Here is a 121,896-nt window from a genome sequence, read left to right as displayed (position 1 = left end):
GAGATGCCAGTATATTAGGTCTCACTTTTAGGTCACACACTTGTTAGGGGTTCCTTCAAAGTGATGGATTCCTCTGCTAAAATTTAATGATGTCTGTTAAATCACAGGGTCATGAACTAGTGCATGTGCTGAAAATGGTTTGCCAAAGGACCATGAAGACAAGGCCTTGTGTCAGGAGGTTTCCAAAGCAAATTGGATTTTCCACACAGCAATGGCTGCGTTTGAAGGTCTGTCAGTGGCCTGTAAAATTCTCCACCAGCGATAACAAGACAGAATTGCCAAGCACTGAAGCAATGCCACAAGCGTTACAGAACAAATCACTCCCTCTCTGTACATAATAGCTTCTTGATCATCAGTCAAAGAAAGAATTATCCTAACCAGCGAGCAGACTGGAGGAGGCTGCTCTCTCTCCTCCAAGAGACTGTCCCAGAGCTCCTGGGCTAAAGCCACTGGGGAGAGCCTGGGGAGCTTCTGGGAGCATCGGTCTGGGGCCGAGCGGCTGGGTAGGTTGATTTTTGGGTTGGATGTGTAGAGAAGGAAGGAACTCAATGTCAAGGCTTGCATCCCTGAGCAGGCCTTTGGGGTCGCCTGACCTGGCTTGAGACCAACCCCAGGACCAGCCACATTCACGTGGAGGGAAATGTGGACTGGTGCAAGGGAAGTTGGGGTCTGTGTGGAGATGTCAGTCTGTTCCCTGCTCTCCTGATGCTAACCTGGTCTGTATTTTTCAGTCTGGGTCCTACAAAAGGTAGGTGTTAGGAATAACTTTATCTGCATGCTCTTTAGCATACTGTGAGATGAGATGGGTCACTTGTGTAGTTAGATACTGTTCTGAGGGGAGGAAAACATGAGTTCATCCTGTTTCAGAAAAGAACTGAGTGGAAGAGGCTGAACCTGCTTGCTTTTTCTATGGCAAGAAGAGTCATAGGAGCCTTCCTTCCCTGACTTGTTTTCTATGCCCGCTCTCTGCCTGGACATGAGCTGTGCATCATCTGCTGGGTGGGAAATTCTGCAGCTTGTGTGCAGACCCATGAACAGTTCTTCTACCTTCTGTATTTTGACCCTTGAGAACAGGACTCCAATCATGATATCCTTCCACCCATCTCACATGTATTTATGTAAGGATCACATCTAACAAGCATTTCCGACAGACCGCTAAATTCATTGAAGCAGAATAACCTCTAGCCCAGCTTCATTGGCTGTGCTGGTGTTGCAGGAAGGATGATTTGGCTCATTACATAGCATCCTTAGCTGCAGTGGTTTGCTAAGCATCTGAATGTGGAGCCAGGAGGTCGGGTGTTCAACTGGAGCTCATACCCAGTGCTAACAGATGGGGGAAGTTCCAGTCGTGACGGCAGTATATTTTAATGGTGAGGTAATTTACAATGTCTGTTAAGTTGTCTGCTGTCCTAAGCATGAGAAAATAAAGTGGAAGCTAAAAACCCCAAGGAAGACCTTTCAGAAAACAGCCTAATGGTCTGGTCAGTTCTTCTTTGGCTGTTTTTATTAAGGACTTTTATTTAATGGAGGAGCTAATAAGTGGCTGTATTGTATTTCAGAGCAGATAACACCACTGGACTTCAGATTTGAGACTTGGGTCTCCCGGCAAACCTTATGAAAGATTGATATAGTCATATTCATTTTCAGTAATGAATGATTGGTTTCTTAAAGCTTGACATAGAAGACCTTTTTGAGCTCTAGAAGGACTCACATTGACTTGCAATGAGGTTGCCCCTATGCCCTGGGTCTCCACTCGAGGTTCTGGGAAGCAGAAGGAGCTGGAGCACCCAGGGGACCTGGGCCGTAATCCCCTGCCTGCCCTGCCACCACCTGTGATGTTGGGCCAGCGCTTTAACCTCAGCTTCTTCCCTCATACAGTGGTGTAGTGATGCCTTATGAAGATGAAGAAGAGAGTGTAAGTGTTGAGAACAACTGTGATACTGGTTTGCTTGTTTGGGTTTCCTAATGACCCAAATACATTTGGGGGCTGACATTCTTGTTCCTATCATTCCACCATCTGTGCTGAGCATTTCTTGGTAAAAATAGAAAGTTTATTCACTGCTTAAATCCTTTTTCCAAAGTAGCAAGGCCATTTTCCTTTATTTTGATTACTGTATTCAAAAACCTGGGAAGTTAATTTCTTACTGACTCCCGTTCCTGTGAATTTTGATTTTTACGAGTAATCAGGCTAGTTGGCGAAGCTGTTGGAGGTGCAGCCTGAATGGTTCCTGCTGGATCAACAAGACACCTGTCCAGACTGCTGCTGCAGCATCAAAATCTTCTTGATACAAACAAGTACCAAAACATTTTGGACCAGTTTGCCTGTGTTGGGTGTGGGAAGCCAGGAGCATCATCCGGAGCTGGCCGCGTGGGTGCTGCTGGCCTCAGGCTGACACCGGACGGGGGAGCGCATTGCTCACGCGTACACTGACCATTGGCTTCTCCAGCCTGGGCTTGGACCGAGCGATGGAGAAGGCAGCTCTGGTTCCACCCAGTCTCTAAAGGATTTGATGTATCTTGCTGCCAAAAGCAAACAGCATAAATCATCTCTGAATGCAGAGCTGTCTGGCTTCCTTGGAGGGAAAGTGCAGTCAGGGTGGGGCAAGAGGACACCAGGGTGCAATGCTGCCTGTAGGCTGGTGTGGTACAAAATCCTCCCCAAGCTTTCAGCCCAGTAAAACTTGGAAGGTGGGTGGCTCTGTCACGGTGATGCCTAGTGGTTTCTTAGAAGAGAAGGTGCCTGGGGAGTGCTGCTGGGGTGCTCCTGCGCAGAGCTCGGGGTGACCTAGGGGTTTATCCTGTTTTCATTGCAATGTGTGTGCGTGTTTATGAAATCCATCACCCTGGGTGATGTCATGACATGATGAGAAACTGGGTTGTAAATTAAAGGAAGAAGGGAAAAAAAAAAAAGACCCCACTGTGGGTCAGATGCTGGCAATAAATTCAGATAACAGCTCATCAGTGCCTCTTCCCTTGTTCTTGTGTATGTATGCATGTTTTTTTTTCCAGTTGGGAGATGAGCTGGTGAAAAGCAGCTGTTTTTTATTTGTTCTCCATCCACATCTGATTAGATAGCACTGCTTCTGCCCACTGAGATGTGCTCGGGAACTCTCCCAGCCCCTCTGCTCACTCATTTTCTTGGGCACTGAGGAGTTTGGGACTGTTGGGGCTTTGTTTCACAAGCTGACGGCATTTCAGAGGTACAAAGGGCTCCTTCATGATCACAGGGCTCAGGTCCCACTGGGCCAGAGGGCATTGCCAGATCCTGCAGTGGGGCTGTCTGTGAGGTGCTGTGGGTTTAGGCCTGGGAAGGCAGCAGTGGGGATGTTTAAGCTATTACTATCATTATTTTCAGGCAGTTTTGGGGCTCTGCAGCCCAGGATGGAGTTGTTTCCCTCCAGGTTCTGTGACTGTGCCCACCAGCAAGGCTGGTGGGAAGGGAACCATGCCTCGAGGAGGAAGCAAGCTGTGGTTCTGTACCAGTGGGAGAGGATAACCTAACGGTTAGGTGGGTAGTGTGGGAGAGGAGGAACTGGGGCGAGGGCAGGTTCATGCATAACTGTAAATGTATTGCTTGCTAAAAGCTGAGGAAGGAAAATGGTGAATTTCTAGCTTGTTGAAGCCAGTGTGAAAGATCCCATCGACTCCACTCCAAATCAGTAAGGCTTCTTCACACTGTGCTACTGGAAGACTCTCCCCTTAAAGCATTTTCCAGGCAGATGTTGTCTTTCAGGAGACAGGGATGAACATTTTGCTCAGGGCAAGAAGACCCTTCTGGTCCTGCTTCTGCCGTCCCTTCCTCTTGTTATGTGACTAACTGGTGAGATGAATAGGTTTGGCTCTTGTCCCTCCTGCTACAGCTACCATTTGGTGGCTGGATCCTTCGAGCAGGCTAAGCCCGTTCACAAGAGAGGTTAGTCAGGGGCTGGATGGGCTCCCTGGGCTCGTTACTGCAATGAAGCTTTGAACCAGAGCAGCCCTGGTCAGCAGCCCTCCTTGAGCACAAGGAGAAGGGCAGATAAGCTTATCTGAGCCTGAGAACTTTTATTTATTTTTTATTTTTTGTTACTTGGGATGGGGATCTCCCGTGACAAGTCTGAAGCTGCAAGGCCGAGCTCCTGGTGCTGTGTTCAGGCAAGCCCTGACCGCGCTCCCCGTCGTGCGCTGAGAGCTGAGCTGCAGCTCACGTAACCCTCACCTGTTTGCTGCCGGGGGCCATGGGCTCTGCGGCTCTGTCCCAGGTTCCCAGGTGAATTTCTGGGAGTCCAGGACTAAGTCCCATGCAGAGGAGGAGTGGGGACTGCAGAGCTCCTGAAACAGTTTCCTGGAGAAGAGCAGGAGGGATGCACCTCTGCTGTCCACCAGATGCAATCATGGAAATAACAAGGTGGGAAACATTACGTGCACTCATCTCAGAAACAAGTTTTCATTGGGCCAGCCTAAATTTCTGGCCAAAATTCACAGCTGATCTTATTCCAGACTTGTTTCTCCATTCCCTTTTTATCCATGCAGCTTGTATGCTAAAAGCAGCAGAGGCAATTCAACCCCAGGAGACAAATCAACTCTCAGACATGCGTGGAGCCCTGGGGGGGGGGTCCCGTGATGTGCGGGGTGCAGCCAAGGCAAGGGCGGTGCACCCTGCGAGGTGCTGGGGCTGAAGCGAAACTTGGCCCCTTCTACAGCCGCCCCGGCCTGCAGTGACCGTGTTGGTGCAAAGCCTCCACCTGACTTTGTACCAACAAGTTCAGTTTCGAAAAAGAAGGATAACTTGTTTTATTTTACCAGAGCTTTGTGAGAGATTGAAGTTTCCGGATAGGATCTACAATGCTCAGGTTCAGGTATCAGTTGCATAATTTCCTGTTATTTCAACACTCCCAGTTTTTTCCCTTTCTTTCTTTCTCTCTCTCTTTTTTTTCCCTTTTTTTCTTATTTTTTTTTCCTTTTTTTTTTTTCTTCATGACCTTCTTTGCATACTGGATAAGTCTTATATAAGCATATGTTGGGTTGGAAATTTTTTTTGAGTATTTTTTTTGGCAGAGAACTCCTGGCACATGATACAGCACTCAGAGCCATCAACCGTAGCTGCGATACAGATGTTCATTGCATGTATAATCTTTCTCATATCAAGCAATTACCCTGAGCCAATTTCTTTATTTTAAGCACCTTGTTGTGGGAACAGAGCTGTAAATGCACGAATTGCCAAGTGCCCTTATACTTTTTACAGCAGACAAACAAAAAAATTCAGCAAAGGTCCTCAGTGAAAATCAAACATGCAGGGTGCTTTAGATAAGGAAGGAGAGCCACTAGCAGATAGACTTTTCATACACTATCTCGAAAGAGATACATTGGAGGAGAGCCAAGAGCACATAGCTGTGTGGAGACTAAATAAAACCAGGTGAGTTTCCTGCCATTGTAGAGTATCAAATGTGATTTCCATTTGTGATGGACGTGCTGTTTCTGCCAAGATCATCTGGAGGTTTTCATTTTAGGACTTCTTATTTTTGTTGGCCCAATAGAGAGCTGCAGCCAGAGTGCTAAAAGGGAACGTTGCAGCGCTGATGTTTGCAGCAGATGAGGAGAAATGCCCTGCTCTGAGTGAGACGCTCTTCCTGGGAGAAGGCTTTTCTTGTATCAGCAGTATAGGTCACAGGATTGCTCCTATGCAAAACAAATGGGAAAACCTAATGAGAGGAAACAACATGCATTGATCCTCACTCCAGAGCCACCAGGTAGCATCCTTCCAAGTTAAGAATCTGGCTTGGTCCCAAACTATCATTCAAATACTAGGTGTGAACCTGAGATCCAGATAAGGCTGTTTTGCACTTTTAGTGGTACAAAAACACTGGCAAGCAGCTTTAATAACAATAATAAAAAATCCGAGAATGTTTCTCTCCCTCCAAGTGAAGTGCATGGGGAGAGCAGGGCTGGAAGGGGCCCTCCTGCAGCTGCTGCTGACTGGGACAGGGGCATCTGCCCTGGTTCTGCCTTGCTGCAAGCTCTGAACTAAGCTGCTGGCCATGGTGGGCACAGGTAATCACGGCAATACTCAGCTCCTTCCTGCCATGCCGGTGCCCCTGAGGTTCTTCTCCAGCTCAGGCACCTCAGAAACTTGGTACGGTTGGGCTCTGAGCCTGTCAGATGCCCAGTGACCCAGGAGGACATGCTCAGGGATGCTCAACGGTCCACTGGGGGTCCAGTAAATGGAAATAAAGTAAAGAAAATGAAGTAAATGGTCAGTAAGCATCGTGCGTACAGGGAAGTTGGGATCAGCCCTTCGCAGCGGTTTGGAGTGCACCGAGTGCACTTGAGCAAATGCTCAAGGGATTGCCTGGAGCGAGGCCTGAAGGGGGATCCGCTTACACGAATAACAAGAATATAAAGTAAAAATAGTTAATGCTAATGATGTTCTGAAAGGGATATTAAACTTGCTGCTTCAGGGCTGAGCAGTCTGCAGCTGTAAGAGGCCAGAGTTAAACTTAACGTGCTGGAAAATGAGTCCAGATCTGCTACTGGATCAGGCGGTGGGAGCCATGAGCTATTGGTGTCCCGGAATAACAAATTCAGTATTTTTCAGGCTTTTGCAGATGGGTGTGAGCTGATTTCTGAGCAGCCGTTGTTCGCTTATACAAATGCCAACTAACCGAATGCCATCTTTTCTTGTAAGGGATCCCAGCAAAATCCATACAGATTTCATAAAAGAGTATTGCACTTACACGCCCTGTGTCTCCTGCCAGAGGTAGGAATCTCTCCTCCTAGAGGTAAGTCATTAAATCTCATTTGGGTGGCTTCAGGCTAGAGATGGAGGAGAGAAGGGAGTGAGCTCCTTGTAAGAGCAGATATGACAACCCCACACAGAAGTGCCCTCTTGTTGGGAGGTGGTCACAGCAAGGAGTTCCTGGACGTGCTGCTGCAGGGGTTACGGGCTGGAGTGGAAAAAGAAAGGGGGGCACTTGTCATTCGCAGGTAGATGAAGTCATTTGTGGTTTGATCGTGTGCCTCATCATGCACATTGAGGCATCTGAGCCAGACCTGGCCATGTTCCCGCTTGGTGCGACTTGTGATGCTTTTGTTTGGATCCAGCCTGTGCCTCCAGAGCATGGTCCTGGGGTGTGCTGTGGGGGGATGTGCCAGGCTCTGCAAAAACACTGGGGCTTTGAACCTGCCTCTGTGGAGCAAAGGGACATGGGCCAGAGTAAGACCAGGATGCAGCCTGGATGTTCTTGTCACCTCACAGCATTTCGGCTGTTCCCAAGGCCATTCCACACAGTGATGGCATCGCCAAAACCCTTCTGCACGGCAGTTTCTTTTCCAGCACTGCCAAGTTCCCCAGATGGTCCATGTCCATGTCCTGGAGCTTGGCTCCAGCAGGAGAAGCTGTGACCAGCCTGTCCCATATGCTCGCCTCTCCGATCCAAGTGTTTTGTTTCATTTCTCTCTAACCCATTCTGGGTAAAACAGTAGGCATTACAAGAAATAGGAGAAGTTAGGAACATGGTTTATATGGTGGGGAATGATGGGATGATGACATGAACGAGGAGAGAGGAGAGGTTAGAGGAGGTGGTGATTTCTGCAGGTGGAGCAGGCTGTGCGGAGCCACTCACATACCTGGTGTCCCAGGAGGACGGATGTGTCCCAAAAGGATGGATGACCCTGGTTTGTGGCCCCAGGTGTTGGCCTGCAAGAGCTCTTTAGCTCCATTCCCACTGCTGTGGCTCAACAGGAGTGAAATCATTTCATCAAAGTCTGAAGCCATCTGAAGACCGCAGAAAAGCTTAGCTCCCTGACCCAGACCCAGCAGAGTGGCTGCTACAGGGGAAAGGGCAGGAGTGGTGACCCTGGCCCTGAGGGCAGAGGAGACCTGGTGGGTACGTTGGCTTTGGGGTTGGTTGAAGGAAAAGGAATCATTCAAGGAGAGCAATGGTTGCAGAGGGGACTGAAACTGTGTGCTCTCCACCTATCACCCATGCGTCTGAGCTCTTGGCATCCTTCTGGCAGCCCCTTGCTGAGCCCAAGATCAAGAGGTATTACTGAGATACTTCCTTGCTATGCTGAAGTTATTCAATTGTTTCTGGAATAGCTGAGTCTGAGCTGGGATTTTGTAAGAGCCTCTGTAATGGACAGAAATTGTTCACTCCTTAGAAATTCTCCAGACCCAGTGGTTTAGGGAAGGTTCATCTGTCAACAATTGCTGACCGTGTTGGTTGGCACCAGCCCTTCCCTTCGACAGATCGTGCTGCTCTCTTCCAGGACTTTCATTTACATGAGACTTCTGGCAGCCTGCTGCTTCCTAGATAGAAAAGCCAACAAACAGTCTGTTCCTTCTCCTCACCAGATTCATAATGTCATTCCTTCAGAGACAGGATCTCATCTGTTGCTCAATCTTTGTGCAACTTTGCTAATTTTTTCTCCACTTCTGCACCAAACCACTCTTCTTCTGTGGGTATTGGTGAGTGATGTGTAAAGGTTCACCATTTTTCCTAAAATGATGGTAGGGAATAGGTGCATTTGGAAACATGGCTCTGATTATGATTTCTCCTTTCATTTCCCCCAAAAGAAGAGAAGCTATGAAGCTGGCTCAAAGTAAGGTGGGCTTTCTGGAAGCCAAAGGTAAAATGTCCACAGTCGTCCCTCAGAGGGCATAAACTGTGTTTTTGGCTGTGTTGTTGCAGCAGGAGCAACTCTTTAGTGTCTCTCAGAGCTTAGTAGCTATTCTGCCATCTTTGCTCTTTGAAACACGAGAGCAAAATTAATTTCGGGAGAGAAATAAATGGATTTAGAGCAAGGATGAATTTGACTTCTTGTGCCACAGGAATGCAAGAAATCACCCAGAGAGAAAAAGAAAGCTAAACAATGCAAACCTCACATAAATCTGGGGAGAGATTTCAATCCAAAGTGCTCACTGACCTTCACTGATGCTCCCCTTCATCTCACCAGTGTTTTATTCCTCTCAAAGCCAGCCCCACCACTGGCAGGCCTTCAGAGAAGTCAGTTCTTGCACAAACAGGAAAGCAGACTCCCTTCCCACTAATTTAGGTGGTGTTTCCAGCCTGTGGCCGGAGGACACAGGGGCAGGGAGGTGTGTTTGCCTCCAGGACCAGGTCTGAGGCCGGTCTGGAAGAGATTAATTTCCCAGGCAGGCAGATCTGGCCCTTCCTGGGGGTCAGCTTCAGAGCCAGCTCAGGGATGAACTCAGCAATTTCATCAGATTGTCCTGGGGAGAAGTGATTTATGGTCCCAAGTGCTTCACCCCACGCCACGCATCCACAAATGCTGCACCCCACTGCTGACACCCTATGGATGCATTTCTCGAAGACAGTCTGGGAGGAAACTCAATCCCATTTCAATTTAACGAGGTGAAATTCAAAGCGATGCTATCTGGAGCTGCCTTTCCTGGATCTTCTCCTTCCCGCTGCGACTGTCACAAACCCTGCAGCAGCCTCGGGGGTTATTCAGGCACCTGGGGACGCAGGGCTCCGCACGGGTCTCACTGCTGTCTGTGGTCTTGTGTTACCCGACTGACATGTAAACAGGCAGAGGCGGAAGGGAGCAGGGAAAGGTGGACTTGTTCCACCTGTGCAGGCTGAGCGAGCGGGATAAGAGGTGATTTTAGGAAGCAAGCAGCTTGTAAGGGTGGTGAGAGGACAGGGGGTTGAAGGCGGAGTGATCAGGGGATCACTCTGCAAAGCAGCCAAGTGGTGTTCCTGCTGCATCTTGCACAGTGGGGACAAAACAGAGCCAAAGCAGGGCTGGGGGGGTCTGCTGGCCTCAAACAGCTGAGCTGGAAAACTGGGAAAGCTGGTGTGAAAGTTGCTGGGGTATTTTGAAGGTCATTTTTTAGCTAAGTGCTAGGATAGTTGGACCGTGCAATCCCTTTTCTATGCACAGGTAGAAAAGAGAGCTTATGCCTAGGAAGTGGTTTGGAAAAGCTACAAGAGGAACCAGTAGCACAGCCTCATTAGGCTAAGGTGAGCTTAGACACACAGTGGTGAAGAGGCCTGGCACAGGGACCAGAGCCTGGTCATCGAAGGGAACCCTGCAGGTCTGAGTGGGAGCAGGGCTGAGCACACACTAGCAGGGTGCGGTGGGGAGCCCTTTGCAGTGCTGCTGGCCTTGGTCTGGTCGCAGTTCAGTAGGAATGAGTGGTGGAATTAAAACAAAGAAGTTACCCTGATGGGCCAGAAAAGGCTTTGAAATGCTTTTTCCATGGATGGCCAGTCTGATCCTATTAAAACCCACAGTACATCTGCTAGGAGTAGAACTGGCTGGTAATGGGGATATACGTTACTCCTTTAATAAAAGCAAATGACTGCGAGGAATGCAGCCATTTAAACTTCAGCTTGCATAACCTGTGAAAAGGGAAAACAATCAGCTGACCTTCCAGATCAGGAGGTTTTCTCCATGTGGGTCTGGCGCACGCACCCAGCCTGCTCCTGACACGCTTCCAACAATCCCTGTCTGAGTCCCAATAAAAAAACCCCAAACGCTCTTTGTTGAGAGAGGCCCATTCAAGAGCCAGCACACACGGCCTGCGCTGCTCACATTTCCAGATTCTGAATCATTTCCTCCATTCACGCGGCCGTCTCTCTCCGTCTGGGTTTGGACACGTCCAGCTCTCCGCTTTCGCCGCTTCCTGAGCTGTGCAGGCTGTGAGCGCGGCCCTGGCTGGGGATGCACCCTCCACGGCTGCAGCAGAAGCATCCCTCGGTGATGCTGATTTTGGCTATGGGGGACGTCGTCTGTCTTTGCCGTATGTCTTGGGGCAGGACGGGTGTGAGGTCTCCCTCCGGAGAGCCTCCCTGCACAGCCCCAGTGCAGGATTCATCCCGTGGTGTCCCACCAGCTGGGGTGCCCCTGCCCAGAGCTCCCAGCCCCACGAGGTGGACACAGCGCTGGGGTTGTGCCGCCTTGGTGGGGGGCAGAGGCATGAGGCAAGGCAGGGAATGTCCCCGGCAGGTGGGGGTCAGCCTGGCTGCGGAAACGGGTGAGGAGGGTTGGGGGCTGCATGTTATCAGCTTCCTTTCAAGTCCTTTCCTCTGCCTACACCCTTGTACTTCCCCCCCAAGCACAGCCAGCCCGATGTGTTGTGGCTGGGTTGTGAAAAAGACAATGTGGAAAGATTAGAAGAACAAATCTTAATTAACTCCTGTGTATCGCTCGGTGTCCTTACAATGAGGAGAAAATATTTGGGGATTGCAGTGCACGAAAGTATTCAGTGCATGAAGAATATTCAAACGGAGAGCTGCAAGGGCTGTGCATACACAGTGCTGGGGACCCCAGATTCTCCAGCTGATACCTAGAAGAGCTGTCTGTTATAACTGACCAGCTGCCAGAAATCTTCAGCTTCGCTGGCCTCTCTGTGTGTTGGCCAGCATACCAGATATGTTTTGGAGCTATTGCATCCGGGTCTCCACCAGGCAGAGATAATCAGCGTTTTGTCTCTTCCTTTGATAGCTGAAGCATCCGAAGAGCCAACCTGTGCTCCTTCAGGAAGAAAATGTTTGCACAGAAAGAAGTGAAAAGAAGGAAAAAGAAATCACTGACTTCCAGGTCATTAAAACCTCTACACTGCGGCCATTAACAGCACAGTATGGCCTCATGGATGATAGGCACTGCTGTGTCAGATGTGGAAAACAATGTGCAACCTGAATCCTGCTCCTTGGAGCACGGATGTGGGGGACATGGTGCCTGCACCCACCTGGCACCGGCTCGCTGCAGGCCCCTGGGGGGGGAGCGGCCCCGGCCCCCCCTGCAGCTGGGCCAGGGGCTCTGCTGGCTTGGCCAAGACAAATGGCAGTTTCCCCTCGCTCTGCAAGTCTTAAAACATAGGTTGTCATGCGAAGGAAATTGTGCACGGTGGTGATGAATGGTTGTGAAATACCATTTGCCAGAAATATTTTTGGATGCTGCAATTTAGCTGCAAATTACCGAACTCCCAACGTAGCCCCAGGAGAAGGAGGAGGAGGACACCAGCCTCGCCGTGCCAGGCTGGCACCTCGTCCCCTCTTCTCCTCCTGCCACCCACCTCCTTCCACCCCATCATCCCCATTTCTGGGGTGTTTTCAGAAAACACCGTTCCTGGTCCAACAGCTGGGGCCAGGTCCCGGCCTGGGACAATCTGCGAGACCTGGGCTGAAGGCAGAGGAGCTCTGACAGCTCCCATCTGCCAGTGGCCTGGCCCCGCGCCCCTCCGTGGCTATTTCGGGATGAGCAAAATGGAGTGGTTGGAAATTGCGGGTTCGCTCAGCAGTCTTGGCTATCGTGCTGGATGGTGCTGAAGTAGGCATAGCAACAGGAAAGGAATGTTCCCTGTAAAAAGATAACCGTGCTTTGCCGAGGACGTGGAACAGTAAAGTTTGTTAAAGCAATCAGTATGTGTCATAATGTTTATTTAACTGAGAGCAGGGACGATGGAAAAGCATTGCAGCTGTGGAGAAGCCCCAGAGTGCTAAGGAGAGGGAAGGGGAGCATAGATTTAGTAGCTGTCTTCCCTTGAAAAAGAAAACAAGCTGTGCTATCAAGCCATCGATGGGGCAGATAGTGGGAGAGTACACAAGGTAGCTGCTGACTGCTCACTCTTCTGGAGGGCGAGGTTAGAGTTTTATTATCTGAAGTTCACATTCAGGTTAACAGCTCTGAGGATGTGGTTGCAGCTCTAAAGGGAACAAAATTTAATTCTTCTCTAAACATAAGCTATTTCTGTTTGAAGGCAGATAACCTTTTTGGCTGTGCTATTTGCCAGTGGTAGATAGAGAGATTGGAGCAGCAGAGTGATGCTTGAATTCCTCCAGCAAATGAAAGGGGAGAACTTGACACCACCGAGCCAAATTGGGGCCAAATCCTGCTTTAGCTCATTTCCTGGGGAGTCCTAGCAAAGAGCAGCTCCTTCTGCAGGAGGCCAAAGCAAGGCAGGAGCAGGACACTCGATAATTCCTGCAGCAGTAGATGAAATTGAATACTCAGCCCAGTGCTGGCAGTGGGATCTGTGAGGCTGCAGAACAGTGCCAAGGGATGTGGGAAACGTGCAGGGTCTGCTGCAAGAAGTAGGCTTTTTCCACACATATACAAAAAAACAAATTAACCCTAAAACAAATTTTGCTCCTTTTTTTTTTTTTTTTTGAACTGATTAAAACTTTTTTGGTTGAAACTGGAAATGATGTGAGTTTGGGGGTTTGTTTTTCTTACAGAAAATCAAATCTGTTCAGGGGAATGCGAGCCTTTCCTTCTCTCTGCAAATTGGATTTCAGTTGAAGGCAATGTTTTCTATCAATAAGGGGAAAATATTGCCTCAGCTGAACTGGGGCCATCCGACACTTAGCCAGCCAAAGTACGCGCGATGTGCTGAGTAGGGAACACGGCTGCGCTGGCTGCGAGGGCTCCTCTTCCCCTCCCAGGGCTCGGGGTGTGAATGAGACCTTGCAGAGCCCCCTGGTCCCGATGTGGGATGTCGGCTGGACCTGCTCACCTCCTCTGGAAGCCCACGGCCCCTTTGGGAGCAGGGGCAGCTCCATCCTGTGCTGCGCCGTTCCCCTGCTCCTCTCCCTGCCCGCTCGGCTGCTATCTCCCTAACAAACTCCAGGCTCCCTGCTCGCCTTGCAGAAAAAAAACCATAAAGCCCATTTCAGAGACGAAATTGCCCATAATTTACATGCCTCTCCTCACTTTGAAACGCAAGACGGCTGATGATAACATCGCGAGTGACAGAAGTGGTATCTGTTGCTAATTACAAGCTGACATTATGGTCAAGCAGAGCCATGGGGCCCATAAAAAGCTTATTCAAAGTTGCTTTTCTCCCACTTCAAACACAGGCTGGACACAATGCCAGGCATTTTCCACCTTCGGACGGAGTGGTTCCTCCCAACCAGCCTGGCGGCTCCTGGTGCAGGAGGAAAATTGCTGCAGGGAGCAGCAGAGGTTACCGCGGCTGGCCCAAAGTGACCATGTCATGAAGACATTCGCTCACCTTTCCTGGAGAAAAGCAGTGATCATTTCTATTTCCAAACCCCATTCTCCCTCACAGGCTCACCCTTCCCCCCTTCCCCCAGAGCACTTGGAAAGGGTTACCAAGCCTCTTCGATGGGGAAACTGAGGCACGAGAGAGAGCAGTGCCATGCCCTCGGGCGTGCTGTGTCAAAGGAGCGCAGCGTGGGTGCTGCAGCCTGCCCTGGTCTCCTCACCCCAGTGACCACCCTGCCCCGGCCCCTGGAGCCGGGGACGTGCTGATGGCTCTGCAGTAACCACCAGACATTCTCTTCTTAGCACCACCATCCAGAAAAATTGTTTTTTCCATCCCCCTGTGCTATTCAAGTGCCTCTTTCCCCCATGTGGTTCTTGCTGCTGCAACCCCACGTGGGGACGTCGCTGCTGGCTGAAACCTGCCCGCTGCCCCGGGGCCACAGCTGGCGATATGTGAGAGCAGCCGAGGTGCATGCACCGAGCTGAGCCACTGCAAGAATCAGCCCACGAGTCCCAGACGTGCTCCATGCTGGGCCTGGCTCATATCGGCTGGCTCCAAGAGCTTGCTCCTAAAAGTCCTGGTATGGGCACGGCAGCGAGCGGTTCGGATGGTGTCCTGGCTGGGAGCTCACATCTATACCTAAACAATCTGCGTAACCAGGGCGGACATAGCTTCACCTTTCTGGCTCTGAAACAGGGCGCTTCTTGTGGGAATTTGCTGGTGTTAGGAGAGGGACCAGGCAGTGAAAGGTGCACGTGGTGCATGGTGCACGGGGCCGTTTCCTGGCCCCGCAGTGAGCTCCATCCAGCACCGGCAGCAGAAGAGCACGTGCAGGGGAGTTGTTCCGCTTGAAGCAAGCGGGTTTCCTAACTGAGGGTGCTGGGCTCACTGTGGGAGCCCTGAGGGATCATTTTGCTTTTCCTTGGTGCTGACAGCCCTTGAAGGAGCAGGAGTGAGTTGGGACAGGTTGCGGGGTGTTCCCAGCCCCAGAACAGCCTCTGGAAATGCTGTGCAGGCATCTGTGGAAATTCTTCTGCCTTCCTCATGTGCAGGATTTCCCTGTCATCCCCAGCCCCAGAGCAGATCCTGCTCCTTAGCCTGGAGCAGGGGAAGCTTCCCTTGCTGGAGGGTGGGCATGAAGTGGAGCAGGGAGACCATACAGGGGGCAGCTGCTCCCACAGCGGGATGCAAACAGGGAGCTGTGGTCCTCCTGCACCCTGTGGGACCTCTCACAAATCCCATTAAAATCAGTGATTAAAGTCCCATTAAATCTCCACAGCATGCGTTCTGGGCTTCACCACAGCCCAGTCTGAATTCCTTCTTTCATCCCAAGGACAAATGCGCGATTGTCCCACCGAGCCCTGTGGCACTCGTGGCTCTGGTACAACCTCCCGCTTCATCCTGCAGCCTTCGCTCTTGGCTGGGCCCTGCTGTGAAGGCAGGAGAACTGATCCAGACCATGTTTTGCCAAAGACATTACATGGTGCACCCGCTTTGGGACCTTTCTTGGTTGTCTATTGTGGAAAAAAGTGTCTTTCCCCCAGCCTGTGGAAGCGGGACCAGAGGAAGGCAGAGAAGGCATAGCAGTCAGGGAGCAAGTGGCTCCTGCACTGGGAGCCTGGTTCCCGTAAGAGCTGAGGCAGAACATTTCCAAGCAAAATGTGCAAACGCCCCAACAAGATGGAGCTGGGCCAGCACAACGAGCCCTCGGCACCCTGCTTGGTAGGGGCAAATAAAACTCCTTGTAGGCAGGTTGAGTTTTAACGCGTGCATTGCGTTTCTTGGATACTTGGAGAAAAAACCCCGTGCAGCAGACATCAATGCCTGGCTGGTAGCCCTAAGGGGACATCCCCAGCCCCTGGGCATGGCCCAGCAGTGGTTTGAGCTCTGCTGACCCGTGGCACCCTGTGGAGCTGTGGCTGGCTCAGCACCCCAGGAGCACGCAGCTCTCCGGCACTTCGGAGCTGTGCCATAGGGGCTGGGGAAGGCGATTGCGTCAGGGATTTGGATGCCAAAGCCCTAAAGCCTGGCAGAGGCTTTGCTGTTAAATGCGAGGGTGGGAAAACTCTCCTGTGCTCTGGTGGTGGAAGGGGAGGAGGCCCCTCGGCAAACCCAGGTGGTGTGTGCACCGCTGGAGGTGCCGGTCCGTGATCTCCTGGCAAACAGGGTTTGCTCATCGCTGCAGAGAAGCAGGGTAGGATGGGCTCCCAGCAAGAGCCAAACTCTCCTGGAGGCCCTCTGCAGTTGCAGGGGGGGGTCACTCTGCAGGCACAAGGAAGATCTGTTGTGAGATTTTGTCTGGTTTGTGCAATTCATAATTACCGGCTGGTCGGCTACCTGTAAACCTTGCCTTTCCAGAGAAGGGCAGAGGGAGCTTGCTGTGTCGAGTCACACACGAGCTCTTTATCTCATCACCCTGAAACGTGGAAATGGGCGGCTGGGCGAGCTCCACCCTGGGAGCACTTGCCAGAACAGCAATGCTTGCCGGGGCGCGGCGCCTTGGCTTTCTTTGGTGGTGTTTGCAGAGAGACCAAGAGCTCTGCCAGGCGGCCTCGCTGCAGACACTTAAGCCTTTACTTCCCTCGAGGACTCAGCTCATCCCACCCCTCCGGGAGGCTGCTAGTGCCCAGCATCAGCCGGAGCAGCCGAGGGGCAGGCACAAGGGCAAATGTCCCCGGTGCAGGAGCGGCTGCGGAGCAGGTGTGTGCAGTTTGTGCCTTAAGTCACTGCAGCTGTTGAGGCAGTACAAACGAGTGAGAGCTGAAATGCTCCAGCTAAACTGTCACAGAAGACTGCTAGCAGAGTTTGCTCAGTTTGCTGAGTTGGTATAAATTGTGGGTAGGAGTTACAAGGTTTTTTTTTTTTTTTTTTTGAGAAAATTTCAGCTGAAGTTTATCACAACAATTGGCATTATTCTGTAGGCATCTGTGACCTGCTGGGGAGGTGCTGTTGGTTGGGGAGTGGTGCCATGATCCCCATGCAGATGGGGGGTGGGGGATGAGGTGGGAGCCTGTGCCTCTCCTTCAGCTCTACTACAAGAATTGCACTGCTCATCTGCAAGTACATCCCTGCTGCAGAGGGGGGCTGCAGGTAGGTGCAGGGAGCTCTGTGTGGAGGGACCATGCTGGGGGCTGGGAAAGTGGTGAATATGCAGCTGGGATAGAGAGAAGGCCTACTTTTCCGGGGAGAAATCATACAGCAAACCCTTAACAGGCGTAATCAAAGTTACTTGTTTCGAGAGCAGCTTGGCCCAGGGCTGGAGCCCTGGGGCTGCCCTCTCAGAGGGCAGTGGTTTTCAAAGATGCTCTTTGATCCATGGGGGGGCTAGAGAGATGCTGGGGACAAAACTGTGGCATTGCTTCCCTTTGCCTGCAGACTTGCTTCTCTTGAAGCTGTGGGAAAACCTGAGGATTTTCTAGGACGTGGCCAGCACAAAGCAGCTCTTGCTGTCCTGCTCTTCCTCACCCCGAGCCCTGTGAGGGTAATGGGAAGAGGCAGGAGGAGCAAGTGAAGTCCCACAGACGTGGGTGAGGGCAGTCAGCCTTGCGAGGCAGCAGCCTCCTTGTGCTGGCTGCATGGAAATGTTTGTGTGTGTGATTCCCCAAACCCCCGGTGGGATACAGAGCTAACTGTGGAGGCTTGGAGCCCTACAGCCATACCTGAGTGAGAGCAGGAGACAGGTGTTTGCTTGCTTGACAGTGGATAAATTATGTGACTCCTCCGGGTGATCTCTGGAAGAAAATCCTCCCCTTTTCTGCTGCTAAAGCACTTGCAGCAAGTATGAAACTTGTGTTTCCTGTATTACTCCTGCAAACCCGCTTGTGACCTGATGAATCTGCGGTACATGCTGAAGGGAAAGATGGGTGGTGCTGGCTGGGCTGGGCTTCGGGAGCTCCCTCCACAGCCAAAAAGCACCTAGCTGTGTGGGGAGAAGCTGGGGGATGTCTTGGGCTGGAGACTGGCTGCTCCCTGTGCCTGCAGGGATGTTTGTCCCGGGGCGCCTCTGCTGCCCCAGATCCCTTGGGCTCACTTGGCTCTGCTGTAGGCTTCGTGGCAATGTTCCAGTACACGTCTCTGTGTGCCGTTCCCATTTACCACTGTGAAAGCACGCTTCAGCTCTTATCCTCAAAGCAGCAAATACTGATGCACAGCCACGTGTGTACACGCTGCCCTGGAGGAGCGGTGGGAGCTGAGCATGGGCTGCAGAGCCCTGCAGTTGGTCACTGCTCTGCTCAGCACAGGCTGGTCCGGGGCTGAGTTAATTCTGCAGCAGTGCAGAAATGCAACACCCTTGGCAAGATGAGATGTGTCAAACCGTAAAAGCTCGTGACTGCCTGACCACAGGCCTGCAGGAGAAGCTGTTCTGCTTAGGTAGCTTGCTCTCTGAAGCAGGCAATTGGTGCAGGCAGCTGAAAGCTGAGAAAAGCTCTTCTCAGCTCTGTTTTTGGTGTCTGGGCATTGGTTAACTGTTGCTAGATTAATGGAGATGCCACACAACCAATAAGGCTTCACCAGCCCCTTCCTTGCAGCGTGCAAAGCCGCTGGCTCAGGGCGTTTTGGAGGGTGCAATGTATTTCACTAAGTGTGGAGAGCGGCTGCTGCGGTGCTGGCTGGGGCCCTTCCAGCCCAGGTGACCTGAAAGTCTCCGCTTCTTGTCCTGAAATGTCTCTAACTGCACTTTATCCTCTCCCTGCTGTAACCCTGTCTGGCCTGTTGGGCTGGGGATTTTGCTCTCTGAACATCTCTGGATGTTGGAGAAAGCTGAAATGTCAGATTGACCTTTTGAGGTTTTTCGTTTCTCGGGGAAGAAGGTTTCCATACAACTCATGCCATGAATCAATCCAAAGGGATGCATTTTTCTGCACCAGTTAAATAAAAGATCATTAAACCTAACAAATGTTTCCAAGCTTGCCTGCACTTTCACACCGTGTTCAGCTATAAATATGATCTGTGCTTGTAAAAACGTAAACAACATGCTACTCAAAAGCAGGAGACTCTATATACCTCCTTTCTTCTTATTTTTTTAAGCTGCCCAAGAAATATATACACACATTCCTAATATGTTTACTTAAGCAGGAAGCAGACGAATAGTTTGAGATAATGTTTCAGCCTATTGTGAGTTATATGCTCTGCAAAGATTGTTTCTTTTATGGGCTAATTTCTCAACCAGAGAGAAAAAGCTGAAAAATCTTGTCAATTCCTTAATTGTAGGAAAGATTTGCAGGAATTTCCACTGTGTTTCCCTCTCAAAAAAAGTGACACTTGAGACCGCTGATAAAAGGAGAAGCAGATTAAGTAGTCCTAATTCATTTTGTATATGACGGGGGCTAATTCCTCCTGCTCTCACTGTGGTGGCCAGCTGGCTGGCGCGTTGCTGCCTTGCCCTGCTCGTGGGGAGATCTGGGGGGTGATACAGGTCTGAAGGCCTGGAGAAGGAGCGGGATGCTGAATTCGTAGGCAGAGCTTGTTCTGGGTTTGGTCACACCCTGTGCTTATGCAGGGTCCCTGACTCCCTCCCCCCATTATCTTTAGGCTGACATCACAGTGAAATGGGACGTCAGAGTAAGTTTTAAGGGACTCAGTTCTTGATTGCTGGCGGTTGATGAAGCCTTGTCTCCAGCAGGGTGACCAGAGGTCTGCGAGGCACAGCCCAGAGGTCAGAGGAAACCTTTTAGTGCCCTGTGAGAAGGGCTGGAAGGGGGTTGTTCATCTGTGGAGACTGCCCCAGCTTGGGCAAATGTGCTTTTCTCCTACAGCCTGCCTGTAAGGGAGGGGGGGACCATGTGTGCCTGGCCCTGGTCAGGGTACCCGTTTCTGTCTGGGGCTGTGCAGTGAGGGTCAGGGCAACCCTCCTTCCATCAGCCCCCAGTACTCCTGTGTTAGGAGCTCCCAAGGGGAAAATGCAGGTTTCTGAGGAGCCTGCTGTGCTCCAGCCCCAGGGACACGGTCCCTAGCCCCACGCCACCCCGCAGCAAGGACTGCATGCCAGAATTGTGAAATGCAAACTGGCTGACGGGCAGCTCGCCGCAGCCAAACCCTGCCCTTGGCCACGCTTGAACACCCACTGTGAATTCTGGTTTGGTCTCCAGGAGGTCGGCCAGGACAATTATTTAAACTTTTTGTGTGCAGCGAGTGCTGTCCCCATGAGTGGGGGAGCCCCCAGGCTCACAGGGTGCTGGGAGCTGGGGAGGTGGGAGGAAAAAAAAGGAGCTGTTTGACTTGCGAGGTGCTTGGATGGGCTGCGAACAGCTTGGCGGGTGTGTATTCTTCCCTTCGGTGCGTGTCTCGCCTGGTGCCATGGGAACCCCAAGGGACATCCGTCTGCCCCCATGGCAACCACGGCGCTCAGTGGCATTGCCACCAGCCTGCCGGGCTGCTGCGGTGGCTGGGGATCACTGAGAAGGTGAAGAGGAGAAGCCTGGGACTCCTGGTGTCAGGAGGAAATGAAAGCTGGGTGAAGGATGAGGATCCGATGGCGGCTTCCCCAGCCTGGGATCCCGTCTCGAGTCAATGGGGACACTCAAAGGCTGAGGAGCAGCTTTGTGGGGTGTCCTAAATCTGACGGACAGCTCTCTGATGGGCAGATAAAAGGCAAGGATGTATAAGGAAATAATTGTGATGGGGCCGGAGTCTAATTAAATCGCGGGGTTATTCGTTAAAAGCAAAAAGAGGAGCGCAGCCTGAGAAACGGCAAGTGGGAGCAAACAGATGGGGCGAACTCTGACCCCTTTTGGGAGGGGAAGGGGGGGGGGATGGGGGGCTGGTGGCCAGCTCTGTCCTCCTCTGGGTCCTGGTGGCCCAGGGGCAGGGCTGATCACCACCCAGAGCCCAGCCTGCCCCATGGGCTGCAGGTGTCGTGACTGCAGTGAATGGGATTAAAGGGCTGTAGGGTTTGCTTGCCTGGCTCCTTGGGTCAAGTCCTGTTGGGTTGCTGTTCCTATTAAAGCTTCCTTTGGACGCATCTAACCTTGGTGTAGGGACATCCTCATGGCACTTGCAAGGGCTGACCCCAGCCCATGGCATCTCCTGGACCTCTCTTCCCACCTGAACGCCATCCCTGATGAGACAACTGCCTTATCTGGGTCCCTGGCATGCCACCACCCGGGGTGTAAAGTTGCACAATGCCATTTAGCCCTCCTTGATGAGGCATAAACATGTGCGATGACCCCAGCTTGGCCACCAGGAGCCATGGCAGGGGCTGTGCCGAGCTCCTGGTACCATCCCCTGGTGCGGGGGGTCCTTGGGCGCTGACCTGCGAGGGGCTGGGGGCTGCTGGTGGGGACGGGGTGACAGCAGGCACAGCAGCTGCCCAGCCACGCTCCTTAGGGCTGTTTGTTTGGCTGCCCAGCCCCTAATGGGCTGTTTGGGTTTTGTGGGGATGTGTGTGTCCTGCTGAAAGCTGACACCCCAGAGAAACCAGTGTCTTTCCTCCCCCCTTCACGAAGGGGCAGCGTGCATTTACTCGGAAAGAGATGTCTGACTTGATGACGTGATAAAGGAGCTGTTAAAGAAAGAAGCCAAAAAAAGAAAAAACCCACCCAAACAGTGAGACTAAATAGAGGTTTGATTCTTGTTATCACACTCTGTTTTGGTTGAGCACAAGCGTAAAGCCAGCAGCAAGGGACATGTCCCTGCTGTGCCCAAAGGGGCTCGCGGTGGGGGTGAGGTGTTTGGGGAGGGCAGGGAGGTCACCTACATCGCTCGGCTGCTGACCCACAGCCTCGTGATCCCACGGGCACTGCCACTGGATTCAGACAGGCTGGGAGCCGTGGTTTGGATAAGCACCAAACTTTTTTGGTCCTTATGGGAACGGCAGAGCTGGCAAAGCTGAGACGAATGCCACAAGAAGCAGGCACTGCCCGAAGGCTTGCGGTGCCTCTCACCATTCCTGATCATGGCTGGGGCTGGGAAAGCAGAAACTGCCCATAGCTCTGTTATGATTCCTTCTCGCCTTGTGACAATGCTGTCAGAGTGTCGTGTGGAGTTCTCCTAAACTCCAACCAATTTGCATAAAACATTGCCAGGGCAGGCAAAAAAAAAAAAAAAAAAGATGAAATTGAACAGAGGACTTGCCTACAGCAAGCTGAAGTGACTTGGTCTGGTGAGCTACACTTTCTTGAGGATAGGTGTCAGCACATGGTGTAACTGGGCAGGACAGCGTTTATACATGCTGTTCTTCTTTCTGTGCTCATTCACACTCCCAACTTGCACCTGAATCTGTTGTTTAGCATCCACCATACTAAGCCATGTAGTCAACAAGAAAACTTGGTGAGCTCTAAGCATTTGCCCTCTGACTTGTTTTGGTGTTGTCTAATTCCCTCCCAAAGGCCGTTCTGGCTGAATTTCCCCCTCCATGCCCTGCCTCCCCTCCTCTGCTGACGCTGCCTTGCTCGGGGTGCCGCCAGCGCTATCTCGGGGGGAGCTGCAGTCGGTGCCGCGATAAACCAGCCTTTGTTTGCTCCACGCCCGGCACCGCGCTGTTCCCAGCACTGTTGTTCTTGGCTAAACACTTCCTCAATATTTGCTAATTTGAGCCCAAGCTCTGGTTCCTGGACTGCCACCGTGGTCAGAGGGGGCTCATGCAGAGCGGGAGTTTGGTGCTTGAGCTGCTCGTTACTCTCTGCTTACCGGGCACGGGCACTTGGTGGGGTGGGCAAAGGGCTCTCCAAGGGTGAACGGGATTTTGTTCTGTGGGCTTCCTGCACGGGCACCTTGCCCTGCCTTGCCTGAGATGCCAGGCAAGGTGAGGACAATTACCCTGACCTGTAGGGGCTGTATCTCAGCAGTGCTAGACCCACTGCAAAACTCTCGATTTGTCCGTTTTTCCATTATTTTTGCAAAGTTTTTAATTTTCTACGTGGGTGTGAGAGAGTGCATTTAAACTCTGCAGCTCTGAAAACAAGCTATAAATCCCTAGCTGATGTGGAATCGATAATTTAGTCGTGTCAGCTGGATTTTAAGCTCCTTTTGAAATCTAATAAAGGAATAAGAGTAAAAATGCCAGCCTCAGCAGGCAGCACCTGCTGGGCCAGGGGCTGCGTAGAGCAGTGCTCAGGGTGGAGGGGCTCAGGCAAGGGAGTTTGGTTTCTCACACTTGGTATCTGACCACGATACCCTTGATATGATTCTCCTACCAGCCTTTACAGATGCAGGAGTGAGAGCCTAAGTGAGGGAAATGTCTGGAGGGATGAGTTACTTGGGTTGAGCTAGGCAAGGGCAGAACGTGGGGAGAAGGAAGGAAAGAAGGACCATGGTGCGTGATGCAGCCCAGTCTCCCTCCTGGAGGAGGACTAAGAGGTGATTCTAGCACCTGGTTGTTAAAACTCTGGATTTTCCATGGAAATTATTATTTCTGACTGTCCCATTCACAGTTTTACTCATTAGTGTTTCAGGTGAAGCCAGGTTTTCCATAGTAGCTGGCCAGACTGGGTTTTCCAAAAGCTGGTCCAGATGATTTGGTGCGAAGGAAACTGAATTTTTCCCAAGCGAAAGCAAACAGAGTTATGTGTTGATGGAGCAAACCTGCAAAAATGATGAGGATCAGCAGTCACAGCCAGATTCATTAAACCACTTCTACTTGGAAAAACACTCAAAATTACTGAGATTTCAAAGGTGCTCAGATGTTAACTTTATGTTGGATGCAGAGTGGTTCTATTTCTGGAAACTAAATTTAGCTTCCTCAGTGGGGCCAAGTAGTCTTGGGGCACAGGCCAGGCACAGCTTTTAGTGTATTTTATTTAAAAATTTTGAAGAGCTCTTTGTTTATATCCTGGAAATGTGCTTGTCCTCCTCTCACTACAGCAAAACCCTGGAGTGAATCTGCACCCGCTGAGACCTATTGATCTGAGTTGATTAGTTTAGTGCTAAGATGTACAGGGACTGGGGGGGAGTTCAGGTCATTTCTGTAGGACCTATATAAATCAGCATCCTGCATTCTTGGGCTTCTGAAGCTACTGCTAGCGAGCAAAGACTGCTCCCACAGCTACACTGATGCCACTGGTGTTGCATATAGAAGGACATGAGCAAAAAGCCCCATTTCCAGTGAATTCTACCTGAAGAACAGTGAGAGCAGTGCCTGCTGGCCAGGACGAGGAGGTTGCAGCAGAAATCTTTACTTTCTGACTTCTGCATAGGGTGTCCAAGCTATAGGAGTAAAATTATAGCTGTAACAAGGAAGTGGAAAACCCTAAATGGCACTGGGACTAATCTTTGCTTTTTCCTCCGACTGTTCTCTTTCCCAGCAGAATATGGACAGAATAAACTGTTAAATTAGATTCTCTTTTGGTGGAGACTATGTAAGCCCTACAGACAGCTCTGTTGCTCATTAGGGGTGCATGTATAGCGGGCTGCAGAGGGGCTGGCCCCAGCCCATCAGTACTCCCAAATGTATCTGTGCTATACTCCTCGTGATGGGGAGGTTTCTCAGCTGCTCTGAAGCTCTGCCATCTATGCTGTGGCTTATTAGCCATAAATAAAAGTAATTCTGTGAGTACTGAAACTGCTAGAGCTCAGTTTACTGTTGATTGGTGTCTGGTGGCTCGTTCAAGTTTTATTAATTGTATTAAAACTGCAGCATGAGCTTTTTTCCTCCTTTGACACTAGAAAATCCAGACTAGTGAGAAGTGTTGCCTGAGTAGGTTCCTCAGTGCAAGACAATCACGACCAAAGCTTTTTATTTCCCCATGGTGGGGGCATCGCTAACCTCTTACCCTTGCCCCACAGGATTTTCCAGATCTCTTTTAATGCTACTGATTTTCTTTCACTGGAAACACTAATCGTGCTCTTTCCCTTCTACCCACTTTCTTTCTTTTGCCAAACTTGAAGTAAGTTAATATCTCTGATCTACATTCCCTGTCAAAAGTGGATAACAGGCTCAAGCGCTGGATATGATGAAACATGCACGTGCATACAGCATGACTCCATAAACCTTGTTTCATTTAGAAAGTAGGATAAAAGACCTCAGTAACAAATCTGAATCCTTGTGATTAATGAGCAGAGCCAAAGAGCCTTCATTTTGCTCATGGCTATACTGTGGGCAAGGGCTGTCTGCATTTGATGATTATATTATTTGCTGCTGTTTATTCTTTCACTTCTAATACGGGAGGCTTCGTCGTTTTTTCCATGGATATCAGGACCAAAAGTGACTTTAAACCATCCAGACTGTGACCTCCTGCACAACACAGGCCAGAGAATTTCAACCCTTATTGAACCCAATAACTTGCATTTGACAAAAGCATCTCTTCCAAAAACCCATCCAGCCTTGATTTAAAAGCAAGAGATGGTGGTAGCTGCCTTGGGAATCTCTAGAAAAACAAGGCCTCTGCAGCTGCCTTGGTGTTTAATGTTATTCTCAGGGGAAGGGAAGAAAAACCAACAACCCTAGTTTGCTTTAAAGGACTTGGCAGCTCTAGCTTATGACCGTGTGCTGTTGGTATTGTCAGCCAGCCTTTAGCAGCATTTGCCTGACCAGCCCTTGCTCTTGCTGATTGCTATTCTGGGTACTTGAATGCTTTGGGAGATGCCAGGCAGGTGGGTCTGGGAGGGGTCTGTAGGTCTGCCTTTTTTTGTCCCACATGGGTGCCACAAGAGCTGTATTAGCCTTCTTGTGCTGTGACATTTGCTTTTCTAGAGGGTCTTCGGGTTCCCTGACTTGGTTCCCTCATTCTCCAGGAAAAATCAAAGCACTGCTTTGTTCCCTGCCCTTGCAGGGCTCTTATCTGCTTGGATCTGAGCTGGGGCCATGACTTCTTCTAGGGAGGTTCCCAAACAACTGCCAGATGGCAATCGCATTCAGTTCCTCCAATCAGACTGGTTTTGAACCACTGACAACAGGGTAATAACTGCATATTCCTTTTTCTTTAACCAGCCAAATCCTGAGCTGGGCTTTCTTCCTTCCTTGTCCAAATGTTTGAATAAGTGAAGCCAAGTTTTCTGTTTTTGTGAAATAATATTGCCTTGATTCATGTAGATGTTAAATAAACATGTAAAACAAACGGACTGTGAAGTAGGGCTGAATGTGAAGCTGAATTCCCAGGGTCCTTGGCTTTGTGGGTCTGGTCCCCTGACCTCCTCCATGTCAGGGCAGTATGCCTTTTGTTCTCCATGCCTTTCAGAGATGGACAGGCTGCTGCTGCTTTTCCACTTCTGTGACTTTTACAGGGAATGGGTTTAGGACAAGCAAGACTGGAAAAAAACTTCCAGAGACCATTTAGCTCCTCCTGAAGCCAAAAAGTCCTAGGTCATTGATGTTCTCAGACCTCCAGGCCTCACCATCCTCGTGGTGGAAATGCCTTTGTTAGCATCCTCAATGTCCCTTGTGGCAGCCTTTGCATCTACTGCTCATCCCTTCTGGAATATGTCCTTGGCCTCCCATCACAGCTCTGTGTCATTCTCTAGCTTGTTTCCCCTTGGTCTTCTCTCTATCAGAAGCCAGGGAACCCAGGGAGTAATGACTTTCTTGAGAAGTGTAGCTGTTAAATGGACAGAGGTTTGGAAATAACCCTCTTGCCTCTACCCCAGACCTTGCCATGGTGACCCTGGGCAAGTTCTTTCATCTTGGTTTGGCTCTTCCAATTTTGTCTCTTCATCAGCAGCTGTTCTCTGGGATTCCCTCTTTGTGCTGGACTCTGCTTTCCAAGTGGGATAATTGGCACATGTGATACTTTCTGGCGCTGCTTCCATCTCTCCCTGGATTCATAAACACCCCCCTCAGAGATGAAAGTGCCTGAGCTGACAGCAAAGCAAAGAGCTACGTCACCTTCCAGTGCTGGCCCATGTCCGCTCCTCCTTCCCTGCCCTCGGCCGGGTTGCATGTGGTGCTCTTCTCTTTCTCCTCCTTGGCGTAAGGTTTGTGTCTCCATGTGCTTCCCAAAGCCTCAGGCTGTGAGGGTGCTTTAGAAATAAATCATCCTATCACCCAATTGCTGTAGTGTTTAATTACCCCTTACTTGATGGAGATGTCTGGAAACATAAACAGAAGGGATTCCAGCAGTTCTCCCAGTGTCTAAATGTTTGAACCACATTGCGTGCTTCGTGCTCCGCTCCTTTACCATGCTTCAAACATCTGCCTGTCTCTCTTCCAGGACAGTATTGCTCTCTGCTGAACGCTCTGTCCTGATGATGATGAGGTCCCAAAATGACTCTAACCAGGGAAGGTGGCTGTGAAGCAGGAGGGAAGAGCATGTGCTTGCTGAGCACCATGTTTTTGAAGAAAGTAGATGGAGCTAATGGATGTGATGTACCCCCTCAAGTGTACAGGAATTTCCAGCTCTCAGATACCCATTCACATCCTTAACTTTATTCCTAAGTACATGTTAGCCCTGGTTAATGAGCTGCATGAAATACGAATCTTTTTACCTTCACCTGTCTGTCCATGTGTCATGTTCTCTTGCAGCTGACTCTGCTCCAGGGGATGGGCAAGCGTAGGCATGTTGAATTTCATGACCTCACACAAACCAATTACCCCATTTACAAGCAGTGTTATGGTGTCCTGAGTCAAAAGCCAGTTTTACAGCGTTTTGACAACAGGAGTTAATGTTTCTTCTTTTACCTTTCAAGAAAGGAGCTGTCACTCATCCTTTCCTTTCTTTAAACCTGCTAGATAAATCTCTTCTGACTTTTCTGGCGTGCCTCAGTGAACTCCCCTGCAGGTTTAGGCTGGTATATACTGAGAGAATTGAGGTTTCTTTCTTTCCCATCAGTTCAGTAGCAAAGTGTATGTGTTTCCTCTTTGTTTTCTTTAAACCTTAATGAAAATTGCTGCGGTGCAGTTATTAGGATGAAAAGGTGTCACATCCGTGTGCTGTTCCAGGAGCACCTAGCTCTCGGACGCGCCTTTCAAAGTCCCAGGCGCCGTGTTTGATTCTGTTTTCCTGAGGCACTTGAAAGTTCAGAGGATTATCCAGAGTTTATCCAAACTCATTAGAAGCTCTTTGCCTGGACTGAGATCTGGAAAACTCACAAAATTAGAAGCAACTTGTATGAGGCTTCTGTTACTCCTTGGTTTTGCCAGAGTAGAGGCATGGAGGGATCAGCTGCTCTTGTGGAATTACAGCTTCAGGTACATGCCAAAGCCAACAAAGTGCAGAAATGCTAAAATAAAGCATGGCAAAAAAAAAAAAAAATTAGCTTGATGTTTTCAAACCTCAGTAAAGCATTGGCAGGAGCCTGCCTGGTTCAGCTTTGGACTGGTTGCTTCCTCTGCTCAATCCAAGACGAGAGTCCCCAGCCAGTGCTGGGAACCAAACCCTGCCAGCTGTGGGGCTGCTGCTGGCAGTGCTGCGGCCCCCAAAGCTGTGCTGAGAACCTAGTGTTCCCCTGCGAGGGAGGGACAGGAGATTGCTTGAACTTTGTCCAAGTCATCGGGTCAGACCCAAGCTTGGAGATCTTGTTTGGGTGTTTCTGCTTCCAGTGACGTGTGGGGCTGGGTTCCTCCTCAGCACATGAGGCAGTTTTGTTTTGGTGCTCTGGGGTATTTCATCCCACCTCTGTGGTGGCACACCAGGGCTTGCTTGCTTTGGCCAAAAGAGATGCCTGTCAGGGTGACCTTGGCTTTCCAAAAGCCCTAGCTGTTTCTGTAACTGAGAGGAATGTGTGCCGATGAGAACTTGATCTAATTATCATCTGTTGGCCAGGGGTTGTCATTCCAGTGTTTCTGCTCACTTGTTCTGTTCCCTGTGTGCTTGGCGTGATGGTTGCACAGGTTGCAAGGGGAAGGTGAAGGCAGAGGGGCTTTCAATGGCATTGAATCTCCTGGGATCTGCATCGGGCCAAGGAAAGCTTCGCTTCCTTTCTGAGAGCTGTGCTGGAGGTAGCACATTAACCCAGGAGCCTTGCTTTTGCTGGTAGCTGCAGGGCTGTCACTTCCTCCCCTCCCCTGTGAGATGAGAAATTCACGAGTCAAGCGTGTGCAGCCAAGAGGATGCCATTTGCTGGAGGTGGGGACTGGGCCGTGATCTCTGCTAACCGGGAAGTTATTTTAGACTCTGTCCTGCAATTTGATTCTCTTTCCTAATTGATGGTGGGAGAAGGTTTGGGGTTATGTAATTGTTCTATCTTAGTTCCTTTTTGGGTGGTGGTGAATTGTTCCCAGTCTGGAACAAACTGAGGTTTCTCTCTGCAAAATGGAAAGTGAAGCAGAGGAAGGACCACACCTTGGACCCACCATCTCTACAGTTTTTTCTCTTGTTTTCCATTTGGAGGTTCCCAGAAGACCTTCCACCTACACAGGTCCTGTTTAAAAAAAGCTCAGGGGGAGGGTTGCTGAGGCACAGAAAGGTGAAGCAAATCTGAATGCAAGGCCGAGCATCCATGCAGTGGGTGGTGGAGAAGGCAACTACACTTGGCAGAGCAGAATGACGTGGTGGCAAGGGGCTTGCTACCTTCAATATGAATAAATATTCATATTGTTGAGTTTGTGATTTTAAATCATGGGACTTCTTTAGAAATAAAAACTTCCTTAAAGCAAACAAGAACTCCCTCTCCCCCTGCTCTGTCTCATCTCTTGAGCTCCAGTGAACAGCTCTCAGCCACCTGGGCCCACCTCCCTGCTGCGGCACGGCAAACTCACCCGTCAGCAGCACATTGTTCTTGTTGGCTTTTATTATTCCATGGGCTGAATTACTGTGTGCTTTGATCTCCTGTTGGACTCTCTGCTTAAAAAGGGGGAAAAAGTTGACTTTTTTTTTTTTGCATGTGTCTCACTCATGCAGAAAGGTCAGGTTATGGAAGGAGATGAAATACCAGGGAGAGACTAAGAGGTTTTGAAAGTCTTTGGTAGAGAAAACACTTGAGATACTTTAAGTAGAAGTGTCAAGGATAAACTAGTTGCTGAATAGCTTTTATCTAACCCTGTGCCACAGTCCCACCCGTATCTGGGAATGGGGTACCAGGCTTGGTGCCGGCACGGGTGCTGTCAGTGCTTAGCAGAGAAGATTTGGAGAGATGGCTTGGAAAGAACAAAGGCAGGAGGCCTTTCAGGAGGCAAAGAAGAGCTCTTGTTTTGCTCTGGCAGATCATTTTGAGCTCTGCTGTTACTGTGTGTCTCACATTTTACCTACCTCCATACCTGGTGGAGGCTGCTCATGGTTTTTTTCCTGAGGTTCCCAGTAGGTGGGAGCCCCTCCTCCTTCTCCCATGTGTAGTGGTACTGGGGCTGGTGCTGGCCCATCCGCCACTGCTGCTGAGCTTAGTGCAAGAATGTAAGTTGGTAGGACTCTGAGGTGACCCTTCATAATGGTACTGGTGGGGTTGGATCTTGCTGCTCTCAATAGAGGTGCCAGCTCCAAGCCTAGGAGATGCTCAGTTGGCAAGGAGAGTTATCTTAACAATGGAGGAACAAGCCAGGGCAGAACAGAGCAGGAGAAGCTCCTTATTTCCACACTCTTCTAATGCACAAATCATTAGATTCATGTGCCCTTGGGTGTTAACTTGTGTGGAACAACTGAGCCTCTGGGGTCGTGTAAACCTGAGTGTGCTTTCACATGGGAGCTGTCTGAGCATGTGAAAGGAGGTTAAAGTGGTCTGTGCTTATGAATAGTGAGGACTGCTCTTGGGACTGTTAAAACTCACACTTGGTGTGTATTGCCAAGGGCTCTGCTAGGATAGGTCCAAAAATGCAATGAACAGCTACTGCACTTCAAAGTCACAATGGTGCACAGGGCAACTGGGAGAACTTGCTCAGGGCTTCAGAAAAATACCTTTGGGCTCAGTCAAGAGCCCTAAGGTGTCCTGGGAGAAAGGAGCGGGAAGATGCACCTCAAGGGATGTATTTCTGTGATCACAGCAACTTCCTCTGACCCCTGTGTGCTCATCAGCAGGCAAGGGTGGTTTGAGCCAGTGAAAATAACTCCAGTACTTCATGTGATGTTAATGACCCCTCAGGAGGCTCAGCACCACTCAACACCCTTTTAATCTTCTGGCCTCAATACGGGAACAGAAGAGCTTGGAGAAAGCATGGACATTATCACATTGTAGAGCAGCTCCTCAAAATCCAGGTTCCTAAAAACATTTAAGCCTTCTCTGTGCAGTTCCAAAAGCGCTTTTTTTTTTTTTAACCTCAAGTTAACTATTAGGTCAGCATGGTAACGTATCCTTCAGTAAACCTGAGGTGTCCTGTTACTGCTCTAGATTTTATTTTGGAGGAGTGCTTGCACTTGAGTTATTTCAAAGTTCAAAGTTCTTTCCTTCAGGCTGAGCTTAGCCTGACACAGAAGGGATAGCATGGTAAAAAGGATATAGCTGTCTTATCTGATTTTAATTACCTTATTTTAGGTGGAACCCATAGAAAATAAAATAGCCAAACCACATGAACAACTCCATGATGACAGACCCCTATGAATCATCTTTGAAAAACAAACCTGGTTTTGTATCTCATCTGTTCAAAAGTAGGAGCTAAAACAATTTCTAGACACTGTGGGTTCTGTTTGCAGATCTGATGACTTCTGGAAGAACAAAATCATCTTCATAAAACCTGGATTTATCACACAAACGCATTGTCCTGTTAGTCCCACAGCCCTCCAAGCAGAGCCTTAGGCCACATTCACATGAGTTGTCTCCATGCAGTTTCAGCTGAGGATAAAGGAGACATCCTGGATGTAGAGGCAGTAATTGCTGTTCAGATCACTCCAGGGTCAGGTCAGCTAGAGAGCGAACTGAGGCCTCACTGCTCTTCACCTATCTCTCAGAAAAATATTGGAGATGGAAGGGGGACTTTCACACCTGGAGAGCCAAGACATGAATAAGTGCCTGTTAGCTAAAGGAATACCTTTTTAGAAGGATCCCTTATTCTTGTCACACCCCAGGTATTGACTGGCCTCTTGGTTTTCATCCCACACAGTGTCTGGATTGCCTTCCTTGTGTTGGCTCTCTATGCTCAGATATTACTTCCTAATACCCACATGAATGGTGTAACCCCTGGTAAGGGTAGACTGCTGTTGGCTTGCAGCAGTAGCTGCTGACTGATGCTAATCAAGGCTTTGCAGTCAGACTCTGGTCCTGTTGGTCCTACATCCACCTCCTAGCTAGTGCAGTCACACTTGGTTGAACTCGCAGGCTGGTGCAAACATACTTTTTTTCAGAGCCCTTGAAAACTGGCTATGTCCTGATGAAATCAGTGAAATTTCCTGTTCTTGGAGGGACAACTTGAGCATAAGTGTACCTTACAGCACACCTGTTCTGAGTAGGGATTTGATAAAATAAGAGCATTTCTAGTGAGTGGTTGCCTATGCTCCAAATTGCTCTTTTGCTTGTGCGTGCACCCTGTGCAGCCAGTCTGGCTCTGCTTGGAGAAGTGGAAGAGCCACGCTGTGTGTAGGGCAGTAGCCACTTCCTACACATCTGGGCGTAAGATCTGATCACGGCCTCAAGCACGGGGTTTGTGCCACCACGGTACCTTCCTGTGTTCAAGTCCTTGGAACCTGCTGAATGGAAAGTGGGGTTTTGTATTTTCTCCTCCATTTATGTTGTTTGTTCTGACTTTCATTCTCTTCTTGATTAAGTTGCTTGCTGCTGTTCTTGGAGTTGAAGTTTCTGACAAAGGAAGGGACAGAGACGTCCACATTAACCCTCCTAAAATGTAGAAATAGCCAGGGTGGAATGCTGCACCCCAACCCAACTCCTGTCTTGGTTTAGTGCACACTGATTCCAAGGAGAAAAAACATAATTATAAAAAGAAATAAAAGGATGTTTTCCTAGACTTTTGAAGCTTTTGACCTTAGAGAAGAATGCTCTATTTATAACAGCAGCACTGTATATTTTTAAAAGACTAAAGACACACGTGTGCTGAGGAGTCGGAGATGCTCTTTGACTCCGGCGTCTTTTTTGACCTCTGCTAGATTAGTGAAGATATAATTTGCAACATGACCCCAAGAATCAAAAGTCTCTTTTTATTAAAAACTTCGGAAATGACCTCACTAGGGAGTTTGAACCGATGAATGCATAGATAAGAAATCTTCTACTGAAGCTCCTTTTGAGAATTAATGCACAGAACAGATGAGAATGTGGACTTATTTGGGACAAAACACATTCATGAAGCCACACAGTTAGAGAGCTAAAAAGAAATGGGTAGTGGATGAAGGCTTTAAAAATATTGATAGCATTAGCCCAGTATCTCTCTAAATTATAACTACTAAGCAAAACATTTCAGTATACGCTTAAGTGAGTGCTAAGTGTTTTCATGGTTTTACCGAATTTAGGTCCAAAAGCGCCTATTTCAGTCATGCAATTGTATTTCTTCCTGATGTTAGCCAAAAACCTTCACCTCTTGGTTATAGGATCTTCTGTTTGAGTTACAGCATATATACTGGAGAGACCTTGCTGTGGTTGTTGGATATCACACTGTTGACTACTTCTGTTCTTTGTGCGGTTTGGGTCACACCAGCTAAAAGTCATTACTAAAAATGATTGGTTTGGGTTTTTCCTCCCTTCTTCCCCCATTTGTTGCTCTGGCTTTGGGTTGTTTGGTGGTGTAGGGGAATTGCTGAGTCAGCTGCTCATTTTCTCCTGCAGCTGTACCTGACTTAATTAAAGCTCTGGTGCAGACAACCGGGTGGCCAAACCTCAGAGCAGAGGAGGGACAATGTTTTCCTTGGTCCCACTGTTACTGTAGGTCTGTTACCACTGATGGATTTAGCTGTCACCTGGTGAGCCTGTGGCACCGTGGTTTGCTGGAAGAAAACCTCCAAGTGCCCCAGCAGAAGGGCTGAGTGATGTTAGCAAGTAGCTGGAGAGTGTCTGTAAAAGCAAACAAGTTTGTGACCATTTACTGGAATAAAAATAGTGAGTCGCTGTGGTAAAAGAGCAAATATTTTTAGAGTCAAGTGTTGTTCTTTTGAAGCTTTTCAAGTTTTTCAGGGAGCCAGGGCTGAGACTGTCTACACTAAGAAATGAAATATAACACTGAGCAGCTTGGGTAACTTACAAAGCTTTGGCCATTTTGCCTTAGAGAGTACAAGGAACACAACTGTAGGAAAAGTTTTGAATGGGTCACATTTTTGCTTTTCCACTAAGGAAAGCTGTCAAATCAAGAATTTCTTAGTGTCAGCAACTTTAAATCGGAAACAGTATTTGGGCCGGGTTTCCAGGCATTTTAAAATAAGAGTGAGGCTTAGCTAAGACCCAGTCCAGCCGTACCAAAATGAGCAATTTGCACAGCATTCAGCTATTTTACACGATACCGTGCTACCTGAAGAGTAGGCTGCTGAGGTGCAGCATGCAGCTCCTGTGGGCATTTGCTATGCAGCTGTCTGCCGAAATAGAGAAATAAATAAAATAATGTACCGGAATGGCACTATTCAGCAGGAAGACTTGGCAGTAGGGCATACCACCCACTTTGAGTGCCGGATGTGCAGCACTTAGAGTCCTCTGAAGCCGTTAAGTGAAGGGCTGGGATTGCAGCGCTTTGCCAGCCTGCGCTGAACCTTTCCTGAAGATGAGAGTTTCACCGAAACCAGAAGGGGAGAGCACGGGGCGGCTGGGCTGCACCCCGGCTTCCCGTCGGGATGGGCTTTTTAGGCTGAACTACCTGCGGCGCTGTGGGATAGCCAGTAATCCCTGCGGGGGAACCCGGGCTTCGCAAATGGAGGGCACGGTGCGAGACGCCTGCCAAGTGTGTAATCTGCACTTACTATCTCCCTAATATACATCATCTGATTGACTGCCAGCACTTGCTTCCGCCTCTCTGCCGTGCTGCGCCCCCCCCTTCCTGCTCGCACAAAGATAAAATGTGTTGTTATAACTGCAAATAGGGCCCGCGGGACTGCTCCTGAAACCTTGGCAGTAAATTGCCCCTCCATCTCTGCAGATTGCCTTTGACACTATTAGAGTTTAAAATGTAAAATAAATATTTTTAAGTATATGCACATATAAAATAAATATATGAAATACATCCAAAATAATATAAAAGTTGCCTTGCAAGTCAGGAAAAACAAATATTAACCAATTTATGCAGGACACATGGCTCAGTGACAAAGCATCGGGTTTTCCTGTGCATGATTTTTACTATTTCCTCTCCACACTTGCTGTAATCTCCGAGGCCTCTGGAAGCTTGCATGAGCAGAGATTTGTCTTCTGGGTTAATGTCAGTCAGTCCCATTTTTTTTTTCCGCTATGGGCTGTATTGACAGGAATCCTGAGTGTCCCCCCCTTCCTCCGCAGCATCCAGCACAGCTGGCCCAGAGCCTCTGGGCATCCCTTGCTCCAGCAGTTCCTGGTCTTTGGGGAAGTGATAGTGCCAGTGTGTGACAAATAAATGCTACGGTCGTGGTATTTTTCGTAAGGCTCAATGGCAGATCAGGTCACTTTGGGAGATGTGTAAAGGAGCAGTGAGTTTTGAGGTCCCAGTTGTGTTTAAGGTAAAGAGTGCACTGGTGAGCTACAGCTGGTGTCGGCTCTGCTTACACAGAGACCTGAGGCTTGCAGGCAGTTGTACTGGTGAAAAGCCAGGGAGAAAGCAGAGTGCTGGTTAATCCAGACTTCTTTAAGACCCCTGGGGATGGTCCCCGCATCCAGGAAGCAGCAACAGCACTGGGTCCGTGGTACCAGCGGCTTGGGGGAATCCATCCATCCATCCATCCATGCATCACCCATCCGTCCACCCCACTGCATTGCTGCTGCCTCCTGGCTGGGGGAGGAGCCCCATCCTGTGTGTTAGGGGAGTCTCAGGATGAACTGGGGACTGTGGACAAAGGGGCTTGTTGCTGGATGCCAAAACCTGCGATCCATGTGAACCAAACCAACAAAAGTATTGCTGGGACTGTGCACGGAGCTGGAAAGCCCTGACTGCGGAGAGGTTTGAGAGAGAGAGTCTGCAACTCAGACCTGATGCTAGGAACAGTTTCACCGTCCTGGGTGACCTGCTGTAAGTGGCTGTGTTCAAGCAGGGGTTTGGGACCAGATGGACCCTGAGGTCCCTTCCAATGCAACCACCCTGTGGTTTCTGCGCTCCTCTCGCATCACCAAGCATTGCTGCAGAAAGCAGCCGAGCAATGTGAGCGACGAGGGCATGGCGCAGGGTCTGTTCCCCATTGCTCTGCTCCGTGGGGTCCTTCCTCCTCCTAGCAGCCTCTAGAAGCTAGGGAGAGGTGCAGGAACAGAACATAACTCTCACAAAAAGCTACAGCCCTGCCGCTCGTGGGTAGCTGCAGGAGTGGCTGCTCTGCGTTTATCCAGCCCGGATCTAAGTGGTCCCTTCTGGCTTGGAAGCTTACAGCTTTATGAACGCCTCACAGCATGCACTGCAGGGCCTGTCTGTACTCGATAACATGGCTGTATGAAAGAGTCATAAATCAAACCTGAAATCTGGCAGGTTTAATAATAAATCCCCAGCTTGTGCCAGGTCTGTGAACTTTTCAGTGTAACTGAGGTGCTCTCAGAGTGAACCTGAGAAGATTGATGGTTGCAGGAGGAAAACAGGCAGAACTTGTCAGTTTTGACCCCAAATCAAGGAAAATGTTGTGGTTTTGGCGAAGTGGGGCTTTGCGGCTTTGTTAACCTGAGGCTCAAAGCAAATGTGTTTGTGAGAGGGAAGGGAAAAAAGAGAGCATGAATTTAAATGGGAATGCTTTTCTGTCATGTTTCTCACTGCTCTTACTTGGAAGAGGCTAATGCAAGGAAGGGATGGTTTATATCTGTATGGGAGAGTAAACAATGCTATGGAAACTCTTTCCTGTTGCCATACAGTTCACGTGTCCAGATCCCAAATCCCACGTAGCCCAATGGCCAATTCTTTCTGATCACGTCTGCTTTGCCTCCCTGAGTCCCTTGGTGCTGTGTCTGTGCTAAGCAGAAGCAGTGAGTTCCCTGTCCTGAGGTCAAGGGGGATTTAGTGGGGAGCAGAGGGGACTTCTTGGCAGCTCCAGACTCGTTCTGCAGAGGAGGAGATGTTTCCTGCTCCAGTGCCAGGGTCCGAGGGAAGTGCCACCCATTCCCACCCGCTCTGACTGTGCCATGGAGCACACAGCTCCATCAGACAGCCCCAAATTCACCCTGTAAGCCTTGCAGCATCCCCACAAGCTGGGGGGCAGATTGTTCCTCTGTCACCTTTTTTGCCATCTCCCATGGCATAGCACATGTCCCAAAAAGCAGCACATGGGTTTTGCTCTCACATGTGGCAAGAAACAATTCTAAGAGAAAAAGCTTCTCCTATGGAGAACCCAAAGTTTTCAGCAATTTTAGCAAAGAACTGGTTGGTGTTGCCGTCTCTGCTGGCCATACCCCCAGCTCTTATACACAGACTCTAAGTGGGTAGTCGCCGGGATGGCACATCTGCCCGGTGCCTTGCTCCATGGGACCTGTGCTGCTTTGGGGACGTGAAGCAGCTGATGCTGCCCAAGTCCTAGAATCACTGGGAGCTTATGGTTTTGAAGATGTGAGTCCGTAGGTGAGGCTTCAGTTCAGGCAAGTGCTCAGTAGTAGTTTCAAAAGCTCCAAGGTGCCCCGCTTAGTTATATTTTAATGAGTTATAAGGTACTTCTATTGAAAATCACACTTGGCATCTCTGTCTGCATCTCTCTCTGCATCTCTTAGACCCTATATGGCTTTAAGAGTTATTTAAGAGTTGACTTTATTGCTTGTTAGCTTTTCTTATTGCTCTTGCTCACAGGACGCAGCTGCTTGTGTAAGTAAATGCAGAAAATACAGACATGAATGAAATGTGCAGGGAAGTCCTTGGAATATGGGTCAGGGCAGAGGTGGCTAAAGGCTGAGGAGGAAGCTTCCTGCTCCGGGGACAATGGCGTGATTGATGCACCCAAAGAGCTGATTTAATCCACTTGAATTATTTCATCATGAGGCACAGAACCGCGATAAAGAGGCTTCCTCCTCTCTGGATGGATGCAGGGAGGCAGCCAGATAACAGGATTAATGACCTGAGTCTGCGGTTCAGGTTTCATCCCCATTCGCAGGATGAATCTGATGTGACCCTGCTGGCTTGGTTGCAGTTATTCCAGAAGGGCAAGGGTTTAATGAGAGGTGGAACTGAGCCTCCCGATCCTGAGGAGACTGGCTTTCTGGGCATGATTAATTTTTCCAAGTCAAACAGATCTTTTGGGCCAGTGAACAAGTCTTTGTTCAGTGCTGGCAGGGAGGTGTTGGGAGGAGGAGACTTCCCTGCTGCAGGCTGGACCCCTTGGGGCTTGCTCATCTCAAATTAGGATGTTTATAGGTGATGAGATGTTTGTTGTGTGCATGAGTTGTGTTTGACCTGCCTGTTTGAGGCTGGGAGTGCTTATTGGGGTTGGAGCTGTGCAACCTGGGCTGCATCCTTCATATTTTGCTTTTCTTTGTTGAGCTCAGCTGCAGTTAAATTGTAGGAAATACTTGTGGTGGGGGGAGAGAAAGGGCCAAAAATATTTTTTTTTTTGCTGGATCATCTTCCTGATCAGTCTGTTGTGGGGCTGCATGGACAGCAGGGCTGGTGCAAGGGCTGCACCAGAGCAGACGGACGGGGCCATGGGTGGGGAATAAAGGATTGCAGCAGGCACACCTCTGCCAGACCAAAGCGTCCCTGCGAGTGCACCCAGGGGATTCCTGCCATGCAGCGATGCTCGGAGGGACTCGTACAGACCCAGCTCAGTTCCCTTTCATGCTCTTCTCGCAGAGGCTGCTCCAGCTGGAAGAGCCCAAGTGGTGCAGAAGAGCTGTACCCAGCGGCTGGAAGGGAGCCCCGGGTAGCAGGGTCCCGTCCCGCAGCAGACGTGAGCGGAGGTTGCGAACACCTCCAGCGCCTGGGCTGCTTGGAGCCCTGCCTCTTGTGTTGGCCTCCTTTCATGATGATCAGAAAGGGGTGGAAAATATTTACACTAACAGATTGTGAGCAGCTGTTTTTATGAAGCATTTATGTGCTAGGCAAACTTCAAATTGCCCCAAAATGGGACACATGTGTTTTATAAATACACCATTATGAAGAATCAGGGAGTAAGAGATTCTGGATCCAGAAGACTAATCCTCCTACACTTATTTATTTTAATAAAGAGTTTATGTGTTGGAAAGCAATGGTGTAGAAAATGAGTGTGGGGCTTTCCAGAATGCAACCATGCTTCAAAACTGAAGCACTGGAGAATTAATCTCTCTGGATCCATCGCATACCAACTCCCCATTCTGCAAGCCAGCCTACTTACAAATGTTTTCAGCATACTTTGAGCAAGAAAATGCCAATCAGGTATGGGGGCTTTCCCCTATGAAGATGACATCTAGAAGATGGATTTGTTGTGGTTTTGGATCCAAATCCAGGCTTTGAAATATTTTCTGTTCTCTGTGTTCTTAGCAGATGATTAAAGCTTGAAGAGCCTGACCCTTTGAGTCCCATCGTGTGCCAAGTCCCAAAGTATATTTCTTACGGAAAACTGTCAATTGCTCAATGTTGGTGTGAGCCTGTTAGAGAGCAAATTGAAGATGAATTTTGGGGCTGGTATCCTTTTTATCTGTATGTCAGCCTTGTGTTTGGCAGGGATTCAAAATGCTTTTTTGGAAAGATTTCTTCCCACTAGTACCACCACCTTCTCCAGATCTTAGGAACCTCCAATTCATAAAAAATACTGATAGAAGCATGGGTAAAATATGAGCAAATGCATACATGCGCTCAATCTGTTGATTAAAAGTGGAGGTCCTGCCTAGAAAGTTGAGTAAAACTGTGCTTTACTTATTCAAATAGCATGTGGCCCTGCTGGTCTGGGGAGGTTGTCATGGTTATTCTGCATCAGCTGATGTCATCTCCTTTTCTGTAGAAATAAGTGCTTTTCAGCTGACCAGTTCAGGGTAAAGCTGTTCAAAATGCTGAGGCAGCCAGAGCAGCTTGCTGGGGTCTCTGCTATCAGAGAAGGTATAAAAGCTGTGAGTCGGATGGCACTGCTAAATTGTGGAGAAATTGATGGGGAGACTGGTATGGACCTGGCTGGATGGGGCAGACACAAGGGTATTGAGGGTACACAGTGGTGGCAGTGAGGGGAGGGCAGAGATTGGGAGTGCTGGGGAAGCCAGTTGGGGCTGCTGAATAGGTGGAAGGAGAAGAGCAGCCAGAAACATACAAAAGCACAGAAAAAGGAACCACTGAGTTGTTTGCTTTGTGACTTGGGGGTTTTAAACCAGGATAAGGGTGCTGAGTGACGAATGGCTTTGGGATGCTAAATGTCGGGTCTGAGAGCCTGTGCCTGGCATCTGTATGTCCAGTGTTTAAGCCTTGCATGAATGATGGCATTTTGCTGGTGAGGAAAAGCACTTTACAGTGCACAGACCCTGACACCCTCTTTCTGCTAAGCTGTGCTGCGATGGCTGAGCTGTGTGGCTGCAGGGAGATGTTGGCAGCCTCGTGGAGGAAGATGATGGGGACCCAGCCCACCCATGATGCCAGCAGAGCTCCATGACCTGCAAAATGCCCTGGGGCCCAACAGTTCATGGTGAGGTTCAGGAAAAGGTTGAACAGCAGTTCTAAAAGCTTGTTCTTGGGAATAGGATGAAAGTAGTAAGGGATATAAAATGAAATTAGTCGAAGGCGCTGCACCAAAAAGCATATTTTAGGATGTTCTTGCAACAGTCTGCGGAGAAAACCTTGGACAAACCATGCCAGAGACCTGATCTGGTGGTTCCCAGGTTACTTTGACAACCTTGTTTTGCACAATCTGCGTGTGTAGGCATGGAAATGCGTTAAGAAGCAGGTCAGAGCTGGAGCAGTGCAGCCAGGAGCCGCCTGCTTGAGCTCTCTGAGGTCTGGCAGGGGCTGAGTCCTTGCTGCAGTTCAGGATGTTGGCGAGGCTCTAGAAACTACACAGCTGGTAGTGTCCCAACAGCCTTCCAAGGTCTGCTCCTTCATCAAATGTGGCTGAAATGGGCCAGGAGGTTCAACAGCTCCATGGGAGGGGGCGGTGGGGAGGAAGGGACAAACAAACAGGCAGCGCTGCTGCGAGTGACTCACTTTCTTAGGAATCCTGGCTGTAAAAATAACAATTCTACTCATCGTTTTACAAATGCTTTTACAAGCACTTAAACATGGGATGTGAACATTAAGTGTTGACCAAAATGCTCTGAGCATGAAAGCTTCATTAATCTGGGTGAAAACATGTAAAATGATAAGATAATCTGTACTCCCCGTCACAGCACTGTAAACTGATCACTTGGTTTCGCACCAGTGTAAATGGGAGAAGAATATTTTATCTTCTTTCTTCTTTTTTTTTTTTTTATTTTATTTTTTCTTTCTGTTATTGCTGGACACCTATGTGCAAGCTTACTCTTTAAGGCTGGGAGATTTTTTCTTGTAAGGAAAAAAAAAAAGCAAGATCCAACCCCTGGAGGAAACCTGATCAGAGACAGGCTGTCTTGTGCACACACCCCAGGTCTATTGATCTCCCTCGTCCCCTCTGCCCTCTCTGTCTGTGGGTTATAGAAACAATGTCTGTCAGCAGCAACCCTGTGCTCTGGGCTGGTTATTAAGCACTCTGGCAGAAGGGAGTCTGCTCTCCCTTTATGGGGTCCCAAGACCCACAACGAACTTTACAAACTGGAGTGAATTCCTCCAGGAACTACCCATTTGTACACAAAGCCCTGGGCTTGCTTATAACAAGAATTAGGACTCCCTAGCTGTGCAAGTGTTGAATAAATCTAATGAGAAATACAGCAAATATCTGTGTAAGTTTGGTATTTAGACAGATATTGAATATTTTTTCTTGTAGAAGCTCTGAATATGACCTGCTGCCTGTCACCCTTTGTTTTATGACTTTACACCAGAGAACAGAATCATAATTTCAGCTACTGGGCAGGCAAATATTGAGAAAACTTGATCCTACTGGGACAAATCCTGTGAGAAGCTGAACTCCTCTGGCTTTCTTTGTCTTCAAAGTTAAAGATTGCTTCAGTGCCGATTCAAGGCACTTCAACTAAAATCCTAACCCTGTGCTGGTGGTGTCAGTAGGAAATCACAGGAGCTCGCTCTGCTTCTCCAGGTTCCTGCAGGGAATATGGAGATTCCACCCTGGGGATTTTAGATCATGGAAAAGCAAATTTTCCATCTGTCTCCTAGTTCTGTACGCCTAGAATATAAACTATTGGACATCTTTGCTGTGACTTCTTGTGTTGAACTGGGCTGTATCCAAGGGACTGACGGTCCCCTCCAGCACAGCAATCCACTCACACTTGTGTCTCAAAATAGAACACTATATTTTTGTTTACTTGAAGGCAACTCATCCTGCCCCTTGAATTCACACGCTTCTGCTATGTATTAATATCTTGATCTTAGAGTAATTAGTGCTGGTATATCTTTGGAGGGTTCGAGGGTCTTATTTCAGGAATGTAGCTGACTTCTAAAAAGCAATATATCATAAAACTGAGCTGGATCTAGGATTGCCTTTGGAGAAACTCAGCAAAGCTCTTGAGTAGGGTAACAAGCTGTTTATTTTCATTCCCTACATCACCAAGATGCTTCAGAAAAATGCATGCTCTTCATTCCTGAATTCTTGCTTCATCTAGGTCCTTTGTGCTTGTGAACACTGTGTGTTTGCAGAGGCTGTGTTTGCTCCTGGGGGTTTATTTGCCTTGACAGAGTCCAGCAGAGAGAGCAACAGTCATTGGGACCTAGCTGGCCTCTCCTTTCATCCTTGTCCTCAAGTTGTTTCCCTACTTGTTTTTGTAGGGTCACAATAGTTTGGGTTGGAAGGGACCCTTAATATCACCCCTTCCAACAACCTACCAGGAACAGTGACACCTTCCACTCAATCAGGTCGCTCAAAGCCCTGTCCAACCCAACTTTGAACACTTGAACATGTTCAACGCTTTCATGTGGGACATGATAAGGAGAAGCCACCAGAAAGAAACCCGCAGTGCTCGGTTTTATGGTAGCTTTCAAGTCGCACGCAGCAGCTGGGCCATGTCCGTGCTGGAGCACGTGCTGGGCTGGGGATGGAGCAAGGCCAAAGAAGCTAACGGCACACTCTTAAAAGCTGCGAGCTGTGTTTCCACTGCCAGGCTAGGGTTCAAGTTTGAATTTTGTACAGATTCCCTGGCTGATGCCTTAAAGGCTGCAAATCCTTGGAGCAAATCTGGAATCAGTTTGGTGCGGGCCATTTGGTTTAAAGCAGAAAGCAGCCACAACTGTAAGCTGTTGACCAAGCTTTTTTATTTTTATTTTTTTTCCATCCCACCCAAATAAACAGGAGCTGGGAAAATGTTGGTACGAAACTTTGCGAGCCTAAACCTGAGTACAGCTTGTGCCTTCCCTGGGTTTGACTTCTGACAACAAAACTGGCAGGTTTCCATGGTAAATCCTGTGATGTCTTTGTGCTGTAACTGGGGATTCAGCTCCATTGCTAAATTCTACACAACATTAAATGGAGCCTGAAGTGGGGGCTTTGGAAAGGTGAAGGATTCTCCGGATTTATATTGAGACCCTTAAAGTCTGGCTCCCACAGCCAGAAACTGAGTTTAATATATCATTTTGTCTGGCTCTCCACATGGAAAACTGCTTTTGGACGTCTTTCCCTTGTTACCCCTTCATACAGAATATAAGATATTCTCCCTTTTCTCTGTACATATTGAAATTCCCGCTAGCGTTTCTGCTTTCATTTGCCTGAAATATTCCAATTAGATACAATCAGCGACTTGGCAGAACGTGGCTTTTTGAAACTCTACTCCCTCTGCCTAGGCTGCTCTTCACAGCGTTTCCTAATTGGTGTGAAATCTCCCTCCTTGCCCTGCAGCGTGTGTCAAAGTTGCTCTCCTATAAATTTCTGCACCGTGTCCATGGACCTTGTTAAGTTGAGAGAGACGTGGGCTCTGCTCTGTCCTTTGGGGGTTGCCTTGAACTTGCAAAGGCATCTCCTGTTTCAGCATGTGCCCTTCCTCTAGAAGCCCATGTATGTTCTCCTGACCTGCTGCCGAGTTAAGCTGAGGATTCGTTAACCTGTAGTGCTTTTGGTGCACGTTGCTGCTACTTGATTCTTGTAACAAGTGAAGAAATTCAGGCTAAAATATCTGCTAATCCTTCCTATTCCTGCTGTGTGAAAATACATGCAGTAACCATACATAGCTCTGCCCTTCGTTGCGCAAATATTCCTGTGTTCTTTTCTCTGGTTGACTGCGGAGTTTGAGATTTTTTGGATTTTCCATTTACATGCTGTCTTCTAGGTGTGGAGCAGGTGCCTTACCTGTGGCCAAACCGGCTTTGCTTTTGTTTCCTGTCTCCACCGAACAGATTTGGGCCAAGATCCCAGCAGGGTTTAGCTGCTGAGCTTCCCCCAGGCTTCACCCTGATGGAGTGCCCCTCAGTGCCTGGGGTGCTGCGGTGGGAGAGGGATGGGTGGGGGTCTCCTGGCACTGCCCCCCTGGGGCACTGCCACCGCCTGGGTGACCCTAGGTGAGTCGCAGGGCCGGACGGGGAAGGCTGGAAGTCGTTATTTTCTTCCAGAAAGACTTTTGCCCACAAAGCTTCAGACATCAAAGCCGAGGCCTTGAGGCATGACTATAACCTCAGTGAATAAACAACCACAGAAGTGATTTGGGTGCACAGCGTGCTGGCGTGGAGCAGTCGCAGTGGGTTTATGCTGCCAGTGAAGGGGAACAAATGAAAGTGTGTTTAAGTGTTTTGTTGTTTGGTTGGTTTTAATGGTTGGCTCCCCCAGGCCTCTAAGCTAGGCCGTGCATGATCCCATGGCCACTGGGCACCCGGTGCCCAGTGACTGGCTGGACATTTCTCAGGAAGAAAAATAAATCTCTTATCAGCAAGTGCAGAGTAACCTCTATTTAGGAGAAAGATTTTCCTCATCCCTTGAAGGGTGACTTATGGTTTGAAGGCCAAGGACTTTCTAACCCTCATAAACGTAAGCCTACCTGGTGCAACATTAGAGGCTGCTGTCGTGACAAATACAAAAATCCCTTTTTGATTTCCGATAAGAAACAGATCTTGAGAAAATCGTGTGCCAGTGAGTAATCCAGATCGTCTGGTTGTTGCGTAAGGAGCTGTGTAAGATGTTGTGGCAGCAAGCAGGACGCTGTGTGGCTGCTGAGTGGTGTTTAGGACTTGTTTGCTGACAGAAGTGAAGATGGCGATGAGATAGGCGGGTGTTGCAACAGCACGTGGCTTTGGAGCTGTTTGTCCACACAAACAACGCTCCCACAGCACCCGTTTTGGAGCCTGGATGGGGCTCGGCTGGAGCTGCTATGTGTCTTCTGTGCAAGCTGCTTCAGAGAAGGAGCAAGGGCTGTTTTCCTGCGAGCTGGATGTGTTTGCAGAGCACGCTGCTCTGGGCTGGGGCTCAGTGCAGCCAAAGTAATAATTTAGTGCTGGCGGAGATTAATCAGGGCAGAGATTGGTGCTGCAGGTTAAGCATGACTCATTAGTGACAAAGTGAGCTGGAGATTTAAAGACCTCATGAGGTAGGGACTCTGTAATTACTATTTTGCCAAGTCTCTCTTATTATCAAGCCACCTGGTGCCTAGGAAATGTTTTTGCTTGGCTGCCACCTCAAGGACGTGTTCTGCCACCTCTGCAGAGCATCAGTGGCATCCAGTTGATGGGCGGCAACGGGCCACGGCTCCTGGCACCTGCAGCTGACCCATTACTTGTGCAGAGAGATGAGCAAGGAACACCCGAGGGGTTTCTTCCCCAAAAAACCCACCCTGGCTTTCTGCCACCACCTTTCAAGTGAGCCAGTGCTGGCCCTGCTAGTGTCACCAGCCCTTGGGAGGTGAGACCCCAGGGGTGCTCCTTGGGGAGCAAGTGCAGGGCAATACCCACATAAAAAACCTAGAGACTGCTTCTACTCCTTGTTCTAGCCCTTGCCTTCTGCTGTGGGGATGTGTTCAGTTTTTTTGAGTGCCAGAGACTTATGGGAGAATCCTTGCTGTTCTCGCCTCTGTTTTGGGCAAGACTGAGCTCAATCACAAGTAGAAAAGAGCCAATTATTTAAAACAAACAAAACAAAAGGACAATTTTGGACTGAATTTGGAGAGTGCTGCTGCTCTAAGTATTCACCCTTTTATTTATAACGTGCATCCTCTGGGGAGATTCAGGGGAATCAGTGAACTTTAACAGGGTCACTGAAAGTGTTAGGCTCCAGTATAGAGAAAGAAGATCACTTTTGGCTCGGAGGGGTTGGTTGCACGGCTGGTTTAACAGCCTTCTATAACCTGCAGAGCAAATGTATTTGCTTTGGCTGCCGAACAATCTAAACACTCCACCGAGAGCTCCGGCTCTGCTGCGCACGGTGGATTTATCTGCATTTGTTTCAAAGCTGTGTCAGAGTCGCAGCCAGCAGCTCCTCTGGCATAATCTCATCTCCATCTGCTCGAGCAGGCAGCCAAATACACCTGGGTCCAGAGGGCCCCTACGAGGTGCTGAGCATCCCTACAGCTCGCCCAGGCCATCGGCCGCGGTTCAGCCTGATTTACACACGTCTCGCCCACTCTCCCTGCTGTAATTACCCTTGGCTGCACCTACAAAGGGTTTGAGGTAGGACTGAGGTGCTCCAGTCCAAAACTCCTAAAGCCCCTGGAGACACCACTTGTGTGCTGGTACTCAGCATCCAGCGCTGAAGTTCCTCTGGAGCTGAAGTTTTGCAGCTGGCATGCCCAGCAGTTCCTTGCCTTGATGACATTGAACATCAATGAATAGGGAATGCCTGCCTGATAAATACGGCACTCGTGTGCCGGGCTGGGGCTGGTGATGGCCACCCCTGCGCCACAGGAACCCCTCCAGCCCCACAGCATGCTGGTGAAGCTCTGCCGTCCCGTGGCAAGTGTTTTGTCCAGCTCACTTGGTCATTCTTTCTTTCTTTTTAAACAAATCTGTATGCATGCCGCAGTATGGGTAGGGAAGGCAGAAGGCTTTCAAGGCAGGGATCATTGTGCAGCGCTTGCTGCCTGCTGCCGAGGGTGGAAGCAGGAGGAGCAGCAGGCTGTGCCGAGGATGCTTCGAGCTGGGCTTGCATGCAGCTCTCTCCAAGACAAACATGAGCCTGCCCCTGCGCTAGCCCTTTCTCCCCCTAAATTCCCAGCGCGTGACTCGGAGCAGCGTAGTGGACACCAAAGGGAATTGCCAAACGCATTATTTAACTTTTGTCGGCTCGGTGAAAGAGTCTGGTGTTGGTAGGAGGTTATGTTTCCATAGAGAAAGTCTTGGAGAAAATAAAACCAGTCTCCCCTCCCGCCCCGGGGCCTTGCTCGGCTCCAGGTTGGGGCCGGGGTTGCTGACATATCAAACACACAGGTGCCGGGAGCCTTCCCTGCCCTGCCGGCCCTCTGGGATGGCTTACACAAGCTTTGCCCCCAGAATCTCTGCAGGACAGATCCTGCATCACCTTATTCTTCTGGGTGTGGGCTTGTTGGTTTTGCAACGTGTTGCTTTGCATTGAAGTCGCATGCTTCAGCCCTAGCACATAATTTGGCTCTGTGCCTCTCTCCTTTCCTTTTTCTGTACCACAGGAAGCAGCATTTATAAAATCCCTAATGATCCTGTCAGCTTTTATACATTTCCTGTCTTGCTTTTTAAATGAAAGAGGAAAACATAGCACTTTTGACCTGAATTACTTTGGGCTGTGCTTGCTGCATGTGTTATTAGGCACTGGTCTGCTTTTCTTCTCCTGACCACGATGCCAGGGTAGCTGCGTCTGCTTCCGTGTCCTTATCACAGTCCTGGCAACTTGAATGATTTCCACAACACCCACTCTTCCCCCCTTAGATTCAAGGGGAATCCGAGTTCTGTTTTTTAAAAAAATTAGGTGGGGAAACTTGTTTCACCTTTTGGAGTGTAAGAGAAAACCTGGAAACTGTGAGTCTTTCTCACCCTGCAGACTGAATAACAAAAGGCAAATTAAAAGAACTCCACCTCTGTTACTTGAGATGAAAAAATATAGTTTTTTAAGCTAAGTTAATGACTTATTTACAAATGTCTTGATACTATGGCATGGGGTTCACCTTTTTCCCAGTGCAGGTACAGAATTGCCCCTCTGTGACCTCTCTGCAGGAGAGGGTCTGGTTTGGTGTATAATTTACAGCGTAGCTGAGGCCACAGATGGCTTTATTGCAGAATACAAGAAGTCCTGGGAGCCCTAACCCTGTGTCTGGCAGAAGATTTGAATTCCACGTTGATACTGTCTCTATTTTTTGTATTGCAGTTAAGGAGGCATAATTCACATGACCAGCCCCAAGTTTCTTCTGCCAATACCCAGGGTATTTTGGGGTTTCCATCGGCAGCCCCCGCCTGCCAGGCACACGGAGCCGTGGCTGTGTAGGACAGAGACCACAACAGTCTGTTCTTAGTGGGTGCTGTGGTGCAAGAGCAATCCCTGCTCATCCGAGGGACCACTTCACATCAGTGCTTGAAACACCCTTAGGGGTGTTTTTTCCTGCAGCACCTTGCTGGGCATCCAGCAGGAGAGGTATTTTTCTGCTAGGGCACTCCTTGGCATGCATAAAAGCAGCAAACTTGGACCATTTTCTGACAAAAGGTAGGGAACGCTCAACTTGTATCCTCATTACCTTGAACTTTCCTGATGTTATTTCCTGTTCTGGTGGAAAACTTGAAAACCCAACCATCAGCTGCTGAGACGAAAAACGTGTTTATTCCATCCCTCCTCTTTGCCATTTTTGTTCTTCAGAAAGCCTGTGCTGAATACCATTCCTATCCAGAACTTTGCAAAATGTGGGGGCCAAGTGCCTGGAAATGATATAACTTGCTGTATCAGGCCAGGTTTTGAGCTGACTTGCACACAGCATTGCAAAAAAAAGTAACTGCTGGAGTCATTGGAGCTTAATCGGAGTAGAAAACCAGGCTAAGTGAGCAGAAAATACTGCTCTGACTGCTACAAAGAAGCATTACGCTACAGCGTTTATGAAATCGCAGTGCTATTACCAGGTGTCTCGAGCAAGGGAAAAAAAAGGGGTTGAGTGGTGCATAAAAACTTTCAGGCTCATTTTCTTCACCTAAAACAGAGCAAATGTCCAAGGACACGGCCAGTTGAACGGGCTATGAAATCAGCTTCAGGGAGAGCTGGATGCAGTTTTGCAAGGGGAAGAAATCAGAAGAACCAGCTGTGAGCTAGATTTTTTGCAGTGGAGATGAGGTAATACAGTCAAATATGTGCCTCTACGAGTGAAGTTAGTTATTCCCTTCAAAGACTTTGCTACATCTGCGCAGCGTGGGGCTTATTTTTACAGCTAGCATCAGCCTGGCAGGGGCCAGCCCCGTCCTCCTGCTGCAGGTACCCTGGGGGAGCAGCCAGACCCGAAGCCCACCCTGGGGCCCTTTGATCAGGCTCTGCAGCGTCCCCAGTGACCCAGAGAAGGCTGTGAGTGCCGATTATCTCATGGCCGTGTTATCAGGCGCTGGAGCTGAGGCTGCACGAAGCAAGTCAGAAAGCAGCTGGACTGATACGGCCGCGTTTGGCTCTGCCAGAGGCCAGGACCGGGAGGGCTGCGCTGCGGTGTCCCCACACGGCTGGGTGAATGAGCTCAGGGAGGGGTGCTGCTCTCTACCCAGGGCATCCTGTTGTGCGCCATGGGCCGCTGTGTCTTGTAGTGGGCTTAGGTGCGGTTTTGGGCCTTCAGGACGAAGTGGAGGAACCTCCAGGTGCTTGTCAGCATGCTGGGGCAGCTCACATGGTCTGCAATGACCGGTGCCTCTGGGCCAAAGATGTAAGAGCACAAAATGTTGCACAGAACAGTGTGTGGCACCCACCAGGGTGGGAGGCAAAGGCTGCCTTTCCAGGGTGACCGATGGCTCTGCTGTCACACGTCCCCCTGCCTCCGGTGCTGTGCTCTGTGCTGTACCACGCATCCTGGTCTGGCTGTACCGTCCTTTCCTATGTGCCCCATCAACCTCACAGGGGCTGGGCTCCTGCCCACTGCTCCAGGAGTGGGTGTAAAAGTGCAGGAGGTGGCCGTACCTCCATTTCCAGCAGAGCAAAGGTGTAACGGTGGTGGTTGTTGTGCCCATCGCTGGTCTTTCTGTGCTGAGCAGAGGGCAGCCAGGCTGAGTCTGAGCTTCCATTTGCACAGTGGGAAGCTAAAGCTGGAAAAAAGCATGCTCCTGTTACAGTGTGTGCTCTCTGTCACTGGGAACATGCTCAGCGCTGGAGAGTTACCCTTTATGGGGCCTTTCAGCAAATTTCAGGCTTCAGCAAGATGAAAGGAGACTTCCGAGAACGACAGCCAAAAAGAAAAAAAGGCGAGAGAGACATTTGCTTTGAGATTCTGTTTTGAGAGACTTGGGGTTATCTGGGTTTGGAACAATTTAAATTAAGGGAGAAGTCAAAGAAACAGAAGGCATCACCAGCGTGTTTTAACACAAGGCGATTTCTTAATGTGCACAGACTGCTCCTGACTTTGGGAGATTTACCCGTGCTTAGCATGGAGGCCAGAATTGGAAAAAAACAGCAGAGTGCTCAGGTTTCTTACCAGGAAGCTTGGTTTGAAACCCCTGGGTTTGGCAGGAGACACGTCCCACTGGTCTTACACAGTCTTCCCCGTGCCTTTGCTCAGCCTTCCCTGTGCCTTTGCTCAGATCTCCAATGCGCCCAGCTCTGTTGTGCCTTGCTCCATTTCGAGACCTCAAGCATGCAGGGATCTGTAATCCAACCCCATTTCCAGCTTCTGCTGGCTTCTTTGAGGCCTTTCCCTAGGGCTCCTTGCGGGGCAGTCGGTCGTGCAGGTTGCTGGATGGTTTTGGCACCGCTGTGCCCCTCGTCACCTGCCTGCGGGCACTTCTGGCTGCCCCCAGCAGGGCACCGATGCCCTGGAAAGGGAGGAACAGCAAAAATCATGCTGGAGCTTTATTTATCTTTCTTGTTTTGACAACCTCTGGCAAGAATCTAGATGAAAACAGAGGGGGCCACAGGAATGATTGAGGAGGGATTTTTCTGTGAGTTTTTTTTTTTTTAAAAAAAAAAGCTAGGATTTGCCAGAAAAGCCACCCACCTGTTCAGACAAGGCCTCCATTGTAGCAGACAGTGGTGAACAACTGAGTGTCTGTGTTCCCCCTCCGGGAGCCACAATTCCTGGGTTATTTTTAGCAGATTTGCACACCTCTGTTTATTTGCTCTCCCCGGTGCGCATTCCTCAGTTTGCGACTTCCTCCGTGCCGGGGCCGGGGGAGCTTTCTGTGAGCGAACGCTGCTTGCTAATGGCACGGGGCTAAGAAGCTGGGATTCAGCCCAGTCCCCATCCAATATAAATCACAGGCATGGGCTTTGCCTCTGGGGGTCTCGGAGCCATACCCTTTCACAGCACCGATGCCCCCTTACCTCCCCCGTGCCTCTCTGAATGTTTTTGGAGCTCGCCGGGGCTGTATCTTCATCTGCTTTTCATTTCCTCGGATGCTGCTGGGCTATCAGCTTGTTTTGCTCTCGATGGCAAACTGTTGCTCCGCACAGTCTCCGAGAGGAGGGAGGTGTTTAGTCTGCTGCGGGTTTTCTCTGCCCTCGTAAAATAAGGGAGAGAGGAACTGATGTCCTGAGGGTGGAGGGATGGGGTTTAACAGTGCAGAAAATCAGGCCGATCCGAAGGGATCTCCTTAGATGTGGACGAGTCCTTAAGTGGTAAAAATAATCAGCCAGCTGCTGAAGTGAATGTGCCTGTGGACTTGGGCACCGCTGCCGGAGCTGGGCTGTCGGTGTGGTCTCCTTCCCGAAGCCCCCAGAGCCTCATCGGTGCGGGTGGCATCTCCTCAACGTGCCTGTGAAACGGGAAAGGAATTTCTTGTCCTTGGCATGGCAAAGAGCCGAGCAGCAGGGAGATGGCCACCTGTCTGCCCTGTGGGCAGCTCGGCACCCAGGGACCTCCCAGACCCCCCGGTTTGGGTTTGCCCATTGTGACAGCGTAGGGATACTCGTTTCCCTTTGTGACCTTTGCTGCTGCCTTGCTCCTGGGGTGGGTCTCTGCTCTTCACCTCTGTGCTTGGGGATGCCGTTTCCTTGTTTGTGCAGGTAGGAAGGCTGCTGTGCTTCTCTATTTCCATTTATTCCGCTTTTTTTTTTTTTTTTGTCTCTGGGTTTTTGTTAACCCTTGATCTAATGCATTTTCAACGTGAGGCTGCATTCCTTACTCCTGATGTCAAGAGCTCTGGTCATTGCAGCACGGTCACTTGGGAAGGTTTAGTGGTTTGAGGGTCAGCTTTGAAATACTTAGACTTGAGCCGCAGCATAACTGGCTCGGCCCTTCTGGGCTTCCACCAGGGCCACCTCCGCGCTCCGATACAGGAATGCAGCACGTGGACTGGGTCTGGCCTGGCTGAAATCAGCGTGACTTCTGTGAGGGAATCCCTCGGTGGCCTGAAACCCGTCATGATCCTGCTGTGGTCAGACCTCTCTAGGAGATGTGGCCACAAATCTCTGCACAGCTCGATGCGGGCTGATGTGAAGGAAGGTCTGGGCCATGCTACGTGATAGTGACCGGTGTCACACTGCGTGCCTCTGCATCAGGACCCTGCAGTGTCCCAGCTCCATCTGCTGCTGCGCCATGCAGTTATCTGGGTTTGGGTGGCGTAATGGGAATCTGGGCAGTGGGCAACAGACAAAACTGCAAAGTGCTTTGAGATGTGGTTGGGATGCAGACCGGCTGCCTCTGCTCAGCTTCGTTGTCTCTTTGCTTGCACAGAGGAGCCGATGACCTCTCACGTCCATCTTAGCTGCTGGGTGCCGATTTTGTGCACTGCCTTCAGGGCCCAGCATCCGTATCTAAATGTTAATTGCTGCTGGTGTTTCTGCTGGTGCTGGGATCATCAGCATCTTCTCTCCCAAGGAAGAGGAGTTTGCCACCTACCACATGCAGTCTCACAGCTAGAAACAATATTAGCAAATTCCCCATACTGCTTTAATATGGCTTGGCCATGAAACTATGTACACTCTAACCAGCTTGCTGTATGTTAAACAAACAGGGAGACTCCTCGCTGTAGTGAAAGCAGAACCATTAATAACATTGTTTATAATGTGCTTATTTGCTGATTTGGAGGTCAAGCATGTTTGACATTCCCACTGCTCAAAGGGGGCTTGCTTAGCAAGGACCTCTGCTTTACATTGGACGCATCTCCTTTTTTGCAAACCACATCTACATTTTCCTGAGAAATGTTTACGGTTTGGAGGTCGCTGACATAATTTTAAACATCTGCTCAGCTCAGAAAGGGAAAGATTGTAATTGTTTTCACCATGGCCCTCTTAAGCCTCAGTTATTTCTTTCATGCGCCGTGATTCATGTGTCACACTCTTGCTTACTTCAAGCATCTTGCAACACGCAAACAACAATTATTCCTGAGCCAGCAAAAGCAAACCATGTAGCACCTGCCGCTCGCACGCTGTCACTGTGACTTGAAAATGAACTCTTGAAATAATTTTTTCATGTGCATGGAAGACCCAGCCTTGGCAATGCAGGGGAAGGAAGCTTCACCATCAGCCTCCAGCATCAAGCAGGCAGAGGGCAGATATGGACACACCACGTAGCACCATAGCGGCTTGGAAAGGACCAGCTAGGAGGCTGGGGAGGTGACCCTCCTGGTGTTGTGTGTGCTGGCCATTGGTCCTATGGAGGTTTTCCACTGTTTTACCAATAAAGGAGACATTTTTCAATAGCTGGAGCGTGTTTGCAGTGAGAGGACTGGTCTACGCCAATGGTTTGAGTGCTGGCTCGTGTCTGCGTGGTGAGGTTGAAGGCATCTGGGATCTTGTCCTGGCTTAACAGGGCTGTGGAACAATAGGCAGAGATGGCAGTTGTTCAAAGCTTTCTCTTGTTTCCTTATATCACTCCAGGAGCTGACAGCTGGGGTGTCTTCTGAAAACTGCGATTGAGCTAGAAGTGTTACAAATAGGACTTTCTCTAATACTTGTGTACTGTGCTTGACATCCCTTCACATCTCTCTCTGGTAAATGGGACTGTCTTAACATTCAAAGCCTGAAATGGAGGTAGTTTGATGTGATGTTCTTTCTGGAAAAAGGCTGATGACAGTGTCATGATGAGAGATTTATAGAAGTATTTTCTATTTTTTTGAAACCTCAACCTATTTGTCTGCGAAGCACGCTATCAGGCAAACAAGGCAAGGAAAGCTAATGCATTATCAATCTATGAAACAAGCTGGGCTGCTTTTCAAATATGAAAGAGATACCCAAGGGCTGCCAAAATGCATTTTGGTGAAGAGAGAAGATGACAGGCTGCTTTTGTTGTAGAGAGAACAGGCTGGGATTCAGAGTTGTGGCTCCTCCACCTCTAGAGAGAAGCACAGAGAAATCTGTCTCAACGTTTTAATAATAAGTATGCTACAAAGGAAGAAACAAATCCCTGTGGCTTTACACCAGGACCAAGGTTTTGGGTGAAGTCTTTTAGAAACCTGGCCCCCCTCATGGATCCAGCCCTCTTAAATTCCAGCTGTAGAGTCTGCCATTGGAAAGGTGTTTGTAGAAGTGGGCCTGGAGCTGCTGGTGACCAGCAAGGCAAGGTGAGCAGGCTCATCTGCTTTCCCTGCAGTGCCAGATTCTGGGGTTTCTTTTCCTTTCGCTCTGATGGACATTTCCTAGAAACAGGTTGTGACTCTGGGAGAATTCCACCCATGTCTTGCACGTGGCTGGTACCAGTCACCTGCATCCCAGCCTCTTCAGGAGTGGAGATTGGCAAAGAGTGTGATAACACGAGGCTTGCTATTTCACAAAACTTAGCTAAAAATAGGAAACGATACAGTTTGTTCATGGCAAAATTTCAAGTCCTAAATAGTACTTAAATTTTATTTTAATCCTAGCTCCCTAAGGAGAAAAGAATGGTGTGCTCACGTGGGCGTTTGTGTGTGCGCCTGTGTTTGTTTATCCTTCATATTTACTCCTGCATTCTGATTGTTGAACCCCCAGGCCAAGTTCAGCTAAATCTGATGTCTTCGTAGTGGTCTCAAAGATGTTAAATCTATAAAATTTTTGTGGTAACAAGCATCTCAAAAGAGAAAATAATTTTTTATTACTAGCTGCAGTGAGGAGAAGGCTGACATCTAAGCTCGACCCCTAGTATACAGCAGAAAATCCACACAGGGGGATGCTGTAAATGCTCCAACCACAGAAGGAGTTTCAATCACAACACATCCTTTATTGTGCACCAGAGAGTCCAACCACAATGCAGAAATCCCCAGGAAACTACCCCATGCTATTTCTGCTGCTTACAGAAAAACTCATCTGGTCTATTTGTTTGTTTATTTGTGTTTTGCTGTTGTTTTTTATTTTATAGAGAAACCACAGGGCATGACATCTTCAATTACAATTATATTGCTGAAGGAAATGGTGAGAAAGGTCACAGAAAAATCCTTTGCTTGGCAATGGAAGACCTTTAAAACCACGTCCAGGCTGTGCTGTGCTGAGCAGGGTGTTGAAGATGTGCTGAAATGAGGCATGGGAACGCGGAGCTGGGCGGCCGTCGTGGGAAGATTTGGGAGGTTAATGTAGCCTGCCAGCGTCCCGCTGCCCCAGTACCTCTCCCCAGCCCTGTGTTCAGGCGGTGCTGTGCTGCTGCCCATTCCCACACGGATGCTGTGCTGTAGGCAGATAGAGGCTGTAAGGGCATAGGATCCAAAGAGGTGCCAATTTTTTGTATGATATCTATGGTAGGATTCATGTCAGCTAACTAGCTCTCTAGAAGACACCCAAGGCTAAGCTGTTTTACTGTAGAATCTCTTTAGAATCAGAATAAATAGGCAAAAACAGAGTAAATTCCCCCCTGGAGGCACCTTGTACAAAGGTAGGGGGAACCCCCCTACTGGGGGTGACTGCTTCGCACTGGAGGTTTCAGCAGAGCTCAGGGTGACCTGTTTAGGTTTCATCATCTCACTTGTAGACACCTTAATAAGGGCAGGTGAATCCCACTCAAGCTGTTGTAGTCCATGGTGATTCCCATAAAGGAGGTGATTGCCTGCAGGGTTTTAGCCCTCTGCTGTCCACAAACTCAGCTCAAGATTACGAGATAAGGATTATGAACAGATGATGCTACTGTCTAGCTGCTGTAAAGTCCCCACACTTCTGTCAGACATTTCAGAGAGTTAGGATGCTGCTTAGATGGACCTTAAATCTGATCTGCCTCTGAAAATGAAGTGCAAATAACGTATTAGATGGAAATTATGATTGGGGTGAGCACATAGTGATGGGGGCATGCTCTGAGGATGTTCATGTCCTTTTGGTCAATAAGGGAGATTTTTCAGATGTTCTCAGTGTTGGCTAACTCATACCTATGAAAACTTTAGCACTCTCTCTGGAGTGGCAGAAAGAAGGCAGAAATTACAGGAGATGTTGGGTGTCAACTGGCAAGGGCCTTTCTGGCTATGTTGACAAATAATGATGATGTATTTATTTTTACTTTGCTCTGTTTGCTGGTGTTCTCAGTACAAGGGCGGACAGTTATACTGCTGTCACTAATAAAGCCCAGCTGATTCTTGCAAAGAAAGTGTCTGCTTGGAATTGCAATGATTTCCTTGTGATCTGTAAGAGACTATGGCAGCCTCTTCTCCTTTTGCCATTTCTACCTGCAGCTGTATATCCAAGCATAGGGGTGAGTGACCGTATATACACTCACTCTTTTATAGGTACTCTGACTTGATCATATTTTCACTCTTTCTATTATTTCTACACACTGTAAAAGTTATGAAACTTGAAGAAAGAAGCCAGCAATGTGGCCTGTTTTAAGCAGAGATGCTCTTTCTATGTGGGGACTGGAAAGACTGACTAGTTTTTGTCATAAAAACTGCTTTTGCTAACTCCAGACTGGCTTAGTAATGCCTCCACAAGATCCTTCGTGGTTCCAAATACCCTTTTGCTATTCTCTCTGCAATTGTTTATTTTATGGTGTCGACTACTTTGTATTGTTAGGACATCATTGCAGGCCAATATTTTACTTGGCAAAATTTTTGAGTCACAAGCACAGTCTCTCAAAATTTCCCACTGTGAGTGATCAGTGAAACCAAAGCATGCTCTTACATCTGCAAAGGACTTGTGGGTAAAAGAGGGGGATTAGCAAAGAGGTGATCTCAGCCGCTTGCACTTCGCATGCAGTGTATGGGGTAATGTAACAATCATAACACAAAGTGCTGCAAGATGCTGCTTGTGGCTCCTCCCTGGTGTCTACAGCTGTGAAGTGCTAAAGCACGCCACTCTGCTTTATGGAAGGCTGGCGACCAAAACCAGTTGGAAATTTGAAATTAGAACTTATCCCTTGTCTAATTTATTTGTCATCCCTGAGGCATGAATGCGTGCCCATGTGTAACTACACACACTGGTACGCAAATGCCAATTAATTTAGGGACAGAGATGGGCTGAGGTGGGTCTCCTGTTTGTGGATTTGGTCTTGTGAAGTTTCTCTTAAGAAGTACTAAAACTCTCATCTGAAATGTGATGGGTCAGGTTTTCCGGGCAGACAGAGGAGTGCAGAGTGTAGATTGGGAGAGGGGATTTGCTGAATGCTGAGATGGCTTAGCCTGGATGGCTCATTGCCATGCCCTTATTTACAGCCTGACGTTGGAGCAATTATTGCTCTGTTCTATTGAAGCCTTGGGATATGTATTCTTTAACTGTCATGTTGTTGCATCAATTTGCTCTGGAGGAGCTTTGTACCCATCATTTTGGAGAGAAGCCACTGCGGCCTGGTGAATGGGAGCAGAGGCCTGCCACAGCGAGCCGTAGGGCAGAGCACACGGTGGCTCTGGTGGCCTCAGACCGACCAGGCCCATCAGGCCATGCTCCCCAAAACGCTCCTGCTTTGAGGGGCACAAATGAGCAAACCTCGTCCAGCACCAGGGCTCCCCGAGTGCTGATTCCCCAGCAAAGGTTTTTTCTGGGTCTTGCCAACCCAGCTCACTGGTGGCAGTGGTGTCGGTGTTGGGACAAGGTGCTTCTGCTCCCTGGCCTGGGTGGTTCTGTGGCCACAGGGGTCTCGCCAGGTGTCTTGGCCCTGTGGCCACCCCTAATGGCTGCAGGACTGCAGACTAAACCGGTGACCAGCAGATGAGTCCTTATTGCCCAGGAACATCGCAGCTCACAGCTTTTGTTAGGCAGAAGTGGGATCCAAGCCTGGGTTGCCAGAGCAGGGGAGAGTGGGTTGTGTTTCATCCCAGGAGGATTCTGAGGGTTGTTCTGGCAGAGCACAATGGAAAATGCATGGATTGTGGCTGCCTTCGCAACTCTTGGCTGTGTGGATGACAGAGTTTGCCTCCTGGCCTGCCAGGCCTTTTTGCCTTCATTAGCACAAACTTATTTTGAAGACTTCTTTTTTTCTTTTTTTTTTCCAGTCTCCTCCTGGCTGCTCTTTGTCCCTAAAGCCCACACTGATGGGAGCATCCAGCAGATAAGAAAATGGTGCAAGTTACGTTTTGTATCATGTATGGTTGGAATTCCAGTGCTGCAGGGTCAGCTTTAAATTATCCCTGGAGAGTTGGTTGTGTTTTATAAGCTGGATGACTTGGCTCACAGCCGTTTGGTTTTTCCAAATAGTATAAATCTATAGACGTTTGCCTTTGGCGCAAAAAAACTCCCCACTTTGAAGTCAAGAATAATTATTTTCCCAGAGCCAAGGTCAGCAGCTGGAGTCAAATAATGAGATGAAAAAACCCACTCTTGTTGCTTTTCACATGACTCTTTTTTTAAAGTAATTTCAGTGCATTAACATCTGCCCCTTGCTCCCATGGCAGCACAGCCAGCTTACCTTCACCCAGGTAGAGCTCCCTGTATCCAACAGGTCAACGAGTTCCTCACAGGATGAACTTCTCCCCAGCAGTCACTCATGCAACAACCTGAAAAATCATCTCCACGTTTTCCAGCTTCATGAACTGACCTTTGGAAAACCTGAGCTGAATTAGTCATAAATAAGGTTATGTCAAGGCAAAAGGCCAGCACATTTGTCAATATCAGCCATGCCATTGTCAGAATGGATGTTTTGCAACACTTTCTGGATTTTTACCTTAATTAAAAGTTGCAGAAATAGAGGGCACAAAATGGGGAGAGAGGAAAATAAGGAATGTCTTGGAAATTGCCATGGGGCGAGTCATGAGTCCTGCCATCGCGTGATTTGCACCTACCTGTTGAGGAGCTCATATTGGGCTCCCAGCTCATCAGGAGCTGTTTGTTTTTGTGGTGAACTGGAAACAATGTGGTTCGTGCCAATTGAAATCTTTCCATCGAGTTCCTACATTTTCTGGGAAAGATTCTCTTAGTAAATGACTAGTACTAAAAATAGCAAATTCAGCTTAAGTAAGTGGGTAAAAATTATGGTAAGTGGGAAAATCTGGGAATGCTAAAATTCCTTCCTAGGAGTTTGGAGCAGACCAGGTTTTTGCTCTGCTCCTTCTGCTTCTTGCTGGCTGCAGCTGCTGTGCCATGAGATGGGCCTCTCAGCTACTCCTGGCTCTGTGGTTTTTGGGATTAGCACCTGGACAAGCTCTGTCGCCTGGCTCCATGGAGAGGGCTTGGGATAGAGGATGAAAGTCCCCTCACTGGTAGTTCGGAGAAGAAAACTGCACACTGCATCTGCACAGTATGTTATTAGCTGTATCCAGGATGATTTTCCTTCTCAAGGCTGTTGAATTTATTAAGGATTATTATTTCAGGCATCCTTTTCCTCTGCTACCGAAAGCCCGTTATCATGGAAAACATACCCTGCTCTTTCCGAGCACGCAGATCTTTTTGGTCTGGACCAGCTCGTGTCGGTGTGACATAAACCAAAATAACAGTTGGAGCCATTTGACTGATAGTCCACTGCCAGAAATATAGAAGGTTAAAACAATTCTTGGCAGGGTCTCCCTCCCCTGCTGGTCCCAGGTGTGGGACACACTGACTGCGGCTCTGCCTCTGCTGCTTTGGCCTCTGGCGTGGCTGTGCAGCGATGCTTGGCAGAGACGGCAAAGGGTGAGGGAATGAGTTGGGCTGTGGCCAGTGCACGGCTCCGGCTCCCCGGGCTCTCGGCTCGCACTGTGGTAGCACCTCGGGGCCCTGCTCAGCCCAGGTCGTGGGCTGCAAGGGTGCCTCCGAACCCAGGGTGGGGAGGGACCCCTGGGCTGCACGGTGGGAATCTCATGGACTCATCCCACGAGCCTCCAGGGCAGGATGGGGATACCAGCTTTGCAAATGGGGAAAAAAAAAAAAAAACAGAAAAAAAAAAAAAAGAACAGAAAAAAATGAGGCAAAAAAACAGAGTTTGGACAACAGCAGTGAGATGTGAAATTTTCTGTTTTAAAAACCACAGGTGATGGCTGATGGGAGGTGACAGGTATTGCTCTGCAACATCCTTGTTCCATGCGGTTCTATGCTGGCATGCCTTTTCTTTCCATTATTTGTCAATATTGAAGGTGTTATATGCTGTCTTTTCTATGTGATTAATTTATTTTCCCCTTCAGTTTCCTCAGTGCTGGTTGTATTCCTTGGGTAAACATTGGGTTGTATTCTGCTCTCACCTGACTGAAAATTGACCCATGAGGGTTCTTTGGGCATTAGTCAACAAGATGGGACGAGGGGAAGGGTAACAGCAGAGGTAGACCATGCTCCTGGAGACTTTAGTAAAAAACTGTGGTTTCACATCAACATTTCGCATGACCTTAGGTAATTCACTTCTTCCCTTGTCTCACTTTCAAATCTGTTAAATAATGAAAATAATAATTTCTTCCTTGTGACATAGGTCAGCCTGGTGATCAGCTTATTAAGTATTTTAGGGGAACAGGCCCCATTTTGTGAAACAGCCATATTCCTGGCTGGTGTAAATCAGGATAGTTTTGTCAGACAGTTGGAGCAGAGCTGTTTTGCACCAGCTGCAGATGTGCCCCCAGACATTCACATTGCAGCTTTATGCACGGGTAGGTAATTTTGAGAAGCATGAATACAGTTTTCAAATGAATTGAATCTCTTTGTGTAGAGAGCTTTCAGATCAATGGATACATCATGTTCCAGTTTAACACATAATAAAACTTCTTAGCTTCAAAGCAGTCTACGAAGATTGCATGATCAAGCCTCAAAATCCCCCCCTGGGCAGCAAGCAGGTTTTATTACCCTCGTTTTGCATTGCAGCAAACCTGTGCTGGGGCTAAGGTTGATATTTTGGAAAGCTGCATCTAATTCTGGGTGCCTTCAGATTGTATTCCTGTTCCCTGGCGTGCTGAAGGTGCTGTCACCTCGTTGCTGTGACGAGATCTGCCAATGCTTGGGGGGCGCCTGGTCTTCAGCACGTGCTGAGAAGCGGGAGGGTGATGCCAAAATGAGGGTGAAGCATTTTGGGTGGTGGCTGCCCGTGAGCCGTGCAGTTGCTGTTGGGGAAATTGTCCAACTGCACCTTCAGGTTCCCAGCTCACCCCAGACCTACCAGCTCCTGCGGGGCAGGAGAGCTGGATCTGGAGATCTTCACTTGTTTTTTTTTCCCCACTCTGGACATTGTGCTTTGGGCTGCTCACCATAATTCCCGGTATCAGATGAGCAACTGTTGCCCAAGGGTTTCTCCACTGCTCTGCACCTGGTGGTGGTGTCCCTGCCCACCCCGCGTGGCCGTGAGATGGTTCCCACTCACATTTCACACGTGCACCAGGCGGACAAACCAGGTGAGGGCCAGGACGGTCGGGCTCGGAGAGAGGAGACGAGCACACCTTCCTGAGCAGCTTACACTGATAACATATGCTTTGAATCCCTGGGTCATTCCCTGCCCAAATACCCCTGGAGTTTCACTCTGTGTGTAAGCAGTGTGCTCGAGTCATGCAGAAGAGTCCAGTAACGCTCAGCAAAGGAGCAGCTGTCCCTCACCGTTCCTACAACCGGGGGGGTTGTTTATGAGGCTAGGCAGGTTATATGTATTTTACACATAAAAATAGGGGTGCCCAGGGGGGTTGTTGACTTCAGACTGCCCAAGGAGTGCTCTTTTGCAGCTATGAACCCCTCCAAAGCAAGCAGGGCACCAAGGCCCGTTTATTTTGCACTGTGTACTCGGTGTGACCCGTCCCTCTCTTTAAGCTTCGAGGGTTGGTGAGGTTTCTTGGAAAACAAAGTTTGCACCAAGTTTGGCTGCTTTGGAAGGTTCACTTGGCTTTTACCCCGTGTTGTACTAATAGAAGTTGAAATGGGAGCAGCTACGGTTTCACTGTGGGCTGCAGCTTCAGAAGGGTTTTGAGGAGAGTTTTTTGCAACATCTGCACTAAACTTAAACCCTGTCTGAGTCCTCTCTTGGCATTACGTGGTGCCTGCAGAGTTTGGTGGCTTAGGCATGGGGTACATCTTCCAGCAGTCTGAGTGAGGCAGGTGGGGAAATTGTTGTTGGTAGAAGAGCAGATAGGAATGGGAAGACCTGGGGTACTTCAGCAAACCATGGTGGGAGTCCAGACTTCATGGCAGGAGGACAAAAATCAAAACTGGTTGTGGAAGAGGATGCTTATTACTAAAAAGATAGCCTGGCAGAGAGAGATTGGGCCAAAGAAGAGAGTAAATCAGCTGGGTGTCTGGTTGTTCAAGCCGTGGATGAAATATAGGACAGGGACTTGGCATATGGGAAGGCTGCTGGTCAGATCTGAGGGGTTTGGGTGGGACCAGCCATGCCAGGCCTGCTTCAAGTCAGAGCTGTTGTCTTGTGGGTTCATGGAGGTGCCAGAACTGCTCAAACTGAGTTAGCAGGAAATAGCGATTCTCTGAACAGCAGTTAAATGTTTGCTCAGCATTATATCTGATATCACCATCTCTTTGAAAGAGAATTTGATCATTTCATTATTATTTTTTCCTTGTGCTGTCAGTGGTAAAGCCCACTGGATCAATTTTTCTGTCTGCTCTCAGGACCTTATTCGTAGATAGCAGTAAAACTTGTGTTCTGCTCATAGAGCCATACTTTTCACCCTTGTTAATATTAAAATAAATTTTCCTATGATAGAAGAGACTGAAGAGCTGTGTGAGAAGCCAGCCTTGGACTGGAAGGACAGGAAGAAATGGTGCCACCCAGAAATTAAGTCTGACAACTTCGGTTGCAACTTTGGCCCCATTCAAATGAGTGGCGAAATTTGCATTGGCTGCAGCTGAGCTGAGATAAACCTTAATCTATCACAGATCATAACCCTTCGCTGCTTATATTGTGAGTAAGATGAATACAGGTTTCTAGGCTTCAGGCAAGTCTGATCATGGGTTGGTTCGTAGTTGTCTTACTGAAGTCAATTGCAAAAGTCTTTCTGACTTCAGTGCGACCAGGTTTGAGCCCCAAGGCAACCCTGGTTTTTTAGTCAGCCGAGATCAAGTGTTATATGAATTCAATACCTGATGAATCATCTCTTGGGATATAATTTTTCCCATTGCAGGGAAGGGGGTGTATTTGACAACCTGATATGATCCTTCCCTCTTTAACTGCTAAGAAACTAATCCAACCCAATCTTCTGGCAGCATACATCTGAAAACTGCTGGAAACCGTCATGCTACGAACGTGGCAGTGTGCTGTAAAAATAGCTTTACGTTGAAATGCTATTTTATTACAGGAGTTGCTATAGTTTCTGGTTCTGGCAGAGCTTCCCTCCCAGTAAACCTTGGCTGCAAAGGGGGTGTTGCGAGTCAGCTGTTGTGATTCACATCAGGCTGAAACTTGGCACCGAGACATCCGTACGTTAAACTCATCCCCTTCAGGTCTTCTGAGCTTTCTCATAGCGCTCGTGCAAAAGAGACAGGTCAGCCCAGGTGCCCTGAAAGGCTTTTTTTGGGGCTATGGGTGGCGGAGCCTTACTGCAAGGCAGAGCAGTCCTGGAGCAGCCTAGGGCAGGGACGAGTCTGTGCAGGGGCAGCCGCGTGAGCTGGAATACCAGCACGAAGGTCAACTGCCTCATTACCTTCCCCCTCTGTTCTGTGTATTATATTTCACTCTTCCCGAGGTGACAAGGTAGAAAATGAGAAAACCCATATGTGTTCCTGCATCTGTGCATCTCTGCACGCCTTCCATCTGTCCCAAGCAGCGAGACGTGGAAGTGCAGGGAAAAGGGGAGAGCAAGGGGTGCCTTCACCAGGCAGGTCTCTGCTCGGGTCGTGCAGGGCATGGCAGCAAGTGCAGCATTAGCAAAGAAGGGGGATGGCAGAGAAATTCCCCCCTGCCACCCCAGCATCGTCAGTTAGAAGCTGAGCACGAAGCACGTTCCTATCTTCTGCCCTGTGTGAGCTGTGCTGAGCACCAGTGCTGGCCTCCCTGCGGAAGGCAGATGGCCTCCTGGGGCCCGTTCTGGAGGCCAAGGTGTGGACAAGGTGGCCAAGTCTTTCATTTCCTGAACATGGTTCGCAGTCATTTTTTTGTTAGCAAGAAGCAAGTAGGTTTTTCTTCCAGATAGCATGAAGCAAGCCAGCGCTGGAAATATCCCACCTGGAGCTCAGTGCATGCTGTAAAGGTGGAGCTGTGTCACCGCATGGCGTCAGGCGAACCAAAGCCTGGAAGTGGAAGTGTTTTTTGGGGTCACCTTATGCTGTTAGCACAGCCAGGCTCGTCTTCGTACCGAGAACCTGGGTCTGCACAGCTGCAGGGGGCTGCTGGTGGCAGGGGGGACTGGGCAGCATCACTGCGTCCACGCACAGCTCCTGGGAATCCTGGCTCAGAGGGGCTCTGATCTGACCTGCCAAGCCAGTGCTGCAGAGGGAAGGGGCAGGAAGCTCCCTAAAAATAAATCCTTCCCCTCCTCCCGGGGTCTCTGGTCCTGCCTTGCCTTGCTGCTCAGGCACATGGGGACAGCAGGGAAAGATTTCCCTGCCACATCCCACCCCGCTCCAAACCACCTTTCCAAGACACCCTAGCAGGTGGATGAAAAATCTTCATTCATGCCAAACTCAGCTTTTTTTCTGCCCTTCTCAGCTTCTTTCCATGTTTACACCTCTGCTATCAGCCACCTCCTGCCTGTGGGCTCTTTGGGGCCCACGGATGATGCTGTGGGGCCGGGGCACCGGGCCCTTCTCCTGCCCTGCCATTTGGGCACCAGGGGAGGGATGTGGCCAGTTCTCCCTGCAGCAGTGTAGGTGCAGCTGTGCAGACCCAGAAGGGCCAGCAAAGCCTCTCCTAATTACCCAAACCCAAACTCAGCCATGCCCAAGGACTCAGGACCAGGCCCTGCTATGAGGGTGATGCCACAGGTACTGGTCATGGACGATGGCCCTGCTGCAGGCAGCTTTCACGGCAGGTTTCTCTTTGAAGCTCAGGTGCGGGCTGGATACCTTTTCTTCCTTCCTTCTCTTTTTTCTTGACTTCTCACTGGGACAAATGTGCTCCTGTTGTTTCGGAGCCAGCTGTGCTTTATGCAAACCAGATGCCCGTGACTGAGGGCTGTCAGGTGCCGCCGCCACCGCTCGCTCGTGCCACGGCCAAGCGGTGCTGAGGGGTGGCCTTGGGGAGGCTGAGCCTCCGCTCCCATCCCCTGCTCCTCCCAGGGCAGTGCCGGCGGAGGCACCCAAGGCCCCGTGGGACCCATGTTCCTGCAGCATCCCCCAGAACTCCCCCATTCGGGACGCATCCGAGCCTGATGCAGCTGTGCAGCCGCTGCAGGGGGGCAGGATGCTTCCAGAAAAAGGGAACATGAGGAGCAGTCAGTGGGAGAGACGGGAGGCGGCGTGCCGAGATCACAGCCTCCCAGGTGTTCCTGCAGAGCCCCAGGCAGCGGGAGGATGAGATGCTTTTCTCTCTTTCCTAGGCCGGGGCTTGCTTATGAAAACTGAATGACGCGCCCTGGTCCTCGCCACCAGCCCCGTTCCTTGCGGGTTTCTGTGTGCTGCGGTTGCATTTTGCGGACATCTGGATTCAATAACCCTGCTGATACAGCCCATAAAATTAGAAACCGAACACTGCAGAAGGCAGAGGTCAGCGAGTGATTCATCCCCATATAATGCGCTGGGGCCGGGGCGCTCCGTGACTTGGGATGGGGCTTGGCGGGTTCCTGGGGGTGCAGCGGGGCAGCCCCCTGCCCACGGCCGGGAGGGGAGGTGGGAAAGCAGGGGGAGGCAGTTCTCTCCTCCGGCACTGCCCTGACCTTGGGGGGGAACCAGGGCCCAGCCAGGTCCGCTTGGGCTCCTGGCACCTCCGAGCATCCCTGTGGCTTGCGGGGGAAGCGTTGTCCATCCCAGCATCATCAGGACTTGGGAAAATTGGGCTCGTTTCCTCTCCACAAACTTCTTGTGTAACTACAGGCAGATCCTTGCCTTCCTTCTGGCCTCCTCCCATGGCCACCGATGCAGTACTCCAGCCCACCAAAAGCCCCGACTTAGATGGAGAAGCCTACACGTGTGCCCTGGCTCGGGCAGCAAGGCCGAGCTGCAGCCCTTCAGCTGCTGCTCTTCCCTGCACTGCCCTCCCAGCACCCGCGTGCCCGTGTCACCATCCCTGCTGGCAACAGGGCACGGCAGGAGGTGGCTGCAGTGTCCCGGTGTCCCCTGACTGCTGTCCCAGCTGGCCGAGGTCCCAGATGGAGCCGGGTCCCACACTGCCAGCCGGCACCAGCACTGCCTGCCACGGGGGTGCCACGGCCCTGTCCTGCCCATGTGGCCCCGTGTCACCGCTGTCCTGAGCCTGGTTGGGGGAGGTGACAAATCTCATCTCCTCCTTGTGATGCCCCATTGCTCCTCTCCCCAGTGAGTGAGTGGAGCCGATGTTTTGTTCAGCCATGTGCCAGCTGGGGTGGGGACCAAAGGGCTGGGGTTGGGCTGGCGGCCACCTGGGGGCTTGGAGCTCGTGGCTTCGTGATTAACAGCCTCACCTTGCCTTATTGAGACAGGGAAGGAAAGAGGAGAGGAAAGAGTAGAGACCAGAGCATGGATTCAGGCTGGGCTGCTCTAAAAGCAAATTTCAGGAAGCCCGGACAGCCTCGTCCCTGCAAGCACCAGACGTGGGTGCAGGCGTGCTCCTCGCCTTGCGTCTGCTGCCCGAGCTCTGAGCAGCGCTGGTGCCTGCTCACTGCGTGTGCTCTCGGCAGCCAAGAGACTGAGAAACTCGCATATTTGCAGGGTGACAGCATGCAGCCCGCTGTCTCCGGAGCACAAAGGCAATCACCAGAGAGATGAAGGATTGTTTTCATCATCCTAAGTGCGGGCACTGACTCACACAGAGGCGCTGGGTGATGGGGGAGGGGTTTCAAAGTCAGGAGGAGAGCCAGAGCCTGAGTCCTGCCTTACCTGCAGGCTGCAAAGAGTTTCAGGCTGTGTTTGCTGGAGCGAGATGTCCCTTGGGCTGTTGGCTGGAAGCTGGATGTGACTCGGCTCTTCTGGGCAATGCAAGACAAGACGGGCAGTGCTGAGAGGGGGTCTGATGCTAGGGCTGGTGGCAATGGGATGCAGGCAGCAGCAGCACACCAGCTGCCACCACCCCTTTGTAGCGAGGTGCAGAAAGCATTTAATTCTGGAGGGAGCGGCGGCCCGTACCTCCTGCCAGGGTCGGCTTCACACTGGGGATGTGCACGGGTCAGACTGGGGAAAAGCACTGGTTGAACTGGGGAGCTGGGCTAGGGTTTGGTCCTGCTGCCGGGGCTCCCGCACAGCTCTGCAGCACTGGTGTTTGACGCTGATTGGGAAGAAGAGGGGAGGTTCAAGGTGCCCCGCTGCAGGACCCCAGTCTAGATGAGGTTTTAATGTAAATGTCATTTTTGGTCTTAATGGTTCTTCCAACTTCTCTCACCCTGTTTGACCTCTTGAAGGCATTATGAGCCCACTGGTTCTGCTGGCATGAAATCACATTTTCCTACTGCCCTGTAGCCAAGACGATAATCTCTGGAGCCACTTCCTGGGTAATTTTTGGGGTGGATAATATTTGTGGTTTCCCTTGTGCTCGCACAAGTATTTATATATGCGATTGCACGAAGCAGCTCTGAGCATCTTTCCCTTCCAAGCCCTGACGTCTCCGAGATTTCCCTCCCCGGCTCTTCCTCCTGGGCGAAGCCGTTAATCTCCCGGCCGGCGTCGCGCTCCTTCGCACCCGCCCTGCCAAATCCCTCGCCTTGCCGGCGGGAGCTCGCTGACAGCTCGCGGTGTTTGCAGCCACCCAGGTGCTCTGGCACGGCGGGGCTTCGCGGCTCCTGCTGCTCCGTGGGGGACACGGATGCCGTGGTCCCTGGGGGCTGTGGTCCCTGGCCGTGCCCGTGCAGAGTTTTTCGGGAAGCCGAGCGCAGTGCCGTTGTGCGAGTGTGATTTTAGTGGTAGCAGGGATTAATCTGAGCCGGGGGGATGCTGCTTCATCCCACGGCATTGATCCCAGTGTGAAATCCCAGGGATGCTCCTCACCCTCCCTGCCCCATGGCTGGTGAGTGCAGGAGTCCCTGAAACAAAGGGGGGACACAGGATTTTTGCAGAAACCCCAATATCCAGCGCTGGGCAAACGAGTTGCCAAGAGGAGGTCTCGTGTTTTGCCACCAGGCTCCAGGGTGGACTTCTGCAGATTCAGCTGGGCTCTGGGCTCTGTCCCCAGAGTCCCTGAAGGTGTGACTGGGGACTTCAGCATGGGGCAGGTGCTGCGATGCCCGGAGCTCTGTGAGCACATGTGGCTTCCCTCCCAGTGCTGCCCTGAACATGCCCACGGACCTTCCCGCTGTGCTTCACAGGGATGGCTCTCGGCCCCTTCCCCGTGCAGATTTCGCCCCTTTTAAGGCGAATTTTCATCCCGTCTGACTTTGCTGAAGGCAAATTGATATTCCCCGAGGAATCACGGGCAGGATGAAAGGCCAGCGAGATCTTTTTTTTCTGGAAGCTTTGGCTGGATTACTCTGGGCTTTTATAAATATGCAGATCAAGTACATGATCTGTGTTTCATTTCAAGGATATTTTATTAACTTTATTTTTTCCGACTAGTCATAGCTTGAGTGTGGCTTGGCTGAGCAGCTTCAGACTTTTAATAGCTTTGGCCTCAGTGCGAGCTTGTGCTGTTAACTAATTTGCAACGGGTTTCTTTAATTACGAATGGTCTTGCTTCTTCTCATTGCCGCAGCCTGCACAGCAGATCCACCTCTCAGAGACCACGTGCCTCGGCCACGAGGGATTTGCGAGGGCTGGGGCTCAGCTGGGAGCACAGATGCGGGGCCACACAGGCATCGGGGCGTCTGCAGGCAGAGCACCGGGCACGCGTGGGGGATGCCAAAGGGAGAAGCGGTGTGGGGAGCTCTTAGCGAGAAGAGGGATGCTCGTTTTTCTGAAAAATCACACCCAAGCAGGCCCAAATGCTGCAGTCAGGCATCAGCTGCAGCTGAAAAACACCCAGCTGTCTCCCCCGGTGGAGTTTCTTCTCTGGGACGGGGGCCGCAGACGTTTCAGAGCCTGGGGAGTGGTGCTGGGGCTGGAGCAGCCTTGGTGGGGAGGAAATGCCTGGCCAGAGGAGGAAAAGCAAATTAAGCAGGAGCTCTTTCTGTGTTGCTAATTGCCAGTGTTTTGAAAAAAAAACCCACCACACAAACAAACAAACAAAAGCCCAAAAGGATTTTGCGGTGGGGCGGGAGCTCTGTGCTGCTGAGGTGTGCATTGTACACCGGGCTGGTTTTGGTGTTGCTGCTGCATTTTGGGGGGGAATTGCATCAAATCGGGCTGTGCTCTGCGCGGGGCCAGGCAGGTGCTGAAGCACCCGGCCCTTTCAGGCTGGAGCATGGGCTTAGGGCAGGAAGCAGCCACAGAGGGCAGGAGAAGTGAAGCAGATGGGGTACACCACCCTGTGGGGTTTGCTGGTGGCCAAACGTGGCCGTGGCTGGGGCAGGTTTAGCTTCGGGACAAGGAGAAAGCAGCAGGGTGGGTGCAGAAGCTGTTGGGTGCGTTTGGGTCCCTTCCTCCCGTTGCATTTTTGCTCTGTTTGCACCCAGCACCGTGTCCAGCCGGGGTGGGATGTGCAGAGGCAGCTGCTGGCTTCTGAATCCCACCCTGGCTCCGGCCGGCCGAACCGCATGCGCTCTGCAGCCGAAACAACAAAAAGCTCTTCCAACCTCCCCCCCTCCTTTTGCTCGCCCCCAGCTCCGAAAGCACCAGGGGAGTTCAGGAGTTTCACACAGCATCCAGTTTCAGGCAAATGTTTTCTGTAAAGCTAATTGCAAATATTCCCCCGCGCCCTTCCCACTCACACGAGACCGCTGCGGGGGCCGGGGCTCCGCGGGGTTCCTGCGCATCGTGGGGACGGGGACGGGGATGGGGACGGGGTCGGGGTCGGCTGTCCCCGTGCAGCAGTGAGAGGAGGCAGTGAGGGATTGCAGCTGGAGCCGGGAGCTTTTGACAGACCCTCGTAAGCTCCCGGTGTTTTCTGGCATCCGCTTAGCCCCAGAGCCTGGCCATGCCCAGGAATTTATGATGCAAATGTTCGCCCCAGACTTTTCAGAGGCGAGTGTGAAATGGTGTAAATCATCAGGATTTGCAGAGCCTGAGCTGCTTGGGATGAGTGTTTTCCGGTGAAAATGTTTTTAGCAACCCCCCCCCTCCCTCTTCTCCATTTCTTCAATGCACACCTTGCTAGGCAAGGCCCATTGAGCAACCCTGGTGCTGCTATCCCCGGGATGCCTGCATTGGAGCCGATGTAGGGTTGTTGCAGCCAATGTCTGTGGGTCCCCAAGGGACCCTGTCTGCACCCTGTGCCCTGCACCCCGCCGGGGTGCTGCTCCGTCCTGCGCCTGTCCCGGTGCCGGGCTGGGGCATGCGGATGGAGCGAGGCGCAGGTTTAGGGGCTGGGCACTGACTTTTGGTGAATTACCTTCATGTTCTTAATTCTCCGCTTACTGCCAGTGTCACAACAAGAGAGCCTGGAAAGGCGCCCGAGCGCACCAGAAAGGAATCTAATTTCTTTTCGAGGGAGTTGCTGCAGAAAAACATTTGAGTTATTTGCTAAGCCCCAATAATGATACTTTGCATTTGCATTGCAGCTTCCACCTAAGGGCATCTTGGCACAGGCGGTAATTAAACCTCCGAGCCCTTGCGAGGCAGACAAAGCCCTTTTCTAACGTTTGACAGACAGCTAAACTTCGGGCCAGGGTCAGATTAAGTGGCTTGTTCAGCGACATACATTGAGTGTGCAGCAAATCCAAACTCAAACAAGAGCCCTGCTCAGCCCAAAGAGACGTTTGGGATTCTGGTCCCTCCGCTCCGCTCCGGTTGGCTTTTTGTAAGCCCCTGTCGTTTGACAGCAGCTCGGAGACATCCCTTCTCGGCATTAAGCGCAGGAAGGTCTTTTGTCAGACTTAGGCGACAAGAAGAGCTAATTGCAAATTCAGTTTGGGTTTAGAAAATGCAGCTTGGTCCACATTAGCTCAGCAGCCACAGAGCCATCTCTTAGGGCTTAGCATCAGTGCTATATTCACTTCGGGTCTGTTTTCTTTAGAGCTTTATGGTCAGTAATTAATGGTATAATTACACATGGGCATAATGAGGGCTCCTGACACTGCGGAGCTCAGGGGCAGGGCGTTGCTCCTCGCTCATTCCTGTTCCTTTACTTTGGAAGGCGGCTGGCTCCGGGGTCTGCTCGGAGCTGGCTGCCCAGCTCCCGACGGGAGCATTGTGTGCCAGGGTCAGGAGGCGCCTCTGCTCTGCAGGGAAGCCTCCTGGCATCCTCTGTTGCCTGCCCCACTCACTGGCCCTCCTCATCCGTTGGGTAAATCCCAAAGGGAATGTTCTGTTGGGAATTCAGCCTGGCCGGTCCCCCGTGGCAGGGAGAAGAGGCTGGCAGAGCTGCTTGAGCTGCCCCTCTGGGCTCTTTCTGGGTTTCCGAACGGCCTCCCCTCCACGCAGCCTCTTGGTTGAACACGAGCAGATTTGGAGGTGCAGGATGTGTGCGCTGGGGGGGTTACAGCATGTACATCCAGGGGGGCACATGGTGGGCTTTTTGGGGTCATTTTGCAGGAAGAGCCCACACTTGGCCATGTTCTTTCTGTTGGGTAGGGGTGCTGTGGCACGGTGAGATCCCAGACCAGCCCTCCTGGTCCCCTGCCTTCCCGTCTGGCAGCGGGGACGTGCACGGTGAGGACAGGTCTCCTGCCCCAGGCCATCAGAGAAACGGGGAGCAGGCAGACCCCAGGTAGAGCTGGTCCAGGGTTCATCGCCTACCCTGGCTGCCCTAGGGTTGGGGACGTGAGCCCACAGCCCGACTTGGGAGCTGCTCACCACGACCCTGTTCTGGGTGCTGCCACCGCAGCACCCGGTGCCACCTGAGCCTTGGCAGCCATCGGGGGCGGCCGGGCTGGAGGACCCCTGTCCCCCCAGCTCACACCTTGGCTGCTCTTCCATCCCCATCTACTGGCCAGCCTGGAAAAGAGCTTTTGGGGGAAATTTTCCATGAGGCTGCAGAGCTGGAGAAAAAGAGTGGCGTCGACTCGGTGACCCTTGTGCCATCCCCACCGGGCAGCGGCACCGCGAGCAGGTCTGGCTGCAGGGGGAGGCTGTTCCTGCTCGGGTAAATCAAAGTGCTCCGCTCTGAGTTTTTGGGAGGAGTTTTGCAAAACCCCGAGGAACCCATGTGCGGAGAGGGAAACTGCTTCGTGCTCAGCCCACGTTGGTGTCGGGTCTCTAATGAAGTGTTATTTCACCTTCTTCCTTCCCGTGCTGGCTCTGGGAGCAGAAAGCGGTGCTGGGGGCCTGGTGGGGCAGCAGAGCTCCGCGCGACCTGGGGCAAATCTGCAGCTTTCTGCTTTTTTGGGGTGTTCTTCCAGAAAGTGGGTGAATGCATCTCGAGGGAAGAGACTTCACCCCCTGCTTGCTCTGAATGATTTGGAAATGTTCAGTGTGAGTTTCCGATAAAATGGTTAGGAAAGAAAGCGGTATTTATGTTCCTGAAAGTGCACAAGTGCAACACCCAGAACCCCCCCTGCAGTTCCTTTATTCATTTCTGCTTCAGATCAAGCCCTCATCCTGTCCTTGGGGTTTCGATGGGAGAAATGATGAATTGGATGCAAAGGGATTTCTCTGCAGCCTGGGAAGTCAGGAGCGTCGGGCACGGGGGGCACAGGGGCAGCTCCCATCCCTCCCTCCCAAGGCTTGCCTTCCTGATCTGCTGGCTGGGCGATGTCTGCCTTTCACAGATACAGATCTGAAAGAACGAGAGTTGTTGGTAGCTCTGAGCAAAGAAAATCGGCAGGTTGCAGTGGCGCCAAGCAGAAGATGCCCTTAAAAATTTTGCAGAGAAAATGCCCATTCCTGCCCCTGCAGGGAGGTCAGCCCATCCCCTGCTGATTTACAGGAATCGGTAGCTGTGGTGTAAGGAGCTGTCTCAAACCCCAGCCAGCCGTAGCCATCCTCCATGCTCAGAAAAGGAGCCACAGGCCTGGATGTTGGCAGACACAGCTCTACTTCTGCTGCCCTGCTTAACCTCAGCAAAGCATGGTGTGACTGCCCAGCCCCTCTGATCTCTAACCAGAGAAAGAGAAAAAAAAAAAAAAAAAAAAGAAAATTCCTCCTAAATATGCAGCCAAACCAGGGACGATGCATGCCCTGGGGATGGGTGATGGGATGCTGGCTGCGAAGTTTTCATGGGTTTGTGAATTGTCCTTAAAGGATGATGTGCAGCTGCAGAGGGCTTACTGCCTATGTTATACATCTGCTGCTGCCAGAAAAATGATCAGAAAGAAAGTCATGCCGGCAGCTAAAAGCAGAATATCTACTAAACCTCAGGTGGGCAGCTGAGCCCGGATTTTGTTCTGGTAGCTGCAAGCTGTGACTCAAGCCTCACACACCCTCCCGACCCTGGGAGCACGCTGAGCTATCAAACACAGCGAAAAGCAGGCTGCAAATCCAGCAGCAGGTCTCAGGACGTGCCGAAGCCCCCTCTGCTTAGTAGAGGACTGGGGACACATTCAAAATTCAGTAAGGGATTTTGCTGAGATTGTGTGGAGCTGGGTCTGACCCCTGCACACCTTATGGGATTTTGCATCAGCCCGAGCCTCGGGGAGAATATGTTCAAGTCGTAGCCATCCTAGCTGATATAAAGAATATGAGGGACATCTGTGCCTCATGCACCCAAGCGTGGCAAGGGCTTTCAGACCCAGAGGTGGGGAGGGGGTGGCAGTGTGGAGGTGCTGGGCTGCTGGGGAAACCTTCACCACCTGCATCTCGCTTGGGTCCTGTCCCTGCAGTGACAGGAGTGGCGCGGTGCGGGAAGCTCGTGTGCTGCTCCTCTTCCATCTGCTGGCAATTAAAAGCCCAGCCACCAGCTTTATTGCCAGGAAACAAACATATCCCTTCGTAGCACCAGTGGGAGACTGGGTGATACTGGTTGGTACTGGATCCTGGAAACCACTTTAGTTGATGAAGATCGCCCAAGCCCCCATGTCAGAGCTTTGGGCTGCAGAGGCCGAGGCTGGCTCTGTGCAGTAAGGCAGCGTTGATATTTTCTGCAGAATTTTGTGTATGCAAAAAAAAAAAAAATGCTGAAATTCCCAAGCCCTCACTTCCCAGGCCCATCTGGAAGGCATTTTTGCCTCTGACAAGTTTAGCAAGAGTTTACCAGCAAGATCTGTTTCAGTGAGGGTGGCTGGGAGCTAGATGATGCATCTGGTGCTTATTTTAGCAGGTTCGGATGGAGTGTGGAAATCCTGCCTTTGTACCAGTGGAAGGAAACTTGAGAAAGGTGGGCGAGGAGCAGAACAATGCTTTGCTTGTCTGAACAGGACAGGTCCTTTTTGGCTGCATAAGCTGTCCCACGGACAGTGGTGGCCTCTATAGCACAATAAAGGGCCGTCTGCTCCGGAGGGACTGGCAGGCAGTGGTGTCCCTGTTGTCTCAGGCATTTTGGGTTGAGATGAAGAATGGGATCTCTGTGGTGTCCTGTGATGGAGCTGGGCTCCAGCTGTGGCTCCTACGAGCTCCCTGGGTCTTGCAGCAAGCTCTGACAAGCACTGCTGTCTTGTTTCTGCCATCCAGCCCTGGCTTGTGGTCGTCTTCCAGGATGCAACTCCCTCGTATTGTTGAAAAATCTTTCCCTAGTGAAGCTTTCTGACTTTATGCTCCTTTGAGGGATGTTTGTTGCATTCTGCTCACGTTCATTAAGGAAACGTTCCATTACCTATGGTCTGCTCTTCTTCAAGGACACTGTTTCTTCCATTTCCTAGATTGTGTTAGACAAACGGTGTTGTTGTGGTAGACGAACAGCCCAATTTTTCCTTGTCTGCCTTCAGAGCATCTCTGATTTAGCATCACCTGGGAAAGCAGGTGAAATCAGCTTAATTGGAGCCAGTTGCAGAGATCTGTGGTGCAGGACTCAGAGAACCTGGTGGCTGCCGACTTCTTCCCAAAGAAGCTTGGCTGTGTGTCTACAGACCATGCGTGTGTACACGTGTATGTATGGCATTAGCACAAGTGCCTGAATTAGAGCCGTGACCCTCTGGGGGGCTGTTCTGGTCTCGCAGGGCTGGAAAGCTGTCAGGTAGGTGCTTCGGGGCAGGGAGGGATGGGGGGGGCACTGCTGGGGAGTCACAGAGAGTGGGATGGCTCCTGGGGGCACTGCTGGGGGTGCCTGGCAGCCAAATTGCTCTGTCTGGTGCCGTCGCCCGCCTTGCTGGGACCAGGGATGGGACGGGGTTAAGGGCTCTGCAGGCAGAACACCAGGCTGCCCCGTGCTTGTGTGCGCTGCCTCGGTGGCAGGGAGCCACCAGGACCCGCTGGCTGTGGGACGTGGCGAATCCCAGCGCTGCCACTGCTATCTCCCCCTCGATCTCTTCTAAGTGCACAGCCTGCCAGCTTTGTGAAGGAGCTTATCTTCCCAATTACCTGTGATCCTTTGTGATACGAGACACTTAATCAGCGTCTCCTGACTTCTTGTCAGATTAATTACCACCAGGATATGTCTTTTCTGCTGTTTGCTGCTGAATCCGGTCATGGGAAAGTGAAGAGAGCACCCTGCACCTGGCAGAGCGCTGGCAGGAGCGTGGCACCGGGGGTCTCCACGAGCAGTGCTGCTTCTGCGGGGTCCACGGGCCCATCCTGCATCCCTGGGCTGGCATGGGTTTTGCAGGGAGCATTACTTGCTTGCAGACTTATGTTTGGCCCCGCAGGACTCCTTCCCCTGCCCATTTGTGCAGCTGCAGCCAGCGGTGCAAACCAACCATGGGCACGTGTCAGTTTTGGGGGACACAACACAGCCAGGAGGGATGTGCCAGGGTGGGCAAAGAGAATCATGGAGTTGTCTGGGTTGGGAAAGACCTTCAAGATCACCAATTCCAAAGACTTTCCCATTTCCTTTTCCCACTCCACCCACTTAGAGAGGGGAAAGGGAGTGGGAAAAAGGCTTTTTGGGCTCCCGGAGAGTATCACGAGGCTTTTCAGCTTCGATTTGTGGGCAGAAATAGTTTTGTCAGCTGCTCTGTGGACGGTGTGGGCTGCTCTCACATGCACGTGTCCTCCCCTGGTTTCTCAGGCTGTGGCCACGCTCTGGCAGCAAGCAGAGGTGTGGAAACCGAGCCCTGTAGGGGTGGTGTGCGTGCCCCCGAAGGGGTTTGGGTTGGCAGCTGCCCACTTTGCTCCGCACACCCAGTGTGATGATGGGCAGCCCATTCCCTCCTGTGCTGGGGTGTGTGGGGGATGCTCGGCGAGTGCTGCTCCACACATGGTGCCCGTTAGGGGTTCTGGGTGTGCAACTGAGCAGAGAAAATGGTAAAAAAAAAAATGAGGTCGCAGAGAGCAGCTGGCAGGACAGTGCTTCTGTCCTTCCCCCAGTGCCCCCACCAGGAGCCCGATGTGCCGGGGGCAGGCAGGAGCAGGGGCTCTGTTCCATGGCTGTCATGAGACTGATGTCCCCCTGGGGGTGGCACTTTCCTTGGTGTTTTGTAAGGGCTCCTTGCTTTCACCTTCTTGTCTTGGCCGGGGTGAGAGCACCCTGGAGGTGCTGTGGGGTCCTGTCGGGGTTGCAGCACCCACCTGTTGCTTGCTTCTGCTTGGCTGCAGGCCTCCCTGGGGGGATTTGCTGGGGAGAATGAACTGCAGCTCCCAAAAGACTTAAACCTGAAGTTGCTCTTCGTAAGGTGTGATGTCTCCCTTGCACAAGTCCACAAGGGATATGTGCAGCACCAGCTCGCTCTGCATCGAGCTCAGGAGATGCCAGGCCAGGGAGCGCGTCCAGGAGCTGCTGTCCTGCTCAGCCCACGTGTGTGGAGAGAGGTCGCCGTGGGTCTGTTCATGTCAGAAAAAAACACAGATAAAATCTGAAATGTTTTCCCAGAAATCTCCTTATCTCTTCCCCCTCTCCCTGACAGAGGCTGCAGAGCAGAAGTGTGTTTGGAGCCCGCCGGGCTTTTCCCATGGAGCGCTTGGCTTGTTAAAATCTTTGACATCAGGGTTCTTTATTACCTGCAATAAAATGCCTCTGCTAATCTTTAACATGCAGCGTGCGAGGGGAAAAGGATTGCATTAAAAACCTGTTTATGGGAGTGTTACTAAGAGTTGTAGAAAGGAGTAAAAGTGAATGATGGCTGAAGAAAGCCCGCCGCTGGGGCAGCGGAGGCGCTGCCCTGCCAGAGGTGCTGGCAAAGCGGCACAAAGGGCTTGGTCCGCACCTGAGCACGGTGCGCAGGGAAAGTCCGGCACCTCCCTCCCTCCCCACCTTTGTTTTGCAGTGATTTCCAGGCCTGTTGCTTTTTATCACCCCAGTGTTAATTCAAACCTCCTCCAGCAGAGCAGCCTGCAAACGCGCCCGCGTCTCGCAGCTTGGGCGCACGGTGTGAGCGCGGGGCTGCGTGGGGCCCGCAGCTCAAACCTGAGCGGCAGCTTCCCTATTTGAGGTAGTATGGACAGCATTCGAGTATTACAAAAATAGCCTTTTCTGCAGCAGTTAGTATTTTTTTTTTATAAGGCTGCCATTTACTGTGATATCTTAATGCCTCGTGGTTTTTGGTATTTTTATTCTCCCATTTATTTTCTGCTGTTCCCCCTCCGCGCAGTGGGGAGCTGGGCTCTGCGGCTGGGATCCGGGCCGGCAGCGCCCTGCCTGCTGCTCCAGCAGCCTAACAGAAACTGTTCAGCCCTTCAGAAGTGTAATTGGGTTTCAGTCTTGTTCGAGACAAGGTTTGGGAGTGTCTGAGCTGTAATCGCACTGACATGCCTGTTCCCAGAACTCAGCTATTAGATTTCAGACAACGGAGAGGAACAGCATCAGGTGTCGAGTATTTTCTGCTGCTCCTACTCCACAATCTATTTTTAATATCATTTTTATTGCGTTCAAGATAAACAGAGAGTGGATGAGTTCCCATGGGAATCGGTCTATCCACCACTCACGCCGGTTTAGTTGAGGGGAAAGTACAGTCACGCGAGGGCCTCCGATGCCTTTGGTGCAAGATTCCCCCTCTTTTTATGATTTCATTGTATTTACCAACTCCGGTTCACGTTAAGGCAGGAAGCGGCTGGTGCCTTGCCACATGGTGGAGGGAGGGAAGGCAAAGGGACATTTCCCTTTGCCACCTGCCTCTGCGGGCTCCCAAAGTGGGACAAAGCAGACCAACAGGTCCCTGCTGCCCCCAGCCTGTGCACAGCTCTGCTCTGGTCTGGAGAGTGTGCTCCGTGTGCCCACAGCAGCACGTTTCTGTAGCACTGCCCTGACTGCAGGGACAACGTGTTTGGGCAGGGAGGCTGGCAGGAGGATGTCCGTGACCCTAAGGAAACATACATCCCGTGATGGGGAGCAATTTGGTGGCAAACGCCGCAAACGGCAGTGTCAGGAATAGGAAGGAGATGTAGGAAAGAGCTGATGGGTTCAAGAGAGGGATCTGGAGCATCGCCGGCAACTGCACTCAAGAAAATGTGTGGAGTGTTTGGGAGGTGGGGTCGGTGCCATGTGGGGAGCTGGGCGGTGGCAGATGGAGCCAGAGGGGACATCTGCCCCTGGCAGTTACGGACTTAGATCTGGAAGAATTTCTTGCTTTTATGCTGGAAGCTGAGACCTCAGAGCAAGGGCCCTGCCAGATGAGGCCTGGAGAGAAACATTCCTCTCTGCGGTTGCATTTTTGGGAAGCCAAAAGTCATAGTGAGCTTCTTCAAAGGCAGCCCTGACAGCCCTGCTCCACAGATGGGCTGCGTGGCACCAGCTCCGATCCATCTCCCTCTCAGTAGTGCAAACCAGGCCCGTGCTGCTCAGATCTGCAGGGCTTCGTGTAAGCCACGTGCAGAGCAGCTGGAGGGAATCGGTAGGTGAGGGACCAGAAGCGGGGTTGGGATCTGTTGGCGCAGGTGTTAACAAGGCACTTAGCACAGCCCTGGAGGATGGGGCTTTGGTTTGGAGAGCCCAGGGCCTCGCAGGGTGCTGGGGAGGGCTTCTTGTCCCCTGTGTCCCTGCTGGGGTGGTGGAGGTGACACAGCTCGTGGTCTTCAAGGGATGAGTGGTGCAGCACTGGGACACTTTTAATGGGAAGCCATCACCGGAGGCATGGCACGGGCTGGGATGCTGAGCTGAACACGTGCTCGTGGGGACGCTCAGCCCTGCACCGTGTGCCTTACTGCAGGTGGACGATGTGTCACCCCTCCCCATGGCCCAGCAATGACATGTTGGGCTGGGTCCCCTCCCGGGGCGCTGCCCTGCTCTGTCCTGCACCCCAGCTAATTAATGCCCTGCAGAGGAGCTTGGCCACGAACCTGCTGAGCAGGAAAGGCTGACACCTCTATCAGCTGGAAATCTGCTCACACCCCTTGGCCAGAGGCTGGGGCTGGGCTGGAGGAGATTAGCAGACGCAGCAGTGATGCCACAAGGAGGGACACCACAGTCAGTCCTTGCCCTTATTGTCACCGGGTGGTGACAAACCTCCTGCAGGAGGAGCTCCCAAACGTCTGCCTAACTGCAGCACCGGGCCTTGCGTGCCGGAGCACCATGGAGGATCCTGAATTTGGGTTCCCTCTTGTCCCTCACCACAACCAGGAACTGGTGGAGGTGGGACCACGCTCTCCAGTGACGTGCCCAACTCCTGGGCTTCCCATGCCACTGTGGCCCCACCAGCACCGAGGCTTTGTGCTCCCCAACCACCGCTGCCCTGCATGGGCCTAGCCACCAGCTCCTGCCTGCAAACGCTGCGTACGGGTGCCGGTGCCTCCCTGGGGCAAGTCACGGAGGAAGCAGAAACATTTCCCCCTGCACATCCCAAGGAAAAGTCGGGATCTGCAGCCTGGAGCAGGGCAGGGTGGCGATGCCCCAGCCGGGCCCCACCTGGACGTGTTTGGGGGCTGTCGTCCCGCGGGGCCTCCCGGGCGGCGGGGTGGTGAATGCCTCCTTTGACACCAAGAACTAGACCGAAACTATGTCAACGGGGAGAGCGGGGCGGCTGTTCCTGTTTTTCCTGTTGGAGGCTTTGAACTGTGTCCTGCCGGGTCAGCGTGTGGGGAGACACCTCAGGCTCGGATGGGGAGGGTCTGAAACCCTAGACCCTGGGAAAGGGGAGATTGACCGCCTGGGAGAGGTATCGGTGCAGAGCCCATCCGTCCCCAGGGGATTAGATGGGAGGAGGAGGGACCTGGGGCCGAGTAGTGGCCCATGTCTTCTGGAGTGAAGGTTGAAGGAGGAGAGCAAAGTCGATGTTGGGGTGCTCTGTCTCTAAAAGGCTGGCTCTTCCCCAAATGCAATCCCAGTTTTGGGTGGAAATGTGGTCTAGAAAGAAAACCACGAAGTCCCCAAAGCACTGGGGCCCCCTGGCTGCACCTCGCCTCTGGGTTTAGAAACCCCACGATGATGCTCCAGGTCTTGCTGTAACCTAGCTGTTCACTGGGCAGGTGGCCCGAAGTCAAGAGCAAAGAGCATTGCTCCGAATCAGCAGGGTGTGAGGGCAGATTTTTGGGACAGGCGTTTTTCCAGGGCTCAGCGATCCGTTCTCCTGCTCTTGTACAAAGAGGTCAGCACAGAGCCCAGCCCTTTCAGCTCTCAGCCCAAAAATTAGGTAAAAGCTGCCAGGAGGGTAATAGCCCGGCTCGGGCAGGGCAGCAAAGCCGGGGGCTCGCCTGCCTCGCAGATCGATGCCCTCTGCTGAGCGGGCTGCACTCTGGTTTTATTACTGCAGCACTAAAGGCATAGAAGGTGATAGCACAGGACCTTCTCTCCAGGCACAGGGAAGGTGAGTTGTGCTCCAGAGGCTGTTATGTGGCAGGTGGAGCGTGGGCAGACTGTACCTGCAGGCCAGGTTCACGTTGCGTAAGCCCCGGGTCCCAGCGTGCCAGGAGGAGCAGCACTGGAAGCTTTCGTCAGCCCGAGCAGAGGAGCTGGGCCAGTAGCATGCACCCCCCAGAAGCTCCCCAGAAGTGCACATGCAAAATAAATGCCGTTCAGCCGGTCTGTGAGTGTCTGCCCTCGGACACTGCTGACACAGAGGGGTCAGGCCAGTGCCCCGTCCAGGACACCCGGAGAGCCCCCAGTCTCCTCCGGGAGGCATTTCCCTGCCACCCTCTGGTTATTGCCGCAGAAAATGGGTTTATTGGCGTCAGTTTGTACAAAAGTGAGTTTTGGCAGCACGGTGGAAATCGCTGTCAGGTTTATGCTAGGGCATAGGGATCCTCAGCATCATTTTTATTCTTTTGCTGACATCTAGTGTCTGAAAACCTGCAACGCAGGGTACTGAGCTTTGGATATGGGACATTGGGAATGTTTCTTGCCGTTTGCAGCCAAACAGGCACCAGCACCTTCCTCCTGTTCCTCTGCAGAGCCCTGAGGTGCGGGCTGAGCTTGGTGGGGGCTGGAGCACCCCATCTGGGGGATCTGACCCCACCTGGGTGTGCTGGAAAACCCGGGGTTTGCCAGGGCAGGGAGGTCTGTGGGTTTTGGTGTTTGCAGCAGAAAGTGACTTTGGAAATTCACAATTCCTTCAGGCTTATAATCAGGGAAAAATAGTGCCGGAGCTGGGGACAGCTCGCCATTTCCCGCAGGATAACTGGTGGCACCTCCTGCTTTCCCCTCCTCTCACCCTGCTTGCTCCTTTCTTGGAGCTGGGGGGCTGAGGGCAGCCCCGTTGCCAGACCCTGGCACGCAAATCCCAGTGGAGAACTTGTGTTTTGGGGGAATTTCAGCTTCAGCAGCAGGGGAAATAGCAGTCCCAGAACAAGCACGGCACTAAGGGAAAGCTGCTGGGGGCAGAGACCTGGATGCTGGGAGGTGCTGAACACCAGCAAGGGGGGGCTGCAACCTGGTGCCGATGGATATTTTCAGGCATAGCTGCTGGAAATTAATCCCAACTGGGGTGGGAGAATGCATTTGCTGTGGGGTGTTATACTGCTCCAAGCCTGGTGCCCCCTGATTTGATGGGCATGGAGGTGCCGGAGGGAATAAGGAGCCCTGGGGACATGTCCTCTCCTCCGGGCTCCGTGGGGCGGCTGTGTGGGGTGGGAGGGCAGCGGCAGCTCTTTTGTAGGGTGCTCTCCCCTTTATCCTGCTTCTGGTTAGAGCTGCTGGTCTGGTCCCCAGAGGTTACCTCCGAGCAGGACGTTCCCTTGTTAGAACAACCCGGTTTTAATGCCTGCTGGTGAGCAATGCTTATTAACGTCAGCTTAAGCCCTGCCCTGGTGTCTTTGCCCTCTGGCTCAATGCGTGAGTGTGTTAGGGGTGCTGGGGGGTGCTGGCGATGCCCCATGTGTGGCTCCATCTCCTGATGTTGCTCTGAACCAGGAGCTGGAAGAGGCTCCTTGGGAGGGGAGGTGACCCATTTGGGGGTGACAGATGACATTGACTGGCAGTGGACCTCAGCATTGCTTTCTGTTCATCCCCCTCCCTGGTAGGTGGTTTGTTTTTTTGTTTTTTTTCTCTGACGTGACAGCAGCCCAGTTTGGGCACTTGGGGCTGGTACTGCTCCTTCAGCGACTCACCCAGCGTGGACTCAGCCCCTTGCTGCAGACGAGGTGGGGAAGCCGCCTCTCCCCATGCCCCAAAACGTCACCAAGGGCAGAGGGGACCCCAGCAGAGACCTCCCCATGTCCTGACTGGTCCTGTCCCTGCGGTCACTGGCACACAGGATGGCACCCACAGACCACAACTGCTCTCATTCCAGCCCGGTTTCAGCAAATCCCCCTAAAACATCCCCTGAAGGAATCCCTCTAAAACTCCCCCGAGGCCGTGGGATGTCCAGCAGCCTCAGCAGAGACAGCCGAGTGCTCCTGTGTCCTTGCATGTAAAATGTGCTTTAAGGTAAAACAGTGTTGTGGGAAATTTTGTGCTGAACCGTTTACACCTCTGTTCACATGACTTTATTTTGTAAAAGCCCTCTCAAATCTTGCCAGGAGTCAAGGTTTATTTCCCCTTCCTTAAGGGCATTTAATCCTGGACTCATTAGCTTTTATTTTAATGTACAATTGCTGAGGAGAGAAAAAAACAGAAATATTTTGTCTCAGGGAAAAGATCAGATATAGCTTTATCCTGAAGCCATCAGAGATGCTTATCAGCTTATTTTCTTTCTTCCCCAGCTGTGCGAGCTTGCAGAAGAACCAGTTTTGCTCAGCTTTGGCTTTTGGAGAGAAGAAATGATTGCTGGAGAAACGGAGCTGGGCAGCAAGTCCCTGCTCAGGATGGGGTGATGCATTGAGCATGGGATAGCAAACAAAACACGTCGCTGCATGGGATCACTGCCCTGGGTGATGGAAGCACTTGGCTTTAAAAAAAAAAAAAGCAGGGAGATTTTTTCTTTCCCTAGTCATTTATGCAGAAAAACACCCTCTGAGTGGGGTGTGGTTTCCTTCGGCAGCTGAAATCGCCTGCCTCTTGCTTTCAGCTACAACCAGCCAAAGTTTCCAAAATAAAACAAAAGCATTAAGTGTGATTATTGGGCAAGACTTGCTTCTTCCTCAGACCTCACTGCAGCCTTCCCCAGCCCAGGGCTGCCTGGATGAGGAGCGTGTCAGAGCCAGTGGCTGGTGGTGAGGGCCAGCAAACCCCCTTCTGCACAGCTGGGATGAACTTTGCTTGAGAACCAACCTTTTGCCAAAATGTTCTCTTGCTGAACATCACCTTTGCAATAATAATAACAAAAGAGAGAGAGACAGGAAAGGGAAGTTGTTGTTGTTTGTTTGTTTGTTTGCTTGTTTGTTTGTTTTTCAGGTTAAAACAAGAGAAAAATGCTCCAGCTGCCGCAGGTGGAAGCCCAGTGGCAGGGGTGGGAGTGGGAAGGCTGTGGTGGCTCAGGAGGTGGCTTCCTCGCAGAGGCTGCCCTGACACAGCGAGGACAGAAAGAGTTAAACTTTGGTGTGGCTAGAGGAGCTCAGGTGTGACTCTGTTTTCCTTCAGGATTACAGCAGGCAAGGCAGCAACAGGTTTGGGGTGAGGTTAGAAAATGCCTCCCCAGGAGACCTGGGGCTCCATCCCCGTGGCACATGGTTGCAAGGGCAGCGCCTGCCCTGGGGACAAAGCTGGCTGAAGGACCTGGTCGGTGGGAAGGGGAAGCAGCTGGGGAGCTTGGATTTGGCCCGTGCTCAGGAGAGCAAAGAGGATGAGATTTGCTGTGGCCGTGGATGTGGTGGTGGTGACATCCTGTGTGGAGCATCTCCATGCTGCCTTCGGGAGCTGCTGAGCCACTGTTCCACCACGCTAAAAGCAGAAACCTGCTCACATACAGCCCGAGTAAGTGAAGAATAAATGTTTTTAGGTTTAACTCTGGAAGCAGGTTTGATAGGTAAGTGGAAAAGAGCGAGTTTTGAAAAACGACAACCTGTCCTCGCTCTGCACGTCTTTGCTTTCTGCCCCCGGGAGGAGCAGGGCTCGATCCCACAGCAGGTGCCTCTTGCCAGTGGATGGTTTAACAACAAAACCTCTGGTGCTGTGCAGGTGCCAGGGCTGCTGCTGGTGCTGTGCAGAGGGTGCCCAGTGCTGCGCTGCCAGCCCCGAGAGCTCTGCAGGCATGTGGGGACCAGGGGGTGTGAGGCCGGGGCTCCAGAGGGACCTCGCCCACGCAGGGAGCTCTCCCACCCTGTTTTGGGCACCCGGTAAGAGATGTTACAGAGCATCTTGGCAGGGCTGGAATGTGGCATCCATCCCTGGGGCTGTATCCTGACTGCTCAGCAGCTCTTCCTCTGTCCCTTTCCAGTTTGCAGTCTGAAAGGTGGGTTCGGGTCTTTCCAGGCTGCTTTACACGGCTCTTCCAGCAGTGTTTTAAAGCACTGATTGCATTCCTACAAGCACATCACCTGTGTTCACTTAGCAATAGAAGTTTTACCTTCTGCTGCTGGCAGAGGGCTTGTTCAGGCTCTGAGAGGCGATACAGGTGATGTTTTCAAAAGGTGCAGTGTCCAAGCTAGATGCGACCTGACCCATCCTACAGGAGAGGACTCCGGTCCAGCTGTGGGCACCTGGCACCTACTGCAGGACTTGGTGAATTTTCTCTTCTGAACCCAGAGGCTGGCTCAGGGATGGTGCTGGTCCATTCGCAGGGTGAACTTCTTCAGAGCCATGTGGTGGACGACTGGAAGCCAAAATGTCCACAGAAAGCAATTCTCAAACTGCAGAATAACACCCGGTCTATCACGGTAAAGCAGCACAGAGCTGGGTTTGCTCCCAGGCTGCTGTTGGTCTTCCTGCAAAATGATGATAGTCCTATTTCTGCCCCGTTTCTGCCAGCTGGCTCCTGGGGGTCATCAGGCAGAGCTCCTGGTGAAGCACAGGACTTGGTCCATGGCTAGGGAAAATTCACATTAGGATGGATTTTCAGGAGAAACTTGTGGCAGAGATTGCCTGGATGATTTCTTGGGGTTCGGTCTGTGTTCGTCAAAGCCAAGGCAGCCAGGAAAGAGCTGGTCTAAAACCCACAAGCTGGGTTGATGTTGGAAGGATGAAGCCAGGGTGAGGTGCTCTGGTGCTAATGAAAGAGCCAGGGTGTGCTGGGCTGAGCTCTTACCCTGCATGGGTTTGGCTCTCAGGTGGCTCTGTGACACACTTTAGGCTGCTGCTGGAAGTGGTGGGAGGCAGCAGTCCCACCGCAGGAGAATAATGTGTCTGTGAACAACCTCAGTGGGATAAATGTAATCCTGGAGCACGAGTGGGCCCGCATCGAGGAGAATAAACCTGAGCTGGAGAAAACGGCAGCTCTCACCAACAGGTGCCTCTTCTCAAAAGCAGGGTGGCCTGGGGGGTCTCCCACCATGGTGGCTGGAAGGACGGGGAGCTGGGGGAGCAGCGCCTAAACTGGGTGAGTCTTCGACTTGTGGTCTGGAGCCTGTTGGCTTCCCAGAATCATCATAAAGTAGAAGCTGGGATTTCCAGTGCATTGTGAAGGGTATTTTTCTTTTCTTTCTGCTTTCGAGCTCTATGGGATTATGCATACAGCTGCACTAAGTTGATAAACGTAGATGGATGCTAACAGGAGTTTTATTGTGGCTAGGAATACTGCTGATTCAGGAAGAGCTCCGGGGTGGATGCGCAGCCCTGCGTTTGCATTGGACTGGAGGACAACCTGCCTAGGGTCACCATGGAGTCAACTGATCCCTTAATGCAGCTTCTCCGAACGCTGTAAAATGGAGAGAAAAAATAAAAGGGGGGGGGGGGGGAATTTTGCAGAGGGAAGTGAGATAGCCTTACATCTGCTCGTATTTGTTTTTTGCAAAGCTGTATCTTTGGGCATGCGGATGCTTATAGACAGCTCAGTGGAAGACACAAGTGCCCCCAGACCTTAGGCTGGAGCCCCCCACAGCCACCCCCTCTCTGCGACACGCTTCTCGGTTCAGACCTGCGGCGTTACGCTGCCTGCTCTGACAGCAAACGCAGCACGCCAGGGACTTCCTGATTTTTTTCGGATTTGCAGAGACTGGAACTTGTCAGAAGATTGCCCCGGTCCTGATAAAACTTCCCTTAAGAACGTGTTTCAAATCTCGGAAAGCCTCTCTTGTCAGAGCTGGTTCCTCGAGCCGCCACATAACGAGGGCATGAACTCGCCGTGAGCGCCGCGGGGCCCGGTCCTGCCTGAGCCCAGCACCCCGCTGGCCGGGAGCTGGCTCTGCCTTGTCTGTCGGTGGAAACGTTGGAGGCTCGTCTTGACAGGGAGTGGGAAAGTGTTGGTGAGAGCAAGGCGTTTCCTGAGCTGATGATGCTGCTCTTTGCCCGGCTTTAGTGACGGGTGGCGGTGAGGTGTCTGCGGGTGCTGGGGTGATCAAAGGGAGAGGGGGGGCAGGAGGCGAGCCGGATCCCGCTGCGGTGCCACCGCGGGGCAGAGGGCAGGGAGGGCCTTTCTGCCTCCCCCAGCATTCCCCCCTCGAGCTTTGTCCTGGTCTTTCCTCAAAATGATGAAGAGCAGCCGTCAGCAGGTAATGATTTAGCATGTGGGAAGCCTGAGCTTTATCGGTGTCCCTGTCCCCGTTCCTTTTAAGCCCACGGTAGGAATCTCCTGAGCAGACAGATGTAAACTGGCTGACTAAACTGAACCCATGCGAGGTAATGTGACTGAGCCTCATAAATCCCACCGGTTCTCATGTATCAGCCCAGTTTCCTCAGCAAAATGAAAACTGCCTGCTCCCATCAGCCAGCTGTGAGGAAGGGAAGGGCTCCTGTGGGCTGGGCTCAGCCTCAAAACCCTTTGCACCCCAAATGCCATCAGTGATTTGGGCTCGAGTTTCGGCCCTGTAGAGTGTATGGGATGCTGAGCTGATCTCTCTCCTGTTTTCAGGAATAATTTCTCAGAAAAATGCTCAGAGGCAGCCCTGCAAAACAGCTCGAATGCCTCTAGGCGGCACGAGAGTGTGTCAGATCACACCCGGCATACAGCCCTCGCTTCTTGTCCGGCTCTGCATGAACATTTAGGGTCCCCCCTGCTGCTGTGGTGGCTGGTGTGGGGGCAGCACGGGTGCTGTGCAGGGCACCCCAGCCCCACCTCATGTCCCAGAGAGCAGAGACGTCGATGCGGGGTTGCCCAATGTGAAACGGGAGCTGGGCCCCACACCTGCTTGTGCTGGGACAAAACCTCTGCAGCACTGCCTGGCAGTTCCCCATCCTCCAGTCCCGCTGGGGACTATTGCCCGTCCCCATAAGGTGAGACCCCAAGTGCTCACAGCCCATGGTCAGTGCTGGGTGACGTTTGTTTCTCACGCCTTTCATCGCTGCAGAGAGCTGTGGGATCGAAGTTCTGGCATCTGCAGCTGGGCCCCCCACCCGCCACATCTCTGCCCCCAGGCCGAAGGCAGGGAGGGATCTCCCCAGGTGTCGGCCCCGGGTTCGGTGGGCTTCCTGCTGCTCTGCCCCGAAGGGCGCGGTGGAGGTGGGTGAGAGATTTCTGGAGGTGGGGCGAAATCCATCTCACCTGCTGGGGGTGGTGGGGAATCTGTCTTCTTCCACTGACACCAGAGAGAGCCTGTGGTTGAGACCCATAAGGACACTTAGGAAAGAAAATCCAAATTAAATAAGGGTTTATGGATTAGACTCCTTGATAGGAGACTCTTACAAGGAATTCAGTTTTTCTTTCATTTAAGGAGAACAAGACTCGGTCATGGTCATTTTAATTCTGCTAAAAATGGTACAAAGAAGTTTAACGTGGCTTATCTTAATCCACTTGAAAAATCAATTCAGATTAATTTTCTTGAGTGCCTTGCATGGTCTGCCTTTGATTTTTTACACGTTAATTAGTTTTATTGTGTGTGGCTGAAACATAGCATGACCGTAGCTTCCATCAGTCACACAAAATGCTCCTGTGGTTATGCACAGACTTTAAATACCAAGCTCTTGTGTCAGGTAAGCAGGAAGGAGGATGCTCCTGGATGGGTCCTGTTAACCATTTCACCGGATAGCTGTGGTGGGCAGGGACTTCTGGAGGTCTCGGGTCCGAGCCCCTGCTCAGTGGAGGGTCTGCTTGGGGCCATGTCCACTTGGGTTTGAATTTCTCCAAAACCTCTCCAATGTGAAACCACTTCCAATGTTTGATCACCTTCGTGGTAAAGAAGGCTTTCATATGTTTCAAGCCCTCTGTTTTCTATTCTTCTGTAGACACTTATCCCTTAGTGCTTGATCCAGACAACCACGAAGTGACCAGCAGCATTCCCTGGGAACAGCCAGACCCCGATCCGATCATCCTGGAAGATCTGGACACCAGCTCCATGTGCTGTCTGACAAGGGTTTCTCTGTTGGCTGCTACTGTTTTCAGGCTGAGATGTCCAGGGCTGGTGCCTACCTTGGCATGATGTACAGAAACGTTGACTGCATGGGTTCAGAAAGCAACCACTGCTTCTAGGGGAATGACTTCTGGAGCAACCTGAGGAACAGGAAAGGGTTTTCGGCATGGCACAAAGACGTGGAGATACCTCTTAAAACATAGGACAGTTCTACCTGAACTACACCAGCAGGACCTTGTCCTTTTACAGGGTCACCTCTGATGGCAAGACCTTGATACACCAGACTGTGAATTTGCTGAGTCCCTCTACTCCATCTTTTGGGTTTCAAGGAAAGAAAATTCTATCAGGACTGTGCGGCTGGGGAAGGTCCCACCTCCTTGTCTTCCCCGTGGAGGCTGCTCCCTTGAAAGCATCTGAGTCAGAACTGGCCAGGGCTTATGCTATGTGTGATGCTGGTGCTGTTATGGCAGGTAGCTGGCAAAGAAGGGAGACATTTCAATAAAGACTCTTGTAATCAGGTGTGCCTCTTAGCATCGCATATTTTGGAGATGGACGTGGCTTAGGAGTTTGTGGAGTTGCTTGTCCAGGGGTCAGTGCAGATTGTTCCCAGCAGTGGATCCCTTAATATTCTGGTTTGTATGAGTTAAAGCTATTTTATTTTTATTTTCTTATTTTTCTTCCCCAGTGACGGTGTCATGCCACTGCCCTGAGATACTGGCTTCACCATGCCTGGTATACGTGGGCAGGCCAAGGTTTTGTTGCCATTTTCCCTGCTGTGCCTGGATAAATGGTCTCAGCCCCCAGCTCAGTTCTCAGCCAGTTCAGGGTCAGGGTGGCCCTGAGGCAGTGAGAGGTCCCTCTTGGTGCTGCCATTCCCTGGTCTGCCCCGAGAGCAAAGAGCTGCGGTCGTGCTTTGCTCCAGGCAGTAGAAAGTGCACACAGGGACCCCAGGAACACCCCAAAACCTCCTGCCTTCTCCCAGGGCAACTGGGGAGCAGGAGGAAAGCGCTGGGTGTGAGCAGAAAGCACTGGGGGCTGCCAGATTTTGGAAACACGAGGACGGGAGAGCGCATGGGCCCTGTGCTCGGAGGGAAGGCGAGCAGAGGAGGGAGCAGCAGTGGAGCTGGCACCCACAGGAGGGTGCTCTCAGCCCGCTGCTCGCCCCGCTGCCTGCGGGGAAGGGGCCTGGAAGGCGGCTGCTGCCTCTCCCTCCTCTCCCTTGTCTCTCTCTTCTTCCTCCCAGCCTTCATCTCCCCCTCCTCTCCCTCCTCGCCTTCATCTGCCTCCTCTTCCTCCTCCTCGCCCACGCTCCCTTCCCCTGGGTGAGTCGCTTTCAAGTGCAGCTTTCAGAGCGCTGTGGGGGCAAAGGGGACTGCAGTGAGGGGGTCCCATCGTGGGCTAATTTAGGAGTGAGGAGCACAGAAGTTTCCCTGCTTGCTGGTGCTCCTCAGCAGGCTGGGTCAGGCTGCAGGCCCAACAGCATGGGCTGCTGAGAAGCTCCAGATTTCCTCCCTCCAGAAGTCAGCTGGGGGAGAGAAGCTGGTACAAAGCACCTGGCGGAGGAGGGGAGTCTGTCTCGCCCCACTCTGCAGGTGGGGAAACTGAGGCAGGGGTTGGGGAAGCTCTTTGCTAGCGGCCACATGGCAGAGACACACAGCTGGGTCTCAGGGTGCCTGGTCAGCACTGGGACAAATGCAGTGCTAGAACCGGGTGATGCCCTTTGTCCCAGGTACTTTCGGCCTTGGGGCTGAGATGGATAAATCTGTTTATTGTGCTCTCTGTACAAAACAGAAACAGAAGTGGAAAGGTGGGATTGAACGGAAGGGAAAGGCATCAAGGCATGGGAATCTGCACGTGGTTCTTCTAATGCTCACTAAAGGGTTGGCCAGAAGCCAGGCTTCAATTTCTGAAAGTTGTCTTTGGGAGAAAAAGACAAATAAAATGTCAAACAAGGCCAAACCGAAGCCATTGACTTTGAAATCAAATGGTTTGAGTTTATTCTCATTTGACCTCTATAAAAATATGTGAAATGGAAAAAAAACCCTGCTTTCTTATGACCCAGTATGTCAAGAATTATTGTTTCATAAAATGATCAAACAAGATCCAGCGTCTTGGAGATGAAGCTGAGGGTGGCATGTGGAGGGAAGATGCCCATATCCGTGTGAGGGCAGTAACAGCCAGGTCCCCTCAGCAGGTCCAGGGTGGCCTTTCCGCTGCTGAAGTGGGTGGACGTGTGTCTAAAAGAAACCTTGTGCTGGTGCTGGGTGTGTAACAGCTGGTGCTCAGAGAGGCCCTTTGGTCTATGTTATGAGAAATGTCAAATTAGACAATTAAATCAGTCCCTGTTGGTTTTAAGCCTCATGGATCCGTAGCCCTAAGGGTACACTGACAGATTTACTGCCATTGCACTGGTACTCGTTACAAGAGTATTTTGCTCCAAGACACTAAGTAGAGCAAACGGGCTGTAAATCACATCCATACATCAGCCCTGGCAGAAGAGGATCTGATGCTGAAGAGGGTCCAAAGGGGACAGTGTGGCGAAAGCAGAGGCTTTCCACTGCTCTTGGGCCTTGAAGGAATCTGAAATGAGGAGGTGAGAAGCACTGGGGCTGCAGTGAGTCCCCAGCGGTGCCAGGGACAGCGTGGAGCATTGCCTCTCCTCTCCTTGCAGGCTGTTTCCTCTCTCCCGGCAGCACTCTGCACCCACAGCTGGGGTGTTCCTGGCTGTGTCCTGTGCTTCTCCTGCCAGAATGCAGACTGCACGTAGGGGAGACGGGCTTCCAGTTCACCCTGATGCGGACAGAGGGGAGGAACAGCCACAAAACACACTCACCTCGAGCTGCTACAGAGGTGGGTCCAGCCCTGAACCCAGATCCTGTATCCAGGCTCAGTCCTGCTCCCTGCTCATCCTGGGCATAGACTCTCCAAAACTCACCTCCCAGCACCGCGTGGCGCAGGCAGGGACGTCAGCAGTGGCACCGCATAGCCCCATGTCCCTGCACCGCTGCGGAGGTTCGTGCTGGAGAAACCTGCACCCAAAGCCAGCTCTGCTCAGCTCTCGTTTTAGCTTGGCAGCCCATGCCTGGGAGTTACATATTTTATTCTCAGAGTGCCAAGCTGCTCCATCCCCAGGCTGCGTTCAGGGATTGGCATGCAAATAAGCCTGTTGCTGCCTCAGACTGTGATAATTAAAAGTGAAGTTGTAAAACAAGCAGCATCAATTTTGGTGCACGTCCCCAGCAACACATGGTGATTGGACTGAGTTAGGAGGCATTTCCAGCTACGCAGCAATCTCTAAATAGCCTGGAGAGAATACATGGGAATTTAGCTTGTGCAGCTATTTCAGATGTCAAAACAAGTTTTCTTGTTAATATGAAACTCTTTGGACTTTGCATTTTTAATTAAAGCTTTTAATTATCCAACTGTATTTTATTAGCTTTTATGAAGACAGCTGCTTTAAGCGCTATAAGCCAAATCTGTGCTCTGAAGCACTGCTTGTCCGAGTCAGGATTTCAGTTGTGAACAGCCTTCATTGTGAGTAAATGGGGTTGTTTAATTTAGACTGAAATTACTGTCCCAGCTTGATTGAAACTCTTTTATGGCAGAAACAACAAACAGCCTCGGTGGGAGCGTTGGTGCGCCCACGGCTGGGCGGGATGCTGCGCTGGCAGCACAGGGGCTCCGTGCCAGCCCCTACCCGGGTGAGCATCAGCTGCTGCTGGAGAGGGCTTCTCTGCCCACCACACCTCTCTTCTCACGTTGCTTTGCCTTTGAGCACTAGGCTGAGACTGGAAGCTGCTGGGTGGAAGCCTCTTGCCCCCTTGTGATGGGTTCCGAGATGCTGAGGCTGTGCGGATGGAGCCGGTGCTGCTGACGGGTCCCTGCGGGGCAGTGGGGCTGCCCTGGCTGTGCAGGAATCTCGCTGGGCTCTGGTTTGGTGGAGGCCAGCCTTCATAACTGGTCTTCTGCCCTGCCTGCTCTCCAGTGCTGTGATCACAGACCGTCTTTATCATGCAACAGCTAATGCCTGTGGGCCTGTTCACGACACAGATGACTTATTCACTGGAATCATGTTATTCACATCTGCAGTGTGGTCTCTCTCGGTTTGCAGCATGCCAGGAGTTTAACAGCTTGTAGAAGCCTTTATGCCCTGCCTGTGCAGGAGGAGAGGCGAAGAGGAGCAGACTATTTGAACAGAAGTGCAAGGGAAGAGCTGACAACCAGAATGGGGTTGTGCTGAGCTCAGCGCTGTGTTCGGGGGGAGCTCTCTGGTTCAAGACCTTACTCTTCATCACTGTCAAATATTCTGCAAAACATACTAAATCATCTGTAATTTGGTGAGAAGAAAGGTAAAGTGGGCAGCTTTTAAACACTGATGCAGGTCAGTTCACAGCTAGTGGGACCAAGCAGGATCAGAGGATGAAGCAGCAGCAGCAGCAGCGCATGGAGCTGGGCGGGCAGCTCAGGAGCCCTTGTGCTTGTTTCTTTGGCAGAGGACAGATCAAAAGCCTCGGGCTGGGCAGGACTGATCTCTCTAGACCTGCGTGTAGCTGCTGGCCATGAACTTTCTTCTGTCCTCTTTTATGTTGCAAGGGAGCTTAAGGTGGGATTGACGTGGGTGGAATATTCTTCAAAGGAGAGGCTGCTGCTCGGCATGGCATGTGCAGGTCAGGAGTACAGCAGTGCACACGCTGTTACTGAGCGTGTCTCTGTGCTTGTGAAAGAGCAGTAAAGTGACTGTCTTCTGGCTTACCTCGGGTCGAGGCCCGTGCTGATGATTGGTACCCATGGAGCATTGCATTGCAGATGGGAGCTGAATTTCTCCTACAGGTGCATTCCCAAGTACCTCCCATTTATCCAGTCCCCAATGAAAGCTGCAGTTTACACTAGGGGCTGTCCCATGCTTGGGGATGTTTCTGCTCCAGTGTTAACACCCGTGTCCAGCAGTGTGCTGGAAGGGCACTGAGACCCAGGGGCATGGGCAGGACACCTCCCTGGAGATGATTGGCAGTGATGGGAATCATGCCCAGCTGGTGGGTGACAGGGACAGAGCATCAGAGAATAAGGGCTTCATTGGGCTGGGGCTAGGGCAGGGAGAGGCTCCAAAGGATGACCTGAGTCCTGGGGAAAGTCCAGTTGTCTGGCCTGCAGCAGAGACCTGGTGGCTGCATGGTGGTGCTGTCCTCACCAGGCTTCTTGTTGTCCCTGGACAGTGGGATATAAAAAGGGCAGAGGAGGCTGAAAGGAGAAATAAGAAAGCTAATGAACTTAAGAAATAAGAATAAGACAGCTAATGAATGGATGCAAGAAAAGAGTCAGAGTGGAGCTGGCAGGGAACAGGCTTGTTGTCACTTAATAAACCTGTTCCTGCTGCTGACAGCATCACCCTCTTGGTTTGTAGATTGGGTTTTTAGAGCAAGGCAAGCACCAGGCTGTGACTGTGGGGATGTCCTAGGAGTGGGGGGCTGGCACGACCAGGTCACCTTGCTGGGGGTGGGCAGGACACCCAACGGATGAGGCCGGAGCAGGGACTCTGACTTCACCTGGTCCTAACCATGGAGCTGCAGCAGCCACCAGTTGGAGCCTGGCAGCCCCACGTGGGTCCCTCACACCAGCTCCACTGGCAGAAAGCAGGGGGAGCATCGCTGTCCAGGGACACTTGTTTCTGTGGAGGTTTTGGAGACCACAGGGCTGCTTCTTTTGTGCAAAAAGGCAGAGAAATCCCTCTGTGCGCCTTGATGCCTCACGGGTCCCGTGGTGCCACGCTGCACACAGCATCTGGGTGGGGGCTTCAAACCTGCCCTGCTTCTGCCTGGAGAGGAGCACGGTTGGGTCCTGCACAATCAGAGATAATTAATAAATGGTCCTGAACCTGCTGTCTGGTCTTCTCTTGCCTAGGGATGCAGCAGCAGGCTGAGTACCTCTGCTCTGCAGGGCTCAGAAACAGGTGAGAACCAGCCGTTTTTGATACGCAGCACGGCAGAGCATAGCAAGGGCTCCCTTCCCACCCTACAGCAGTGCTTGGTGCACACCCATGTCTTCTGCAGGGTGGAGAACATTTTCAGGGTGCTTGAGTGGGTCTTGATCAAAAGGAGCTGCCCTGCAGGAGCAGCCTGGGATGCCCTGTGCAGGATGCAGGGACAGGATTCAGGAAGGGGAGCTGCCACACTTCGCACACCTGAGGATGAGGGCATTTACCGAGTGTTTGAGGCCAAATAGGGATGGGAGAGCAAGGTACCAGTGCTCATAAAAAATAAATAAAAAAAATCTGTGTCTATCCAATACCAAGAAGTGTCATGGTTTTTTCTCCCTCTGTCCCTTTTTTGTGCCCCCCCCCCCCCCTTTATTTTTTTTTTTAAATCCCCCTTGGAATCTTTAAAAGGAGGTTTCCCGAAAAAGATGCAGTATTCTGTGTCAGGATCTGGGCCTTGCTGCCGCTGAGAGCTCATAACGATGAAGATTTAATGCAAATCAAATGGACTTTTCATCTTAGCAGAGAAGTATTTACAGCCCATTAAGTAGATGGGAAAACTGGTCATTTTTTTTGGAGGGGAGCAGAGAAAAAAAAAAAAGAAGTGCTGCCTAAAAAAGTGGCCACAAAAGGCTCTTAGCTTGAGAAATTTAGCCTGAGAAATTTATCAGCTTTTGGGGATGGAAAACTCATCATTTATATATAAAAATATATCACTTTTAATTACACGGCCAACTTCAGCTTTACTCATTAGCTACTTGCACTACTCTGCCAAGTTACACAGTGGTGAGCTGGCTGGGATATTTTATCTGGCATTTTACCCTGGATCAGAAAAGCCAGCATATGGCCTCATCGGCCTCTGCTTTCCTGGGTCAGAGGGTAGGGAAATAGATGCAAAAAGTGGAGAAAAGCAGGAATTGGGGGACGGGGAGGGGAAGGTGAGTACTAATGCATACATCTGGGGTGAGGGGCTCTGGCATGTGTGGGTGCCTTTGGGGCTGCAGCTCCCCGTCTCCTTGCCCTGCTCCAAGGCCGATGGCAAGGTGTCGGAGATGGGGGCATCTAAATGGCCCTTTTAGGGTTACCTTCTTTGAGTCCGGCCTCTCTTTTTCACCTGGGTCACATCCCTCTCTCCTCCTGGCTTATGCTTGTGTCGTCTTTAAATACCTCTGATAAGACCCTGACCTGTCACTGGGATAGCTGATTTCTGCACCTAATCACTCACTTCTAAGACAGTTTTTCTTAACGTCTTGCCTGAAATATTTCCATTTGCAGCTTCAGGCCCCAGCACTCCTTGTTTTACCGTTTCCAGGTCATTTAAATAATCCCCCTTCCTCCTTTGATGGTATTTCCCTGAAGGTATTTATAGCGTTATCATGCTCCCCATTTAATCTCCTTTCTTCCAGACTGTATAAAATTAAACTCCCCCTTCTCCTCTCCTTCGCCTGCTTTGTGTGTTTGTGGCAGCTTGTTCTGAGCTCTCTCCAGCTGCTGGGACCCCTCTGGGCCCTTTGGCAGTCCCGGTGCCGTGGCACAGGCATTGCACAGTCCCTTGGGGGAGGATTGCAAAAGACCCTGTATCGTTCAGAGCATCTGTCGGCATTTCCCCAGGTCAGGAGAGCTTTGCTGGGGAGCCTGGTGTGGTTTCAGCAGCTGGTCTGTGTTGTTTGGCATGAACAGTGCTAAGATGACCCTAAGACATGCCTGGCGTGCCAGCCGGCTGTGTTTGCAGGAGGTTGGTGGCCTGCGGGGTGTGATGAATCCTGTTTGTTCAGCTAGGGTGCCTGGAGAGAGCCTCCAGCAGCAAGGGGCTTTGGAGAGGATTTTCTTTGGAGCTTTGGGGTATTTTCTGAGAACAAAAGCCCCAGCAGCATGAGCTGCTCTGGGCACTGGGGACACTGCAAGGGCACCCGGCACTCTCCTGGGGTGTTGTAGCTGCAAAACCAGATGAACCAAACACAGCCAAACCAATATTCTGCCATTTTTGCCCATGGAAAAGGTCAGAAGTAAGCATTAATAGCAGAGCACAGTGCTTTATCGAAGACCCTTTTTGGTCTCCTGCTCCAGCCCTTCCAGCTGGCTGCTGCTGCCTCCTTCTCCCCCTGCGTCTTATCCCTGGGAGCAGAAGAGCTCCGTCTGCTCCTAGATTGCCTCTGGCTCCTGTGGGTGGGGAGCAGAGGGTAGTGCAAATAGAAAATTGAAGCTCTTTTTTAGGAGCAAACGGTGTCTCTGGAAGCAAAAGTCCTACAGGAAATTAATGTTTTCCTTTATTTTTTATTTTTTATTTTTTTATTTTTTTTTCCTACATCAGAACCTGAAATGTACATTTTCTGCATTTTGGAAGAAAAGCAAAAAAAAAAAACTTCCACTGAAACTGGAAAACAGTTGATGTTTTAGAACTTGCCCCAAAGGAGGGAGATGTCCCCTGCTTTTCTTTGCCTATGGTTTCCCAGCCCAAGCTGCAGGATTGCACAGAGCTGCATCAAGTCTGCAGACCCTGGATTAGAAATATGTGGCTTTACTCTGCAATGTGCCAGCAGCAGACACCTTATTTCTTCATGTTTGAGTCATGACATGGCCAAATTTTGTTGGGAGCTGCCTGGTTTTGTAGATGTCCCTGTCACTGCAGCCATACGTTTCCCCCTTTGGAAGAGCACTCACAGGGCTGCCGTGGCACCGGGGTCTGCAGGGGTGCAGGACAGGGGGCTGAGAGCGCTGCCTCCTGCTCCTTTCTGGCTCATAGCACCCACACCTTGTGTCACCCAGCAAACTGGAATTAATGGGCAAAGTTCACAGTAGCATCATTGTTTCGCATGTGTGGAATACTGAAGGCAGCCCTCCCTTCTTGCAGTCACCTAACTGGCAAGAAATCAAGGGATGCTGAGAGCAAAATAAAATAAATAAATAAATAAATCTACCTCCCCCCATTCAAGTCTTCTGTCAAACCATAAGTCATACGACGGAGCAGTAAATAATGGATCTTGTGACCTAGACCTGCAAATATTTACATTCCCTTGGCTTGGCTGATAGCAGAGGTTCGTCTTACCATGTCTCACCTAATTAGCAGAGGGCTACAAGAATCCAGTGGTGGGTTCTGGTTTCTTTTCCACCTCGTTTGTAACGCATGCCACTCTTCCTCTTGCCATGTCGTTTGCACACTGGTACATGTCAGCAGCAGCACACAGGCAAGGTGTGCGGTTACGCCCGGGGACTGGCAGGACTCAAATGCATCAGCAGCTCAGAGGCCAAGAACAAGTTCCTGCAGCCACCCAAGAAGGTGCTGGCCTTGATCCCCCTTTAATCTTGGTTGCAAAACCTGTCCAAGGGCTGCCAGAGATACAAAGCTCCCAGTGGCCTGTGAGCTGGCTGGTTTAGGACTCCTCCACGTGGCTCAGCTGGCTGTGCCGGTGCCGGTGGTAAAGCCTCCAGCTGGCTGTGCCGGTGCTGGTGGTAAAGCCTCGCCATCCTGCTGCCGGGGAAGAGCTCCTGGCCCGTGCCCAGGCACCGTTCGGGAGGGCGCTGGTTGGCACGGGTCACAACCTGTGGTCTGGAATGTCACAAGCAGTGATTGTGAGCTCACGGTCAGGCTGTGCCCTGGCTCAGCTAAGTTTACATGCACAGGGGGAGCTCGCTGGGGGCAGGACCATTTTGTGCAGATGTGCTAGGAGACATTTCTTAGATAAGAAAATAAGAAAAAGAAATGGGGGGAGGGAGGGAGGGAGAAAAAAGAAAAGAACCATAACTGGCTGTGGCTGGCCCAGCTGCAGTGCAGTGAGCAGGCAGAGGATGTCCAAGGCAGCTCCGGCGCTGGTCCTGCCAGGGGTGCAGAGGGGGCTGGCTGGGGGCAAGCTCCCTGCGGCTGCAGGTGGGGACAGGACAAGATCGGCCACACTACAAACCTGGCAGCAGAGAAGCAAAGGCAAAACCAGCTCCAGACCAGGGACACCCAGTCAGCGGAAGGTTTTCTTTGCGAGAATTTCGATTTAACTCTCCTTTAGATGTAAAACCGACTATATTCTTTCTTTTTTAATTCCTTACACAGAAATGCGGATAGATGGGGAGCACAATGAAGTGATGTCGTTTTCCAGAAAAGCAAACAAACAAGCAACAGCTTAAAAACAAATGGTTCTGAAATAAAGTTAAGTGATGAAATAGTTAAAATGGCATAGAATGGCAGTTTGTGAGTAAAGGTGAAGTCTTCCTTACTCCAATACACAAGTTTTTGGCAACACAAGCTCTCAAGGCCTGAGGTAGGAAATGTCAAATCAGCAAAAAGGAATTTTTGTTTGGTAGGTTTGTTTTGTTTTTCCATGGCATAGCCTTATTCCTCATTCACCCACGTCTCTGCTTCAGGCAGTGTCCCAGAAATTCTCAGCTTTTTAAAGGATCACGTAACCCTGCAGTGGGAGGGGGAAAGGAAAAAAACATAACTGATGCCTTGGAAATGGGGTGATAAAGTACTTAACACTTTGGTAAATATGTTTCCATTGTTCTATTAAACCATAATTTACTCTTTGTAATTGCAAACACTTTAATTGGGCACAGAAAGCAACTAGGAACAGACCCTTCCTTTCCATTGCACAAGAGGAAGTATGTGGCTTGGTAATTGTGTGAGCTTTGAGGGCCATTTGATGCTCGTGGACAAGCTGCGGAACAAGGCTGAGCCCTGCTTCAAGCCCTCATGCTGTGGGTGACTTGTAGCTGTCCAGGAGTCTGTCTGCCTCATGAAATGTGAACTAGGGATACTTGGACCTGTGAGGTGACGTCTTCCCTGTCTGTTCACAGCTCCTGTATGAGATATGGAGATATGTCGGAGCATGCGTGCCTTCAGGGCAGGCTGGAAAATCCCCCCAGTGACTGCAGGCTGGAGGGCTTTGGCCACAGGTGGTGCAGTTAGGTGACAGAAGGGGAGCCAGGGGGTCCCCAGCTGAGCCTGGGTTCAGAGAGGGCTGTTAGATGGGGAGCTGGGTGCTTTCCCTGAGCTCTTGATGTGCTTTAAATGCCATGAAGGCTGTTTAAAGTGACCTCACTTTGTTGGTTGGACCATTTCACCCAGCAGATGCACAGCTCCAGCTTCGCTGACAGCCACGCTGGTGGAGCTTCTACTTTCTTAGCCCTGCTCCCAGTGACTAATCAATCAAATCTGTCTCATTTCCATCAGTCAGTCACTTCACCTCCAATAATAATGCCTAAGGAAAGCAGGAGGCATGGGACATCCCTTGGAGCATGCACAGACACACTGTCCTCTGTTGGCTGCAGCTCTGCTGGGATGAGCCCTGGCCCTTTGTCACTCCCTTCCTGCTGCTGCCAAGCTACTCTCATGCCTGTTCCCTGGTAGTGACAAATTGAGCCTGGCTTGTTTGGCTGCTTTGGCTGGAAATGAGTGGCACAGCCCAGCCCGGGAGTCAGGCTGGTACCAGGGCAAACACACACAGTGCACACTCTGCCACGCCTGATACGGTGTGTGTGCCGACACACCCGGCTCTGCATGCCTCAGTGCTCCAGCTCCTCATTTCACCATTTCTCTCTTTCCTTTCCTCAGTCTCTCAACAGAAATGGATATAAAGCACTGCTCTGGGTTGGATGGATATTGTCCATTGTGGGAACTTGCAGACAGTCTGCCTCACCCCCTAATCCGCTGGTCACCGCTGATCCCTGCGCAGCTCTGGCCAGGTGATGGGCAAAGCCTGGGCGCTGTATGCAAAGGCTCCTCCAGGCTGCAGGTGCTGCCCTGCCTTTCGAGGGCCTTCCTGCAGCATCCAGCATTGCAGAGCCCTTAGCTCTGCTTCCTGGCTCCTGGTGGGGCCCTAAACTGGCTCTTCCCAGAGTCCAAATAAAACTTGAAATGGAAGAAGAACAGCCTGAGAATGCAGGGCTGTGTGCAGGTTGGAGGAGCTCTGCTGCATAGGGATGGCCTTCTTTTACTGCCTCTTGATCCTAGTGTGCAGCGGTACAAGGCTCCTTTGAATTAAATTATTAAGTTGGTGATAAGAACATCATGCTCGATTTGTTGGCGTTCCGCTAAAATGTCACATACATGATTTATATGGAGGAAGGAATGAAAAGAGGGGCACAATTATGAGCTTGACCCTACATAAATTAAGGAGAAGGACACCACCTCTCCCTTCACTCCCCCTCAAAGCCAAGTTGTTTTTTCTGGGGTGGATTGGGTTACCAGAACAACACCCCTGCATGCAGAAATGCAGAGGGAAGGGAAAGCAGGGGCTGGATGTCAAGGGGCAGGCTGGCGGTGAGAGGGGCGGCAGCAGGACCTGATGCAGGGAGGACTGGGGAGGAAAGAAAGAAAGGGTGGGAGCCTGTGCAATTGTCAAACAGCAGTGGCAGCCCTCAGGAACTTGTACTAGGGGAAAACAGCCCCTACACTGCACTGCATGTATTGCTGCTGGGCTTTTTATTTGCCATGTTAAGAGAAATGTTGACCTCTGGAATCTGTGCACTGAAATGTTTCAGTGGAGGAAGGGAAAAGCTACTTCTAGCTCCTCTGTTTACTGTGAGTTACAAGCAGAACAACTGCTGTCTGATGTAGGCTCTTTGTCAAAAGCTGGAATAAACCTACCCTCGTACCTGTCTTCGGTGGCCTTTTCTCCCCGTGGTGCTTGTTGCCAAGGAATGGGGAGGTAAACAGGAGCTGCTGAGGAGCTGCTGGGGACCTGGAGAGCCAGCCAGGAGCCTGTGGAGATGGACTCGAGAGGTGCAGCAGAGCCTGGGCGCTTCAAGGGGGCGGCGAAGGTGCATTGTGAGGCAACAGATGTGAGGGGTTACAGCAGGGACACCAAAGCCTGAGACATGTCTGTGGCTAGCTAAGGCCTGAGAGCAGGCTTAGCTGTTTTCCCTGCCATGTCCATCATGTAATTTCTTTTGGTTTCTTTTCTGTAAGACATGCCTATTGTCTCTGGTGGGCTGATGGAGGTCTCGCTTGTGCTCCCAAGGGTGAGTTTGATGGTGACATTCTGTGCAGCCAGAAAAGAGCTGCATTTCCCCATGGGCAGCCCCAAGAACATGCATAGAAATTGTGACCTGCTGGGCCTTCGGCTACTGTGTGCTGGACCCCACACAGCCTGTGAATGCTTCTTTATCTTCCTGTGCCATGCGCCCTGCTTGTCTAGGCTGGGGGCCTTGCATCATTCTTACAACACTTCTCAGCCTGACCTGTAATGCCCTCGGTTGTACAAACAGTCACATGAGTGAATGTTATTCATGTCTCATACAGAGCTTGCACTATGTCTTGGGCAGTGCACTACAAACTTTTAAAAAGAAAAGCAACTGAATAAAACCCAGTCAGCTTTACTCCAGGGCCAGCATCCTAACTTGTGCTGTGGCCAAGGAGGCTCTGACGGGGCTGCAATTTCTTGCTCACAATGGCTCTCTGTGGCTGATGGAGATGGAGAAAGCTTCCCTTCTTCCATTAGCACCACAGCCGCAGTGCTGGGGGCACAGGCAGGCGCATCCAGGGGGACTGCAGCAGCTGGAGGCTGTGTGCACCTCGGATGCTGCAGGAGTCTAGCTGTTCCTGGGCAGCAGGATGTGCCCTGACAGTGCTCCAGAGATCTTTGGGTTTTGCAACCACACATAAAGGGCTGGGGAGCTTAAAGCCCTGAGTGACCCATCCCGTTCAGCTCCAGCAGTTCAGCCCAGCCAAAAGCCCCCATGAGAGAAAACAGCAAGCACAGGAGTGTAAGTGCATTAAAATTTTAATTGCAACTGAAATGCTTCTTCCCAAATTTGTATGCCCATGTTTATGTCTTTTAATACTGAGTAAATTAGGCTTGATGCTAACCCAGACTGGCTTGGTGATAAATGGTGTGTGGAGAGAGGTTTTATGGGGCCATCATGGGGCGCTTTATCTATTGCCACTTGCAAGCTGCCAATTCCTTCCTTATTTATTTTCAGAATTAATATTTATTGATTCCTTCCCTTCCCATTGCCCCAGCCGCACATGACCAGAGAACAAACAGAGGCTGGTGTGGGCGATAAGGATGCGGCTGGCTCAAGAGATGGCTTTCAGATGGCATGGTGGCCCAGGTCACTGGTGGGGCTGGGGCTAAGCCTGGCTACTGCCCGACACAAGCTGCTGGCTGGGTGTGGGTCTGTCAGCCAGGCTGAGATGCTCATCAGGTCTGAATAAATAAAGTAGGGGGAGAGGAGGGAATTCATATGTGGTTCTGGGTGAACACAGAACCCATGGGCCCCTGTCAGCATGGTGTGGCCTGGCATGGCTGCTCTGGCAGCCCTGCACTGCATGCCTGTGGTGGTGCCTCTCCATTTTAAGGGGCAGAAGGTCTGCTGCTGGTTTAGTGAGGGAAAAATGTTTTAAAAAAAGGACAAAATCCCCCAAATGGTGCAGAGGCGGGGCAGTGCTGGTAAGTGGCTTGTCCAGGTGCCTTCCTGCCCTGACAGGGCAAGGGGATGTGGTGGCTGGCATGAGGCTGGGGCTGGCAGCTCCCTGAGGGGAAGGGTCGGGGTGCCACAGGGTCCCAGACAGGCAGTGGGGTGGCCCCCGGCCCGGCTTGCCCCAAGGTGCAGGGCAGTCAGGGCAGCCCTGAGGGTGCTGTGGGTGCAGCCTGCCATGAAGGGGGTCAGTGCTGTGGCGTTTGGGAGCCGTGGCAGAGCTGTGCTGGGGGTCGGTGCTGTGAGGGCTGGGGCTGTGCAGGGACAGGGCCTGGGGGAGCCGGGAACATGTGGGGACAGCACACTGGGGACCCAAGTGCCATGGGAGTGGCACAAGGGCTAAGAAGTACCCAAGCTGCTGTGGCTGCGGGGCAGCAGGTTGTCCCCAAGGTGTTCCTCTATGCTAGGACATGGGCCTGTCCCACAGCAGCTCTGCCCTCACATGGCTGGGCCGTGCCCATGCTGCTCAGTATCTCTGTTTCCTCACACTTGCCCCAAAACCTCACAATGGCAGCTGCTGTCTTGTCTGAAAGCAATCTCAGACCCTGCAGACAAGGAGACGATGGTGCCTGTGACAATCCATCCCACATCCTCCCTGTGTGGTGCCACCCTCTTTGCAAAATTGATGAGAGTGAACAGGAGAAATTGCTCCAATTAACCTCTGGTGCACTGACTAATCAGCTGGCCCAGCATCCAAACACAGCTCCTTTGAACCTGGTGAATGAAAGTGGGGGGAAAATGGGCACTTCAGAGCATTCAGTGCCCCCTTCTCTCCCCTCCCCATGGGCATGCACTTGTGTTGGAGGGCCTGAGTGCTTTTATTTTGCTAAATCACTTTGAAGTGGAAACCAAATTGCATGTCTCCCTCTTCCCCTCAGCTCCCATGAGCCTTCCTGGTTTTAATTAGTTCCATCTGATGTTCAGAGGTATCCAAGAAATAAATGTGCTTTTAAACAAGTGGAAAAACCAGTGGTGGCAGAGTGCAGGGAGCTGCCTCACTGACATGCAGACTGACAAGGGACACGCGGTGAGCATGGCGCTCTGCCTGCATCCAGGCTCAGTTGCCTCCTTTGGCTGAAGAGACTGTGTATGTATCCTGTGTGCATCAGTTGAAGTTGCAGCCACGTACCTATGAGCAGTGTGATGTGGTAAAGGATCATGGAGAAAGAGGCATTAGCGTGACACTGTGCTTGCTAAACAGGCTTTGGTGTTCTTTCTTCTGCTCCTCTACCCCTCTGCTCTTTCTGTCTGCAGTTCCGTTTCTCAGTCTTGGTTGAAAGAAGCAGTATTGGAAAAGAAACATCTCACAAGCACCTCGTCTGATTGCTTATGGACACTTCTGACTGTATATAAACTTTTGCTGAGAAAGACTTGCATGCAGAGTGTATGCCATCCCTGTTGGAGTGTGGAATAACTTTGAAGTCCCCACTCAGTGCAGACATTGGATAAGTGGAAAAAGAGGCCACAGTCTTGTAGAAATAGTGCTAGTCCTTTGGGACAAAAGGGTCAACACCCCCTTCAGGGCTTGCTGTGTACATTTTCCCTCTTCTCCCCATGCCCCTTACATTCCTACGCCACATACTGTCCTCAACACAGGCTGACAGAGGAGATTTTTATTCCCACGTAGGTTAACTTGTACTTTGGTTTCCTTTGTTCTCCTGATAAGCAAAGCCAGTAATCTCTGCAGTGTTTGCTCTTTTGAGCTGGGAAACAGTGAGTTGGAGCAGATCCCTCTTATCTTTTCGTAATTAATCTGCTGCTGTCTTCTGCCCTGCTTGTCAGGTATTAAACTGCAGCATGGCTGTGACTGTGGATTAGGTGAGCGAGCTGACTGCAACCGCATCTCCTGCTCCTGCCGGTGCTCCAGTGAAATTCCAGGTGTGCTTACCGTGGCCTGGCTCATCTCGCAGGGAGAGAACATCAGCCTTAAGAGAACATGTCCTATTGGCATCCTGTTCAGGCACCTCAACATCTCTCATAGACCCACACCCAGAGGGGTAAGTGTTCTCCTGCCAGCATGCAATTTGTGCATTTCCCGTCTAGCTCGCCTCCATGGGCCCCCCAAGGGTCTATCCCTGGGGACCCCAGTGCTGCAGAAAGCTCCCACTGCTTTGCAGCTGGGGTGCTGCTGCCCTTGGGGAGAGGAAGGTTATTGCTTGTCTCAGTGATGTAGGTTTCTGGGTACCAGTTCAGCGCTGTGTTGTCCCCTCAGCACATGCCCTGGGTCTGCCTGTCTCGTGTGACCCTCTGGGTCTGTCACACAGCTACTGCTTGTTACGTCCCCAGGCTGTGGGTTGTCACACACGGACTGACATCTAGGTACTCCAGGAGTTATTCTGGTTACCCTGTGCGTGTAATGCTATAAAATACGTGCCTGTCTGGTCCCAACTTTGCCTTGGGTCCCTTTTCCCAATGTCTCACATTTTTATAGTTATTAGAATCGTTAGGCTGGGGAGGGGTCCTCTCATTAACCCCACACCGAGACAGGTTCACATATAACCACTACTAGCCGCTGCTTTAGGGAGAATTCAGCTCAAACCCCTGACTTGAAGCAGATCAAACCTCTGAATTTCGGTTATGTTAGCCAGAACCATACCCCAAAGAGGGCATTAACAGTGAATCTGCCTTTACGTGCCTTAGGAGCATCCCTAACCAGGACGGCAGGGCAGTCGACCAGCGAGGACGGGGTTAAGGGGCAGCCTGGCCCCCACAAGGGTTTGGGGTTTAAAGGCAGGGGAGGGCCGGCATTTCCCTTCTCCCAAGTGGAGGGGAAGGCTGGGAGGTGTCCGAGGCTGCGCAGGGCTGGAGGGCAGCCACGGCTTTTTTTTTTTTCTTTCTTTTTTTTTTTTTTTTTCCCTCCATGCTGAAGCTCCAGCAAACTACAGTCAGGAGAGCTGTGAAGCCCTGGTTTGAGGCCCAGGTACTGCTGCCCTCCTTGTTTCTTTTCCTGGAAGATCAAGCTTGCAAAAAGCTTGTTTTTCTCTGCTTCGTCTGCCTCAGGAAGGCTGGTTTCAAGTAAATAAGGTGATTGTGTCTGTTTGGGGTAAATATGCATACATATGCTACGTGCACACTGCCTGCTCTCCTTCAAGGCCCAGGGGAGCTGCTGATGTAGGCTGGGAGGTTTGGGAATAGGTCTGGCTGAAAATTCCAGTTTCAGTTTCGACTTTTCTTTTTTGTGTGTGTGTAAGTGGCTGATACCTATGCCTAGGAGTGGGCTGGCTTAACTGTTGTTGTAAAAGGGAGAAAAAAAAAGCTTCTCTGGAGACTGTGCAGTAACTCCACTTAGCCTAGCAGCAAATTGGGTCTTTCAAGACTTGCTATCTGCCTTTCAGCTTTACACCTTTATGTGTTTTGTTTCATTTTCTCTTGAAAAATCTCAATTCAGTGAATTTGGGTAGGAAATCATGCTTTTTCTTCTCTACAATAGCTTGCAAAGCATAAAAATCCTCAAATGCCAGCAGTGTTGGAGCCCCACTCAATTATTGCACATCTCCTGGAGTGATTTCCTCCTCCAAAGAACTCTTCTGCTCTCAAGTATGATTATGTGGTGTCACGTTAGTGAGAGCTTTGCAGCTGTGACTCCAGCTGCTCTTTCCTGGGCAGTGTCCTGTCTGAATGATTAAAAAAATATATGGAGCAGCAAGCAGAGTTGTTCACAGATACGTTGTATCCACATCCAGCAGATTGAGAGGTGGAGAAGGCTTTTCAGGGAGCATTTTAGAGCATGTTTCAAGGATCTGTGGAAATTGATGAAAGTGAATTATATTCATGTGTTGTCATAAAATGGTGTGTATTAGTTTAAAATGCAAAACCAAACAAACTAATAATCCCCTGAAATATTTCAGGTTTTATAACTACACGTCATTTTGCTTCCAGATCTGGTTCAAGGCCTGGACTTCCCTCTCTGAAGCTCTGGATGACCAGGGACCCAAGGTAGGCTTGTGAAGGGATTAGGTTTTTCTTTCAATTTTTGATGGTACTGACAACTTGTAAATCATGGCTAAGTGCAGTCATGGTCAATTAAAAGCAGTCAGTTAATGAGGAAATAGGAAACACCATTGTCCCACAGCGTGGGGATTACCGTACTTGTTTCTGTTTTGCACTTCTTCCCTACGCTTCAAATTTTGAAGAACAGTGTTTCATGCCATTTTGAGTCAAAACTTTGTCTGGACTTGGAAGTAGGTAGCATAGTCTGGATGTTGTGGTGTCACGTTGGTTTATGTGTGTCCCTGGGCTGTCACAGGATGCAGGCTCTCACCTTTTGGAATGTGGACATAAAGGAGGGGTGATGCCTGAGTACAGGATGGTGTATTGCTGCCCTGATTTGAATGAATGGAAAACTTGCAGGGGTACCCAGTGTAAGCCAGCTCTTACAATCCACTATGTGGATATGCTTGGGTGTTTCAGACCTCCCAAGGGCTTCTTGCAGTTATGGATGTCGCAGTTCTCACAGGTGATGGGTATGGCAACATAGACCACAGAATGAGGACCATGTGTCTAAAGCCTGTTCTCCCCTGCAGTTGCCCCTTAACCAGGAGGGACAGATTCTGATACTCCATTGATGTAATTCTCCTTTTGAATGAATATTTATCTGCATCTAATCTGCCTGTTAAGAGGTTGGAAGTTCTGGAGAGGTTGTGCTGTAATTTTTTTGGTATTGCTTAAAACAGAACAGGGTGAGGCTCACCTGTTCACCAAATCAGTCACACCCAGATTTTGGAACAGCTGTACCAGGAATTAGAAGGTGCTAGAGAATACAAAGGCACTGCAGGGTTTAGTTGAAGGCTGCTGACCTAGAACGTGTCCTGTGCTGGTGAGAAGGCTTGCTTGATAACTAACATTGGTGAAATAAGTGCATGGAGAGCTGAGTGACTGAGAGCTTTGAAATGTTATTTCCTCTGCAGAGGACTAGTGAGTTGTATCTTGAGAGACCACATGTGCTTTGTGCCATGGGAATGGTCCTGGGGACCTGTGGCTTCAGGCTGTTTCAGTTACTGTTTTTTTATTTCTGTATTTTGTCAGTGCTATGTATCTTCCCTCCCCCCAGTTTGTTACTCCTTTTCTTTGTCACCTCCCACCATGCAGATTCTCTTCACACTAAGCATCCTCTGTGTAATATATCCTCCCAAAGAGCTTGAAGCTATCAGGGCAGTTTGACCAGAGAGATGGAAAACTTTTGATACAAGTTGACTCAGCAGAATAGTTTCAGGTATCAATTTAGTTGAATTTGTTAATGAAAAGCTACCTGTGCCATTGCAATTTAGTCAGAATGCCATATTTGAGCATTGATTTAAACTGCTTTGATGGTGAAAATGTTGGCAAGATATTGCTGAGTATTCAAAGTAGAACAGAGACAAATTTAGAAGTCTTGTTTCACTGAGGATGATAGTTTTTTTGTCAGCTGTATGAGCTATCCAAGTTTTTGCCAGATTTACTTTCTGGTTGAAGTGAGATGCTCTAGTATATGAATACTGTATGTAAATGAATATAGTATCTTACTGAAGTTTGCAAAATCAGAGTCCTAACATTTAAATTAATTTAAGGCAAGGCCTTGGTCATAAAATCCAGTCAAATTAACAAAAAGAATTGAAATCTTACTCAGTCTCTGAATGGTGCTGCCAATTACCTGCATGTCTGCAGTCATAATTTCTTAAAAATACTTCTCCTTGGAAGAGGCATACAATTTTTATCAGTTAGGGAAGTTGAAATTACCTCTTCAGAAAGCATTCTCTAATGGATTTTCATAGCATGCTATTCTTCCTTTCTCTGATTCCTTTCAGTTGCAAAAATATTTTAACAGTTGTCTCTGACAATTGTGGGCAAATATTTGCAGATCTGCATGCTATCTGTGGTGGATGGTGTTTCTAATCCTAAACAAAGCTCTTAAGACTCCGGGCTTTGGGTTTTCATGAAAGTTACTGTTCATCGTATTTTATTTCTCTGTAACTTAAGAGCAAGCCCTGTTAATCCATACTTATGAAGTTGATGCTCTGTCTTTTAAGAAATACATGATTGCTGTGATAGATCAACCTGTGTAATTAAGCAACGGCAGCAGAACGATGCTGTGCTCTGCTCTGGGTTCCCGAAGTATAACCCTGTACAGCAGAGCACTTAAGCATGTGCTTAAATTTAAACACATGAGTAGTTGGGCTGAATTCAATACATCTACTGTGGGTTTGAAGTAAAGCACTTGCTTAAGTGCTTTGTGTGGCTGGAGCTTATAAGATTTCCATAAATCAGAAATGTCTGCATTCCACCTTTCAGCCCTGCAGAAATCCATTTTAAGTCTTCTAACGTGTGCGTTTTGCTATATCATATGTGCCACTGAGCTGTCCTGATGGCAGGCTTGCCGAGGTTGTCTTGTAATCGTCCTCAGCAGAGCATGGGGATGCTGAAGAAGTTGAGATTTAAATTAGTTATCTATACTGCTTCTGCGTGCAGTTGTATGTGAACCCTCAATGAGCACTGCCAATTAGGGAAGCAAGGAAATTGTCTGTGAAGCCCTTTTCTGGGAAAAGCGTATTCTGCCTCAAAGCAACATTGCGCTATACTGCTTTATAAATGTTTATAAAAAATCTTTCACGTATTCCTGCACGTTGCGCTGGGAGATGTGAAATCCTTTTCCTTTTCCTTTCATGAAAAGAAATGGTGCAGGGGGAGCGGGAGGTAACTGGTTAGCTTTGCAGCTCAGCTGGTAGACTGCCTGGAATGGAGCCAAGGGGCCTGGGTTCAGTCCTCTGATAAGTCATCAATTTCTTTCTCACCAAAAACATCTGGTTTTGGATGCTGAGTTATGAGCTAATATTAAATACAAAAGTTTATAGCATCACATATATAATATTGTTGATTAGAAGCATCAAGTAAAGTAATTGACCAGAGGGGACTTGGTGTGAGCAGCTGGTAGAGCATCTGGAGGGGAGCCAAGGGGCCTGGGTTTAATTCTCAGGTCATCTATTTCTTTCTCACCAGAAACATCTGGATTTGGATGCTGCAAAGCTACAGACTATTGTCTCATGCAAATGTTTCTGGGATCACACATTTTCATGGAAATGTGATTCCAGGAACATTTCCATTAAGTGTTTACACCCAGAGAATCCTGTAAGGGTGACAAGGCAAAAGGTGCGTTTCTGCATCCCGTTAAAACCAAAAGCAAAGCGCGGTCCTGTGACTTTTGCCTGGGTTCTGTGCTGACACCGTTTCGAGCAGCCTGAAGCATGCATTTCCAGGGGTGACCCTAGGAAAGTGGCACTGCTCCAGAGCCCGGAATTTGGGTGCATGGGGTGCCCGTGGCTGTCACGGTGCCCTGTAAGGGGTGTGGGGCTGGAGGTGTCCTGGCCTGGTGCTGCTAGGGGCTGGCCCAGGCTCTGAGCTCTCTGGGCACTAGGTGTCAGAAGAGGCTCATGCTTGTGCTGCCTGAAGCCTGGTGGCGGTCTCAAAGCCCACCGAGCTGTCACCGGCCCCAGGGGCTGCAGGAGACCGCAGGCTGCAGCCCAGGGTGTGGGGATCCACCAGTGCGGGGACTTGCTTTCGGTGCTGTTCGCAGGAGATGCATTTCTCAGCTCTTTGAAGATGCTTCAGTAGAGTCTGTCATGCTGGATGAGCAAAACGTGAGCTCAGGGTTAGAGCAGGCTTTCTCTGCTGCTTCTCTGCTCCTTTCCCCATGTTTGCTCTGTGGCAGTGGGAGTAGGGAGGCCCTGGTTGCTCTGGGAAATGGAGGGTGAACCCCCCTGAAGGGAAGGGGGGGGCAGTTCCTAAAAACAGCCCTTTACCTGTACTGCAAATTCCTGACCACGTTTCCCAGACGTGGTTACTGTTGGCAGGCGGTGGTTTGGGCCTCACTTGGGGCAGGCTTGATACCAACTGCTCACTGCAGCCAAGTGACACTGCTTCGTGTGGGCTGAAGATGTGGTCTCTGGATTAAATCAAGCAGTCACCGATAGCTTAGCAGTGGGTGAGTTGCAGGTGATCCACCAGAGTGGTGGCACTGCATGCAGCTCTGAAAATGCCGGTTGTTCACCGTTCTGCTGTCGGTCAGCCTCTGGAGATGATTTCTGGTGGCTGTATCCCTGTGTAAGCTGCCAAGGTGTCTCCGGAGCCTGTCTCTCTAGCCATCCAGAGGTAGCTCTGGGCTGAGCTGTTCCTTGGGGGTGCCTGTGGCTGAGAACCTTTTTCTGGCTCGCTCATACTGGAGTTCAGGTCATCTCCTCTTTGGATGCCCTTCTTTAGCTGTTGAAGAGTGCTAAAGTGAAAAGACACGAGGGTTGGAAATGCTCCAGTCCTTTGGCATTTTGGCCTTTAATTTATGGCAAAGAGGCACAGCCATCTCTCTAATTATTTTGCCAGAATTCTCACAAGAGTCTCATGTTAGTTTTGGTTAAAGGAATTAAGCGGCCAAATGGAAATAAAATATTAGCCTACTTGAGTTTACCAGCTGAAATGGTTTAGAACATCATTACTAGGCTAATTCCGCCATTCCTGCCCTGTCCCCTGAATAAAATACCATTAAAAAAAGGGAACAGAATGGTACATTTCCAGAGGAATATTACATTTCCTAAGTATGGATTTTAACAGCCAATCTCAACCAAACAATGCACTATATAGTGCCAGAAATAATAAATCAGCGTAGCCCTCAGGACTGAAATGGAGAATTCCCTCTCCCCTTGTAGCTCCTTGGAACTTTAATCTGAAATATGCCACGAATCAAAGGCAAACTTATTGGTACACAGGAATTCCCATGCTTGGTCAAACCTGATTTCCACAGAGTCTAGCACTTGGCTGCTGGCGGTGGCCAGAACCAGATGCTAGGGAAAAGACTGAAAAGAGTTGTTGGCGGGGGGGGAATGTTTGCAGTAACATGTCAGCAGAGAGCACTTGATTTTGTTAGCTTCCTTTATTTGTGAAGGATGTCAGCGCACATGATCCTAGCCAGCAGAAGTTACTCTGGTCCTGTAGACATCCTTGTTAGTGGAGAGACACAGGAGTCTCCAGAAGGTAATTCACCCCGTTAAGAGGTATTAAGACCTGTTATTACTTCAATTATGGAGAAACCTTTAGAGAGCATCAAGGCTAAGTGCCTAAGCTAAGGCAAAGTTGGTTGAGAAGAGTCATGGTGAATGCTTTCTGCCCAGAAATGTGGACGCTTCTGTCGTAGTGTCCTTTAGAGGTCTTGCCTATGGCGGGACATACGATGAAATCATCTGGAGGTGAGTATTGTGAGGGCTTCAGGGCTAACAGGGAAGTGATCCAGTGGCTGTTGCCCAGGACTAGCAATGTTTGTGCTCTGTTTCTTATGTTACAGATTTCTTCTATAATTTGGGACAAGTCTGGCAGCTCAGATATTCAAGGCAGTTGGGAGCTTGCCTCCCATTTATTGCAAGGAGGTGATGAAAATGGTTGCAAAGGAAGCACTTCTTTGTCATGAAGATTCTGCAGTAGGGGAAATACCCTTCTCCTGTCTGGTCCATCTGCCTGCCCCATGAAAGATGTTCTGAGGGCTTTTCCTCTAGTAATTTACCTGGTATCCCCTGATCCATCCCTGGCTGTGGTTCTGAGGTTGAGCAATGGAGGTAGCTGGTGAATTTGGTCTCAGGGCTGCTCTGTCAGGTGTGCCATGTCTCGGTTCCTCTAAAAGACCCATTTTCTGCCTGATGAGAAAATTCAGATAGGGTGGTGGAATTCATCTTTGCTATGCATCATTCTGTGTACTGCTTTAAAGGTGTTTTATAACCACGAGATCTTGAAATGAGAGAATTGTTAATTTTTGATCTGTCCTCATGTGATGATCCAGCCAGAACTAAAGTCAGTCGTGCTGTTGTTACTTCTGAGCCTGTTCCCTTTCTGCTTTGGCTGAAACGATGCAGACAGGGTGTTGCAGCAGGGCGGGGGTGCACAGAGTGCATCTCAGACTTTGTGCTGCTCACTTGGATGGCATGGAATTCATACAGCTTGCTGATTTTTGACCACTGAGTAGTGATTTTTCAGAGCTGCCTGCAATGACTGCAGGTTTTCTGTCGTATATAATTCACCCAGGACTACTTTACTTCCTATTTTTTTCCTATGCTGTATTTGTCAGGGTGAAATTTGTTCTTTGTGAGAGAGAGAGAGGTTATTTTCTCCTGACTCACCTTCCTGTATAATTATCTAGCTTTGATGTGCCCCAGGCCATGTAGGATCTCAATATTATTGTTATTAATAGCACTCCCCCATCCCGAGCATGTGCATTTGCAGGAACTTCCCAGCATATGTGAGCAAGGCCAACCACAGAGTCAACAGGAGGACTCTATTATACATGTGCTTAAGTGTTTGCAGGCACCGAAGCTTAGATTTTCACAAGCAATTAGTGATGTTGTGTGCCTCAGCTTTGATGCCTCGTTCAACACATTTTAGAGGAGGCTGTTTATTGCAACGCGCTGAGCTCTTGCCCTTTGAATATTGGGCCCCTTTCAGGTGTCTGGCCGGGCAGGCAGAAGTGGAGGAGCTCGCTGGTCAGTCAGCTCTTGCATTAAGAGCTCTGGCAGGCAGCTTGTCAAATGCCTTGGATGGATGGAATGCTAAATTAATTATTATCCATGCTCTCCCCCTCCCTTTTCCCACAGTACGCATCCTCAGTCCTTCTCTCTGCCCTAATGCAGGCTGTTATATGCTCATATTTGCTTCTATGGGAAACAGTTCTCAGCATATGCAGTGGGCAGCTAGCCTGTTTCTGTCTGTCTGCACAACACAGTGCATGGCTGTAGATATCTATCCCTATTTAATATATCTATATTTTAAAAGCAGTCATGTGGAAATAAAATATGGGGTTTATTCTTTTTCTTTTATAGCATAGAAGTACCACCTAATCTATTTTAGCAAAACGCTGCTTGCTTGCTGGCCTGGAGAGAATAACTGTTTAGACAAATAAATAAAATACCTTTTCCTTTCAGTGTATATCCTGCAGGTATGTCTTAACAGAAATTTCTGTGATAGCATTGCCAGGCTTGTCTAAGCTCATGTTTGGGGCAAGATGCCCGAACAGTTTTGAAATAAGCACATCCTTGTTCAGTTAGTATGAGTTTTATACTTATTCCTTTGTTCTTTAAAGTCAAGTCTTGGGTTAAGCTTAGATTTGGAGAATAAAATGGCTTTTGAGGAGGGGAGTGGCTGTCTGCTGGGAAAGGCAGTATAAAAGCAAAGCATGGGCTTGAGTTCTGTTTTGGTCAAGAGCCAATTTCAGGTGCTGGTGAATAGGATTTGAAAATGGAGCTCGTACAGCTGATTGCATGGTCTGCGCAGCTGAAGCTAAAATAAAGCCCAGGGTCATGCAGGTATTTCAGTGGGAGCTGGAAATTTGAGCTGGGTCTAGGTCCTGAGCTGGGGCTGCCTTGTAGGCAAATGCCGGGAGCCCATCAGGGAGCTGTGTTAGAAATATAATGAGCTTTGTTTGGTTCTGGATTACCTTGGGCTGGCAGTTAACACGTGAGGCATTTTGGCAAGGTGAATTCCGATCCTTTTCTCCAGTCCCTCTCCTTAGGGCAGGTTTCAGCAAAAAGTGAATTCTTTGTATCAGCTGAACTCTCTGGAAGAGTTGAGGGCCTGTGGTTCAGATGCAACTTTCCCATCAGTGCCCAACAGATGTGCAATGAAGTGCTCATGAAATACGTAGGAGTGCTGCTGTTCTGAACCCTTGCAAACAGTCAACAGATTCACATGGGAAATTAGATGAGTGTAATTTTGTGGAGAGATGCTGAATGCGGCTGCTAAATGAGCACCATGAAAATAAAACAAAACCAACAAGGGGTGTTTGCTGGAGCAGCTGGGAAGGGGCATAAACGACAACTGAAGGATGTGATGACTTGTAAACCGGCTCTTCTGATTGCTAAAAACGTGTCTTCATTTTACAGAAGCCTTGGTATGTAGTGGAGGGCTGCAGGGATGCCTTTGGGGTGTGAAGTCATGGGGAGAAAACCCTATAGAGAGGCTATATGAAGGACTGGTGAAGGAATAGCACGGGCCAGGGAGATGTGAAGGGAATGTAAGGCTAGAGGCTTGGGAGGGCTGAAGCATGCTGCAGGGAGGCAGGGGGCTGTGTGTGATTGAATGTGATATCCAGAGCTACAGCTGTTGGTGCATGGCTATGTCTCTGGGTCATGGCATCTGTTAGGGCCCCATCCAGCATATGTATACATCCAGCCATGTCCTTTACTGCTGCTTGCTGTGGAAGGATGCCAAAAGGTTCCCACTATGAACTTTCCAAGAGTTTGGTGGCATCGTTTTGGTACTGCAGGAAGCGCAGGCTGTGTCCAAGGTTGTATAGCCCCAGCCTCTGCGTCTGCTCGGTTTTGAGCCTTGCCTTCATCTATAATGCCCAACGAATGTTCTGAAGGTGGGGGGCAGGGACTTTCAGGCTGTTGAGAAATACCTTTTAAAAAAAATGGTATTTATTTTTTTAAATATCTTTTAAAAATACCTTTTAAAAAATACTGTTTACAGATGTTTCATCTGTAATGTCCATTTAAACTTAAAAAACTGCATCTGAACCAACTAAACAGTATTGAAACGACTATTCACCTTTCATGTTACCAAATCAGTCTTTGATCCTCTTAATTTTTGTGACATTTTTAATAAATAATGAAAGTTAAGAAATAAGAACTTCTGGGGAAAGAAGTGAAATGGCACTACTTACAATATACTGACATGAAAACCATTTATGAGGGCAATTTGGACTTCAGTTTTGACTGTTCGTGGTCCATCCCTGTTTTTTTTGTAAGGGAAAGTCAACATTTGACATAGGGCTCCAAAGCTCAGATGTATTTCTGCTACTGACACTTCAGTCACAATCTTTATTCTCCTCTAACTGTTAACCACAAATTTCTGCGGCTTTCAGTACAGTTACTCCTGGCTTCTCTCAGCATGCAAGAGAAGATCTGTGTCCGTGGAGTGCTGGGCATTTCCCGAAGACACAAACAATCGCTGGCCTGTGTGATACGGGCTCCTTTTCATCCATATCACATAGAAACGTGTTTTCTACCCTGCTGGGAATACCTGCATGACCATCTGCTTTCTTTGCTTTCCTCCTGCCGCCAAGGAGAACGTTTCGGGAGGGCTGTGGAGCTGGCAGGGTCTTGCAGGAGCCCTGTTCCCCGTGGAAGCGGAGCCCACTCAGCAGCACCTGGGATCCTGGGGGTGCTTCACTAACCTCGCGTGGCCTCTCCTTGCAGAAGCGATGCAGCAGCCACGGCGCGAAGGACCGCGGTACGCACCGGCCGAACATCTGCTGGTGGTATGGGCTGTGTCACAACAAGGAGCGCTTTAATCACGTAATGAAAGCCACATTCCTGTAATTGTGTAATATATGGACACAGCTCCATAACATCACTTGTCTGAATGTGATACAAATTGGATGCAGAAGCTTGGTCTCTTTGGGAACAGCTTGTTTGAGGATTATTATTTTTATTTATAATACAACTTCAATTGACTCCCTCCTCACTTTATGTCCACGTATTTTACCTTGACGTTGCCTTGGGATTAACCCCCTAAAGCTCTGCTTAGTTTGACCCTGCCTAGCACCCAGGTGATGGCACAGCTTGTGGGCTGGCTGAGGCCTGAATCGATGGTAATCACAACTGAGTGGATAATAACCAGCTACAGCAGTTTCAAATGGCACAGACCCTTGTCCTTCAGAGCACGAAGCAACCACGGGTTGATGGGGATTAAAAAAGCATAGCACAGATCTTGTAACCTTTCCAGAAATAAATACTGCTGGTCAGAAAAAGGAAATGGGGAGCTGGGGTCAGTTGGTCAGTCTGTGGCTGACAAACTGCAACAACTGGGCAGTGGATGTGCACAGAACCTGCTCCCCTGGCAGCAGAGCTCACCAGGGAAGCAGAGGCACAACCTGCTGCTTTGTCTTTACCTGTCTGCCAGATCAGGAGGAGCTTTGGGGTGTGCTTTCCTCCAGGAGGAAAACAGCCAGTCCTACCACAGCATGAAACCCAGCTGAAACCTCACCCAAGCCAAAGCAACAGCAGCTTTCCTTCTTAGTACTGTCATGGAACAAAATTGGGTAAAAGTCTTTATATATAGCAACTGATGCTGTTGATGTTGAATTGTTTTGGAGCTCCTTTCTTAGGATGCAGTGTTTGGTTTCAAACCAATTCTTTTTTTTTTTGTCTTCTGTGAAATGGCTTTTCTTGCTACCAGCCTTAATTGAAATGGGATGGTGTGAGCTAGGTCTGCTGTGAGGCTTTTGTTTTCAAGCTGTGGTGAACTTGAACTGCAATAAGATTCATATCTGAGGAGAGAAGTGAAGGAAGACCCTTGATTGCAACAAGAATCAATTTCCTCTACTTGCATTCCTAGCTATTTTTTCCTCTCCCCTGATGATTACAGGTGCTGTGTTTCTAGTTTAATTGGGGATTTTCCCACCCAGTGTTGAAGCAGAGTGAAGTTGTGCAACCTTTTCCCCTCATGTAACCACCACTGGGATTTTCCAAGGCATTTTGGCTGACTTCTCCTTGCATCATCATCTCATTTGAAGTGTAAGAAGATATTAATTTCGTGAAGTTCACCGAGGTGTCTGCTTGAGTTTCCTGTTCCTCAGCTGAAGCCCTGACTTCAGATGGGCCCCATCTTTGACCTTTTGAATTTGTAGGCTTGAGCAGCTCTTAACTTCCCACCAAAGATTTTACAAATGCAAAGCCGCGTGTCCTGTGGTGTTTGGTTTGTGCTGGTGGTGATACTTCAAGACAGCTTTTCTGTGGAGATCTCAAAAATGAAGCAAACACTGAAGGATCTCTTTCACAGACATGGTTTTAAGGCATAGAGAGGTACCTTGCAGAGGGTCTTGAGCTAGAAAGTGAGTCCCGTAATGGGCAAGAGATTTCCCCCATCCCAATTCTTTACACTGGGCCGTGCTGCTCAGACCACAGGTGCTCAGCCTCCTGTGAGCCAGTTGTGCCAGAGGGATGCACGTAGGTTTGCTCCTGCTTGTACTAATGTAACTGGTAAGTCTGCTGAAGCCAGTAAATCTCTGGTGAATTGAAACTGCCTGAAATGAGGTAAGATCTGTGGATAAACCTTTCAAGAAATGTAGGACCCCTGTGGGTTTGAGCTCTTTAGTAGCATCCTAAAATGGGCTTCAGCAGCCCTGCAGTGTGGAAGACACTGGCTGGATGACCTTGGGAACTTGTTTCGTCTTCCTTGGTCTCTGGAGGTATTGAAGTGGAAGCACTTTTGAAGAAACAAATGATCAGCAAGTGCCCCAAATGAATGGCGTGTTAGAGACGGGTGCCTCCTACCAAAAAGTCGTCTCTGAGGGGGACCAGAGGAAGAGGGTGGGCTTAGCTGGCCGCCTTTGAAGCAGGCTGATACAGCTGAAAGCAGGTGACTCTGTAATGCCTTTATGATGTAATAACTGCATGAGTACCTGCGTGTCTGGTTGCACGTCCACGTGCTGTGCGCACCTATGCCAGAGCGCATGGATGCCCATCCAGACACATGTATGTAGAGCTGCAAACTGCTTTCTAGTCATTTCCCAGGAGCAAGGGTGGTTAGATGGGAGAGAGAAAACATGCTGAGGAGTACAGAAGTGATAAGAGGCAGACTGTATGAGAGGTAAGTGGCCTGAATATGAGGTTTCACCCTTCAGGAAAGCTGTGGGCAGATGAGGAATAGGCTTGCTATAGGGAATATTTCCAGTGCAGGTCCTGTTGAAGTCAGCGGGCTCAGAAGCCCCTGACTGCGGTGTCCATCTTGTACAGCGTCTTCCCGAAGTCTGCAGGACCACCCTGGAAGCCAGATGCTGCTGTCTGCATGGTATGGCATGAGTAGCATCTGCTGGCAGTCCTGTAACACATCTGCCTGTGGGTACAGCCCTGCCACCAGTGCAGCTGAGACCAAGCGAGGACCTCTGTGAGCCATAGGAAGCATTCCTCCTAGGTGAGGTGGGGCTGATGTGTTGCCTTGTGCCCAGCTGGAAGCTGTGGCTGGCATGTTTTGCAGCTGACAGCGCCTCAGGAAGTGTAGCCTAAGAGGGCAAGACTGCATTTTGGGGTGCATTAATCATCTCTGCTCTCTGGGAACTGGGGACAGGACATGCAGAAACAGCACAGAGCTGTGCCGGGGAGGTTCAGGCTGGACGCTATGAAAAATGTTTGCTGTGAGGGCGGTCAAATGCTGGAACAGGCATCCTAGAGAGGCATATGATGCCCCGTGCCTGTCAGTGTTGAAGAGGCACTTGGATGATTCCCTTAGTAATATGCTTTCCCTTTTTGAAGTGGTCAGGCAGTCAGATTTGGTTTTTATAGGCTCGTTCCCAGTGAACTATTCTGTCGTTACCTACAGCACCAGTCGCGTCTGAACAGATTCCCGTTTGTAATGTAATCAGCGAGAGAGCTCAGCTGCTGCTGTACAGTGGCTTCAGCAGGAAGCTCCACCTGATCTCCCTCTGGTTCCCATGAGGGCCTTGCAGATGTTTGAAGGTGGTGGAGATAAGTGGGGGGGCTCCAGGCAGAGCCCTGCCTGCTCCCTGCTGGGGGCTGAGTGTCCGGCGAGCTCCCTGAAGGCTGGGAGGGAGCAGCGGCTGCGTGGTGGCAGCTTGTGCCTGCTGCAGCCGTCGTGTCTCGTGTGTGGGAAGGTGATGCCATGGGTGTGAGGACCCCTCCATCCACCCCCTGCTGCTCACCTTCACCCCGTTGTTTCTTCCTTTGGGAGCTGGAGCAATTCAGCGTGCTCAAGTAACAGATCCCACCGGCAGATGAAGTTTCTCGCCTGGTTTGCAGCAAGAGCTGTCGTGTGAGCAGCCTTGTTCCACGTCAGCGCCTCGCGTGCTGGTCTGCTCAGTCTCACGTCTTGTTTGCTGGTGTGTGGTTTGGGGTCCTCTCAGCTCCCCATTAAGCAGCGTGGCCGGTCTGCTTGTCTCCATCTACTTCTTTTGTGCCAAGGACTCTTGGATGCATCGCGGAGACAGGCATGTTGTTCCTCCTGCATTCCAGAAGGGAGATGAGCTGGTGTATGTCTAAGAGGAGGGGTATAGAGGTATATAGGGTATGTAAGTGGTTGGGGCTGTGGTTTGTGATTTGCAAAATTGATTTTCTCGTCAGTCATGGTGCAGAAACATGGAGGAAACCCTTTGTTTTGGTGTGGCCCGTAGTGCTTTTTATTCTTATCAAAAAAGTAAATAAATATTCTTGCCAACTATGCTTCAACTCCTGGCTAAACACTCTGGTTTAAAAAATATATTAAAAAAGGTTCTTGTGAAAATTTAGCATGGCTCCACTTGGCACCTGTTCCTCATCTAGAAGTGAATTATTCAGAGTTTAGCTTCATTTTTTTCCCTTGATGGAACTGTTAGAGGCATTTGACCTGAACTTGTGAAGGGCTTAAATGAACCTGAAACACCAAACTGTTCAGAAGCAGGATTTCATCCCCAGCCGATACTTGCTTGGCTGCTGTAGCAGCTTGTCCAGCGATGTAGCAAAAGGTCTGAATCTGGACCAGGAACCAGTTTTTTATTCAGGTAAAAACTCAATTTCCCCTCAAGACGATCTCTTTGTCTGTATCATTCTCCCAGCCTTTGAGGATGCTGTCGGGAAGGAGGCATGCTGTGCCTGGCTGGCCCTCCCCTGCTGCGATCGTCGTGCTCCCAAATTACAGACACTGGCACAGCCGCCATGCGGAGCGTGGCTTTTGAGGTACTGCAAATAATCCCGGCTAGTACGTGGAGATCCCTATCTTATTCTTAGCCCCTAAGGGTGTGTTAAATCTCAGCCCAAGTTTACTCTCTTGCTTCTGAAATAATTCCTATCACTTCTGTTGGGGAGAAGCAAAAGGGAGGAGGGGGAGAGGAGGAGTCCAGTTGCAAACACTTGTGAAGATGGAGATAACATGGATTTGTATTCTAATAGGGGGAATTTGGCTGTGGGACGTCTGAACGAATACAATCTGATGAGTTTCATTAAGGCTACACCTCATTCTTTTAATTAACTTCTTGTTCTTGTCCTTGGTGAAGTAGTAATTATTTTTTAATTAGCCCAACACTGCATTGCAGAGCTAGCCAACCTTAGCCTCATCTCACTGAGAGGTGTCATAAGAATTAAGTTAATTAGCTTGTCACCATCCCTGTAAAATATGGCTGTGTTTGGCAAAAAGAAAAAAAAAAAGCCCCCTTTGCTGTTCCAAGGTTAATTACAAACAGGGAGCACAGGGGTGTCAGATCGTCTGCAGAGAGGCAGGTCCTGAGCTGTGGCTGGTGCTGCGGTTTACATCAGGAGGGGACTTGGAGGCAGAAAACCTGCATATTGCTGGCGTTGCTCACGGGTTCCTCGTGGATCCAGCTCAGCAGTGGGGCTGTGGGAGCACGTGCTGTGCGGCGGGGTGTTCGCTGCTGCTGGTGGTAAGAGTGTGTCCAGAAGCTGAAGGCGGCCAAGCCCCAGTCGCTGTGGTTGTGGAGGTTGAAAGGGACCTGAGCCTCTCCCTGTATTCTTTTCTGTGCAACTTATGCAGTTTTGACTGATAAACAAACACTTTCCTGACGTTAGCATCTCGTGTAGTTTGAGTTTTAGACCGGTGGGGAAAAAAAACATTTCAGAACTTGTAACTGCTAGAACTGATTCATTCCCCCAGTTGTTTTGATTAAACTGAAAAAAGTTCTGTGAAAATGAACTTCAGGGGTTGAACGCTTCTATTTGAAAAGCTATTTCCTCTGTCAAAATCCATCTCCGAGAGATTTTCCACCA

General features: G+C 50.4%; 1 long non-coding RNA gene across 4 annotated transcripts; it reads left to right on the top strand.

Annotated features, from left to right (window-relative positions):
- Positions 1 to 4,396: 4,396 nt before the first annotated feature.
- On the top strand, positions 4,397 to 92,222 carry LOC310884270. 4 transcript variants are annotated; one of them, XR_014574104.1, is made up of 6 exons: positions 4,397 to 4,838; positions 6,665 to 6,758; positions 11,452 to 16,654; positions 83,185 to 85,895; positions 86,088 to 87,953; positions 88,676 to 92,222. It is a non-coding gene; the product is annotated as an uncharacterized lncRNA (long non-coding RNA). The 4 variants fall into 4 exon arrangements; XR_014574103.1 differs by lacking the exon at positions 6,665 to 6,758; XR_014574105.1 differs by having other exon boundaries at positions 4,397 to 6,758.
- The last annotated feature ends 29,674 nt before the right edge of the window (positions 92,223 to 121,896 follow it).

The sequence above is a fragment of the Anser anser genome, assembly GCF_964211835.1.
Source record: "Anser anser genome assembly, chromosome: 19".
NCBI lineage: Eukaryota > Metazoa > Chordata > Aves > Anseriformes > Anatidae > Anser > Anser anser.
Note: the sequence above shows the minus strand (reverse complement) of the source record. Positions and strands in the feature narration are given on the sequence as shown.